General features: G+C 39.7%; 4 protein-coding genes across 6 annotated transcripts in view; 3 read left to right on the top strand and 1 right to left on the bottom strand.

The window, feature by feature from the left end:
* LOC128738716 (raf homolog serine/threonine-protein kinase Raf) overlaps nt 1-773 on the bottom strand; it is a 9,819-nt gene extending 9,046 nt beyond the window's left edge. Inside the window, exon 1 of the mRNA XM_053834042.1 lies at nt 1-773. This exon is cut by the window's left edge and continues 21 nt beyond it. Within this exon, the coding sequence (XP_053690017.1) occupies nt 1-510 (510 nt within the window). The 5' untranslated portion in view covers nt 511-773.
* A 12,123-nt stretch (nt 774-12,896) lies between these two features.
* On the top strand, nt 12,897-16,101 carry LOC128734616 (pre-mRNA-splicing factor 38B). Its single transcript, XM_053828897.1, has 6 exons — nt 12,897-13,143; nt 13,213-13,341; nt 13,398-13,522; nt 13,584-13,719; nt 13,945-14,051; nt 14,120-16,101. Exons 1-6 carry the CDS (start codon nt 13,128-13,130, stop codon nt 14,636-14,638), a joined length of 1,032 nt encoding a protein of 343 aa, XP_053684872.1. The 5' UTR covers nt 12,897-13,127; the 3' UTR covers nt 14,639-16,101.
* Nucleotides 16,102-17,281: 1,180 nt separating this feature from the next.
* LOC128735678 (angiotensin-converting enzyme-like) lies at nt 17,282-46,046 on the top strand. The gene is made up of 8 exons (XM_053830162.1): nt 17,282-17,396; nt 36,885-36,975; nt 37,046-37,222; nt 37,282-37,493; nt 37,558-38,158; nt 38,216-38,324; nt 43,677-43,756; nt 45,395-46,046. Exons 1-8 carry the CDS (start codon nt 17,282-17,284, stop codon nt 46,044-46,046), a joined length of 2,037 nt encoding a protein of 678 aa, XP_053686137.1.
* Nucleotides 46,047-50,549: 4,503 nt separating this feature from the next.
* LOC128738829 (homeobox protein extradenticle) lies at nt 50,550-120,432 on the top strand. 3 transcript variants are annotated; one of them, XM_053834246.1, is made up of 7 exons: nt 50,550-51,070; nt 71,028-71,284; nt 105,949-106,095; nt 106,157-106,337; nt 106,416-106,526; nt 117,231-117,378; nt 117,446-120,432. In XM_053834246.1, the coding sequence occupies exons 2-7, from the start codon at nt 71,038-71,040 to the stop codon at nt 117,731-117,733; spliced, it is 1,122 nt and encodes a 373-aa protein (XP_053690221.1). In that variant the 5' UTR covers nt 50,550-51,070; nt 71,028-71,037; the 3' UTR covers nt 117,734-120,432. The 3 variants fall into 3 exon arrangements, with proteins under 3 accessions (XP_053690221.1, XP_053690220.1, XP_053690219.1); XM_053834245.1 differs by lacking the exon at nt 50,550-51,070 and adding an exon at nt 62,280-62,381 and having other exon boundaries at nt 105,949-106,062; XM_053834244.1 differs by lacking the exon at nt 50,550-51,070 and adding an exon at nt 62,280-62,381.
* Nucleotides 120,433-144,179: the final 23,747 nt, after the last annotated feature.

The raw sequence follows: 144,179 nt of genomic DNA, 5'->3' as shown, positions 1-144,179 counted from the left end.
TGGCGGTTCACTCGGTTCACTAGTCGATTCCCTCTCGCTTTGCTGTTGTTGCTGCTGCTGTTGTATCTGCATCTGCTGTTTCCGCTCAATTAGCTCTTGCTCCTTGGTTTCGAGGTCGTGCAATTTCGAGGTCAGCTCCTGGTATTCTTCCAAGTAGAGGGCCGGAGGTTGCTGAAAATCAGCAAACTTGGCGTTGAGCGCATCGATATTTTCGCGAGTGACGTGAATCACGGATTTGATGTTCCGCAGATCTTCCTCGAGCTGTGAATACGGATCGAGCGCCTGTTGTTGCTCATCATCCGTGTCGTCTGTTTCGGCCGACATTTGACACGACAGGCCCGCCACGGTGGCCTCGTACAGGAACAAGCTGGGAATTTTCGCCTCTTTTGTAGCTGAGCCGGTATTGAAAATATTGCTGCTTCCACCAACAACGCTGCTACCATTGCTGCTCCTCAAATTGCAAATATAGTTGCTGCCGCTGCTGCTGTTACTATCATCGAATACGGCCATTAAATTAGTACCGCACAAAATGCAACACTACTACTGATTCATTTATTCCTTGAAACACGGTACCGTCTTCAAAGATGGATGTTGTCGAAAGCAGCATCCACGACGCACCATTTCGAGGTTTCACTTGCAGACAATTACCAATTTTCAAAACTTATAAGGTTTTTTCCGGACACTCGCACTTCCCCACAAGTTACTTTTTCACCTTCTGATATGAATCCTCTCGATTTCGTCCTCGACACGGACTGCGGAAGCGTTGCCGTTTTATATGCGTGTAAGTAGATGACAACAGCAATTTTTAACTGTTTATTTTTATTCAAGTGCTACAGCACAGAACAACCAATAAAGGACATATTCCAAGAAAATCCTTATTACGTTTGCAAAAGAGATAAATTTACATTATTAAAAGTTTTGTAATATCTCATTTTAAGACCACATTATCAAACACAAGAGATTTATTTCTTAAGGTTTATTTCAAATCCTAATCATCCAAACTGCTGGCACTGTACCGTAGTACTGATGATGTTTTAGAACCTGACATATGTCACATGCAGAGCAAAATACACTGTAAAAAATCCACACGTTGTCATGAAGTGGATTCCACTTAGATCTGTGCTATAAGATACACCATATCAGATTCAAATGGAATACACTTGAAATTTAATCAGTATGGCACACCAGCATTGCAAAAGGCAAAAAACTAAGATTTCAGGTGCCATCCATTTGGTAATCAAAAGACAAAACATTAAGATTTCACGTGTCTTCCATTTGATAATCAAAAGGCAAACCACTAAGATTTCACGTGTTATCCATTTGAATATTATATAGGCTATCATTAGATTTCAAATGCTTGTTGTTCAATGTGCAATGCATAGTTTATAGGGGTCACGTGTTTCACAATTTGGATTACGTATGACATTTTGTATGAGAGCCAAATGCGATCAATTGATTTTTATGGCAGATGCATATGATAATCAAAACCAGTATTTTAACAATTAATAAAATGGTAGTGTAGATACTCCGGTAGTTGTGGCAGTAGTGGTAGTAGTAGTGGCAGTTTGATACTTGTTAAATGATACTGGTACTGGTAGTTCAATACATATCAAACTCGTACCAAAATATGCAAAAATTATGGATTATTTCGAGGTTCCACCACTACTGATACTACCACAACTACTAGCGTATCTACCCTATAGATTTTACTTTTAATAATGCGATTTTTATTAAAACTGTTTCAACTTAACTTTTAATTTAAAAACTTTACTAAATTAAACTATTTATAACTTGAATTAGTCATACCTATCTAAATTATATCTTATTATTGTAGTTAAGTACCGTGAATGACTGAATATCAAAACCTTTGAATAGTTTTATGAAATACAATCACTTCATCACTTAGACTAATCTGAAGTGTATTGTAAGTATGCCTTTATTTGTAATGTATAATGTAATTTTGTTTATAAATTGCTCAACTTGCTTGTTTAGCCTCGAATTGAGGTAAAAATCAACATCTTGAATCAAAATTTTAACGTTACCATAAATTTTAATCAACTATAAATTAAAATTAGTAAAACAAAAGCGCATATTTCGACTGCAGTCAGTTTTTAGCTTCTAATATTTTGATTTTGTTTTGCATTTTATGTTTCCTCTGAGTCCAGAGTTCCTGCACATATCACTATTGTATATCTATTTTTAAATTAAAGTATTATATGTCCTATGCTTATGCTTATTAAATTAAACTATTATATGTATGTCTTCGACGTTATTAATCGTTATTTCAGGAATTCGTACCGCATTAGAACTATTGCCTGTGCATTAGTGCATTAGTGGCCAGAATTGCAGTGTGCCGGTTCTTTACTCTCCGACGAATTCCGAACGGATATGGGCTTAAGGTTGTAGTAAACCTTCAATACCTACAAAAAAAAAGTAAAAATAAAATTACTTCACATTAAAATGAGTCACTTGAATTCAATCCCACCTGCTGCACCCAGTAGAGATCACCACGAGCACTCTAACCAATTCGTCCTACAGTCGTCCAGCCCAGAATTCGAGCTCAGCCATGGAGCTCGCTGTCTTTCTTCACATTATTGGAGGGCCCAGGCCGCAATTACATTTCGCATCAGCCTACAGAAAATAAAGATTAGTCATTGAAAGCGGTCGGAACAAACCATACCTTAATCAAGAACACACCGGGAGTGATCTGTATGAACAGTGAGTACTAAGACCAGGTATTCGAGCGTTTATCATCTTCCGACACAATAGGGTTGCTTCGTGGCCAATGCCGAATCTAAAATTCAATCCTTTTGTAATTAGCTTTTAGCAGGGAGATTTAAATGGCAGTTACACATATTTTACGTCTTCGTATACAACGAGACAACGACTGGCTTTGATACTTCAGGCCAAATTGTTGCTCAAGAATAAACTATACATGCTGCAGAAGCTCCTGTTTTATAATTAAGTGTAAGTTATCCAGTGTTTTCCATTCCATAGGGTCAATTTGACTACTGCTATTATGGTGGTGGTTGTGATAATTTTTATGTTTATAATCATTGTTGTTCGACCGTTTGATCTCATTTCGAACCGGCACCCTGGGGATATCCATTTCCGTTACTATTCGTACTGTCACTGTGCTGGTGGGTTTGATCGTCTGCGATTAGTTTTCCGTCCCTGCTGAATGACATCCTTCTTCACAAGGGTAGTGGCAGGCAGGTTTGAGAAAAGATTTTGTTTCCCCTTTAGGCATTTCATCGTGAGAATCATTTGTTCGCTGTTTCTGTTTCTGGTAGCTGCAACCATTGCACCGCTCGAATATCGAAATACTCGAAATACTTCGCAAAAGCTATAAAAATGAAAAAGAAATATAGAAGATAAGTAAAATATTAATATAGTTTCATATGCCTGAAAAATGTTGTAAACCACTTCATTGAACCATGTTATCAAATAGAGCAAACCATAGGTGCTACATTTTAGAAACTTGAATTTCTGTTTCTTTTCGACAGATTTTACAACCAGCTGTTGGGTACAGGACACTTGCGGGGCTAGCGCTATAATCCTATTGTCTTTAACATCTTTTCGCAGCTGATGTTCGAACATACGATGACTGGTTTGTTGAATCAGCATAGTACCACAAGGCCATTTTGAAGGGTTCAACGCGGTGTCGATTACCCATAGAAAATCGCTTTAAACCAGACAACGTTTCTCAACAATGGCTGGACCGATTAAAATGGCCTTTGTTTCAATTGGAAGACCTCACAGCCTAATTGATCATCTAGCTATCTATACCTATAAAGAAGGATTTCTGTCTGTCTGTCCGTATGTTCCTTATAGAATCGAAAACTACTGAACCAATCGGCATGAAAAAATGCATGTAGAGGTTTCTTGGGGCCAGGAAAGGTTTTAGTGATGGTTAGAAACCCCTCCCCAGACTAAGAGGGGGGGCTCCCATACAAATGAAACACAAATTTCTGCATAACTCGACAACTAATCAAGCAAATAGAACAAAATTTGGCATGTGGGTGTTTTCGGTGACAAGAAATTATTCTATGGTAAATTGAGACCCCTCCCCTCTTTATAAGATGAATTATAACTCCTCTCCTCTTTAAAAGGGGGATAACTCGAGAACTAATCAAGCAAATGGAACCAAATTTGGCATGTGGGAGTTTTACAAGGCAGGATTGTTTTCTATGGTGTGCCCTTCCCCTTCCAAGGGGGGGAGGGGCTCCCATACAAATGAAATACAAATTTCCTCATAACTCGAGAACTAATCAAGCAAATGGAACCAAATTTGGCATGTAGGGGTTTCAGAAGACAAGAATTTTTTCTATGGTGAATTGAGATCCCTATTCTTTTTAGGAGGGGGCTCCCATACAAATAATATACAAATTTCCTCATAACTCGAGAATTAATCAAGCATAAGGAACCAAATTTGGCATGTGAGGGTTTTCGGAGGTAAGAATTTTTTTATGGTGTACTGAGACCCCTTCCCCTTCTAAGACAGGGGGCTTCCATACAAATGAAATACAAATTTCCTCAGAACTCGAGAAGTAATAAAGCAAATGGAACCATATTTGGCATGTGAGAGTTTTTGGAGGAATGAATGTATTTTATGATGGTTAGAGACCCCTCACCTCTGTGATAGGAAGATAAGGACTCGCATACAATACAAATAAAACAGAAATTTTTGCGTATGTGCCATATTTTCTGCTATGTAACAAGCGGTAAGCTGTGAAAGTAAACTGGTAAAACTTTCTCGGAGCAAACGACAGTGAATCGACGCCGCTAACCTACGTGTTTGTTGCCATTCATGTCAAAAGAGAAGGACATTCGAATGGCACGTCATATTTGCGAAGAACGTTTTTTGGCTTTACTGTTATTTGTAACCAATGGCCCTTTTAAAGGCCACAAGCGAGTTGAAGTAAGATTATTGAAACATGTCAAACTACGCATAATCATATTTAATTTAATAATCTCAACCTTTATGATACACACAAGTGATTTTGAAAAAAAATCTCTATCTCTCCAAGGTGTCAGGCGTTGTACTTATGAACCCTCGTGCACATATTTTCAAAGCCTCCTTTGCATTCAATGAAGAATTGAATCTGAATATTTCGCTCTTCGTTTTTAAACATTCACTTGAACAATGGCACTCGCAGGTTCTACAGAGACTATAGATTACAGAGGCGACAAGGCACTCACGAACCGTTAAATTTTGAATAAAAACGGAGAGTACCATCATAAACAAAGGTAACTCTCCGTTATGATTCAAAATTTAGCGGATTTTGAGTGGCTTGTCGTCTCTGTAATCTACAGTCTCTGTTGCAGATTCTTATAAATATACATATGCCAGAAATGCAGTTTACATTAGTCTTTGATCTAATGATCTGATATAGCCCTACGTCATCCTTTCGTACAACCCTTAGGGCTGTATACCTTGTAGTCTTTGCGATGGTGTACTGAGATCCCTCCCTCCTTTAAGAGGGAGGGGGGCTCCCATACAAATGAAAAACAAATTTCAGCATAACTCGAGCAATTAGTCAAGCAACTGGAACCAAATTTGGCATGTGGGGGTTTTTGGAGGCAGGAATTTTTACTTTGGAGAATTAGAATCCCTGCCATTTTTAAGAAGGGGGGCTCCCATCCCATCTCGATTTATGAGGAAATTTGTCTCTCATTTGTATGGGAGCCCTCCCCCCCTCTTTAAAGGGAGACGGGTCATAATTCACAATAGAAAAAATTTCTGCCTCCTAAAACTCCCACATACCAAATTTGCTTGATTAGTTCTCGAGATAAGAGGAAACTTGTAGTTCATTTGTATGGAAGCTCCTCCACCCACTTAAAGGGAAATTCCCCTGCTAAAGAGGGGAGGGGTCTCAATTCACCATAGAAAAAACTCTTGCCACCAAAAACACCCATATGCCATATTTGGCTCCATTTGCTCGATTAGTTCTCTAGTTATGCAGAAATTTGTGATTCATTTGTATGGAAGTCACCCCTTAGGGGGGAGGGATTGCCAACTATCATAAGAACCTTCCCTGACCTCAGAAACTCCTGCTTGCAAATTTAGGCTGATCGGTTCAATAGTTTCCGAGCATATAAGGAATAACATACGGCCAGACAGACAGAAATCCAGCGAAGTCTTCGTACCTGTCAAATACGTATTGTACATTCTAACAGTTTGACACCGAGATACTCGAAATCGCGCTATTTGCACTTTATACAGTTCTAGCTATAGTGCATTAGTAGCGATTCGCTGAATTATAAAAGCCATTCAAGAATAAACATATCATATATCGCATGGTTCATGTCGTATCAGGTTAATTTTTTCTTACCAGTTGCAAAAAGCACTATTTGTCGCAATCGTAACTCATTAATCATTTCGCACCACCTGAGGTATACATATCGGTCGAAAAATGCTATGACATTGTAGATACCAATTAAGTTTGGTTACCTTGGAGCAGATTTTATTCATCTACGGCATATAATCGACGTAGTTATAGGACATACAAGACAGATTAAAGCCAATCTCCACTCTGAAACACAAAAACTTTGTTCAATATGGAAACAAATAGTACATAAAATAAGGGCTTACAATGAGATTCCATCACCTTGCCAATCGCACGATAGTTGAAATCCCCTACCAACTCTACACGATTCCGCAGTGGATACAGCGATTATGTGTCGGAGCGTTTGACATCAAGCATAATCACTCCAGAGATCGTAATCTCCAATGGAACCTCGGGCGAAGGGGGGAACCTACGACGAAGATCGCTGTATCAACATTTTATCGTAGTCATCAATCTGCGTTAAAAGAAACATCGTGTTATTTAAACACAGCGACTTCCACAGAAGTTATTTACTTACGTAACACTCAGTCCCAAAAGACACAAAAATGTTTGCCTTAATCGATGAAAAATATCCACAGGAAAGTAATGAAGACTCCTGCTACGCAGACGTTTACTCACGTAGCTATTAGGTAGCATAATCCTGCCAATAATATCACGACTCGTAATAATTTCACTTTCCGCCACGGCAAAAAAAAACTTGCGATGTGTTTTATTTATTTAGACTGATGCATACTATCCGTCAAACGCTCGTTTAAATTTTACACTGTTAATTTTAAACAATTTCTAGACAGAACCACAAAAAAGGCGAATGCTGTTTAAACTAAACTAAAGTTTAAACTAAACCGGTGACACAAATTTCACGTAAAATTCGAACTAATAATGCAATAACTAATAGCGATAGAAAAGGATTTGCCACTATTCAGCAGCCATTTTGGATTTTGAATCTGCGATGGCACCATCATCACCCATATACGTTCAATTGAAGTGGCTCACACTTGAATGCCATATGCACTCACATATAGCACAGATCCAAATGTTGAAACACTTCAATATTCGATGATGCACATATAAAAATCAAAATTATGACATTTGGTTAGCATAGCATATATGCCATATAGCATGTTAATGGTATATCACTCGAAAATAACGTGGATTCCATTTGAAATGTGTATGGATGGGCGAGTGAAAATGAAGTGGATACGGCCATTGATTTTCAAGTCTGAATAGCATTTGAATTGCGCGTGAAGATTATTTACAATGAAGTGTAAACACATTTGTTTGTTTAGTGCCTTGCATATCGAAGTCATAAGCCAGTCACTTGAAATGTGCAAGTGCTAAAACATTCGAACATTATGTGGATTCCCTTTGGAATTTGTAGGGATATACAAGTGAAATTAAAATGTTCACCGTTATTGACTTTCAAGTGTAAGTGGCATTTGGATCGACTGTGTTGTTTTTTTACAGTGTATAAAACTTAAATTTTACGTGTTTTTCTCTCAAATCAGGGGTGGAACAACGGGATGGCAAGGTTGTCATCTCCCATATATTTTGGTGCGTAACCGACACCTGTTTACAAAACGATTTACAAATAACGTTTCACTCAACTACTGCCACCAGTCTGATTTGGGCCCGCTGTCAAATTTTGAGCCCAGAACATGCTGTCGCTGACGTTCACTGCAGCTCGATATAGAGATGTCGATGGGGTGGTAACCGACATCACTGGCACTGGCACCCGAAAAATAGCCTGTTTACCCTAAAGCAATGTTAATTCGGATAATGAACCTTAATACTGGCTGTACCTAATGATATTTTTGCGATTTTGTAATGTATTATAGATTGTATAATATTTTTCTGTTGAATAAATGAAAATACGGCAATATACAGTTTCGGTGAAAGCAGAATGAAAATAGATGTTCGTTATGCTGAAATCCTAGCGTGCCATCCCTTTGGGGAGGAAATCACCCCATCGACAGGCTACCATGCTCTTGCAGGTAACATCTCAGGGTGAGCGAAAATGAAATAGCATATTTCAAATTTCATCAATTGGCCTTGCGTTGAAAGAGATTTGAAAGAGATTTCGTAGGCTGCTCGCACTTACAGGAAATCTCGTGCCGAACTGTCAACGCGTCAAAAGCAAAAATACTTCCCTTTCTTTTATTCTCACGCAAAACCCTGAACAATATCAGCAACGCTGGCAAGGCCAATAGAGCTTTCTAACAGCTCAAGCACCCCCACACTAGCGAACACGAAATATACATGATTTTTACCTCATTTTGGGGAACAGCTGATGGTGGAGGAACAACCCGACAAAAAGCAATTACTAGTTGTGTTTCGCCGTTTGCCACACTGCAGAGCACATATTTCGATCAAATTTTCCATCCTGTTCCAAATTCAAGCACATATTTAGAAAATATGCTGGTATTTAAGCCAGCGAAAGACGAAATGCATTCTGTACCTTGATGACAAAGGAATGCATCTCTTTTGTTTACTGTTGTTGTTTGCCTTATTTTCAAGCACCAATACACACATAACTGGAAAGCTCTATTCGTTTCACTCGACTGCCAGCAGCTTGATTTGGGTCCGCTGTCAAATTTTAAGCCCAGGACATGCTGTCGCTGCCCAAGTAACAATTTTAGGCTGATCAAACGCTTTTATAGCTGATTTTATTCAACCTGTGGCTGATCTATGGTTTAGGTTTAGAAATGAAAACCTTTTTTCAGCACTTAAACATCTAAATCTGGTGATTTTATCAAGCTTCAGGCTAATTAATAGCTGCTTTCGAAACTGCAATGAAGCTTATTAGAAACTTTTTTGCGCTTTTAAATAGCCAATTTCCGCAATGCTGCCAATTCTATTTTTAGAACGAGAAATAGTTTTGCAATCTGCTTTTCCAGTCGCTTAATCAAGGCTTCATCAACCTTTATGCAACAAAAAAAAATCTATTTTTAAATTTAAAAAAATGGAACGCGTCATTTTTAAATCGCCGTGAACGCGATATTTCTAGTTTCGAATAACTTTAATTCGTACAAGTAAGCTAGCTAGTTAAAAATGCATGTCTTTTTCTGGGAATTGAACCCGCCATCTTTTGATCCATAAGCACTCACCATATGATCCGCCCCATTTGCATCTGCAGAACAGACAGTGAGAATATCTTTACACCTGAAGCCTAGTCCGTCTAGCGTGAAGCAGTCGATAATGTCGATAACTGACAAACTTTTGCCACTGACGAACTGACATGACACTTAGAAGAAAATCCTTTAAAAACCATCGTCCTGCACATTTTGCTTGCACACTAGCACCCTCTGTTATGCATATTGCGGAGTAGCTAGTATTTGCAGGGTTTTATGCTGTAGGGTTTTGTACATTTGAATGGTTTTATACTGAAAACTCAAAGCAACACTCGCGCGCCGCGGTGTGGCCATGTTGCGAAACATGCTTTTTTGAAAAATGAGTGGTTTTTGATTGGACGATGGAATTATCGCGAGTATCTCGTCTGTTTGTCTGTGCTTTTGCTGTCAGCCGGATTTCGAAATTCTATGATCTGACAGTATGTGTGCTGTGAGCCGAAAGAAAACTTGGTACAAGTTTTTAAAGCCACTTTAACACCCTTAAGCAGCCTTAAACTAGTTTGAAAGCTGTGAGCCTAATGAAAGCTTTCACTCTATACATTTTAATACATTTAAGCAGCCGTAAAACCACAAACTATACAGACAGCACGCGAACGATTTTTCCAGGTACCAGAAGGGACGTGAGAAAGTCACTCACGGTCCCTTCACTGGTACTCATTTGTCTCACTTTTTAATACAGATATAAGTTCATTAACAGGTTACTTAGTAACGTTAAACAAACTTTATTGGTTACCATGCAAAACAAAAACATTCTGACCGCTGCTGGTAAAAGAAATGGAAACGCATAAAGCGGTTTTCTTGTGTGTTAAAATCCGTTTCAACGGTATTGACACGGATTTGATGTCTAGCTGAATAAAGATCTTAAAAATTTATTGGCAATGTAACAACTATCTTCACCGAACTCACTGAAGTGTTTTCTAAAAGTTCTGTTACTGAATTCCCGAAAACGCACATGTCACTGGCTGGCTCTAGGACTTGAATTGCAACATATCGCTGCAGCTAATAAGCATAGTATGGATACGGCAAATTATAAAGCTGTATGTAATAATGGCACGAGGATGCATATTTGCTGAATGTTATAGAGGTTGGAAAAAGCACTCAGCACTTTGTGAGCATTTTTGGAAGACAGAGCGGTGCTCCCATATTTTAAAACTTGATCTTTGGACCATCAACCACATTCGATTGATACTTCATCCGGAGATTAGTGACGAAAGTAGTTAAAAAAAAAGTAGGCAAAAAAAAGGCTGGCTGAAGGACAGCAGCAAATCTGTCTCGGAGCACGACACTCGTTAGTACCGCTAGAGCTATGTTATAATAATTTGAATCCTGTATAATAAAAGCTTAATGTTAAATATGTGTTCAAAAAGTCCTATGGCTTATACAAGTTGGTTTTATTGGTAGACAGTAGGGCACGGGAGGGTATTTTCAGCCCATTAAGCGATGATATCTATTTTTTCGGCCTATGGTCTAGTTCCAGTGGAAGAACAGGTGGTTTTGACGTGCATTAAATAAGAAGTAGTAGATTATACAGTCTTGAAAAAATAGTTATGAAATATTAAAATTTTAAGTCGGCAAAGTATTTTTATTGGCGAAAGAAGAGACAAATAGGCTGAATTTAGAAACCTGCTGAAAATACCCTCCCGTCCCCTTCTTCACATTCTTCCACAAATATTCTTTATTTAATCGCTTAATTTGCTGAAAAAATAGCGTTTAATATAATGAAAGGTCTTGAGGTTTGCAAAAGTTAGCACGCACATTCGTTAATATAAATATCAACCAGGGTTTGTTTAATATTTCGTGGTCAGAAACGTTTGAGTCTTCGTGCTTACAAGCATTCCTACGTATCCTCCACCTGTACGAACTCGATGCGAAAGTTGGCAAGTGAAGCTTTTTGCGCGAAAATTTACTAATTTGGATTCGCGGTTCTTACTGCTTCTCTTATTTCATTTGGTGTGATTTTTGGCGCGGAAACTGATGTACCATAGGTCTGTGCTATACATATCTGGCATCCGACTTCTGACGTCTGGTAAAACCACACAAACTGCGAATTAACAGTGAGTATGATTGTCACAGTTGCGATTCGGTATCGCTCAGCCCAGATCTACACTGTTCGGCAGGTTATTCGGCGTTACAGTAAATCATACCGTCAAGGACTTACTGTTGTGATGTTTTTCATTGTTTGATACGGTACACAGCATTGCTGAAAACCGACAAAAAATCTGCATCGCTAGATTATGCAAAATTTACTATTTTTCTTACCTTATCGTTTAGTAAATCATTGCGCATTGCGGCAACTTCACCCAAATGAACTGACGAAAAAAAACATAGGAAATCGGGTTGCTGAGTTTCAAGCCCGAGTAAGTTTCTTGTTTTCCAGTAGAGTAAAAGGGATAGATAGTGTTTGAGAGCCATGAGATACATGAGATATGCAAGGGACGAGATTCACTCACTTCAAATGAAACTGATCCCTCAGATTTAAGGCTTTTTGTTCTACGCGTGGTGTCTGTATAGTTTGTGGTAAAACGGTTTGTTGTTTATGGCTGTTTAGAAGCAGATTGTTCAGCAGAAAAATATCAGGCTTTTTTATCAGCTTTTGGGGGAGAACTGGTTTGAGAAACTTAAAGTAGCTTAAACATCGCTTATTTAAACACCATTTGAGTGCTTACTTTATACAGCTTTGATCGCCTTAAACAGTAGAATCAATATATATAGAATGCCAGTGTCGCTGTTTTACTACAGGACTCATTGTGGTAAACATGATGCTAACAATCTGTATCAAGTCTGTGAATCGGGAGCTTCATTGTCAAAGTTGCTCATTGTCTTTATCTGTTCTTTATCTGTGCGCTGGTTGGTGCTGTCATCAGTGCGCTCATCGCTGTTTTCATGCCAGTGAAATGTTTTTAAACGTTCTTTTTCTTTTCGTCCGGATGAATTAAATCCCACAACTGCGCCCTATTGCACCGATTTTTTCAGAAATTTGCAGCAAACGAAGTTTTCAATCACATTACTTGGCAGCCATATTTGAAATTTTAAACTGGTTGCCAAAGTTTGACAATGAGATTCCCCTTTTGATGAATCTCAGGCACACACACATATGCATATATAATGTAAATACATTATCTGAACATGTGTGATGTTTGCCACGCGCACTGCAGCGACACTGGCATTCTATATATATATTGATTATACTCCTTAAACCAACTCGTAAACAGCCATTGCTCTTGCAATTCAGCTACCGTTGTTACTTGGGCGTCCTCTGTAAATTTTATGATGCACGTGATATGTAAATAACCTTGATACCCGCCCCTGCAGCAACATATTTATTCATGAGTGAGGGAAGTACTAAACGCCACATGAAAGAGAAAACGGTGTACCAGAGCCGTCACCTTATAAACTTAAAACGGGAATCTGTCGTGTGTTCGTTTGGCATCGCGGCAAAAAATCTTTTTATTTCTCAAAATTAAACACGCAACTGATTCATTTTTGTTTCCTCTTTGGCAAACAAATTTAGGGCAGTGAATAAAAAGTATTATCGACCGTTAAATGGCCATATTTTTCTTCAAATGTTGATTGAAAACCGGCTTAGAACGAGACGGTGTGGAATCCATTCATTTAGCGTTTCCACCTGAAAAAAATCACTAGCCGAGCGATGGAAGACTATGATGGTTAGTATTATTTTGGTTGATAATTGAAATAAATCTACCATTAGGTACTACAAAATATACTACCCATAGATCAGCAACAACAACCACCGAAAAAATCGGCAAAGCAAAACAACGCCCTGCCGCTATGGGGGAACGAAAGTACAATGAACCTGAACCCGTTAATTTTGGCTAATATCCAGGGTTCCAGCTACTTCAAAGGTAAGTGATAGATATTTTGTCCTTGTTACAGTGTTCTAATGAACTTCCGTTGGTAGTGTCCTTGTTCAAACTTAAGACTTACCATGAAGTTGTGGACGAAATCTACTACCAAGTCAAACACCTGGAACCCTGGGAGCGAGGCTCACGCAAAACTTCCGGCCAGACAGGGATGTGCGGTGGGGTAAGTAATTAGATCACAGCTTGTGTGTTGTGTAGTACTGAATAATATGTTCACTTGTTAGGTTCGTGGAGTCGGCGCTGGAGGCATCGTATCTACCGCATTTTGCCTACTGTATAAGCTGTACACACTGCGGTTAACGCGAAAGCAAGTCAATGGATTGCTCTCCCACGGCGATTCTCCGTATATCAGAGCTTTGGGTGAGTGTTTTTTCCTTAGTTTATATTCTTAAATATCCTTTTAACGCATAATGCAACTTCCGGCATGATGTCCACAATTAGTAACATCCTACTGATCGATTGAAATATTTATCTATAGCCATGAATGTCTTGTTTCTGATATAATCCTGTTGTAAACACTGTTTTTCCAATAGCAACTGAAACGTGACACGACGGTTTTCTCATGCAAGACTTATACTATTTCAGGCTTTATGTACCTTAGATTTACGCAACCTCCAGCTGATCTATATGATTGGTACGAGTCTTACTTACTTGATGAAGAAGAAATAGATGTGAAAGCTGGCGGTGGACAGGTAGGTACTAACCCTGTTTGCAAATTGTTTACAGCATTCCATTCACTTTCATTCGTTTACAAAAACAGACAATGACAATCGGTAACATGATCCGCCAGTGGCTCACTAAACTAGACTGGTTTTCAACCCTCTTCCCACGCATACCCGTTCCGATTCAAAAGCAAATCGAATCCAAATTAGAACAATTCGCTAGGGAAAATAACGTGTCCTTTGCTGAGCCGGCCAATGACCGTTACAGTAAAACCGGTGGACGGCAATACGAACGTCCGGGTGTTCCTGCTGCGAGAGAAGATTACCGTGGAGGAGGTGAGTCAAGTCGAAGGCGTTCCGATTTCAGTGGTCATTGCGATCGTGATCGTGAACCAGCACGCTCGTCACGAGAAGGGTGGAGCGACGATCAACGACGCGGACGAGACAGAGAGCGTGAGCGTGATCGTGACCGGGAACGAGATAGGGATCGGGACCCTTACAGGCGAGAACGTGAACGAGATTATGATCGCGGTAGGGATAAGTATCGGGAGAGATCGAGGGATCGAGAACGACGGGATAGAGACAGAGATTACGATCGAGAGCGAAAGTACCGTTAGCACAGTTTAGGGAGAGATAGTTTGATCACTTAAAAAAAACTAGGAAAAATTACAAAACACATTAGGACAATGGGCTCAGAAATCCTGCCTCATTCTTGGTTGAAAACAGAGTGCATATGCTAAAAAGTACTCAAATATCAAACTCAGACAAAACCTTTTCAGTCACTCAACTTAATTTCACAATCTATATTAAGACAAGAACAAAAAAGTCATTGAAATACGGTAAAACATTCGCGTTGTCTGTCAGTTGTCTTGGTATTGCGATTCTAAAATGCTAGATACTTTTAAAACAAGCTGAAACACTAAGTACCTTTACAGGCGAATAGCAGCAACTTCATTACGGGATACATACATTTTCTTCTCACATTTTTTCTTTGTTTTTTAACCTTTCTCAAACATCATTTTACCTCAAGCACACGTTCATACATATTACAATTTATCTATAGACAGGATTGCATCGGTTGGCTGTGTCGGCTAGATACGCACAATCTGCAACACGGTGGAAAACTGCAGGTTAATATATTTTCTGTTAGTAGGTTTTACGATGGTCTCTGCTGTGGGCAGATGTCAACAAAAACGGGTAGACACGAAATCAAAAGTTTTCCCCGTGAGGAGCGATCCTAGCAAATAGCCATACCGTGCAGTCCGTTATCCAGTAATTTTCCAATCAGAATCTATCACGTTAATTTCCTATCTTTTCTGTAGCAACCATGCTTTTGTAGCTTACCGTAAATATCGCGCACCTCGATGGATACACTGCTTGCAATAATGGAAGCAAATTACGAAGAGATTCTACCTCAAATAATAGAGTTAGTTTAAAAACTGAATCTGAATCAACATTATCGTGTGTCCATTGTTTTGCCGTAACACACAAATACACCTAGTTTATCTCATCCCACTACAAACATGCAAGCACCATACAGTACCATTATCCACAGAGGAGCAAATGCAGGAAGATTTGTTCGTATTAGTTGATTTCGGTTTGAGCGGGAGATCCATTAGTTGTTAAGGTACAGTAGGATTTGTGTAGGAAACGGAAATATCGGCTCAGGATTAACACGCATACCTATCCTTACCAATTTACACAGAACACAACATTCACACTCTCAAACGCAACTGTAGACTGGACTTGTTGTAGCGGAAGTTTTATTCCAACAGATTTTAGCAGCAAGCAGTCATGTTGGCGGGTACGAAATCAGTGGCTCGAAACGGGAGTCACAAAACAAAAGCCGTTGACTATTGTTTTAAGAAAGATTTCTGTTTGTTACTCTGCCATACTGTTGCTAGTAAATTGTCAAGATAGTCTTGTACGATATCGCGCGTTGACTAGAACGTTTGTACCAAGTAAACGTACATAACAGTGTAAGCAACAAGCTGAATGAAAGGAGAGTTCAAAGTATAAAAGCGCTAACAACGGTAATCGAAAAATCATTGTAAGAAACACAAAAAAAAAATCGAAAATAAAAATAATGCTGTACTTCGAAATACCTGTTACAACATTTGCCAAAAGGATGACATTTTAAAAAGATTGGGAGTATCTATTGTTTGTGTTTTAATTTTTTTGTCTCTGTAGTCATGTCAGCTGGAAGCTACTATGACTTATTGTTTTCTGATAACAGCTTTGATAGAACAGATTTTAACAATACTTAACCTGGTGGATTATCCAATCGCCGTCACTAAACAAGACAAGAAGAGCCTCTGCTCCTGTACTTTTTCCGGAATTCCAGAAGGAAGCCGTCTCGGACCGTTGGTGTTTACGGTAGTCAAACAGTGTTTTGTCACTTTCTTAGTTAGCAGCTACAAAGAAGCAATATATTTAAATTTATTTTTTAACTGGTTGACTCTACCAGCTAAGTATAGCATTCTCCCTAAGTATAGCATTATCTCGTGCTCTCGTTAACTGGTAATAATTTACGGAGAAATTTAACTTTACTGCATCTCCACTTTAGCGCACTAATTTTAATTTTGCTGATCAATACTGCTCGTTTTGCTTACATACATACACAGTGAACTGCCATTTTGGCTGGCAAAGGGTGAACATGTGCCTTCCATAGCCTCTGTTCATTAACTCCTATTCCTACCTCCACGAGGTGCCGGCTGGGGTACGCAACTTCGGTTGTTGTATACTAAGAGGAAGGGGGCGCCCACATTGAGATGGCAGCTCCATGAGCGGGATAAGGACCTTAGGTTAACAGCCTACTGTACTGTGAAAACACGGACACGAATCGGAACATGGAATATACTGACCCTTGCCCACCAGGGCAAGCTGGCTCAAATTGCAAGGGAAGGTACCCGCCTGAAGCTTGAAATCCTGGGGCTGAACGAGGTCCGCTGGCCGGGTACTGACGAACACAGGACATCATCCGGGCAAGTCTTGCTCTACTCTGGCATACGAGGTGAAAATGCTACTCGAGAAAGAGGAGTTGGATTCCTACTGAGCCCAGGGGAACATGCAGCCCTGATGAAGTGGGAACCGATAAATGAGCGAATAATCGTTGCCAGATTCAGAACACGGGTTAAGAACCTTACAGCAATCCAGTGCTATGCGCCAACAGATGCTGCCGACTTGCAGGAGAAAGAGAGTTTTTACAGCCAACTGAACAGCGTGGCTGACAAAACCCGAAGGGGGACATCTAAATCCACATGGGCGACTTCAATGCAAAGATTGGTTCAAACAACGCGGACCTTGAACGCGTCATGGGACGCCAAGGCCTAGGCGAGATGACCGAAAACGTGGAGCTGTTTACAGAATTCTTTGGTAATAACAACATAGTCATTGGTGGATCGCTCTTCCCCCATAGACCAGTACATAAAGTCACGTGGGTTTCCCGCGATGGCCGAACAGAAAACCAAATCGACCACATCTGCATCAGCCGGAAATGGCGAAGGAGCCTTCATGATGTACGCAACAAACGCAGCGCTGATATTACATCCGACCATCATCTTGTTATCACTGAGACACGTCTCCGCGTCGCACGTGTCCAACGACGGGAGGAGAAAGTTGGGTGCCGCTACGTCGTCCGCCGATTGGAGAATCCTGAGGTGAAAAGGGCCTTTGTCGAACAACTTGAATCTCGAGCCTCGGAGCTACCACCTGGTGGAACCGTCGAAGAGCAATGAACCGGCATCAAGAACGCCTTCATCACGACCAATGATGAAACCCTCGGCAAAGCGCGCAGCGCGCAGCGGGCGGAGGGAGTGAATTTCGGATGAAACTTGGAGGAAGATCGACGAGCGGAGAGAGGCGAATGCCGGCATTGGGCGAGCGCGGACCAGATCGGCTAAGATAGATGCCCGTCAACGATACGCCGAACTGGAGAGGGCTGTTAAACGTGCTTGTAGGCGGGACAAGAGAGCCTGGACTACCTCGCTAGCCGAACAAGGGGAAACCGCCGCCGCCAATGGTGATATCCGTTTGTTGTACGATATTTCTCGCCGCCTTAGTGGTGCCAGGATGAATACAAAGATGCCGGTAAAGGACAGAGCTGGTCAGCTACTGATTGACCGTACATAACAGCTTAAGCGATGGACTAAACATTTTGAACAACTCTTCCGAGTTTCAAATGTCAGAGACCAACAAAACCAGCAACGTATGACGCCTACAGTTTGTCGGATTAATCGCGTCAACTCGGAGGCGCCATCGCAGGATGAAATTGTAGCAGCCATCAAGATTATGAAATCCAATAGAGCGCCAGGGATAGACTGTATTTCAGCCGAAATGCTCAAAGCTGACCCATCTTTGTCAGCCCAGATGATGCATCAGCTATTCAGCAACATATGGGAAACCGCAACTTTTCCGATGGACTGGATGCAAGGCATATTGGTCAAAGTCCCTAAGACAGGAGACCTAACTGAATGTGGTAAGTGGCGCGGCATCACGTTGCTCTGTATTACTCTCAAAGTACTCTGTAAGGTAATCCTTAGGCGTAGAGAAGTTCCAGATAAGCTGATCCATCTCATCGAGGCTCGGTACGAGGCGTTCTCGTGCATGGTTTTACACGACGGCGTCTTGTCCGATCCCATAAGGGTTACTGCTGGCGTGAGACAGGGCTGCATTTTATCACCGCTTCTGCTCCTCATCGTTATGGATGAGATATTAGTTGGACCAATTGACAGTAGACCAAATCGAGGATTGCCTTTGAATCCTCTAACGATGGAGCAACTAAATGACCTCGACTTAGCCGACGACATTGTCTTGCTCGCACAACGCCGAAACGATATGCAGAGCAAGTTAGACGACCTCTCCGAGGGCTCCCAGGCAGCAGGTCTCACAGTCAATGTAGTGAAAACTAAGTCTATGGTAGTGAATGCTGACAATTCCACCAACTTCACAGTAGCGGAACAACAAGTTGAGCAGGCAGACGCCTTTCAATATCTTGGTAGCCGACAACGCCTGATGGAGGTACCAAGACTGATATAGCCACACGGATCAGGAAGGCCAGGGTTGCCTCTGCAGGCCTGCGAAACATTTGGCGCTCAAACCAGATCACTCTACGTACGAAACCCGAATCTTTAATTTAAACGTTAAATCCGTACTGCTGTACGCCTGCAAAACGTGGTGCGTCTCAGCGGAGATAACGCAAAAACTGCAGGTATTCATTAACCGGTGCCTGCGACACATCATTCGTGCCTGGTGGCCTGATAACTGGATATCCAATGAGGAACTCCATCGTCGGTTTCATCAACGGCCGATTATTTCCATGTGTGGACTCATTACTGCGACCAGTATAGTTGATCTATTGTAATATCGCCCGGGTGTTTGCTGTATGACCTGCACTGCATTTCTTTTTGCTATAATCGCTATTGAGTGAGCGATATGCTTATTTTAAATTGTATGCGTGCTTGCGTGTATTGGGGTTTACCCTTCCTTCAAAGCTTGATCTACTTTACCCACTTTTTCCTCGCTGCCAGCACTATCCCATATTATAGCCGTCCCTGGTGAGGACTCATTCGTACCTCTGACCAGTACACTTAACTATAGGAGGGACATTTGCACTGTCAAGAGGCTTCAGAGGGTAAATATAGAATTCAGCACGAAGGAAGGGTAAATGGAGGGGCCTGAGAATAAACCCATGCTAAAGTCACTTGACATCGAATGGCTTGATTCTACTAAGATTCGAACCCACGACCACTCGCATGTCAAAGCAGACTCGGTAACCTTGCGGCTACGGAGCCCCCCATCAACGGCCGATAGCCACGGAAATTCGTGAACGTAGGTGGAAGTGGATCGAACACACCTTGAGGAAAGGAGCGAACGAGGTTTGCAGAGAAGCACTCGACTCCACAAGGACAGCGTAGAAGAAGCAGACCCAGAGGCTCATGGCGACGCAGCCTAGCCAACGACATCCGGACTGTAGACGAGAACCTGTCCTGGCGACAGGTAAAAGCCATGGCGGGTAACCGTCAGTGGAGATCTCTGATTTCATCCCTTTGTTCTGCCGTACCGGCGAACATGGACACATAAGTAAGTAAGTAAGTGCCATTTCGTTCGTTTGTAAGAATCGGAACGTTGTTTACTTTTCGCCGTGACGATGGGCTCATCTACATCCCACCATCCGTTATCTACCTGCTTTTTCGAAGCGACTACTTCCGTATTCTCTCAAATCCTTATTATCCAGTGAAATGCTGTTGCTAGCGATTCTTGACCATTTTTGCAGAGTTCTGCCGGAAGTCGGTTCTTTCTGGCGGCTCTATTATTCTTAAACTGACCGATTTCTCGCCGGATCTCTTCGAGATCGGCAGCCGGCACGCTGTTACCATTTGTAGGCACTCCTAGGTTAACTTCCGTTGCGTCACCTTCCGTTCTTTCGCTGTTGAAATGTTCGTCGAAGAATTGCTTCCACCTGCCGACTACCTCGCGCTCTTTTATGACCAGATTTCAATTCTCATTTCTACATATATTAGGCTTCGATGTGTGTCTTTTACAAGATTGGTTCTTCTTCTCATAGACCGTACGCGTCTCATTTGCCCGAAATAGTTGCTCTTCACGATCTCTGTTCTCCTCTTGGCGCTTTTTTCTCCCCAGGATCGTGGTCAACTTATTCCGCGCTCGTCGAGAAGCGGTTGTGACCTCATTGCCAGTCGAGCGAATTCTATACCATCCGTTTTCGAGGGTCGATGCACCTAGCTCCACTGAGAAAGGTAGAGCTTCATTCAGTACGCGTGCGTAGTTCTCGGTAACCCGTGGATTGTCTAATTGCCGAACGTTCAACCAACGAGGGTGGCTTTGTCGCGAGGTATAAGCCATCGATAGTTTTGAGCTCACACATACTGCTACTAGATAATTATCCACAATCAGCATCCCGTAGGTAGCGTACGTTGGTGATGTTCGAGAAAAACCGGCCGTCAGTGAGAATATGGTCGATTTGGTTCAAGGTTCGCTGGTCAGGTGATCTCTACCCAAGTAACAATCCAATAGCAAATTGGTCTTATTCATTTCTTATAGTAGTTTTATCAGAGCATTTCAAAGTCTGTTAGGTTTTATAATGTTCCTCCTCAAGTGAATTTTATCTTATTTGACTAACATTTCTGAAGTATGACTGAAGGAGACTTGAAGAATCACCCATAAAACTAAGTTATCAATAAGTGTAATTCACCTTATAAGGGGTTTTAAAGGATACTTCATTTTTGCTTAAAAACGACGCTCCTTAAAACTTAACAATAGTTTTGACAAAAACTTATGACATTCTTCTGCAAGATTCGTTTATCTTAACAATACTGCCATAAAACTCTCTTAAAATCGTATATTCTTGAAAGAGAAATTATACTCTTGAATAAGAACATTCTAACGTAAACAACTAATCTGTCAAAATGGGCGTCTGAACCTGGAGAAAATTGAAGAATACAGATCTTTTAAACGAAAATTAAGCGAAAATCTGTGTAATATTTTGAAAACTCTTTCATATGAACAATCAGCGAAGTCGCAAAACAATAAAGATCTCAGGACTAACTGAACTGGGGAAGGACAGTGCCGGTAATGATGCATTTGCCAGAGGCGGTGCGGGTTTCCTCTAGAGCTTTTCGTATTTTTACCTTTGTTATACAATAACAAAGGTTTAGAAATTGGTGGAAAAACACGAAATCGAACCGAGGCCCGGAGGGCCGAGTCACATATACCAATCGATAGGGTTCGGCGAACTTAGCAATGTCTGTGTGTGTGTGTGTGTGTGTGTGTGTGTGTGTGTGTGTGTGTGTGTGTGTGTGTGTGTGTGTGTGTGTGTGTGTGTGTGTGTGTGTGTGTGTGTGTGTGTGTGTGTGTGTGTGTGTGTGTGTGTGTGTGTGTGTGTGTGTGTGTGTGTGTGTGTGTGTGTGTGTGTGTGTGTGTGTGTGTGTGTGTGTGTGTGTGTGTGTGTGTGTGTGTGTGTGTGTGTGTGTGTGTGTGTGTGTGTGTGTGTGTGTGTGTGTGTGTGTGTGTGTGTGTGTGTGTGTGTGTGTGTGTGTGTGTGTGTGTGTGTGTGTGTGTGTGTGTGTGTGTGTGTGTGTGTGTGTGTGTGTGTGTGTGTGTGTGTGTGTGTGTGCGTGTGTGCGTGTGTGTGTGTGTGTGTGTGTGTGTGTGTGTGTGTGTATGTATGTGTGTGCGCTTCATTTTCTATCGCCTGTTTTTCGGAGATGGCTGAACCGATTCGTTCGATTTAGGTACTATTGCCTAGTGTATCACTATTGAGTTGTTTCATGGTCCGACTTTTTGTTTAAAAGTTATGAGTAAAAATGTGAAAACTACCTGACACGATTTTTTCCGGAACTAGACAACCGATTTCAATGATCTTAGTACCAAATGAAAGCTCTTGCTATAATATAAAAATTGTTAGAAAGTTTTATTGAGAACAAACAAGTAGTTTAAAAAACCTGTTTTGACAAGGTAATAATTTCGCCTGTTTCCCAGAGATTGCTAAACCGATTTTTGCGCTATTAGTCTCATTTGAAAGGCAATATAGCTTAATAGATCACTATTGATTTGTTTTTTGATTGGACGTTTAATTTGAAAGTTATGGACAATCGTGTACCATACATCAAAATTAACAATAATTTATAATAATTTTAACTAAGACAATTTATCAAGTTTCAATTATTTTAGTATCAAACGAAAGGTTTTGACACTGTGAATGTATCTGCAAAATTTCATAAGAATTGGTTTTGCCGGTCAAAAGATATTAACCCTCGAACACTCGCGCCAACTTTTTAACACGGTTACTCGCGCGCACAATAGCCCAAAACCAAAAAACGAGCGCATTAGAGTTTTGACTGGGAAAACTTGGTTTTAGATTTATCGAACTATTGGAAGAGTTTCTTGAAATTGAAAGCTCTATCGTCTGGTAGAATTTAAATTTTGATTAATCCCCCTTAAAGTGAAATAAAAAAATTATTTTTCTTCAGTTTCAATATAACACATTGACGAGTTCTGCAAAGTTTTAGAACATATCATTACAAGAAGTTTGGCTAAAGACAGCAACCTTCTATCTATTCAGCGAAGATAGAAAAACCTTATTTATTGTACAGTTGGATTTCGATTTTGGCATGCCTCGATTTTGGCAACAAAAGTATTCGTTTTTGGCCACACAAGATATTTCACTTCCAAAATTATGCTTAAATATCAATCAGTGTCTGCATACATGCTTTACATGACGTAAAAATGATGCCCTCAGTATGTTCATGAAAAAAAGTTATGTGGTTTAGAACAATAATATTTTTATTGCCGTAGGACTACGTCTTACCGCAGGGTGTCAATAACTTATTTACACCGGACGGATAGCTATTGGCGGACTTTTTAAACATAAAATGTTTTTAAACATAAACACAATCGTTGATTAATGATATTTAGTCAATTTCTAACGCATTTACATTAATTTTTTTCATATCGAAAAAGGGTCTTGATTTTGGCACGGTTTCGATTTTGGCAACATAGGCGACACGCTTTTGTTGCCTAATTCGATATCCTACTGTATATGAATTTGTAAAATCAGTTTTTCTATTTTCCGGTTGGAGCCAATTGCGGTACACCTCACATGCTGTTATGACATTTTGCTCATAACAAGTTTATTGAAGAATATACGTTAGTTAAACAACGATTTGTAACTTTATAACAATATGGCATTCAAAAACCTACATGTGTTTTACAAAATACCACAGCATGACTAACCGAAGGTTAATACAAATTGATGAAATTTATTCAAGAAAACTTTATTGATGTGAAACAAATAGAATGGCATTACAGGAAATTATGCATAGTTCAAAAACCTATAAACTAGACCTTTACTACGCAATGTATATGTTAAAGAATAGTATTTCCCCTTACAACTAACTTTTACTTGCACTTACTCACATTAATAACAATTGACTCCGCAATTTCATGGAAAAAGGATCTATCAAAATTTGTAAGTGCTCTTATTTTGTTCAAATTTTGTGAACTTATTCAATTTCCAAAAATTTTATGTAAACCAACGTACTACGCAACGTTAACCAATAGATGAATTATGTTCCGAAGACGTGTCGATTTCTCTCTTAAATAGCAAGTAAGACCGTATAACAAAGGTTCTTTTCACCACTAGGTGGATTAAATCAAGTTTTTAAATTAAATATAGAGTTCATAAATCAGATGTCTTTGTATGGAAAATGTTTGAAGGCACTGAAGCAGTTGAAGCATAATTTTTAAAAACAGTTGTACCAATACTATTTGTAAATTAAACGCTTGGAACTGTCGTGCAGTCCAAACAGCACAAACAACACGTTACGTCGATACTTCGTTGATGTTTTCTTTGTTTATACTAGAATGGTTATCTTGCAAAAACTTGGTGCCCTCAAGTAATTCAAACAATTCTTATTCAAGCGCAACTTGTCTTCTTCAAGAATACAATAAGTATTGATGAACTTATCGCGCTCTTGGAAAATTTTTCTTTGTCTTGTGCAAGAAATGTTAGTCTAATAAGCGCTTTCGGGTTGATTTGGATAAAACCATTGAAAAAATGGCGAACAGGGCTATTTTGATTACTTTTGAAATTATAGTTAATTGCATATGGGCGCTTATAAATATGGTATTATGCAATACTATTAGTGATCTTATCTTTTTAAATAAATGACATATAAAAGCCTTTTTGCCACAATTAGTTAAAAATTTGGTAGCTATCAACTTCTTCATGAAATCATTAATTTTTTTTATTAATATAATTTTTCAATAATCTAGCAAAAATAACTGGAGCGTTAAAATTTTCCAACTTTCAAGTTACAAACCGAGCGCGGCATGAAAAATTTCTCATTTATGAGCAACAAAGCAGCTGCTTTTATCACCATTTTTATTTTCAATTTTCATTAATACCCATCTTTTTGACGACCGATTTTTTTACATCCCCTCAATAGTGGGGACGAGATTTGAGTGTAGCAAGTTTCCATTCCAGGTACCAAGTTTTCATTCCATGCCCTTATTTCGTCTCCGTTGTCCATGTCAAATGTTCCGAGTAGACTTCCCTTCCCGGTCAACATTGTTACATAACGTTAACCAGATTGTTACGTAACTCTGTTATGATGTGACGTTGAAGTTACGTAACCTGAGAATAACATGATGGTTGAAATTTCCCACTTTTTTACATAACATTGTTACATTACAATGTAACATTGCGGTAATGTTTATGATGTGAGGTTGTAGTTACGTAACCTGAAAGTAACAGGATGGTTGAAATTTCCCACTTTATTACATAACATTGTTGTATTACAATGTAACATTGCGATAATGTTTATGTAACATTGCAATAACATTAAAGCAATGTAACGTTACGTTACATTATTGCCATTGTTATGTAACAATCCTATTATTTCTGTTATGTAACAATATAAATGTTTTTGTAACGTCACAAAAAATACTTAACTGTGACACCTCAATAATACTTGCCACCAGAATGTATGTACAGCCTCGAAAATACTATGCAACTGACTAACTGCTAGCAAGTGCACTTAAAAGCTGATCATAAACTCACGCAGTTTACGATTAGCTTGCAAGCGCATTTACTAGCAGCTACATAGTCAATTCACCTAGTATTTTCGAGACTTTACATATATTCAGGCCTCCGTCACCAATCTTTGTTCCTTAAATAATCGACAAATAAAAAGTACATTTAGATTCCAAATCATTTATTGCGGAGTTTCCACCTATTTAGAGTCCCACGCGAAAATTATTAGCGTGGTTATTTTCTGCGTTTACCACAGATATTTGCAATTTAGCAATTTAAACCATCAGTTGGTCGTTATTGCCTCCCCACTGCACCCCTCCTTGCTTGACAAGCATAGTTTCACTGTGTTTAGTAGGTACAGGATAATTATTATTAAAAAACGTATTTGCGTAGGACTCGTAAAATTTCTGCAAGGTACAATATTATTCGATTCCTTTTAATTCATGTAGGGTAGATTCTCGAGTAGTTGTGGTAGTACCTATAGTGGTGGAAACTTTAGATATTCCGTTATTTTTGCAGATTTTGGTACAGTTTGACAAGTATCGATATACCAGTACCAGTTTCATTCGGTAAGCATCAAACGTCACACGCAGTGCCTTGTAAGTCGCAAGGGCCTGCATAGTGTCGTCGTCCCGCCAGTAAAAACAAAGTTAGATTAAACTTCTCGGTCGGTGGTTCTACAGTAGACGAAGGAAGAGGCACGTAGACGAAGGAAGAGGCACAGTTGGTGTCTAAAAATAACCCAACCCATGTCGCTAGCTTAATAAGGGGGGTTTGCAGTCTATTTTGTCCAGCACCTCTGTGGTGAACACACGCTGTTCAACACTGAAAGTAACACAATGTTGCTGTTTAGTAACACAGAAGTAACATTGTAATATTACAACGTTATCAAAATTTGACGTAACATTTAAATAAAAAAATGGTAGCATTGTTACGTTAAAATGTTACCTGTAGGTTATGTAACAATAACATTAAGTTTGTTACATTACAAACTTAATGTTCTTGTTACATAACCTACAGGTAACATTTTAACGAACAATGCTACCATTTTTTTTATTTCAATGTTACGTCAAATTTTGATAACTTTGTAACATTACACAAGGAAACTATATATAGTAATTACCCGGTCAACACTGAAAGTAACACAATGTTGCTGTTAAGTAACATTGTAATGTTACAAAGTTATCAAAATTTGACGTAACATTTAAATAAAAAATGGTAGCATTGTTACATTAAAATGTTACCTGTAGGTTATGTAGCAATAACATTAAATGTGTAACATTACAACTTTTATCAAAATTTGACGTAACATTTAAATGAAAAAATGGTAGCATTGTTACGTTAAAATGTTACCTGTAGGTTATGTTACAAGAACATTAAGTTTGTAATGTAACAAACTTAATGTTATTGTTACATAACCTACAGGTAACCTTTTAACGTAACAATGCTACCATTTTTTATTTAAATGTTACGTCAAATTTTGATAACTTTGTTACAGGCTAATCTCAAGTTTTTAGTCTTGACCTTGAAATGCGGTCATACATATATATTAATATTTTTTTTTTTTTTTGAAACGATGGTTCTACAATTGATGAAGGGACGGTAGGGAAAGAAATGAAAATTTGTGTGGTGAAGGTGGGGCGGAAAGGAAGGGGGGGGGGGGTATTGGTAGCTATGCTTGACAAGTAGTCATTTTGACTCCTACCTTTTGTCCAATACTGGAAGGTGCATGAGTCATAACTTGGTGCATAACTTTGTTACATTACAATGTTGCTTCTGTGTTACATAACAGCAACATTGTGTTACATTCAGTGTTGACCGGGTTGATTGTCTTTAGTGTGTTAAATGTTGGTAGGTAGCCATACTAGGGCTACGCTACCGAGCCTAGCGATAGGGCTGACATCTTATAGTGCCAAGACAATACTGTGCTTCCTTCGCTGTTACTCTGTTAGTATACAACCTTAGTTTCCACCCGATTTCTGCTAAGGTTGCTCGTATTCCGGCTGGTACCGCGAGCAGGTAGGGATAATAGTTTCTGGCTAAGAGCCAAAGGACCACTATGGGGTCTGTTTTGCGCATTATCCAGCCGTTCACCAACCCAACGATCCAAAGGCTGGTGATGTTTTGTTACTTCAACAACTTCTGTTGCACTTGTATGCTACTACATCCGACCAAATGTTCTGTAATCACATTTACGAGAAAAAATCAACCGATACACTTCAACTATAAACTCAATGGCATGTTTCGGATATCCTAACATCCAACATCGACTACTCCACCAATTTTCGCAAATCAACCTGAATGCACCAACGAGATTATTGCAGACGTTACTAAAACTACGTTTCGTCGGACCAACTGCATTGCGAAAAGCACCGTCACTTGTATGCAGCGTTCGTTCGAGTTTCGTCAGATTTCAATTTTTCACAACGGATGATATGTTTAAAATTTATCTTTGTTTCGACGTTTTTTTAGATATTAAGGTCCATTAGGGCAAGTTTTCCCTATTGGTAACAATAAAGGAGTAAATAAATAAATGATTAAATCATAAATGTACTGTGAGGGAGGTGGCAGGTACGACGCGTACAGGTGGCAAAAGACACATTAACAGCTTCAATACCAAACGTCAAATGGCCAGTAGTAACATGCTCACTGCTACTGTGCATCAGAGTAAGCACAGAGAGGCACCAGGCTGGTATTCGCGAGAGACACTCAACGACGGATTAAATGTTTACTCTGCGGCAGATCCTAGAAAAGTTCCGGGAATACAACTTGCAGTCTCGTCATTTGTTTGTGGATTTTAAGGCGGCGTTTGATTCAGTTAAACACAATTGGGATCAAGAATGGTAAGGTGAGTGTAGTGTGATTTAGCATACTTAACATACTGCCGCTGAAAGCTCTGTCCCATCCCAAGTAACCAAAAGTTCCGATAAAAGGGGATTTTTTGGTTTAATCAGCCAACGAAATGATCATGAATAGAACTCTATTCAGCTGAATTTCTAAGTAATTAACCGTACTTTCAAGTTCGTATTTGATGATTAAACATCGAAGGGAATACAAAGCAACTTCTAACAGAACTAGAAAGTTCGCAAAAAGTTCACTCAAGTCGCTATATAGAACACTGTTCAGCTTAATAAGAAACTCCAATAATCTTAAAAATAAAAACGATTGGGGGAATTTTCCCACTTCTTCCTGTTTTGTAGATTTAAGATATTTCCGATTTAACCTAAGGCATTTAATTTCGGTAATAGTGATAGCCAATACCAATTATTATAATCGACTGATTTTTATAAATATTAATTTATTGTAACTTACCATACAACCACCAACCAAACCTCGGCGATTTGAATTCGAGTACTCTCTTTCGGTGACTTAGATGCATTCCACTGCTCCGTTGCTGGAATATACGATTTGAATCGATTTTACTCGATGTGCTAATTTCTCATTTACCACAGCCCAATACGAACTTAAACTCAAGAACAACTCATCGGCAATACTCATGTCACTAGCGGCGTCAGAGATGGCGCAATGCATTAGTATAGGCTTCAACGTGGAACGCTCGGGTTCAAATCCAGCAGCGGTAGGTGTTAGTAAGAGTTTTTTTTATATGGTCTACCCTAATCGCATGAACAGACTTTATAGAAGTTAAAAGGAGGCGGAGGTAAAAAATAGAAAAGTATAAAAATAGAACTTAAAGTGCTATTTTATAAATTTTTACAAAGTTTCTTTAGAAGCTGCTTAGCGCTCTTTGCAGCGAAATCAAGGTAACTTTGGCGTTCGGCTAATTACAGGAAAAGTTGTTTAGCAACCTATAGATCCATAGACATAAAGCTTGTTAACTTTCCTTAGACACCATTATCCGAACTCTTAGTTGCTTTCAAGTTGCATGTTGAACTTTCAAGTTGCTACAGATATTAGCTGTACTTTATTGCGAATCAAGTTTGGTTTACAAATCTCGCGTCTGGTTGTTCAGTAAGAAAGTTCTGTGGAACTAAATTTGAACCAAATATGAACTTCCAAATTTCTTAAATGAAACTCGAACTTTTAATTGCTTGGATTGACTACTAAATGCATTTAAAACTTTGTAGTTGTGTATTATTCATGAAGTATTTCTAGATGACCACGTGCATGTGCTATAGGTCGAAACTTGGGATAATATGAGCTATGTTATGCGTTACTTCATCTTGTGTTCCCCTTTTCATATCCTACTACGTAATTTTAAGTAATTTTATTTGCATCAGAATATTTCACATTTTCCGTTAATAAATTTTACTGTTTATTATTCCTTACCAGTAATTTAATTTTTAAAAAGATCTCGTTCACAGACGATGTCGATATCTTTTATCTTCATAATTATTTAAAAACTTGCTTTTTCGCTCGCTAATCATTGCACATGCAAGTTCACATTTACCGCCTACCGTACCAATGTGTAATAAATATATGCCAGTGATAGGAGCAAAAAGATAACAAATTTGTAAGCCCGTTCACTAAGTGAGAAGTTATGTTCTCTAATTATTTGACATCTAAACCTATCTGTCGCCATGCATTATTTATTTTACTTGATTTTGATTGCGAATTTCTACTGTTTTGCCTCCATGATCGAAGTTTATTTTAATGTTGCATTAAGACTACACAGTTCATCTTTAAATTTAAAGAAATGCCATATACCAAGTCTCGATAGCCACATAGCTGCCGGGCGGATTAAAAATTTGAAATGTCCAATCGGTAGGTACTGCGCATGAGTACGTTTTTCATGCTGCAATATAAGTGATAGGGAGCGTCGTTGCCAGTTCCAGTAGTAGTTGGCAAGTGTAACGCACAATCAGTTTGCTGCAAGGATGTCTCTTTTTTCCGTTATCAGTGTTTTAAGTAGCTATGTTATATTCTCATCTGGATTGGACTATTCCAATGGAGACAATACTGATGGATTAATATCCGGTAGAATTAGTTTCAAGTCAACGATCGGTGAGTTTCATTTAAATTAATTGTAATTATGATCGCGTGATTGTGGCAACAGTATGCTTCATCTGCCGTACTGATTCGCAAGTTTATTGCGAATCAGCAAATCCATTTCAAACACGTGGATTCAACGGTTTTACTTTAATTCAATAAGTACGAAAAATCATGTGATTAACATTGCAACAAATAGGTGAAAAGCAAAAACAAATATTACTTCAGTTACTTTATGAGGGAGTAAATGTGTTTTTTGTGAAGAGCGAACAATAGATGAACTGGAAAAAATGATAAGCAAACTGTGAAAAATAATTCACTGTATGTTCACAGGTGGGAGTTGAACCCACAACTCTCAATCTCGCGTCGAGTGCGTCATAAAATACAAAATTACTTGACCACCATAAGTCGATACAAAAATGATAAAAGTGGTAGAGTAGGGTATGCATCGTTTAAGGAAATCGTGGATTTTCCTTGTTAAAGATTAAAACTAATACCAATCCTATATACTGAGCATAATCTCATGAATATTAGTTAAAAGTTTCTGTAGCTATCATGCTGAAAGGGGGGCTCCGTAGCCGCAAGGTTACCGAGTCTGCTTTGACAAGCGAGTGGTCGTGGGTTCGAATCTTAGTAGAATCAAACCATTCGATGTCAAGTGACTTTAGCATGGGTTTATTCTCAGGCCCCTCCATTTACCCTTCCTTCGTGCTGAATTCTTTATTTACCCTCTGAAGCCTCTTAACAGTGAAAATGTCCCTCCTATAGTTAAGTGTACTGGTCAGAGGTACGAATGAGTCCTCGCCAGGGACGGCTATAATATGGGATAGTGCTGGCAGCGAGGAATAAGTGGGTAAAGTAGATTAAGCTTTGAAGGAAGGGTAAACCCCAATACACGCAAGCACGCATAAAATTTAATAAGCATATCGCTCACTCAATAGCGATTATAGCAAAAAGAAATGCAGTGCACGTCATACAGCAAACACCCGGGCGATATTACAATAGATCAACTATACTGGTCGCAGTAATGAGTTCACACATGAAATAAAAAAAAAATCTTGCTGAAAACTTTTGTGAAAACGGCGTGCAATGTGATTTTTGATACTGAGGCAAAAGTCTGAAAACTCACCTAGCCGGGGCAAAATGCACCCATGCATGTTTTGCAGCAATTATTAGGAATATATTCAATGAATTCAATAACTGTAATACAATTCGTGCTTGCTAACTGACAAAGTCGTTTTTAATTTTCACTAAATGCTGTATTACACTTCCTAAGCGAGGGAAGGAAGCAGAATTATTGGAGGTGTGTTTACTTTGCAATTTCGTGTACCCAAGTAGAATAACTTTTGAAACACAGTATTTAACAGCCTTTAGTGCTGACTGCAGTTGTTTAACAGTACCTAACAACATATTATACATTCCGACGTAATTACGTATCAATTTTTAAAAGAAGCAAAGTAAATAAAGCATGTTTGCTGATGGTGCATTTTGCCCCAAACTTACACAAAAAATATTCTTGGTTAAAACAAAAGTAATAAATATCTAAACTTCAATGTTTTATCAGAATTGTGTAGCTCGAACAACAATCAATCGAATTATAACATTTACCGGTTATTAATATTCTCAGTGTAGTTAAACAGTGTTAGCGAAATGAAGCAAAAAGTTACAGTTTATTTATAAAAAACATATTTTTGTTGTTATTTACGTTTCCTTGTTAGATAGAACTACCAAATTAACACAGTACCCAAAGTAAACATCGATTTAACTGGCAGAATTACTTTTTTGTTTTTAAAATGCATTTTAGCTTAGAAACGGTGGGGGTGCATTTTGCCACGATGGTGCTTATTACCCCAGGTACCCCTAAAGACATTGTTATTTCAAGTAGTTTGTACTGTTTTGAACGACGTGAACAATTTTACAGTATGAGGAATCTTTTTTTTGGAATTTTGGTTTTCAAACTTTGTTTTCTGAAAGCTGAAAAGTACATTTGACATAATTCACTCGGGTTTTTATACTCTACTAGCTGACCCGACAAACTTCGTATTGCCACAAATTAACCTGTGTTGTACATAAATCATGAATCTAGGATGATCTTTGTCATAATCTCGAGTTTTGCAAGTTTCTGAGGAGTTCAACCTTAGATGATTCAGTTTGGCAGTTACGTAACTATGAAAGCATCCCAGGTAACCAATAAGTATCACCAATGCTATTTAAATGTAGGCCAATAAGCATTTAAGTCGCCTTAAATGCTACTTAAATGCTATTTTGGCAAAATATACAACCACTTTACTGCTAACCTTCTTATAGTGCTGACAATGCTAATTTACAGCTAATTACCGACACGAAGAATTTGAATACAATTTTGGATGCCAATTTACAACACCTATGCAGTCAAAAAGCTAATATACAACAACGTGCATTATAAAATGCCAGATACGCTGATTTGCTGCTTATGTTAATGCTTATTAGTTACCAGGAATGGGTAGTTTAATATACAAATTTGCAATTTTTCCTCACACTAAAGTAGAAAACAACTCCCCTGTCCCCTCATTGCATAGCCAGAAAGCGGATAGTAATATTCGCCATGATTGTACAAAATTTCGCCGAATATCATTTTGCGAAAAACCTTAAGCGGAATGTACCATTTCACGGAAAATTTTTTTGTGGAAAGTACCATTTCGCGACTACCATTTACTACAAAAGCTCAATTCAATGGACAAAGTAGTCTAAGTCAAAAAAAATCGCGATCCTCTCCTTACTCGCTGTCGCTTGTTCCAGGAAACCCAGGTAGACCTAGGAAAACAAATAAACCTAGACAGTAGTGATTTCTGCGGGGAGCTGCCCACAATAGAAAATATTTTTGCCTCCAAAAACCTCCACATGCAAAATTAGGTTCCATTTGCTTGATTAGTTCTCGAGTTATGAGGAAAATTGTATTTCATTTCTATAGGAGCCCCCCCTCCTAAAGTGGGGAGGGGTCTTAATTCACCATAGAAAAAGTTCTTGTCTCTAAAAACACTCACCTGTAAAATTTTGTTCCATTTGCTTGATTAGTTCTCGCGTTATGCAGAAATTTGTGTTTCATTTGTATGGGAGCCCCCCCTTTCAGTGGGGGGAGGGGTCTCTAACCATCATAAGAACCTTCCCTGGCCCCAAAAACCCCTATATGCAAATTTTCACGCCGATCGGTTCAGTAGTTTTCGATTCTATAAGCAACATACGGACAGACAGACAGAAATCCTTTTTTATAGATATAGATTGGTCCGACGCATGGATATGTCTTCGAAAAAGTCCCTACAGAGAAGAATACTGCTCCCGCGGCCGCCAGTGTAGGTAAGTACATAAAATTGTCGATCCGTCGCCGTTCTCAACAATTAAGATTGTGTTATTCGAATAACACAATGATGAAGAATTTTTGGTAAATGTGCATTAGACTTAATTTGATGAATGATGTGATGTGTTATAATGAGCCACACCCAGAAAAGTAAACTTGCTTTGGTGGGATTCATGTGTCAGTGGAATTGTTGGTCCGCATATTTTTAAAGATGAAGATGTCCGCTAGTTACTGTCGACAGAACGATAACTATGGAATTTTTGACTCAAATATATACGCGGGATGAGGCCGATATATGGTTTCAACAGGAAGACGCTACATACCAAACAGCACGCGAAACAATGAATCAATTGAGTTTGGTGAGCCTGGAAACTATGTTTACAATCAGCATTTGAAAAAAAAATATTACAATACTTAAAAAAAATCATATCTTGCGATTTCCAAAAAAAAGTATCTTAATTTTTTTAACAAAGATGGTAAAAAATATTTCACCGAGAAAAAGAAATTGTAAATTTTCCGTGGAATGGCCCTGTCCTAAGACACATTCCACGCATTTGTACATCAAGAAATCAGTATTTAAACCTGCATATTTCAACTCATATTATACTGGATGTGAACCAGTGATTATTGAACTACAAAAAAAACGCAGTTCTCAACACAATTAACATATAGAGCGTTTAATAATTAGCACTTTGAAGTGTACACATACTAAAATATGGTGAAAAAAGTGGTATTTCTGCGATAACTTGTTATACCTAGCTAAAGAACAATCTAAATCAAAAAGTAAATACTACGTTAGAAGGACATTTAACTCCCAGCGTTGCGAAAACGCAACGCACTTTCATTCGTTTCTAGAGAAGACCCGGTTGAAGATATCAACTTGGACCCTGAGAAACAAAGAAAGATTGGAAAAAAATCTAATCGACCTGTTTTTGCTCAAAGGTCAGATGTTACATGTAACATAATTACAGCTGTGACAAAACAACAGGTTTTGCTATTTTTCAGACAGTTAAGGAAAAATGTTCATAAAACTCGATTTTATATCTATTAACGCCTGACCTATCAATCAGTGTTAGTAAGAATCGGTTGCTTGCCAAAAAAACTTTGTTTCATAATTTTGATTATTTTTGTAATTTTCAGATAGGTTTGAAGCTTTGCGTTGCGAAAACGCAACACTAGGAAGGAACGATATTCAAAATTTGCAACGGGAATGTTTGTTTTCGTTCGTTCGCTGCGGTGTTTCATTTGATGTCGTTGCTTTTTAGTAAACAAATGAATGTAAATCTTATTTTTCGCTTATTTAAAATATCCCGGAAACAGACACAGGGTCAAAATTAAAAATACAGGTCAGTGGTTTTTTCATAGTTGACCTAAAAGAGAATTTTCCTGAAAGTTTCAACTTTCTATCCCTGCTGGGAAAGGTCTGGGGCTTAATGGGTTAACAGACATAATTTAAAACTTGTTTAATAAGTTAGTTATAAACGTATTTTTTGATAGCGGCAGCAAAATGTCAATGAAAGTCGGGTCCTCGTCGTAACGGGACACGCTGGAATGTGTCCAAAGAGTTTTGTTTTTTGACTGTATTTTCTGAAAACCCATGTAATTTTTGGTCGAAAAAAGTGTTAAATAACAGCTTATTAAATTTCTGTGCCTAACCCTGGCTACTACCAAAAATTTGATCGAATTAAACGCCAATTTGATTTTGAGCATAGCATAGCATAGTTTGACCGCCCGTGAGTTGCCCGCGATTGGTCTAGATGCTTGGGAGTAGCAGATTATACTCAGTGTGCATTTTCTGGTGGCCTAATTCTTTATCAACTTATCCGGCCGTAGATGGGTTGGATCTAACCCGAAACCGGTTAGCGAAAAAGGTACTTTTAATGTTTTGTAAGAACCATCAGTGATGTGTCTTGTTTGTTCGTGCTAGTTCTTTATGATGATCAATGGCAAAGCTGGCCCCAGCCTGCAGGTCAATTTGGGAGGGAAAGAACTGTTAGTCCGACACTTGCTGTTACTAGAGACCGAGGAACCCTCTGCATCATCCACAAGATCATTCGATCTCGCGTACGTTTTGAGGACATGTTTGATTAAGTGACTATTTCGAATCAGGTAATGGAAATCCGAAATACCGATATAAGAAAAAAACTATGAGAAATCATTTAAGTACTATCAACATATATTCGATTCGTTCGAAATCGCGCACGGACAGTTATTAAATACCGATAGACATTTGTTGCTATGCACGAAAGCTGTCCTGAGACAAACGTGTCTATTTGGATATTTCATCAAAAACATTGACTGTGTGAGATACTTTTTGGTATCCTGTATAAAAGCTATCAAGCTTTTGTTATTTGATAATCATGTGATAGAAATAACACGCGATATTCCTAGGTAATTGATTACACGATTAAAATGCACGTTTATTAGATTTCAATAAAAGTTCCGGTTAGAAAACGCACCATTGTTAAGTGTACCCAAATGAATTCAAAATGACCTTCTAAAACAACCGCTGTCGGAAAAATGCAACGAGCGAGACACGAAAGCAAACAATGCTAAATTACTTTACGAAACGATTCTCAGTATGCAAGCACCGGTTGTATGAGATGAATCTGAATATTTGGAAATTTTCTTGTAAAGCCAGTAATTAAGAAAATTAAGATCCAAAATACACCTTTTTTATGAATGAAATATAATGGTAACGGTACTACATAATGAACCGTAGTTTGAAAATTTATATCGAGAAATATTATACACATGTGAGATTTACGGTGGCTCGAAAACCTCGTGACAAACTTAAATTTATTATACCTGAAATTAAAAATCAGGCACAATGAAGCGTTCCAATATAGTCCCTAAGTTGATAAGCATTTCCTCCTATCAACACTAATATGCAGAGATTGATTTTAAGAGGAATAAAATAAATGAAAATGTTCACAATTTTAACTATAAACTTCGCTGAGCTATCTATCCAAAAAAGGTCTTTAGTACGATAGCACTAACAGTTTTCATCTAATCATTTTTTATCCAGAAGCGGATGCTGCTGTCCAGTGGTTTGACCAAATGAATGTGGAATTGAAACAGCTCAACCATGAAGCCGCTGTGTACGCCTGGGACGCAAGGTAAGATTGATGATGACGTTACTTTATACTGTTTACAATTATTCTCAATTTTCACCACCCTCGCCGGAAGCACACTTTCAACGCAAACAGCGACCATTGAGAAAATAATCCAGCTCACGGTGCGTAAAGCTCACTGGGAGCAGGCAATGTGCAGCCGGGGGGAAGCATACAGAGACTTCAATGCCAGCTTCGACAGAGCCCTCACTCTGCTGTGCCGAACGACGAAAAACACAGACGAAGAGATAAGGTACTCCCGTTGGATTACAGCTCATTTAGCTGTAATACTAATACTTATCGTTTCTATAGGGATATTGCAAGTTTATTAGGATTTATCCAAAGTATTTATACTGGAACTCAAGTTTGTCTCACGAGTACTTTTAGTAATAAAAAGCTACTCTGGAAGCGAACTTTTTTTCGATACCCACATTTTGGAAACAAAAGTCAAATTAATCCCATTTCGCAAGCTGTAACCTCATGTCTCAATGGAGAACCGGATATGGAACAGCTGATGACCAGAGGTATTTAAACAGTTCACAATTAATTAAAGTTGAAAGCAGTCATTCAGCTGTATTCAAATCACAGAATCATTACAGAATTTTAAAGCAATTGCAAACTGTTCATCGAACGATGGGTCCGTATTGAGCTGGGCTTGGGAATCGTGGAGGTTAGCCGTTGGTCCTCCGATGAAAAAGCCGTATCAGCAGCTAATCACTTACATGAACATCGGAGCACGCAGAGCTGGTTATCAGGATATTGGTGAGATGTGGCGGGATGAATTGGAAATGCCGAAGCTTCGCGACATCGTTGAGCGGCTTTGGCGCGATGTTAAACCTCTTTACCAAAAACTACACGCAGTCGTCAGATATCAGCTAAAGCAAGACTTTCCAGATGTAGACCAGTTCGATGGTTTGATACCAGCACATATCGCTGGAGATATGTGGAGTCAAAATTGGGCTACTCAAGCTGATGCGATTTTACCCCATGAAGCTACCCTGGAACGAAGCTTTAAGGAAAGCAATCGCAGCGCTATGCAACTGGTTAAAAGAGCAGAGGATTTTTTTTCCTCGATGGGACTACCGATGATGACGAAAACCTTTTGGATGAAAAGCGTTTTCGAGCGAACTGCAAATGTAACCAAATGTCACGGAACTGCAGCTAACATGTACGAGCATGAGGACTATAGGTGAGAGGTAACTCCATATACTAAGTAACAAAACTTAGTTTTCATTACGAATTTTAGGATGGTAGCTTGTTCACGAAGTTCGATGGATGATTTTTACGTTATTGTTCATGAGATGGGACATATCATGTATTACATGCTATCCTCAAATCAACCTACGATTTTTCAAGTAAGTGTTGAATATATACATAATACATAACACATATATACATTACATTGTAAATATATCCTATTTCATGTTGAATTTATCTCTTAGCTCTTGCGATATTCAGAAGAACTCATTATATCGATCAATGTATAGTGTCTATGCTAAACTCTCAAAAAAAAAAATTCAATACTAATATATACAATTACTTACTAACTAAGTGGCTTCCTAAGTCTTCAACAAGGTTTCTCTAATTAACTTGGTTGTGGGCTACCGCTCTCCAATTTCTCGAACACCGAGTACCATGAACCCCAGTTCGTTTGAACGATTCCTCATACAAACTAACGGGGTTAGTTTTTAATTTGAACAACTGGAAACCTTAAATATGCTAAAACTTGTGTGAAGTGACCGCCCTGCTCTTTGTTATTGTTTTGGTGGTTTGATTCAGTTGGCAGTTGTAAGCCGCGAATAGTTCATTCTCCGATCGGATTTCTATCGTAATCGTTGGGAAAACGGAATCTAAAACAGATTAAACACGCTAGATCAGTACAAACAAATCGTGTTTATGTGCAAAGCAAAGCCTAAGTGCTACATTCCGTTATCGAAACTTGACCTTCTGTTTTTATACGACAGACTTCGCAGCCGCAGCTGTTAGAGTACAAGACAATTGCAGGGCCTGTTGCAACGATCTTATTGACTCTAACAGCCTCTCTCAGCCGAGATTCGAACATACGATGACTGGCTTATTAAGCCAGCGTCATACCTCGAAGCCAACTGTTTATGTGCATTGTCTGCATAAGCAAACGATGTTATGTTGAGAATGACATTTGAACCATTTTTAATTTGCACGTTGTGCAAACCAGCGGGGTTCAAATTAAAAAGTGTTCAGATTAAAAACGATCAAGTGAACGAGGATCCACGGTACTCTCCGCCAGATCTCACTCCACCTGGTCTAACCATCTTGCTCGCTGCGCTCCTGGTCGTCTTGTTTCTGCCGGATTTAAGGCGAACACCATCTTTGTAGGGTAGTAGTCCGGCATTCTTGCCACATGCCCTGCCTATCATATCCGTTCAGCTTTAGCCACCTTTTGGATACTGGGTTCGCCATAGAGTTGTGCGAGTTCATGGTTCATCCTCCGCCTTCATACCCTGTTCTCTTGTTCGCCGCCGAAGATCGTTCTTAGCACTCGTCTTTCGAAAACCCCGAGCACTCGCAAGTCCTCCTCGAGAATTATTCATGTTTCATGTCCGTAGAGAACAATCGGTCTAATAAACATCTTGCACAGTGTACACTTTGTATAGAGGTTTAGTCTGCTCGACCGCAATTGCTTGTGGAGCCTATACTAAGTACGACTTTCGCTGATAATACACCTCCGAGTCTCCCGGCTGATATCATTGTCCGCCGTTACCAGCGAGCCAACGTAGACAAATTCGTCGAACTCATCATCGTCGATCATTATACTACCACCCAAGCGGCGTCGGTCGGCCTCGGTTCCGCTGGCCAGCATGTACATTATTTTAGACTTATTTACCTTTGACCCAATCTTTTCTGCTTCGCGCTTTAGTCTGGTATACTGTTCAGCCATCGCCGCAGATGTTCTGCCGATAATATCCATGTCATTGGCAAAGCAGACGAATTGACTAGATTTGTTGAAGATTGTGCCCCGCGTGTTGAAATTCGCTCGGTTCATAACACCTTGTAGCGCTACGTTGAACAGCGGGGATGAGAGACCATCGCCTTGACGAAGTCCTCTGTGTGATTCGAATTAACTTGACAATCCACCCGAAATCCGAACACAGCACCGTGTACCGTACATTGTAGATTGAATCAGTTTGATGAGCTTCCTGGGGAAACTGTTTTCGTCTATGATTTCCCATAGCTCTTTCCGGTCGATGGTATCATATGCGGCTTTGAAGTCAACGAACAAATGGTGCGTGGGAACTCTGTATTCACGGCCTTTTTGGAGGATCTGCCGCAGTGTAAATATTTGATCCGTTGCAGACAGACCTTCGACGATCTTCGGCTTGATAAGTTCCCACAAGTCTGTTCGCAATTGGTGATAGTCGGCGGAAAATGATTTGGGACAGCATTTTATAGGCGGCATTGAGAACGGTGATCGCTCGATAGTTCACACAGTCCAACTAGTCACCCTTTTTATATATCGGGCAGATAACCCCATGTTTCCACTCCTCCGGTAGCTGTTCCGTATCCAAAAGTCTAACAATTAGCCAATGCATACAAACGGTCAGCTTTTTTGGTCCCATTTTATAAGGCTCCGCTCCAATGCCATCTTTCCCAGCTGACTTGTTGTTCCTTAGCTGCATGATGGCCTCGTTAAATTCGATTACCGAATTTGCTTAACAAGCGGCCTAATCCTCATTAGGGTTGAACAAGACGCCGTTATGCAAAACCTTACACGAGAACGGCTCGTACTGATCCTCGATGAGATGGACTAGCTTATCTATAACTCCTCTGCGCCTAAATGCACCCCAGTTATTTTCGTCGATCGAACAGCTTTTCGAAGTCAACGAACACCAGCAGCAGAGTCCTGGAATCCGTTGATCTGATCCAATATAATGCGGAGCGTTGTGATATGGTCTACACGTGATTGGCCAGCACGGATTCCAGCTTGCTGCTACCGAAGAGTAGCGTTGATCCTCTCCTGGATCCGGCTAAGGATTACCTAGCAGTGATATGTCACGCCAGTTACCGCATTCAGTTAGGTCTCTTTTTTATTGTTTAGGGACTTTGACCAATATGCCCTGCATATAGTCCACTGCACAGAAAGAAATTTGATTCAGATGCCATGAATGAAATCATAAAATCATGAAATGTGAGTTCATGTCAAATCATGACTGAACTGCCATATCAGACAGCACAAAATCATGAATAATAGTTCATGATTATGCGTTGTGTTGTACTGCAAGAAGCTCGTGATATCATGATTTTTATTCATGGTGTATTTTCATAAATCATGAGCTAGAAACCGGGAATCATGAGTCATTTTGCTCGTTTTGTAAATCAAATTTCTACCCGTGTGGAAAAGTTGCGGTTGCTCATATATTGCTGAAAAGCTGATGCATCATCTGGTCTGAAAAAGATGGGTCAGCCTTGAGCATTTTGGCTGAAATACAGTCTATCACTGGCGCTCTATTGGATTTCATACTCTTGATGGCTGCTACAATTTCATCCAGCGACGGCCGAGTTGACACGATTAATTCGGTGAACTGTTGGCGTCATACGCTGCTGGTTTTGTAGGTCTCTGACATTTGAAACTCGGAAGAGCTGTTCAGAATATTCGGTCCATCGCTTAAGCTGTTTTGTACGGTCAGTCAGTAGCTGACCAGCTTTGTCCTTCAGTGGCATCTTTGTATGTTTCCTGGCACCACTAGGGCGGCGAGAAATATCGTACAAACGGGTATCACCATTAGCGGCGGCGGTTTCCCCTTGTTCGGCTAGGGAGTCAACACAGGCTCTCTTGTCCCGCCTACAAGCTCGCTCCATGCCGGATATCGTCTCTCTTCCCTCGTCGATCTTCCTTTAAGTTTCATACGAAACTTACTCCCTCCGCCCGCTGCGCGCTTTGCCGAAGGTTTCATGTCTGGTCGTGATGAAGGCGTTCTTGATGACGGTCGATTACTCTTCGACGGTTCCACCGGGTGGCAACTCCGAGGCTTGGAATTCAAGTTGCTCGACAAAGGCCTTTTTCACCGAAGAATTCTCTACTCGTCGGACGTCGTAACGGCACCTGAAATTAAATAAAAAGAAAACTATTCCAATGAAATTCTGATATCTATTATATAGTAGAATTTAATTGGAATAGTTTTCTTTTTATTTAATGTCAGGTTTCGTATGCTACTAAGACGCTCCAAAAACATCAGTCGTATAACGGCAGGGCTTGAAAAGGGATCGCAAGTTGAATGTGACTGCCGTGAATGCGAACTTCCCGCATTCAAACTCCGATTTTTGAACGATCATTTGACTGTTTTTTTTAATCCAGTCAATCTGCCGCTTGCGCTGCTGCCGTCGTACAATTCATGCGGCATCTCAGCAAAAGCAAACAGTCGATCTCCCTGCTTTGCGCTTTGAGAATATAAACTGCAAACTGACTGGAAGCATACGGTGACGTATTTTTTCGTTTCTCTTTTTGTCTCCAAATCGGCTGCTCACAGTAATAGTTTGTCACCCGGACGCCGGTCCGACGCAAGCAAAATAATCGTTTGTATTGGACGGAGTCCGACCGACTTCTTCCATGCACATGTAGTGGTTGTTTTTTTGTAGTATTGAATCATACGATTGTGCGGTTGCTTTTCGTTAGCGTGGTGATTGCCAGTCATTTGACTGTTTTGCAGTCATTCGCTGCTCCAAACGGTAAAGGCAACTTGATCGAAACGAAAATGTCAAAAAGTTTTAGAACCCGTTCGTTCTGCAGCGTGTAATCGGCATTTAACTGAGCAAACTGCCAGTTGTGTTATGCATAGCGTTCGTATTCCACCTCTAAATGGACGATGTGAATTTGAATGCGCGTTGGTGTGACTGCGGTAGAAAAAAAGGATCGGTCGAAGCCCTGATAACGGCACCCAACTTTTTCCTCCCGTTGTTGGACACATGCGACGCGCAACCGTATCTCAGTGATATCAAGATGATGGACGAATGCAATATCAGCGCTGCGTTTGTTGCGTACATCAAGAACTTTAAGCAAGCGGACAGAAAAGGTTAACTTTCAAATAGCTATCCAGGAACGTGCTGCTAGAGCCACAAAGCCTGAACTATCCAGACAGTATTTTCGCTCCCATTTTTACAATACCGGTATATAAAAAAAGTACAGAGGGTTCTAGAGCTAAGGTGTCAGTAGAACAATAAAAAAATAAAAAAGATTTTAAAGCTTAGAACGTTTGGTTACAGAATGGTTGGCACACAAAGTTTACATTTGGTCGTTCATTCGTTCATTCGACAGATTAGGCAATATACACGCTTAAAAAATTTGACCCACTTTCACAAAAAGTGGAAAAGCTCAAAACATGCGTATTTTTACACACTATTTTGAGTAACTCTTACTCCTTTTATGAGTTCAGCGCAGAAGCTCATTAATGAGCAATATCTACTCAAAAAAGAGTTCCATTTCACCCAAAATTGAGTAGTACTTAAACAAATTACGAGTAAATTTAACTCAGTTATAAGTTCGGCCTAATCTACTCAGAATTGAAAAATTGCCATTACTCATATTTTTGGCCTGTTCCACTTTTTGTCAAAGTGAGTCGGTTTTCACTTATTTTTGAGTTGAAACTCACTCATTTCTGAGTTAATCTTTTTCGTTCGTGAGTGAAATTTTTTAAGCGTGTACCTAATGTATAAATTCTAAAACTCTTCAACAGGATGGAACCAACTCGGCATTTCAGGAAAGTATTGGAGACACCATACATCTAGCTACAATGAGTCCGCTTCATTTAATTCGGTGAGAATCTATAAATCTATTAACAGGAAGCGAACAGCCAGAATAAAATTGGTTTTACACTTGTTTGTTGTCTTGACCTTTATAGTGAATTCAGGCATTGATTATTTTTTTATAATGGCAGTCTTTTCAATAGACCAATGAAATCAAAGACAAGAATGGCACAATCACTTGATTTATTTTGATTCATTTGACTGTACCGTTCCAACTTGTTCCATTACGTGGTTCTATGAACGAGATAAGTAATGCAAAAGTAGTAAAGTAAGGGAAAAACACATAAACATACACACCCTCACTTTGTGCAAAATTCTGCTTTACCGACCATGAAACCTCTAACCGAGGCTGGTTATAATAATGACACTTGCTCAAAGTGCCAATTAAGCCTTTTCTCAAAGGGAAAATTATAAATTGTTTCCGGATTTTTTGGCTCTAGTGAGCCAGATCAATTGATAATAGGTAAGTAGAAAAGAGGGTGAAAATACCGACACTAAAGTTTTTAGCACGTGCCATCGATTTGTCGTCTGCGAAGGCTAGGAGTTGGTTACTCTTGCTGAAGATCATTCCTTCAATAGCGATGTTGAATGACATAAAGGACAGTCCATCCCCTTACCGCAACCCCCTGCCTATTATCTGCCATAGCTGTTCGCGCTCGACTGTATCGTATGCTACCCTGAAATCTACGAAAATATGATGCGAAGGCACGTTGTAGTCCCTAAATTTCTGGAGGAATTGTCTGAGAGTAAAAATTTGATCCGTAGTAGCATAAAGCCCGGCTGGTAGCGCGCTACGAGTTCTCTTGCTATTGCGGAGCCGGAGAAACGACGTAACAAAATCTGGGAGAACAGGGTGCTTGTTTTAAAGTTTTTTTAAAAATAGTTCTCATATTATCGCTAATACCTCGTCACAGAACAGAAGTGGAAGTCCGAACGATTCAGCGATCAAAACTGGTAACAGAGTCTTTTTTGTTTTTATTTTTCGTTGGGAAGGTTTTCGTATAGAAGCGAATAACAGCAATATAAGCAGAACGCTCGCTGCCAATCGAACAGCAGGTTTCACATTCTTTCGTGTGCATTCGTATGCGTTCGTGTGTTTTCGTGGAAAAAAGTGACTCGCTACCGCCAGGTTCGCTAGTATCTGTAGAAAGTAGCACGTGTTTGGATCTCTACTTCCACTTCTGTTCTGTGACCTCCTGGTAAACTGAAGTAACTGTACTAGATCACAGTGTCAGATAATACTTTACGACAATATTGCGAAACAATTTTTAGAAGTTGTATACAATTACCATACCATTGTTGGTATCAGTGACTACGACTGCGATTGACAATTTTACTCTTCAGCTACTCTAAGCATTGATGAAGTTCACGCCAACTTGGTGAATTTTTCGGTTGCGAACAGTACAATCGGTACTATAATTTAATCAGATTCCAGTCATAAATAAGGTCACTTATGTGGGCGTTTGGTGACTGGTACAATAAATAAAATAAAATGTAAAGAGTTATTACATCAGATTTTTATCATAATATAAGCTTTTTTTATTTTGGATGCTCGCTTAAACTTTTACGGTTCGTTTGGAATTGAACATTTGTGATCGACTTCCAATGTGCGTATCATATCGAGTTTTCTTGTTTTTTTACATTCCAGCTGTGGCCTGTTGAACTCTTCATATTTAAAGCCACAATACAGCAATAACCTCAACTCATTCGACTACAGTCTACTGCTGAAGATAGGACTAACTAAGCTTCCCGCGTTGCCGTTCTCCTACATAATGGACCGTTACCGGTGGGATCTGTTCGATGGAACCGTTGACTTCGAGAACGATGCAAACAGGTATTTTTGGTATTTGCTGCAAAAAGAACAAGGAATTCGGCCAGCTTCATCGGTAGATCGGAAAGATCTGTTTGATGCTGCCGCTAAGTATCATTTTTCGGATAACACACCGTACGTGCGATACTTTCTGGCAAACTTTCTAAGTTTTCAGATTCTGGAAGGGCTTTGTAAAAAATCGATTTTTGGAGATGTACATACAGTAAACCAACTGCCAATGCCACTGCACCGCTGTGATATATACGGCTCGAAAAGAGTAGGTCGATTACTGGAAAAGGCATTGAAATTAGGCGGATCTCAACATTGGACCGTAGTATTGGAGATTTTAACCGGAGCAACGGAAATATCGTCTCGACCACTGATCGAATATTTCAAACCATTGAGTACGATGTTAGACGAGATTATAACTAAGTGGAATCTTCCAGTTGGATGGAAAATGCAGTCTGAAGTCGATAGATTATTCAATTAAAAAAACAAAACAAATAACAGCAATAAAGTAGTTGGAGCTCTCTTTGGGAAATAACTAAAACTGATTTATTGATTCGATCCGAATGATGTAAATGGTAAATCGGACATTCTTTGGTTTTCTGTCTTTTACAAATGTGACACGATTTAATCAAGCGAATGTTAGAAAAAAAAACGTTTGTTACCTTATAATTAACGCTTTAAATTAATTTGATGGAAGAGCAATTCAACGATAATGTAAATATAAAGCATCTTTAAAGCCGATATAACCAGACCTTTTTTTCCTTGTTGGGGACCTTGGACCACTGCGACCAGTTCTTTGATCTACTGTGGTGTGTAACCAGAGCTTTCTGTTACCGTATGATGATTTCAAAATACAAAGATAAAACTACTATACCTGTGAGATAATAGTTTTCATATGCCAAATAATTTGATCAAATATATGAAATTGCAAATTTCTCAATATTTAGAGGAACTGAAAGGAACAAAGGTTTATTAGAGCGGGATACTTTTTTTTAGAGAAGGAGGAGGATGTGAAATACATGTATGTGAGGTACATGCAGGACTCTATATATAGTCACTCTACTTCCCCCTTAACGACGAAAGTGTTGGCAACGCTGTTATGTGAAGCTGTCACAGTGCGCGATTATCATTGGCAACATTGGTCGCGTATCGCCGCCTTTTCCAGCAGACTCTTGGACAGGTAAGACGTCTTTGTTCACACAGCGCTTCTCCACGTCGAGTGATTTCTACAGTGCGATTTATAATGGCGTCTGGCATGAAACCTGTTATGCCATTGAGCATTCACAATACCAAAAAAAATTGTTTATTTTTTAATTATGCAAACATTAATAATTGGCTCCAATTATCGATTTCCGCTTGGGTAAAGAGGAACAGTTCTTAAGCGTTTTTCAACTTACGTTCTTAAGCAACTTCAATGGCCCTCCCATACTTAATTTTGGCTTTTTTCCCTTCACGCCTTGTCCCGTACTGACTGTATACTATCTGGATACTATCAACAACATTATTTCATTACTTTCTTCTACCGCCTTTATGTCAATTGTAAAATACTACCGTTATACAACATTAATTATATGCAAGCAAAGCAAAGCCGAGCCATGGGTATAAACGTCATTCAGAACTTGACCCTTCTTTATCGACAGACTTCACAACCGGTTCTGGGACGTACGGATAGATCAAGCACCACCAGAATGGAGCAATCTACATGATACAGTTTTGACATAATTTAGAGCCATCGCTGAAGCTGTTTGCAGCAAGAATAATAATTTTATTTGGCCGGTTTCCTGATATTTATTTTAATATTTATTTATTATTATTATTATTCTTCAACGGGCTCGATTTGGCCCCAATGATTGTCAGGTTAACATAAAATAGTCAAGTCGAATTAAGTGAGTAAAAATCTATCAAACGTATACAAACAGATCTTAAAATAACTATATCTTCTTCGAGGTTTACCTCTCCCGAAAAAAGCGATTGAATCTGCCCTGTAGTATCCGTCGTGGCAGATGAAAGTCGAATAACGACGATACTTGATTAAAGTCCCGCTGCAGACCGCCGATAGCGCCGTTTATACTGTAGTTAGTGCGACGAGGTGGCAATCTCAACATTGCATTGATTAACATTTATGTTAATCTGTCCCTGCAGCGCGGGGCATCGATCAGTTGACAACGGCTTTCATAGCTGGGAAGACGGAACGGGTTTCTTCAAGGCAATTTTCGCAAAGCGAATCTAAGAAATCAACGCTGAACGGACTCGATTCTTTCAGCGCTGTTGATGTAGTTAGGATTCCAAACCGACGAATAGTATTCCAGAACTGACCGCACCAGCGAACAGTATAGCGATTTGAGGCAGTTTATCCTAAAGATAACGCCTAAGCACCTTGAGGCTTTAGCGACAACATACGAGATGTGCTTGTTCGTTAAGTCTTTAATATGTGAAACACGTTCAATTACTGTGGCCTCGAGCGTATTACGAAACAGGATCGCATCTTTCTTACGGGAAAATGTGATTGCTGAGCACTTTTCCGGGTTCACTGTCATACAATTCACGTCGCACCAAGTGGCAAAGGCCTCGAGTTGATTTTGAAGAAAGTGACAGTCGTCAGTCGAGCGTATCCGGATGTACATTTTAAGATCATCTGCATACGAGAGTCGTGGACCCTTAATGACCAAATTAACGTCGTTGAAATAAAGCAGAAAAATCAGAGGACCTAGATGGCTTCCTTGAGGTATACCTGATGAGGCTGGATAGCAATCTCCAACGGCAACCACCAGCTGTCGATCGGTGAGATACGAGTGAAACCATTGCAAAAGGTTACCACTAACACCCAGTCTATGTAGTTTTGCAATTGTGATGGCGTGGTTTATCTTGTCAAAGGCTGCCGACAGGTCGGTGTACAAAACATCTGTTTAAGCTCGTTGTGCCATACCCTCCGTTATGTATGATGTAAGACACAGCAGATGAGTAGTGGTAGAACGCTGGAACGTGAAGCTATGTTGATCAGCACTTAGATATTGCTTACAGTGGGAAAGCAGAGGTTTCATGACCACCAGCTCGAATAGTTTCGAGACAGCGCTCAACGGTGTGATGCCTGGATAGTTGTCTACATCTCGTTTACTTCCTTTTTTGTGTACAGGGAACATATGTGTAAATTTCCAACACGACGGGAAAATCCCACTGGAAATGGACATTTGAAATAAACGAAGCAACGGTGTCTCTTCAGCAATACGGAAGGTACTCCATCGGGTCCAGGATTGAAGGACAACTTGAGCATGGTCGCAGCCTTCGAAATGATCCCAACATTGATGTTGATGGCACCCAGCATTTGACCCCAATATATGGTCATCAACCCCAATGTTGTTGGCTGCTAGGGCAACACGGTCTGCGCTCAATACCTCATTGGTGAAAACACTTGCAAACATCTTGGAAAAGAAATGGCCTGTATCCTGAGGAGTGGCAGCAACTTCCCCGTTGTATTTCATTAATGATGGAAGCCCGGACTCTTTACGTTGCTCGTTTACGTAATTCCAGAAAGACTTCGGGTGATGCTTTAATCTTCGTTGAATACTGCGTTTATACCGCGAAAAGCATTGGCGAATGACTTGCCTGTATAAATTGTTTATTCTCGTATAGTGGAGTTTTAGTGAAAGCGTACGAAATTTCGTGAATCGTCTTAATGCTGCTCTTTTGTATGACTTCAGCGTGCGTAGCTCATTCGTGTGCCAAGAGGGATGAGATGTACTGCGGCGACTACTTTTCGGTACATGTTGATCAATAGCATATATCAGGACATGAGTGAAGGTCTGCGCAGCGGCTTCGATGTCGTTGGGATCTAGTGTGTTTGCCCAGTCAATACTAGACAACAAATCGTTGATGCTTTGTTGATCAGTTTTACGGAAATTATATGAGATAGCAGCTGGATATTCATTGAAGCCCCGAAGGAGTTTATCTTCTATGCAGACGATCAGAGGAGCATGGTCCGGAACTCTCTTGATTAACAGACATGGAGCCGCTGAGACGAATGGGGCCTTGTCCTGTGAGCTCACGAAGCATAGGTCTAACGAACGGTTGTTCTCGTTGACGACATGATTAACTTGATGAAGCATTGCAGCACTATAGTTGTCAAGAAGATTAATTGCACCGGCATAGATCGTAGAGTTTTCAGAATCAGGGTAGAGGAAACCGCTATGGGCAAGTTTCCGCGAGATATCTGGCAAATTGAAGTCGCCCAATCTCATCGAGCGGCGTAGCGTCCATCATAACTGGGTAAACTGATTGGCAGTGAGCGTTGAGTAGATCGTTGTCCCGGACACGATCAGGTGGGATGTATATGGCACGCAAAAAGAGGAAGCAATCACTCAGCTTGATGGCCGTCCAAACCTATTCTACGCAGTTCCATGAGTCATTCTTAATTGCTCTTGCTTTCAATCCACGTCGAACAGCTATCAAAACACCACCGCCAGTGGATTAGCGGCTGTTGTTTGGGTTCCGATCACAACGGAAATGCGATGTCTTCAATACTATAGCAATAGCAACAAATTTTAAACATCCGAATCCTCTTCTTCACTTTATGCTCCTCTTTCAAATCTACACAACCCGGGATCCATCTAATGTGATTCTCGTAAGTGACGTAACCGTAACCGGATTTCTCCACACCAGGACAGTCGATTCTTCCCTGCAACCTGCGCAACATATGGATATGATACACTTGAACCAAAGCAGCAGAAATTGCACCAGCAAGCAATAAAATAATTCGAAATTGTGCAACAGTCGATTCAAAAGTAACATTTTGGATGCGAGCGCCTCCATCGCTTGCATACCATAGCAGTCTAATCTGCCGAAACCAAAGATGGCTCTGGCATCGACAATTCTTGCTCGCATTCAACCCTGCGCAATTTAGCGCTCTCCGGTCTCCGCCGTGACACACGCTCTCCTTCTTGCTCTCATCTGTGTCGAGAACATCTTGCCAGCCTTTTCCTGATGAGCCTAGCATAATATCGCAGTGAAGAAGAGTGCGGAGTCGAAAAAAATCTTTTGTGTGTTTCGCGTCGGCCATTAAAGCACTTCAGCTAGCACTCCTCGGGGGCGAACTGTGCGCTGCAGCCTGAACCATTTCGGCGATGAAGAAAGCCAAATTCATTCGCTGAAAGTGGCTTTTATCGCGTTTTATTGCGGGAAACGTGTATACGCACATGCATACTATTAGTTTAGTGTACCGATTAGGTCGACGGTCAACGCTGTATACGTGAAATTTTAGGATTCTTTTTGAGACAGTTCTGGCGGAGCACCTTTTTCCTCTGGATGTAAGAAAAATATTCTGTGAATCAAAGTGGAAGCAGTAAGAAGAAGTGTTTGTTTCTATCGCTTGCCAGCGATTTGTATGTTGTGTGAATAAATGTCAATATATTTTTGGATCTCTGGTCATTTTTGAGTGAAGTGTCAATAGTACTGTGTCTATGAACTGTTGAAGGTTTTTTTACTGAAGCTGCTGCGTGTGCATTGAAGAAGGTAAATCTTCGGTCCTCCATTTCTTCTCCAAGAAGAAGATAGGGTCGGATTAGCATTGGTAAATCTGTAGCATTCTCGAGGCGTATGTAAATTCAAACTGCGTATGATAATGTTGGTTTGCTGGAAGAACGAGAAAACGGTAGAATACAGCGGACCATTGAATACTAATGGAAAGGGAAACATGACGATAACTTGAAATAAGTAGCGGCCGACATTAGCCTATGAATGAAGCACAGTTCGACCAGTTTAGAACCTGCTAGCGGCTGCTGCAAGAGGAAGTTTACGAAGCACCTTTTCTTGATAGTGGTGGTAAATCGCGGATTAAATGTGCGGTTGTGTTGCTGTGTTTGTGACTCCGTGACGCTCGTTGATAGTTGCCAGTACTCCCCTATAAATATATTTGACTTTTTCTTCTCCGTTGCTTGCTACCCCTCTTCGAAAGTTCGTCTTACAGTGGAAGATGAAGCAAGTGACGATGGAGCAACGAAAAATAACTAGTCAAAATGGATGAATAATTTAAACAAGCACCGTACCATTCGAGACCCTCTGTGGCAAGCAGCACTTTCTTTGTTTATATCTATAAATTACATTTCGACAGATCCGTAAGAGTGCGTTCCGAGCTCTGGATTGTATCGCCTTCCCATAGAGTACCACCAAGGTGCTCATAAAGTGTTCAATTTTATCGCTAGAGCAAGCTCGGTGTCATAAAGCAACATATTTTATTTGTTTATGCTGTCACAAAGGCAGAACAAATTTCGCAACCCATGAGCGGCGGGAACGAGAGGAAATAATGAAAGACAGGTAGTCCGTGTAAAGCAACCCCGAGCTGAAGGGATCAGTTCTCAGCTACTGAGACGATTACCTGGCGTTCTTGCTTCGTGAGATAAGCTGCCGTCGCAAGTTGACTTTTCGCACAACGATTCCCGTAGGTTGCGCTAGGGAGGAACCAGTAAATTTTAAAATAAATAAACTACGCTATGTGCCCTTCTGCAGTTGCCTGCCAGCAACTTAGCCTAATGGGTTAAGTTAAAATATGCCTAAGTCTTGTAATCCAATTCAGCGGGAAGACGAAACACTCCGAGAAAGATGCGGACAAGAAGAAATGGTAGAAAATTAAACCATTGGAGAGGTACCTACCTGCGGGTGCTACATCCGTGCCCTGTAGTCGGTGCTGATGAGACGAGGCAATTTGGACGCAAAATTAACGGTACATTGACGTGATTTGAAAGTATTATCGTCTATGAAATGCGAAACTATAAGAGTGGCAGCCATACGCGGACTATGAGGACCGCGCAATTTAATTATTATTACTATGTGATGGAATGTTCTAGTAGTATTGGTTAATCATTTCATGCGTAGCCGATTGTACTCATCCTGCTAATTCTATCGGTTACGTAAATACACACTAATTGCATCGAGTAATTGATAGAAGTAATTTATCTGTCAGCGCCACACAAATCGTTTTTTTTCATATGTTCGTTCCAATCCAAAGAGCAGACTTATGTTTGCTGAGCCGGTTTGATTGATGTGAAAACTCGTAGGTTTGTTACTGTCAGACTGAAAGGTTAGTTTAACTTATTGGGTTATTACTGTTTGAGTTTAAATTTTTCACCGTCGGAGGATGAATGTGACCGTCACGAGTTTCCGTAATACCTGGCTTGTACTACCTATACGTGTAATTCTTCATTTGTAATTGATGCCTTAATGAATGTGACGGTTTTTCAATTTCTTACTCAGTGCTTGATAAGACTGGTAAATAAATTATAGCCTTTTTATCATAATCATTTCAATCAAAATCAACAAGAGTAAATTAAGAGGTAAATGTTATTGACTATTTTCACGCCGGTTGATATCAATCATAATCACAAATACCGAATAGAATGTTCATAAATTTTAAACTGAGTCGCTGAAGTGAACAAGTGATCACATTTTTATCCAAGAATGTGAAGTGACATTGGAGATTCAAATGATATTCCAGTTAAGATAAGAGGTTATCTTAGCAGTCCCACAATCTACAACTTCATAAAAATAAATCTCGGTGCGCAATTTGCCTTTACAGCTCCATTTTTTCTTATCAAATTTTGACTAGTTTTTTTTAACAAATTCCTATGATATTGATATCAAACGAAATTTATCTTGGAGTTTTCACTAATGACAAAACGTTAATGAACTGAGCCCAAAATCAACTTCGATCTATGCCAGGTAAAAAGAATTATAAAAAATAACGACTGCCGTCGGGAAATCCCGTCTATTTCGAATATCATTCAGAAGCCCAGCAGAAAGAGGCATTTTTGACTGTCAAACGCTCAATTTCCATCATTTTGCGATGTAAATTTTGAAAAATATTGTTTAAGTATTCCCTGTATCGCCACCATTTTGAAAATTAATTTTACATTGTCCATAAATATGTTCTGTTTCTGGTTCATTCTGGTTGGGTTGAACAGAAAACAGTAATCGATTGAATAATTTTAATGAGAACAGTTCTGGGTTGTTATTTGTCACTCTGACTTCAGTTTTACTTAAATTATAGCCTAGAATTTCTAGTAATATAGTATATGGGTAAATTTGTTCAAAGAAAATTCGTGGTTGTGCACTTTTACGATTCTGTTTACTTTTAAGACATCAACTTGGTTTAGATTCAATCACACGGACAGTCTGCGATTTACTGGAACGTGTAAACACTGTCATTTTTTTCAGAAATTTTTTTCAGAGTACCAGAACGAATTTAAAAAAGCAGTCTTGAATCTTCCCTAAAAAATTGTTGTGTCGGCAATTTGAAGGGTGACAGCTAAAATTTTGGAATTTTTTCGAGGCCCCTATACTAAAAACAACGAACGAGCTCAGGGAGAAATGAGAGTGTGTATGTGTTAGTTCTTTCTATCCCCTTTCTGTCGGTATTTTTGTTTTGTTTATGCTTGCCAAGTTTTGCTTAAAACGGCGTCAAACCAAGAAGCATTCCGCGAGCGCGCTGTACTCTTCTACGAATTTCCACGAAATCTCGGGAAAAAGTTTAAGGTACAACATTTGAAAAGCGAATATGTTGCGGCATCGACTATTTACCATATCCTAAGATGCCCAACAACTATTCGCAAGCAATGTAGTGGAAGAGCAGCCAAAATTATGGACGCAGAAGGACATCGTTCTCTTTCTCGTTTCTTCAATAACAAGTCCTCTGGTTTGGCTATCAATTAAGATGCACCAGACGAATGTTTGAACAAAATTTTGATCCTGTTCTACAAAAACATCATGCAGTTGGACAATACGTGTTTTGGCCGGATAGAGCACCATCGCATTACGCCAAAAAAACACAATCGTTCCTGAATACCTATTCGATCCCATTTTTACCCAAAAACCACGACCCGTAAAATCTGTCTCAGTGCGCCCAATCGAAGATTTCTTCGAGATTTTGAGGTCCTTGGTGTACAAAAATAACTGGAGAACCACAAATTGCATAAAAATTATTAGTATAAACAAGAGATGCATTCGCAAAGTTGACATGACGGCCGTACAACGCTCCTATTTCGACGTCAAACGAAAGCTTCGCCGAACAGCCGATAACGGACCGTTTTAAAATGTACACTAATTTTTTTCAACAATAGATAATGTACCTTTAAATTCGGTAAATCAGATCTTCATGTATCTTTGTCTTTTTTTGACAGCTAGAGAAAAAATTCCAAAATTTTAGTTGTCACCCGTTAAAAGCGTGCTTACATGTGATACATGTTGATGGATGGATTCACTATTTCTTAATAATACCTGATATATGTACATTTTCCAATGGCTATTTAATGAAAATCGGATTTATTTTTTATGATATATTGGAACACCGAAAATTTTTCAAGGCTAGTCATAAATAGCTTGCGAGTTTGTTGCGAAATGAATGCATTAAACGCACACAAAACTTAATCTCTTTCCGATGCATGTTCTCGTTCTGGAAAGTGTACCCCAATGTAGTAACAAAGACGTAGTTCTGTGTTAAAACCTAAAACTGGTCAGGGAATTGCGTTTTCATTGGGTAATATTCAGCACCCTGTATTTTTCGCTAATGTATGTTGCGTATATATATTTATGGTAAAAAGAAAAGATAATGTTGATTTTACTGAGTAAAATTCAAAACTACTTTTTTAAGAAAACTATCAAAAAATCTAAAACAAATTTGTAGTAACGGAATCACTGGAAATAAACAAACGACAACAAGCAACAGAACGAAGAACAAGGAAATTCTTACTGGAACAATCGGAATAGACCCACGCGACGAAAAAGGACTATGGATTGGAAACTCGGGACGTGGAACTGCCGATTTCTTAACTTCCAAGGGAGCACTCCAGTGCTCTCCGACGTATTGAAGAGCCGCAAGTTCGACGTCGTAGCGCTGCAGGAGGTGTGCTGGAAGAGCTCAACAGTACGTACGTTCAGAGATGGACATACCATCTACCAAAGCTACGGCAACACACACGAGCTAGGTACAGCTTTCATAGTGATGGGCGAGATGCGGAAACGGGTGATTGGGTGGTGGCCAATCAATCCTCGAATGTATAGGTTGATAATCAAGGGCCGATTCTTCAATACAAGCATCATCAACGTGAACAGACCTCACTTCAGAAGTACCGATGACGGCAATGATAAATTCTACGCGCAGTTGGAGAGTGAATACGACCGCTGCCCAAAACACGATATCAAGCCGATATCAAACCGGTGATTGGAAGGTTCAGCGCACACCAGCGAACCAATGAAATGGGCCTAAGACTTATCGACTTTGTCGCCTCCAAGAACATGGCCGTACGTAGTACCTGTTTTCAGCACAGAATCCATCACAAGTACACCTGGAGGTCACCAAATCAGACAGAATCACAGATCGACCACGTTTTGATCGACAGTCGGCACTTCTCAGACATTATCGACGTCAGATCCTATCGAAGCGCTAACGTTGACTCGGACCACTAGCTAGTGATGGTTAAGATACGCCCAAGACTCTCCATTGTGAACAACATTCGGTACCGATGCCAACCTCGGTTAGATCTCGCGCGGCTGAAGCAACCAGATGTTGCCGCAAATTACGCGCATTCACTCGAAGCTGCGCTGCCGAAAGAGGACAAGCTGGACGAAGCCCCTTTTGAGGACTGTTGGAATACTATCAAAACAGCCGTCAGCCGTGTAGCGGAGAGCTCCATCGGGCATGTGGCCCGAAATCAGCGGAACGATTGGTTTGACGATGAATATAGGAGGGTGATCGATGAGGAGAACGCTGCGCGGGCGGTCAAGATGCGCAGCACCGCACGTCAGAACGTGGAAAGGCACAAACTGAAGATGATGCAGTTAAAGCAAATCTTTCGGGAGAACAAGCGCTACCTGGAAGAGCAGGAACATGCAGAGTTGGAGCGGCTGCATCGTTCTCAGGAAACGCGAAAGTTTTACAAGAAACTGAACGGATCCCGCAAAGGCTTTGTGCCGCGAGCCGAAATGTGTCGGGATAAGACTGGCAGTATGCTGACGCACGATCGTGAGGTGACCGATAGGTGGAAGCAGCACTTCGACGAACACCTGAATGGCGCCCAGTCGGAGAACCATGGTGGCGGGGAAAGCGATTTCGACGGTGCAACAAACGGGGAAGAAGTGCCAGCCCCAACGATAGGCGAAGTTAAGGAGGCCATCATGCAGCTAAAGAACAACAAGTCAGCTGGAAAAGATGGCATCGGAGCTTATTAAAATGGGACCAGAAAAGCTGGCTGTTTGTATACACCGACTAACTGTTAGAATTTAGGATACGGAACAACTACCGGAGAAGTGAAAAAATGGGGTTATCTGCCCGATCTATAAAAAGGCGGCAAGTTGGGCTGTGAGAACTATCGGGCGATCACCGTTCTCAATGTCGCCTATAAAGTGCTGCCCCGAATCATTTTCCGCCAACTATCACCAATTGCGAACAGATTTGTGGGAACTTATCAAGCCGGCTTCGTCGAAGGTCGGTTTACAACGGATCAAATATTTACACTGCGGCAAATCCTCCAAAAGGGCCGTGAATAGAGTTCCCACGCACAATTGGTTCGTTGCCTTCAAAGCCGCATATGATACCATCGACCGGAAAGAGCTATGGAAAATCAAGGGCGAGAACAGCTTCCCCAGGAAGCTCATCAAATTGATTAAATCTACAATAGATGGTATACAGTGCTGTGTTCGGATTTCGAGTGGATTGTCGAATCACACAGAGGGCTTCGTCAAGGTGATGGTCTCTCATGCCCACTGTTCAACATAGCGCTGCAAGGTGTTATGAACCGAGCGTATATCAACACGCGGGGCACGATCTTCAACAAATCCAGTCAATTCGTCTACTTTGCCAATGACATAGATATTATCGGCAGAACATCTGTGGCGGTGGCTGAACAGTACACCAGACTAAAGCGCGAAGCAGAAAAGATTGGGTTGAAGGCAAATACGTCTAAAACGAAGTACAAAGCTGGCCAGCGGAACCGAGGTCGAACGACGTCGCTTGAGCAGTAGTATATTGATCGACGGCGATGAATTTGTGGTAGTTGACGAATTTGTCTACTTTGGCTCACTTTGGCTTTGGATGATATCAGGCGTGAGATTCGGAGGCGTATTATCAGCGGAAGTTGTGCTTACTATGGGCTTCACAAGCAATTGCGGTCGAGCAGACTAAGTCCCCGTACAAAGTGCACCCTGTACAAGACGCTTATTAGACCGGTTGTTCTCTACGGGCATGAAACATGGACAATGCTCGAGGAGGACCTGCGAGTGCTCGGAGTTTTCGAACGACGAGTGCTAAGAACGATCTTCGGCGGCGTACAAGAGAACGGAGTATGGAGGCGGAGGATGAATCATGAACTCGCACAGCTCTTTGGCGAACCCAGTATCCAGAAGGTGGCTAAAGCTGGACGGATACAATGGGCAGGGCATGTTGCAAGAATGCCGGACAACTACCCTGCAAAGCTGGTGTTCGCCTCATATCCGGTAGGAACAAGACGACCAGGAGCGCAGCGAGCAAAATGGTTAGACCAGGTGGAGCGAGATCTGGCGGAGACTACTCGGTGTCCGAGGAACTGGAGAGCAGTAGCCCTCAACCGAGTTACTTTGTTCAACAGGCTTTGTCTTAGGACGGCAAGTCACCTAAGAGAGAAACAAACAAGGTGATTTTCGAATTAAGTAAGGTTAATTAGGTAAAAACGTATGTATTCAAGAATTTCGTATGGCAGCGTTTCCCAAATGGGTGTATGCCAATAATTTAACTGAAGTTTTTGGAGCGGCTTAGTACACTCTTAAATGATTCTACCCGTAAATAGGTCGGATTTAACTAAAGCTAGGTTGAAACTACTCGAAATGCCCTTAAAGTCTGCAAACTTTAAGTGTTTTGGGTAAAAAAATCAACCAATTTTAGCTACTTGCTACCGATAATTAAATTATTCTCTGTGACAAATGACACTTTCTAGTTCCTACCACCATTTTTTTGGTTGAAAAACCATAAGGGCATTTTGAGTAGTTTTAGCTAAATTCAACCAATTTACGGGTAAACTCATTTAAAAGTGTAGAATACGAAACCTGAAATTAAATAAAAAGAAATTAATTCTACTATGATATTTCTTCGCGACAGATACGTATTTCGCCTACGACTTTCAGGCTTCATCAGTGTCTGTTTCGAGTTCGAAAACAGACACTGATGAAGCCTGCAAGTCGTAGGCGAAATACGTATCTGTCGCGAAGTAATAGTAGAATTAAACTGGATAAGTTTTCTTTTTATTTAATTTCAAATAATTTAACTCACAGCCAAATAGTATACAGAAACCCGCCAAGGGTTCGCGAATTAAAAAAGGTTGGGAACCACTATTTTATGGCGATATGCAAGTTTATTCAGGGGAAAAACGCAGAATATTGAAAATTGAGCGAATGACAGTAAACCTCCGGAGGTGCGTCAAAAACAAGTTGAATCATTTGAAAGAAAAAAAATCGACTCAAACCCTAGGAGGATTTTTAAGTTCTCGTAGCACTAAACCAATTTACTTTGATCATTTTGCTGATTCTAGGGTACCTTTTTAAAAGGACGCAAGTGAAAAAGTAAGAAATCCATGTAAGAGTTATTCTTTGCAGGCTACCATAGGGAAATATACTCTCAATCGATTTGTGAACATTTTCACTTACGTCCTTTAGGAAAAATACCCGAGAAAGTGTTATTATATGATTAATATAATAATGAAAAAGTAAAAACAATCGAACTCTTTTTCTTTTTGCAGTTTAGCATAAACTTTAATAGAAAATCTGAAAAAATATCTAGTGAAGCAACCTTTTGACTATTCGTTTATCCTCTGCTAACAGATTCTGCTTAAACTGCTTGCTGCTTCTCAGGTTCCGTTTAATGATGGTCCAAAATTTCTCGATTGAACGGTGCTCTGTCACTACAGGAAAGTTTCGTTCCTGGGCAGCACCTGCACGTTGTTGGTAGCATACCACTCCATTTCGTTTCGTAATTGCACGATGCCAAATGCGGCCAAAATAGCATGGAACAATCATGTTGCTTCAGGAAAGCAAACCGGTTCCCAAACATTCGTTCATGCGAAAATCCCGGTTGAAGCCAAAGGAACAATGTGAGTTTTATTACACTTTTATGGTGGTTTTCATGACCAATGTTTGTCTTAAATGTCATCATAAGAGTGCAATAAAATTGCAATTGTTACTTGGGGGTTACGCACGGTTGCATTAAAAATGTTTTATTTTAATTTAAACCAGATAATACTTAGTGAACTTCGACTGTTTCATATGCTTGAAAACAGGGATAATTCTTCCTCAGAATAAAAAAGAGAAGAGAAAAAGTCACACTTTACTCAGTCGCGATTTATTTTGCTCCGTTTTGCTTTAACTTTTCTCTATTTTACTAACCGCGATTGCTTACCAATCTGCACATTGTTCTATACTCATTGAGGAGTAGGGTGATTAATGTATTTTGGACAGCCGTTACGCGTACTCTATTTTGGACATTTACGGCAAAATCAAATGGAAATGCCCAAAATAGAGTTGCACTTTTTGCACAATGAGTAAGTGGCAAGTCTGCTTGAAAATATCTGTCACCTTTCCACTTCTAGCTGCCATACAAAACTCCTACCCAGAAAGCTGTTTTAAGTTCACATTAACATAGGTTTCATCATCCTTTACTACGCAACCAATCTTCCTCAGCAACATCGTGTACAGCTTCCGGGACCGTGTTTTGGCCGTCTTGTTGTATTATCACTGCGGGTTGAAGTTACCCTCTCCTCATAAGTCAACAGTTATAAGTGGACGACATTCCCAACTTGTTGGCGATATTTCGGACGGGGAGGTTGGTGTTACACTTGCCACTCCTTTTGCCATCGATGCGTTAAATCGACTTGAAATTCTGACCCAATACTACTCCACTCGAAAAATTCCAGGACTGATACGCAAGGGCATGTAATGGCGCCATGTATTTGTCGCCGACATCTCAGCACAGCAAAGAGTTTACATTAAATTTTGTGTTTCAAATAAAATTATTGCAACAGAAACATTTGAAACGTTGCAAAACGTTTCAGAGCTAATTGTACGACACATTCGAGAACATTTTAATGGAACAAACGATTCAAGGAAGGTCGAGAAACAGTTGAGGACGATGTCCGCTCTGAAAGACCATTTCTTAGATTATCGCGGTGTTCAAGAATTCCTCTCGATTGGTCAGTTTGAGAGAGAATATTAGTAAAAACGATCAAAGTTGTGGCAAAATACATGGCTTTTACATCACGGCAAAGCAGCGCACACATCACACCTCGTACGCGAATTTCTTGCCAAAAACTCGACCGACGCCATCGACCAACCCACAGTATTAGCCAGATTTAACACCTCGTGACTTCTACCTGTTGACTGAAGTTTACCTGTTTCCAAAACTGAAATTCCTACTCAGTGGAAATCATTTCGAGAGCATAGACTGAAGTAAATAGTCCTAAAGGATAACCAACAGATGCTTTCAAGTGTTTCCAAAGTTGGAAGAAACATTGGCATAGGTGTATAACTGTAAGAGGCAACTACTTTGAAGGAGATACCTATAGAGTAAGACGGGGCATAAGTGTGAAGTTTGAAGTTGTCTCTAATTTTTATGAGATATAGTGAAGCGCTAAAATTAAATTTATTTAATATTAATGCTACAACTCAATATCTTCACATTCTACTATAATCCAAAATATATTCTCAATTTTCCTGATCAGGTTCCAAATTGCACTTTTGCCCCGCTAGGAGTTTTCTACGGGACAAAAGCTTGAATATTGGAATTAGCGCAGTAGTAGCTAACAAAACTGTAATATCGTCAATCTGCGATATGTTTCGGACCAAAATATTTTCAATTTTTGCGATTCCAGTAGCTGTAGACTAGTGATGGTCAAACTGCGGCCCACGGGCCGCATGCAACTCTTGAATATGGTCCTTGCGGCCCGCGGACTGGTTTGATGGATGGTGGACGGGAACTATAGGTTGAATTTATTAATGTCAGAAGTCGTTTCGGGTTGCGGATTTATTGAGTAGATCTGATTTAGCCCGCATTATGCTTATACCGTGGCCACCACTGATGTAGAGCATACAGTCTTCTACAGATGGTTTATTTCTAGTATCTGCAATACAGCGCATATAATTATCTATAACTATATAATTATTTACTGATAAATCATTGAATCGCACTTTTGCCCCTCCTTACTCTATATAATGTTGGTAAAGATTGAAACGTCTTCTTCCTAATAATAATGCAATTCTGGAGCTATAACTGCTGTCAAAGGTTGCATGAATAAAATATATTTACCGACGATATTCGAATGTATTTTGACTCGTTACAGCTATCAATTAGTGAAATATCCCGATTTGTAAATAGTTGTATTTCTAATGTATTCCCATTATCTGAAAGAAATTTGTTTCCATCGATTCCTATCTGTTTTGGAGATAATTTTTCAACAAGAACAAGAACTTTCTGTTAAAATTAAGGTAACTAATTTGTCCGGTGCCGTGACAAATTCATCGAATAGTTTGATCGAAAGGAATTAGGTCTAAGCGTAATTGTAAAACTTTGCTTTTTAGCCCACACAGGTGCAAACCGCCTATCTAAAAAAAGTATGTTTTCGGTAGCTTTGAAAAATTTTTCTGCTTAAACTTATTTTGAACCTTTCCTTTTCCGGTAGCCGGTGTAAAACTCTAGATCTGGAAGCTGCTTGAAATCTGTCTTTTCATCGTTCATTATGGCACAATCAAACATGGAAAACGACATCGTGCACAACTTACGCGCTCTTGCTTTGTTTCCGACGTCTCTGATGGAAAGGTTAGTATACGTTTGAAAATAGTGGCCATTCTCCGTCTGGCCACTCGCAGCTACACCCTGGTTTCTGTTTCCTCCTGATCCTGACTTCCTAGTAGGCGTTCAAATGTTCCTCGAACACTTCACTTCAATAGCGTTTGTTACTGTCGACTTGGCCACTTTCAGCGATTTTACCAAGCAGGTGGGAAAATAATTTGGATGTTGAATATTTAATATGCTGTTTCTCTTGCTTCGACCCCGTTTTGACAGCTGAATAGAAAATGGGTAAAAAACACATCTTGATTTTTATTTCCAGGTTGAATAAACTGTTGAGCTTGGTATACAGGCCATGTCTATCAGAAAGATAACGTGCAAGCACCATATTCAAAACAGTGCCTAATTCTGAACAGTTGCAAATTTTTCATAAATATTGACAAAATTTCAGCTATTTAAACAATTTAATCACTACATCTAATTATTTCCTGTCATTAAAATGGTTTAAATAGCTAGAGTTATGTCAATATTTAAGAAAAATTTGCAACTGTTCAGAATTAAGCATTATTTTGAATATGGTGCTTGCACAGTACCTCAGTTTGTCTCTAGGTACCCGCTTTCTTAACTCTGCTATATTAGCGGAGTCGTATGTTCCGAAATAAACTAACGTCAAATAATATTTTTTGTAATTAACACATATTCTCATTAATAAATTTTAAAGCATTTCTGATTATCTCATGACGACTAGCTTCGAAAAAAAAACTCGCATACCTAACCGGAAACAGCCCAATCATAGGGCATCACTTGATCAATTTTACACTTCTCGCTTTAAAATAATAACAATAACAGCTGGCCTAATAAGCCAGTCGTCGTGTGTTCGAATCTCGGCTGGGAGAGGCTGTTAGAGTCAATAGAATCGTTGCAACTGGCCCTGCAATTGTCCTGTACTCTAACAGCTGGCTGCGAACTCTGTCGTATAAAAACAGAAGGTCAAGTTTCGATAACGGAATGTAGCACCTAGCAATGCAAAAATAACGGCATTAAATCGCATGGCCATTCACGAGCCCTTTACGTAAAATTATTCGTTCGACAAGCCGTACTTACTTTCTATCGGTGTTCTATCTTTTGCATTACGCGTACGTACTCCTGTTCAAACCCGTTGGTGCACAAAGAGCGCTCTCTATATGTAGCACTTAGTGTAAACCGGAAGTGCATATAAAATACAAAAGATAGAGCCATATTCAATTCCGTAATACTACAGATACTGCTACCTCTGTAAATGTCTCATACATAAATTTTTCAAACTTTGCTTGGCTAAAGCGATGCCATGAAATAAGTAAAAATATGCAGAATCGGAGCACAAAAAGCAGGACAGCCCTGCCAGCTGGTGACTGACATCTATTTTGCACACCTCACAGCAGGCCAAGTGAGCCAGCTAGAAATGAATCCGTCGTTCCGGACACTGGTCGCTCTTTTTCAGTTGAATATCGGACGAAGTGACCTGCTGAGCTTTCGACGGTAGTTATCATTGTTTTCACGTGAAAAAATCTGCAACTCTTCGACAATCAATTCCACTTAGATCTGTTTGGCGGATAATTTGTTTCTTCGATGTGTGACACTTGGAGTTTATTCTTTTTAAATCGATTTAACTAGAAAAACGGAGGCGATAAAACCAGTCGCACATTTTGCGTGTATGACGGGTGGCAACTAAAATTTTGGAATTTATTTCTCAAGCTGTCACTTCAAGACAGATACTTGAAGAAGATCTGATTTACTGAAAAGTAGGATACATTATCTTAACCTCTTCCTGTGTTGGTGGCTCCACAGCTTGACCATCGCTTACAATTTCTATCCTGTCCCTGCTGATCTCCTCATTTACCTCTCCATTCAATAGTGTCTGGAAGTGCTCCTTCCACCTGGCTGCTACCGCCGTTTTGTCGGTAAGCAGGTTGCCAGCACTATCATTGCACATCACAGGCATGGCAAAATTCCTGCTTCTCACCGTTTTATAGAAACTCCGTGTGTCGTTGCTGGCGTATCGCTCCTCTGCGCCGGCAAGCACGTGCTCCTCGTACTCGCGTTTCTTTAGACGATGGATTCTTTTTTCCGCAGCTCTAGTCTCTCTGTATCTCTCTCTGTTTTGACGCGTTGCCGCAGTGAGCATGCGACTCCTGGCCTGGTTCTTTTCGTCTGTCACTCTCTGGCATTCGGCATCAAACCAGCTGTTACGCTGTCTTCCACGCGTCGTGCCTACCACCTCTCTCGCTGTTGTTTGGATGGCACCATGGATGTTCCTCCACAGCCCATTTATATCTTCTTCTTCTACCTGCTGTTCTGCGATTCGCTGGTCAAGCTTCCTGGCGTACTCCACTGCAACGCCGTCTGCCGTTAACCGCTGGATGTTGAAACGCAGCGTCCTTTCAGTGCGAGCTTTCGCCGTGTTCGACAGCCTTGCGCGAATCTTACTCACTACGAGATAGTGGTCAGAGTCGATATTTGGTCCACGAAAAGACCGTACATCGATAACATCCGAAAAGTGTCGACCGTCAATCAAGACATGATCGATCTGAGAGCTAGAGTCTCCATTTGGATGCCTCCAGGTTTGTTTCCGAATATTCAAACGTGGAAAGTAGGTGCTACAGATGGCCATCCCTCTGGCCGCGGCAAAATTTATGAGCCTCAGACCGTTATCATTGGTCGACAGATGCAGGCTATGTCTTCCAATAACTGGACGGAAGAATTCCTCCCTCCCGATCTGCGCGTTTGCATCTCCGATGATGATTTTCACGTCGTGTTTTGGGCACTCTCCATAGGTCCTCTCAAGCTTGTCGTAAAACTCGTCTTTAGCATCATCGGATTTATCATTTGTCGGTGCGTATAAGTTGATTAGGCTATAGTTGAAGAATTTGCCCTTAATCCTCAACACGCATATACGGTCATCTACGGGCCTCCACCGGATAACTCGTTGCTTTTGTTTTCCCAACACTACGAAACCGACTCCATGTTCAGCTTTCTTACCGCCACTGTAGTAGATGTGGTACTTAAAAGAAGTGCCTGCAATAGGGTCTACTGCACGGAACTCCCTTTCTCCGGAATTTGGCCACCGAACTTCCTGAATAGCAGCGATCTCCACTCCGAGTTGATGCAGCTCTCGAGCAAGCAAGCCAGCCCGTGCCGGTTCATGGAGAGTTCGGACATTCCAGGTACCAAGTTTCCAATCGTTATCCCTTAATCGTTTCCTTGTCCCTTGCCGTGTCCTATACCGATTGTTCCGTCCTGAATTTCTTTGTTCGTTGTTCGTGGTAATTGGGTTTTCGGTATACTACCTCACCGGGGTCGCGATACCTACATCCCGCTGATGGGTCTGCCATCTTAGGTATAGCTTGCGGGATACAGCATTTCATATTCAGCCGCCCGTTACGAGACAGACGCTGTGTGAGCCGCCCCTCACCTGGAGAACAGGCGCTCTAGTTCGCACCTCCTAGCTTAGCTGCTTCAGTAAGTACATGAAGCATTTCCGGGTAAGGCCATCGACCGTCATCATTTGACTTAGATCTGCGTGGAGGCGCCAGGTGGGAGCTTGAGAGAGCCAGAGCTATGTTTGACGCTCCTTCCAGGTAACTCTCTCCATTTCATACCCTAAGAAGGCTAAGAAGGCAATCAGTAAGCTGAAAAACGGTAAGGCTGCTGGGAAGGACGGTATCCCGGCTGAACTTCTAAAAGCGGGGAGCGAGCGGCTGTACGAAGCAATCCACCGGATCATTGTCAGGATCTGGGAGGAAGAACAAATGCCGGAGGAGTGGTTGGATGGCCTCATTTGCCCAATTTTCAAAAAGGGACATCGAATGGAGTGTAAAAACTATCGAGGAATTACATTGCTCAATTCTGCCTACAAGGTGCTTTCCCGTATCCTGTTCTGCAGACTGAGACCGTTAGCGGAGTCCTTCGTCGGCGAGTACCAAGCGGGTTTTCGTGAGGGTCGCTCCACGACGGATCAGATGTTTACCCTGCGCCAGTTGCTAGACAAGTTCCGGGAGTACAACTTGCAGACACACCATCTGTTTGTGGATTTTAAAGCGGCGTACGATTCAGTTAAACGAAATGAGCTGTGGCAGATAATGCTAGAACATGGTTTTCCGACGAAACTAGTTACGCTGATTCGTGCGACGCTGGATGGATCCAAATCATGCGTTAGAATAGCGGGTGAGACCTCAGCTGCTTTCGTGACGTTGGATGGACTGAAGCAAGGGAACGCACTCTCTAACCTGCTATTCAACATTGCCTTGGAAGGTGCATTACGAAGAGCAAACGTGGAAAGGAATGGAACTATCATCACGAAATCTCACATGCTTCTTGGTTTTGCGGATGACGTCGATATCATCGGAATCAACCGTAGAGCAGTAGAAGAGGCCTTTAGGCCCTTTAAAAGGGAAGCAGCGAGATTGGGACTTACCATTAATACCGCCAAAACGAAGTACATGGTTGCTGGTAGGGAACGTGGGAGCTCAAGTGGTGTTGGTGCCGAGGTGGAGTTAGATGGGGAACGATATGAAGTAGTGGAGGAATTTATATACCTTGGTACACTCGTGACATGTGACAACGATGTAAGCCGCGAAGTGAAACGACGAGTTGCAGCCGCGAATCGGGCTTTCTACGGATTACGTAGCCAGCTGAAGTCCCGTAGTTTGCAAATTCGCACAAAACTGGCGCTCTACAGAACACTAATCCTCCCGGTGGCCCTTTACGGACACGAATCATGGACGCTAAAGGAAGCTGATCGGCGAGTGCTTGGGGTTTTTGAGCGTAAAATTCTGCGATCTATACTTGGTGGCAAAATGGAAAATGGAGTGTGGCGCAGACGCATGAATCACGAGCTGTACCAAGTATACAAATATGCTGATATAGTGAAGGTAGTGCAATGTGGCAGGCTGCGGTGGGCTGGACACGTGGCCAGAATGCCCGATGAAAGAGTAGCCAAAACTATTTTCAGCAGAGAACCAGGAAGAGGCCGTAGACTCCGAGGCAGACCCCGCACCCGGTGGGTGTGTGCTGTCGAAGACGATGCACGTTCAGCTGGTGTTCGTGGGGATTGGAGAACGGCAGCCCAGGACCGACGGTACTGGAGGACTATAATTCGTTCGGCGCAGGATCGGTAACGGACCGTTGCCACTAAAGTAAGTAAGTAAGGATACATTATCCAGTGTTGAAAAAATAGTGAACATTTGAGAACGGTCCGTAATCGGCTATTAGGCAAAGTTTCTGTTTGATGTTGGAACAGGAGCGTTGTACGACCGTTATGTCCACTTTGCGAATGCATCTCTTGGGTCTACTTATCAACTGTTTGCAATTCGTGGCTCTCTAGTTATGTTTGTACACCAAGGAGCTCAAAATCCCGAAGAAATCTTCGATTGGGCGACATTAAGGAAGATTTGTCGGGTTGTGGTTTTGGGTACAAATGGGATCGAATGAGTATTTAAAAACGATCGTATTTTTTGGCATAATGTGATGATGCTTTATCCGGCAAAAACACGTATTGTCCATCTGCATGATGTTTTTGTAGAAACGGGATCAAAATTTTATTGAAACATTCGTTGATTGATAGTCAAACCAAAGTCTTTAAACCACCCAAGCAACAATTTGAGTTTTATTGCACTCTTATGATGGTATTTGTGACCAATTTTGGTTATGAAAACCATCATAAGAGTGTAACGAAACCCTCATTGTTACTTGGGCATGGCTTAGAAATACTTCTCTCAGAAATGGCAATGTACAGCATCACTTTCGGTGCAAACTTATGCTTAAACTTTTATTTTATGTTCGGAGATGCAGTAGAACTATCCATGGAATTGTATCGATCATTTCCGGGTACGTGCGTCTTCGAAAGAGGGAAGTAACTGTCGTCGTTCAAAACAAAACATTTTTCGGAATAATTTTTCATCAACCAGCGGCATTGGGATTTCAGCATCAAAATCTGTCCCGCAGTGTATTCCTGGGCTCTTGTCTTCTTTAGACACGTTATTCCGCCTCTTTTCAATGTTTTGTAGATGTACTGGTGGGAGCAGTTGAACTTTTTTGCGGCATCCCGTTGGCTCAATGAATTCTGATTGTTGAAGGCACGGTAAAGGGAACGAAGCCCTTCTGTGCCCATAATTTCCGCTGATCTTCCACTACCCTGCTTACGTGTAGTTGTTGGGGATCTTAGGATATGGTAAACAGTCGAAGCCGCAACATTTCACTTTTAAAATGTTGTACCGTACGCTTTTTGCCGAGATCTTTGTGCAATCTGTAGAAGTGTACAACGCGCTCGCGAAATGCTTCTTGTTTTGATGCCATTTTGAGCGAAACTTGGCAAGCATAAACAAAATTAAAAACACTGGCAGAAAGAGGAGAGAGAGAAAGAGAGAGCTAACATATACAGACTCTCATTTCTATCTGAGCTCGTTTGTGCATAGAAGCCTCGAAAAAATTCCAGAATGTTAGATGCCACCCGTTACTAGCTCCACCTGTAATTGACGTTCCCAAATATTAACTAACAACAGGAGTATCTCTTCAGTTAACCCTTAAATGCGCACGCTGAAAAAATTCATTTATATAGAAAACTTACTCATCTAAAGGCGGTAAACATAATTTACTCTGGGGATGTTTTTCACTATGTTGTTTTAAAGCAACATTGCGCATTTAAGGGTTAAGTGTTTTGTAAATGGCCTTTCTCTCCTTTCGTTAAAAAGTGGTAATCCCATCAAAACTAAATTTAAATTTTTTTCCGAGTTCTGTTTATAAAATTGTTCACTGTTTTTAAGCATTGCTGAAGCATGGGTTACCGAAAATGAGGCTGCTGTATTAATTTACTAAAATCCAGCTTTAATAAAAATCACCGAGTTCAAGAACGAATGGAGTTTGTTCTCGTGAGTTCTGCAGCCAAAGTTCTAATTCTACGTAACGTACAATTACCCGCGAATGCAGCTTATTCACGCGATCACAATTTAACCTAGCCTTAAATTTAATTTAAATCTGTCTATTTAGGTCTACTCTAATTGTGCGAGGCTTCAGAGGATTCAGAATTGGATTCTAAAAGCGTCTGCCCCGTTTTAGTTCATCAGAGTTACTATACATAGACTTACTAAAATTGACAAGTTAGAATCTACAAGGTTTACCAAACCAAGTTCCATCCAAGTTTCATAAACAAATATTTATCATGCGACTAAAATTCAAAACCTAGATCAATGAAAACCTGCAATCCTCAGCTGGTTTTTATGTTTATTTTAGAAGTGTTATTGAAGATTTTTATTTAACAATCTACTCTTTAAAACTTCAAAAGAATGAAACTCAAAAAATTGCCATACAATTTTTTCTCAGATTTGGTTTAGAGGTGTAGGTTAGCAATACAAACCAGCTGGCATTTATTGTTTTGATGACTTATTATTTATAATGGTCAGAGAGCATAATTTATTATCGCAGAACAATCAGAATGGCCAATTTAGTCATGAAAACCATCAGAAGAGTGAAATGGAACTTTCATTGTTACTTTGGATGTCAAATTATAGCATTACAAATTTCCGAAAAAACCGTTGCAATCCTCTATTACAAGTATCAACTCTCGAAAGGCAAGTTAGTGGATTGTAAAACATGAAACAAAGAATTTTATGATATTTTACTAATCTGATGTGGATATATGCGATTACAACGAAGTAGCGCTCTACCACGTATTAATATGCAAAAAGGTGCTATTAGTACGAGACACACCTTCGAGCGGTTTATTATAATCCGCTTTGAAGAATCAAAATCATCGTCTTGAGCCGTTTATACAATGATTCCCGGAATAATGAACGGAGCACGCCGAGCGTGTTAAATGTTTTTCTTCTTCCTTCCAAATGCGATGCTGATGATAATACGACGGTAAAGTTTTTAAGTTGCTAGATAAGTAGTGGTTCCTCAGTAGGTAATTATGCTAGCAAATTAAATCCACTTTAGTTTTGGTGAATTAAAAACTACATTTTTTGTATGCAAATGCGCTCCTAAACTCTTCAGTAACGTTCCTTAAGATTATCTGAGTCTCGAATTCGCAGATGTAACAATCGGTCAATGTTTCATACAATTAATTAAACCCAAAAACCTTTCGATTTTTAGCAAAATTGTACCACATCAATCACTTATATGTAAAACGTCGACGATTTCGACAGCTATTTGGTAATGACCATGTCTATGAAAACAAAAAAAAAGCTGTGAAAAATTACCAATGTTATATATTTTCGTACGCGAATGTCGCACTGCGATTACAGAACAATACACTTCGCTGGAACGGCAATGAGAATAATCAGCGAAGCTTAACTTTATCAAATTCAAACATCACACGATAATATTAAACACACTTTCACACGTAAGCGATTTCGTTAAGCCCGTCGTACCCATGTCAATAAGATTTAGGCACAATAAAGCCACTTACGGGCGGCGGTTGTATTCTAGTGAAACAGCAATGGCGAGAAATTAATAGAAAATGTGTTTTTGATTAGATATGCTGTTGCATGTCGAAATGGTTATAAAGAATAAGAATAACTAAAATTAGGAATCGAAAGAAACCAGCAATATCTTACGCACAGACGCGCGTAGAATACAGAAAGCTATTAAATGCATCAAGCAGGCGTTTAGTAAAATTATCTGCTTATTGTTATTTTGCAGAACCCCACAAATGGAAGACCCTAACCGAATGATGGGTCACAGCGGCCTGGTGCCGCCAAACTACGGTATGCCAACGAACGACGGCCAATCGGTAGACAACGATCCCCGCCGGCAGGATATCGGCGAGATCCTACAGCAAATCATGAACATCACGGACCAGTCGCTGGACGAAGCTCAGGCCCGAAAGCACACGCTTAACTGCCACAGGATGAAGCCCGTCCTGTTTGCGGTGCTGTGTGAGATCAAAGAGAAAACAGGTTAGTGGAAAAGTCATGTTGGTTCGTCGTGTCGTAGCATTAAATAAGATGGGGTATCTTATCTCGAGATTTGTTTTTCTTTTTTTTTCGGTACCATCCATACACACCAACAAATGTTCTGTCGCCTCTTTTCTCTGCCGTCGGGGTTCCTCCTATCTCGATCTAGCGCAGTGCGCCTTTGTACGAAAACATGCTGTTCGAGCAGAGTAAAGTTTTTTTTCATTCCCACGTGCGGAATTCGGGTAATGCGAAGGGCGCACAAGCTGAAAGTTTGCTGCCTGTTCAACACAGACAGTTGGTTAATTTTTTAAAATTTTAACTTCCTTCTGGAATGGGAGCTTACAAAAGATATGTGCACTTATTTCCGCGCATTTGCCCATGTTATATTGATTGACAGTTTGTTTATTGAACAATAAAATATATTGAAAAATGAATCATCAAAAACGGTAATGACACCATCATCTTTTGCTATCTAGGTTTTACATCACATGTGTTATCTCCGTGAATAGTCAACTTGAATCAACAACTAGAAATCAATTCAATAACAACAAAAATAATACATTAGGATAATAAAATAGCCCAAATTATATTTTCTGTGATACAAACACGAGCTTTCATTTGCTTGCCTTAATAACATTTTTATCTCTGTGCCTAATTTTACTATTCAACGAAGCGGAGCCGCTAGTCCAACACCGAAAGGCTATTTCACGTGCAATGAAATTGTTTAAAATTCCATTTGAGATAGGCGTGCGACGGTACACTTTTATCTTATCGATTCGACAGCGACGCATGATACAGATTTGCATAACAATGCTCATTTTCATTTATGCATATATCATATACACCGGCAGCAGCTTCACTCCATTTATTTTCTCCTGATTGCCACTCGCCCTCTTGTTTCGAGTCTGTTTTTTTTTTGTGAGTGTATTCGTCGGAAACCTACCTACCTCCCCCACATTATTTTCTCAGTTTCGGAATCATGCCGCGATAAACGGCGCATGGAGACATTGGAAGCACGAAACACGGTCACCGGGGTGTCGCCGCTCGGATTTCTACAATATAGGTTTGAATCGACGATGGCAGAATTGGGTGCGACGCGATCACATTCGCCGCCGCTGCTGCTGCGGTGGAAACCTTGTGCCTCCAAAATGAAACCGAACGGACGAACGAAATCAGTTTTTTGGAGATGTATTCAATTCAGCATGAAACTAATTAGCATACTTAATTATGTAGATCAACGCATGGATCAGTCCCGTAGCGGGCTATCGTCCTGTTCGTGTCATTCGATAGGGTCAAATGGCGATTAAAATGGTTCGATGTCCGGGCGTATTGTTTCGATCGATATTACGACATTCGAAATCGGTCGCAAATTTGAATTATACACTAAATGGAACAGAGATTTGTCTCTGTTTTGCACTGCCGGTCAAAGAGATTTGAACGATGGTATAGATTTTAAGCAAATAGCTTATTCTTAAAAATTGTTGAAATGGTTGAAAGATGTTATAGATTAGTTATTAGTAATTTAGTGATTTTCTCAAAGTTGTAAGCAAAAATTTTTTTCGCAGAGTGAACTTGTCACTGCGACCAATACAGTTGATCTATTGTGTTATCGCCCGGTTGTTTGCTGTATTCGGGATATAGCGATATCCCGCGATGATAAAACATTGAATCGCACCTTTGCCCGTCCTTTTTCTATATTCAAAGTTGTTAACATTTTACCATAATACTATTGCTGAAGTCAACATTGATAGAAGCGGATAATTCAAAATCCAAAACAGCCATAGCCTGCCACACTCAACTACATAGAAGAACTAAGCATTCTGAATACCGTCCACCTGGTTTGGGTTCCTATAGCCATTCTGTAGGCATGGGCGATACTGGTAATCGATACACTCGGTATCGATACCTTACCCTAAAGTATCGAGTATTCTGGCATCGATACCTCCGGATACCAATGAGTAGTGGTATCGATACTTTTCAAGCGATACTTATAGGTATCGTTTGTTTTTTCCAACCTGACGTAAGGCTGATTTAGACTAACCGTGTAAACAGGTGGCTTAAGCGCCACTATTCGAGAAACGACCACCCACTAACATTTTCGGTTGCCCGGCATGAGACCCTCGTAGAGAGAGGTTCTTTTTACCCCGAGTTCAGGAAGGGAAGCAAGTTGGCAGATTTAAAACACCATGCGCTCGGCTTGAAACGTCGGATGACCATACCTACGCACAGACCTGATACTTGAAAACAGTAGCATTTGATCTTGCTACAGCAGACAAAATGACGCGGGATTTTCATCGGTGGCTAAGTCCAGATTCCACATGAAAATAATTGCGAACGATTAGAGTGTCTCTAGCTGATTCCGGGGTCTGCCTCTCTGGTAGGAAAAGGACTGAAACTATTAGAGCTCTACCAACCAAAGACATGAAAAGTGAAAACCTCCGCATGAAGGTTCGTCACTTGATCTCTAAACTAGCAAACTAGAATTATTTAAGAACGGCACTTAACAAAACTATTCGCTCTTAAGTTGTATAAATTATTTATTCACTGGTTTTTAATTATTTTCATTTTGCCTAGGCCTAACTTTTCCTATCCTATTCCATTTCTATTTTACTAGCTAGCTACAAGATATGGTCGTGGAAAACTCCAAGTCGCATGCGCATTAACAAATCAACGAAAAATGTACTTCTTCAATACCCGAGGTTTTACTTGAAGTTTACCGTTGCTGCGGGTTGATGGTGTGAGAAAATAACACCCGCGCCAGGCAGATCCCGATACTGCTTTTCCTGCGTACAGCGCCAGCGCACAGTGTGCACTAAATTGGTTGGTGTACTCAATGGTTGCTTAAGCTGGTTGGCTTAGGCTGGGCTTAATGGCTAGTTGTTACACGATGCTGCTGGTTGCTGTTTCGTGTTATTCAGTGTTACCGAATTCTTTTCAGCCAGCCTATCTCGTGGATGCAACCGGATGCAATGTCCGGCGTTGTATCGTACCGGAAAATCTTGATGCTAAAGGATGGAACAAGAACAAACATTGGTTCCGAAGCTGTTCAATTAAAAGATATCCCATACGCAGTATCTTAGCATACCGCCTCTTAGCAATAATAGGTGTCATAGCTCTCGTAGCACATTGTCCGTGCGAAATAGGGTTGCACACGGGGGTTGCGGTAGGGAAAACTGACTATTTAAGGGAAAAGATGACTGTCAAGCTAGACTTGTGAAAAATCTTTTGTGCATTTCATTATATTACATTACTGCACATGCATTAATCACGATATGAAAAAAAATTATGGGCTACTCGCCTCTTTCACAGGTCACATCAAAGTAAAAGATCAAGGCAAGATGATCCTTAGATAGACCACCTTTATTAACCGGAAAACTGTCTCGCGAGGTTCTTTTGTGCAGTTTTTGAAATTGTTGAAAGTGTTGAAAGTTGTCTTCTAGCGAACAGTTTCTATATCTAGACAACCTTTCCCGACTGTACACGGGTCAGAAGCCTTTTTCGGCAGGTCAAACTCCTCGGTATCGTTACCGATACAGGCAAATCAAGCAAAGTAAGCGAGCTCCTGGAATCTCATTCTGGTTGTAGAAGTTATGCAAATTTGATTTACAAACTGTTGTCGGCGTACAATAATGCCGTCAGCACATTTTCACTGAAAAATTAACTGAAACCGTTTAATTAATTTTAACCTTCCCATTATAAAAAGGTTACACATTATACATTTGGGTCAAAAATGATCAGTTTTGAGCTTGCTCGCAATCATCCATTTTAAATCCGAAATTCGTTTTCTTCGCTTCGTTAGAAAGATACGACCCCAAACTTGTACTCAAAGTAAGTTAGGGCATATTTTGTTGACTAATGGCCACTTCAGCGTCGGTTTCGGAACATCCACTACCTGGTACCGGGGGATTTGGGCATTTTTGGATTTTGTCTTGCGGCATATCAAATGACATCAGCTTGATAAAATTAGACTTATGGAAGTACAATGGGGACATTTTGGAACCAAATGGCCACTTCACCTTCGGTTCCGGAATATGCGGTAGCCGGTTTATGGGGCCTTTTTAAATTTTAGCATAACTCATCTTCCTGCACACCAAATTACATCGCCTTGATAAACACTCCTATTTTGTATTTCAACGGATCTTTATTTCGTTCGTCAATTTCATTTTGCTGGCGGAATGAAGAATACATGCACTTTCGTTCGAAAAAACAATCCGTTCGAAATACAGAATGCGAGTGAAAATGAGACTGATGAGTACAATGAGGTCGTTTTCAATCTTAATGGCCATTTCAACAGTGATTCCGGAACATAAGTTAAGGGCAGAATAGAATGCTGCATCCGTTAGCGTGAATTTGACAGTTGACCCATGGCCAAAATTTTATATTTCGATCACTCTTATTTTATTAAGTCGATGAGATTTGATGTGCCGCAAGATGAGCTATGCTTAAATTCAAAAATGTCCCCAAAAACCAAGTACCGCATATTCCGGAACCGACAGTGAAGTGGCCATTTGGTTCCAAATGTCCCAATTTTATTTCCAATAGTCTTGTTTTATCAAGCTGATGTGATTTAATGCGTCGCATCTCAAAAATGCAAAATTCCCCCAAAAACAGGCAGTGGATGTTCCGGAATCGATGCTGAAGTGGTCATTTGTCAACAAAATATTCCCTAACTTACCTTACGTGCAAGTTTGAGGTCCTACCTTTCAAATAAAGCAAAGAAAACGAATTTCATGTTGAAAATGGATGATTGAGAGTAAGCTCAAAATTGGTCGTTTTTGGACCCCAATGCAAATGTGTTACTTTTTTTGCTGCGCTTCTTCTAAATGTCGCTGAAAGCTGAAACTTCCCCACAATGCTAGTTTTACAAAGTTGGGAAAAGTTGAAAACATTCAAGTCTCTAGCTCGTTCCGTTATTGAATAGAAACTTTGTAAGTATTGGTTAAAAATTACCCCAATGCAGTAGGAAGGTTAGGTAAAGAAATGAAGCATGAACTAATATCTATATTTACGAATACCGTGGACCCCCGTTCGTTTGACCGTTTTTAATCTGAACACTTTTTAATTTGAACCCCGTTGGTTTGCACGACGTGCAAATTAAAAATGGTTCAAATGTCATTCTCAACATGACAACATTTATGTATGCAGACAATGCACATAAACACGATTTGTTTGTACTGGTTGTTACTTTCAAAATTTGTAACTTGTCCAGAGCTGCTCAGCTGTGGGGAGGTGAGGGAGGATAGACAGTGAAGGTGCGGGTGGCAATCCCGGCTAAACTGCAAATCACCACGGATTCACGGTACGCAAATAAGGAACAAAGGAAAGCGAATCTTCATGCAGTGCAACAAACTAAGACAGGATTATTACGGACCAGTCCACGCAGTTAGCTCAAAATTCCTATGCAGAGGTGAATTTTATACCACAGTAGGCAAACTAACAGACTAAGAACTCCTTTCGAGTTAATCAAACGAAATCACGAAATGGTGCAAAAAGGAACTGTCTCTGATTTGAGGAATAAGATGTGAATTACAATTTTAGCTTTTATTCCCTCCCTTTTACATAACCGTTGATTTTTCTTCTTACTGGCTAGTGTTCTCTTAAATCTATGGGTACTTATCGTGCTGGTGTTGTGGCTAATTTTGTATCAGGCCGTATCACGGCCGCGATGCGATGTATCTCCGCAAATGCCGATCCCTGATCGGCCTACGTTCGCCGGCGTAGTACTGGTTCCAAATTCGTTGGGTTCCGCAAAGGCCGGTTCCTAACCGGCTTACCAGTACCACCGCCTACGCTGACCTCACGTATGGCTTGCTGACGAATTGTGGGCAGCAATTGGTAAGAGCTGTCCACAATGAAATAATGGCCGGAACAAAGGCTGGTCGGGACAAAAGCTGTCCGATGGCAATGGCTGATACTTGTCGGGCCAAAGACTGCCCTCACCAGAACGCCGATACAACCTTCCGGTTTAAACGTTGCCTTCGGTTGGATAACTAGAACCAAGATAAAAAGGCCCCACTAGGACCTGCCGAGGGATATTAGCCACTTTCCATTTTAAATCTAAGCCTATTTAACACCAGCACCCCAGCACTACAAAGTTTATACGTATACATATATTGTACATAAAATTTACCTTTTTGTTTTATCTTTTAATCACTTCTAACTGTAGTTTCTATTGTATCGTCTCTTTTAACAATTTTTGACACTATAATATAAACGTTTTTTTAGCCATTAGTTGTATACACATTAGTCCATAGTATTACAATAAGTTTCAACTGACTATACAATTTTTACACAACAGACTATTCAATTTTTACACAACTGACAATCATTTTATTATACTTTTAACTATACCTTTTAGAACACTACTTTATTCACATACAATACTTTTCTTCTCTCTTCAGAGTTAATACAATTTGCACCACTTTTAACCAATGTACAAACTTTTATTTTCCGACACGACCTGCTGTCGTTTGCTGTTTTCACAGAATAAAATTCCCTAAACATAGGAGCTGAGCTTTTTAAAGGACTGACAGTTGAGCTTCGGGGACGAAGTATCCCGAACATCAACAATGCCCTATTGTAATGGCAACCCTTCTTATGTTTTTTTGAACCGTGGCTTTGAATGCCTGTATCGTCTTTTCCCTTTGTATCTATGTGCATACAAATAGTGGTGACCATTCCGCCAGGACGCAAACCGCCCCAGGCTTGGCGTGATATCACCCATATTGCTGTGAGTGGCCGTGGTGAATTCAGTGAAAGCTTCCTTGCTAGAATGACCACTCCACCTAAGACGCAAACCGCGCCAGGTTTGGCGTGCTATCACCCCTACAGCCATCTGCATACTACCTCTCGGTAAAGCTGTCCAAGGTAAATCATCCATCCGCCCGCAGGCTTGGACGGTTATCACCACCCCACTGTCACAAATGTCATTCCCATACATTTTTCGTGTAGCCAACATCTCATCTAGCCCACAACAAACTTTGCCTCGGACAAAATGTATTTGTGAGTAGCCCGCTCTAACTTCAGCCTCGGATGAATCTGTATTGGTAAGCTCCCGAACAAAGTTACTTTTTTGTTTTTTTTCTTTTTGTGTCGGACGTGTAGGAAGCGTAAAAAGATGTTAGCTACTTCTTTACCCTTCAGTTTCATACGCCTGGTTATCACCCACCTCGTTGACAGCTCTCCCGGAGAGGGATGCTTTTACTATAGACATCTACTTTTAAGAAAACTTTCCGCCATGAGTGACCTGTCCGCCTACAAGCGACTTGGAGAGCTATCACTCCTTCTGTCAAAGTTTGCTCAGAGGTGGACTTAGGATGTAGGAATAAACTGCGCAACTCGGGACAACATTCTAATTTTGGCGAAGCTGAAATCTCAACTGTAACCAACGGTTACATGGTCTAGCGTGTTTAATCGGTTTCACATTTCGTTTTGCTAACGATTAAGATGGAAATCCGATCGGAAAATGCAATATTCGCACTTGCAACTGCCACCTAAAACAAACCACCAAAACAATGACAAAGACCAGGGCGGCCAGTTCACACAGGATTCAGCGTATTTCGGGTTACCTGTTGTTCAAATTAAAAAGTAACCCCGTTCGTTTGCGTGAGGAATCGTTCAAACGAACGGGGGTCCACTGTAATAATAATGAAATCGCGACAAATATTGAATTAATTCTAAAGCTTTACACACGCAATTACCATCAATATCCTTCCACAAGTATTTTAATACCGGCATCCACACTGGTTCGTTGTGATGTGATGTTATCTATTCGTTTGTTTGTCTATCGCGCAATCGGAAAACTCTCAAAATCCAAATTTACCTGACATAATGGCAATTGTCGTTTTGGAGAAAATATTTCCAGTACAACGCGCTGCACAATGTTTTTGCAGCTTGAAATCGTCGCAGGCAAAAAATGCTTGGCTAAATAAATGAATTTTGCACTCGTGACCCGAGATCAGCTTGCAACGAATTTGGCAACGGTTTCGTTCGCGACAGTTACAATTTATCGCGTTCAATTCGCGTTGACGAACGTAAGCTGCTGCCACCTCCAAAAGTTTACTGTAGGGGTGAAGCGGAATAGAAATTTCTGAAAGAGCGCAAGAGACCGAAACATTTTGGCAGATTTTCACCCACACGTACATACGGGAATTTCTATGAGTGTGCAAGAGATCGTTTAATGCCGTCAACGCGAATAAGGTGTAAAATTTACAATAACATTTTCATCTTTTTTCTGGCATTTTAAAAAAAAAAAAAAGGTTCGATACCGGTGGTATCGATAGTATCGATACTTTATCGCCGATACTTCGATACTTGGTATCGAATATTGGTAAGTATCGCCGATACCAAGGTATTCGATACTTTGCTTAGTATCGCCCATCCCTACCATTCTGGTGTTGCTGGAAATGAGGGACTGATGAACTTGATGACAATTCGCTATGTGCGCGAAACGGTGCTGCCACCTTCCCAAGTTTGTTCTATTTGTGAAGAAGGTGCGCAGGTTTGTTAAAGAGTGCAAAGGATAGACAAAACTTTGCACCAAATCTTCACAAACTTTCCATATGGCAGTTTCATGAGAGTACAAGAGATCGATTTGTGCTTACATAGCGAATTTGTAGTAGACAAGTCCAGAACTTTTCCAGAAGTTTGATAAAACGAAAGTTTCGATCTTGGTTTTCCTCTGAACATGAACGTTATTGGCACGACTTAAATATATTTTTGGTCTATATATCGTAATTTTCCAGTTCTTTCAATTTTATCATTCTTCGCACTATACGCTTTTTCACTACTTCCTAACAAATAAGTTTTACGTTCGACTGTGTATCAGTCGGAAACAAGTACAAACTAAAAAAAATAGTCTAACCATGCCAAATTTCACAATCTTGGTGACCAATTTTCCATTTTTGTGCATGTATGTACCTTGTTGGAAGAAGCTCTTCGTCAGCAACTTCTGGAAAGGAAAAAATAGTCAACATGCAAGATGGCGCTCTACGACTACCTGTATTACACGAAATGTTCCATCAGTAGCCGCAAAACTTGATATAATGTTTGCATAATTTCCAACCGTTAGTGTTAGCACGAAACTATTCATGATAAAATGGCAAACTTTGCAGATGGCAATTCCCATAGATGCCAAAGATTTAATAACTAATATGGCCGCCGTGAGTTGTCAAAATTGGTTTGTTCTTATTTTCGACCCTTTATCGGATCATAGCTTCCAAATGAAACCAATAAAAGTGCAGCATTATATAAACGAAACTAAGATCCTGCAAATGTGTACAATAGACTACTCAAACACCCATATTCTGTATTTCGAACGAGTTGAAATATTTCGATCGACTTGGCAAATATTTCGTTCGTGTTGTTTTTTCCAGCGGGGTGCTATCCCTATCTTAACGAACGGTGTTTGACAGTCGACTTAACGAAGGGCGCTATTTCAAGAAATGCAAGAAATAGCGCCCGTCTGACAGGTAGATTTGCTGCCAACCTTGTCGAGATGTGCTGAGATGTTGGCAACAAAAACATGGCACCCATCGCAAGCCCCTGGTTTTTTCATACGAAGATCTTTCGTTCGAACCGCTGTTTTTTCGAACGAAGTGTCAGTTTCGAACGAAACATAAACCCGTTCGAAGTACAGAATAGGGGTGAAAGAAAGAGCGGTTAGGATTAAAAAACAACTTATTGCTTTGAAGGGTTATGAAACCAGTACTGCGCCGGATTTATAAGCATGGTAAGAAGCCAATTGTCGAGTTTCAAGGCTTCCCAGGTAAACAAAAAGCATCACCAAAGCAATTCAAATGCAAGTCAATAAGCATTTAAGTCATCTTAAATGCTACTTAAACGCTATTTTGGCAAAATATACAGCTACTTTACTGCTATCCTTCTTATAGTGCTGACACTGGTTATTTGCAGCTGAATACCTGACACGATGAATATGAATGGTATTTTGAATGCCAATTTACAACACCTATGCAGTCGAAAAGCTAATATACAACAACGTGGAGTATAAAATGCCAGATATGCCAATAAGCGGTTGATTTGCTACTTATATTAATGTTTACTGGTTACCTGGGTTATTCGCCCTTTTTTAGTGATCGGTTTGCGTTACTTAGCGATGTTAACTAATTCTATGTTAGCAAATTAATGCATTTTTGCAGCAAGACCACATGCTGTGCTGTGCTGTGAAAAGGTAGCTGTATTGGGTGAAAATTTTCAGAATTTGTATTCAAATGAATCAATGCTGCTTAGCCTGCGTACACTCAAGTACTTTTATACATGGTTTTTTTTTATTAAGAACGGGACAACTTCGGGGTCATTCAGTTATTACTCAATGTATTTGGAAAAGGCCCGACATTCGTTACGCAGTTGTTAAATGCTCCTTAAGTTGACCCGTTTTTGATTATTCGAAAAAAAAAGCCATGTAAAAAAGACTTGAGTGTATAGGGGAATCCTCTATGACCAGACAGCTTCTATGTCCGGACACTAAATTTTCTCAAAAGCAAAGTCTAATAAAAATATTCGGAATAAATTAATAGTAAATTGCAAGATTTCATGGAGTTCCAATTATGACGTCTTTGTTTCAAAAGGTAAACAAATGAGAACTGACAAAAGCTCTACCATTTAATACACAGAGAATCGAGCAAATTTCATGAAAGTGTAGTTGCAAATGTTTTTAAAAAATAAAGGAGCAGTATTTCGGTTCAACGTACCTCCTAGGCTTACCCGGCGAGCGGATTTCTTTCGGCTTCCTTTACACCGTCCTGTTTTCGCCCAAAATAACCCGATTGATGTGTGCTCCTGTGAATTTAATATTGTATCTGACTGTTATGAGTTTAATGTATCTAGAAGAACTTTTAAAAATAGAATAAGTTTATATTAAGAACTGTCTGTACGATATAATCGAAGACCAGGAAATAAAATTAAAATTAAATTAAATGTTGGCTTGATAAAGTTATTTTTTCGAAACAGTTTAAATTCGTCATAAAAAATAAGATTTAAAAAAAACTTTTTTTTGAAACCATGTCGTGTCCTCTACGGCCGAACACTAACTTGTCCTCTATGACCGGACAGTAAAGTAATCAACGAACTTATTGAGTCTAAAATTGCTGTAGCTTTGATTCCCATGTGAAATAAAATTAGATAAGCAGTGCAAAAATAAGAAAAAAATTGCAGCAAAATATCAGTTTGATGTCAATCTATAAACGTGCCTTATAACGGGTGGCAACTAAAATTTTGGAATTTTTTCGCGGCCCTTATACTCAACAACAAACGAGCTCAGAGAGAAATGAGAATATGTATGTGTTAGCTCTCTCTCTCTCCTCTTTTTGTTAATATTTTTTGTTTTGTTTATGCTTGACCAGTTTTGCTAAAAATGGCGTCGAAACAAGAAGCATTTCGGGGGCGCGTTGTACACTTCTACGAACTGCAACAGAAATCTCGACAAAAAGTACTGTGAACCCCCGTTCGTTTGAACGATTTCTCATGCAACCTAACGGGGTTCGTTTTTAATTTGAACAACTAGCAACCCTAAATATGCTGAAACTTGTATGAACTAGCCGCCCAGCTCTTTGTTATTGTTTTGGTGGTTTGATTTAGTCTCGTTTAGTTTGTAGCAGCAAACAGCGAATATGTTATTCTCCGATCGGATTTCTACCGTAATCGTTGGGAAACGAAATGTGAAACTGATTAAACTAGGATTAAACCCGATAGATCAGTACAAACAAATCGTGTTTATGTGCATTGTATGCGAAGGCAAATGATGCCATGTTGAGAATGACATTTGAACCATTTTTAATTTGCACATCGTGCAAACCAGCGGGGTTCAAATTAAAAAGTGTTCAGATTAAAAACGGTCAAATGAACAGGGGTCCACGGTATACGGTACAACATTTAAAAAGCAAATATGTTGCGCCTTCGACTGTTTACCATCTCCTAATATGCGCAACAAATATTCGCAAGCAAGATAGTCCAGCCACCAGCCAAAATTATGGACGCAGAAGGTTCTCTTTCTCATTTCTTGAACAACAAGCCAAACAGCCAATTATGGACCGTTTTCAAATGTACACTAATTTTTTTTCAACAATGAATAATGTATCTTTAATTTCGGTAAATCAGATCTTCTTCGTGTATCTTTGTCTTTTTTGACGACTTTGGAAAATTCCAAAATTTTAGTTGCCACCCGTAAAATGAAGTTACCGCATACATTTTCGCATGCATTCCGTATTACCAGCACTCTCAACAAACGTTTTAAGTGAATATAACTTTATTTAACTTTTATACAACAAACCTACAAAGATTGGACAAGATGGTTTCTGAAGTTTTGAATTACTTTAGGATCTTTTTCTTCCATTGAGGCAGGTTTTAATAGATCAAATTATCGTGTCAGAGCAACGGGGACAGCTTTCGATTTGAGCTAATTTGTACACAAAATACTATCTAATTTCAAATTCAACCTTGCTACACAAATGTTGTTGCTTTGAATTTTTTCGCTTGTAATATTGTTTTTCTCCACATTAAAGGAAAAATAGATGTATAAAATCGGAATTTATTGAGTTTTATCTGAAAAGCTTAAGTATCCGAGCATGGAGAACTTCTCTCTACGCCAATGGTGCCCAGGCATAGGCATGGTGCGGGCCAAACGAGATTGCCCCATGATGTCGCGGGCCGCAAATTCCTCTGGCCATTCCTGCGCATAATAAAATGCAAAATATGCGGCAATAAAAACCATTTTCTGGGAATTACCACAAAATTTAAACCGGAAAGCATTCGGAACTACAAAATGCACGAGGCATTACGACTGATTTGAGTGACCTCTGTGTCATCAAAAAAGTTTCTCTAAAAAACAATAAGTCCACCATCTCTCAAATCAGTCCGCGGGCCGCACACAACATTTTGAAGGGCCGCATGCGGCCCGCGGGCCGTAGTTTGGCCATCACTGCTCTACGCATTGAAATACACAAGTTTCGTTTTAACCCTCAATTGATCAACCGGGTACACCTGTACTTCTGTCAAAATTTTCGAATTCCAGTTACATTGTCGAGTTGTCGAGTCGAGTTACATAATTTTACGTAAATTGAAACGTTTAAATAACAATTTTTATATTTATAACCGGGTGCTTCAACTGCTCGAATATTGTCGGATTTTCGAACAGTCAATTTAGGGTTAAGTAAACAGAAGTGCTGTTATTCGCAAAGGAAACAAAGGTCACAAAGGAAACGACTAACCTCAGAGCTTGTATACAAAGTATACTTTGCATTAAAATAAAATTATTTCCATTTTTTACAAATAATGCGTATCAATTCGAATTCATTATGCATATTCTCTTCTCGAAAGACACAGCAACGTTTATCGTTATCACCATCATCATCATCATCATCATTATCATCATCATCATCGCATAGTATGTGGGGGTTTCAGGTGGCCGGTGCTCAGTGATGCCGATGCTTAAATTAATCAAAATCAGTTAATTGAGTTTATCGGTTTTATGAGGTTTTCGGCACGAACTAGAGAGAGAACCTGTCCGAAAGGATCTTATCCAATTCGGCAGACGCTTATTCGCTATGAACATATTTGTCATTTCTAGTTGCCCACTATGGGAACTATAATGTCGTATGTTAGAATTAATGTAGCATCAATGCGCCAGAAATTATCAAAAATAATAACAGAAAAGAATTGTTGGAAACGTGTTATAAAAAAAATCGTTTGAGGTAAAATACCGAATTAAATATCAGACATTACCTGCACGTTTTATATATTTTCATCCAAAATAAAGTGTTTTACAGTGTGTTTCGTCTAACATTTCTTGTTTAAAAAAAATAACAATAGATTTAATTTAGTTGCTCAACTGGTACTGGTCTTCCCATGAAGGAACCCCTCAATTTACAGCACTATACCAGTTATAATTATAATTCTCTCGGACACATTTCACCATCTATCCTAACCAAATGCTTTTACTTCACAAAGCTTACTTCCCTGTATGGTTTTAATTCCAAACGGAATTCGGTTAGGTGTGAGGAATAAAATAACGAAATAGTCTGAAACCAGTTTGTTCTCTAAACTATGGTTCCATTTTGAAAAGGAAAATTGACCATTGACTCGGGAAAGTTAATTCAGCATCAGCGGGATAAAATTTAAATCCATCCCCAATATGTTCACCTTATTTTCCTTCGTTGCTCCTTTCAGATTCGTTTTGTAATCCACTCTGTGTCTTTTTTTTTTGTTTTCACATTCTTTTCTTCCTTTTTTTTTGTTCAGCTGAAGGTTGTTGTAGGCCTCTATCAGTTTCGACTGAATTTGGTGATACCTTTTCTCGTTTCAAATTTTCGGACAGCTTTTCGATGCGACACGGTCAGTATATGAACACAATAACTCAGCAGGGGACCTTGAAATGATTTCACCGCAGTTCCGAGCGTTCCCACGCTGCGTCTTATAGACTAGAAAATGGGTGTCTGCTGTGTAGCTTCTTTCGAGCTTTAATTTTAAGCACGAGATATTCTAATGTTTCGACCCACCCACATGGTTTGCATATCCACAGAAAGAAATATGACATCAGTAACGTGGCGGGTGTCATTTCCCTGGGAGGTACAAAATCCCAGTCCAATAATTGTACAAGAGTGTAGCAAATCCAAAAGCAAAGTTTCATATTTCCTGCAAACACATCGCACTTGGGACTGTTTGTAGGCGCAGAACGACAACCAGAACTGCAAAACAACAAAACGATTTTAAGAGGAACATATCCAAGCGAACGAAAACGGAGCACCAACCCGTTCCTCTGTCGACAAAAGCGCCCGCCGCTGTGTATGCTAAAACGAATATTTATCGATTGTTTTCCTCACCATTAAATCCTTCACTCACAACACAACCCTCCGCGCTACTTTATATTATATAGATGCGCAATGAGCCATGGATCCGAGCTAGCCTGAGGGAATCCTGAAAAGGTGGTTTTGACAATTGGACCTACTCTTGAGCTATTTGCAACAAACAGTAGGTAGCAATACAGAACTTGGTTTATTTGTTTGAAAATTTAGTCTGTGGAAAACTCCATGACTGTTGCCGGTTGAAAAAGGAAACCAAAATTGTCTGCTGTTTTCCATTGCGTATTTTATTCGTTTTCACCATCAACAACCAACCGCTGCGTCTTATGGTGTGCCTGTCTCGTGTAGCCGAATCACAAAACGCACACAGCCGGTTTCTAAATGAATTTCTGCTCTCAAGGATCACCGCATAATTGACTGTGACACACGTACCCAAGTCCCAGTATTTCATTTCCGACTCTAGCCGTAGATGACGTTTGCCAGTTTGAACTTGCCACGCGGAAATAGCAGATTGAAAGCAGTCCAAATCATGCGTGAGTTCGTGAGCGCACGAGATGCCAGCACGCCGCTGTCGACGGAGGAAAGGCCGCTACGATTTCCCATATCCCTTCTATTATACTCGGGGAGGCGAGCGAAACTCACAATAATCCATAACCACCCCCACCACTGGGTATTATGTTCTGATAACGCGCCATGTTTCCGGATCCATTTCAGGGTTGAGATTCTAGGAAAGCAAACGTTAGAAGGAAAATTCAAAGAACGTGGTTCACTAATTTAATCATATTAAGGGAGGCGAGAAAAACAAGAGGCTGCAATTTATAAGCAGATACATATTTCACAAGTTTCCCCTGAATATCGCCCTTACCAATCCTGTGATCCGGAAAGGTTCAAATGGAGCCATATAGGCAGCCCGCATCCGAATGCGGTCTGCGTGATGTTGTCGATCCGGCTCGGAAATTGAAGCCTAGACGTTTCTACTGGGGGATGCCAGCCTTTGCACGATGTGCTGGATATTGCGAAGCACGAAGGGTTGGGCAGAAAGTGAGCTATCGACGTGTTTGGGATATTTCAGCAATATAACATAGTTAGATGTATAGCCATTTGCTGCCTTGCCTTTGCCACCGTGCGCGAGGCGAGATGGTACTCGGTGAGAGATGAACTGGATGATGCTTTATAGATGCGAAAGCTAATTTCAACTGTGATAGTTGAACAGGATGTGGATGTTTTTCTACTAAATGGTTTCAGCAATTTATAAGTTTAAAAATTTAAACAGGACAAGTACTAGAAATTGACATAAACAAAACATTACATGATTTCGTTTATATTTATCAAACAACGTACCTGAAAAACTTTTTTATTTTCTAAAGTAACATGATTATTTCAAGGCGCTTCGCCATCTACATCCGGCATTCTGTCGACGTAGTTGCCCCGTAGTTTATCGATAAGCCGTAATCGCCCAGTTACACTTTGGTACGTTTCAGCGTCTTTTCTCGGTGGCCATTCCCCGTTCCAAATCGCTCGACCCTTCCGCCGCGACGCAACGGTGTGCAGTGCATCATACAATACCTGCTCTCTGGCAAGATGCAGTTTGTCCCCCGGAGCAGAATTACGCGAAACGCAGCAAATGAATAAATTTGCAATTGGAGACAGTAATCGTAAAATATGTATATTCGATTCCCGCGCGCTTCACGTTCGGTCCTTCCCCATCGGTCGCACATCCTATGAAGTTGCGTGGTTTTTTCGTATATGTGCAAAATGCAAAACTCGGTCCTGCAATGTCCACATTTATATTTCATTTGGGGTGCCCAGTCCGTCGGTTCGCAACTGTTACCAGAAGCACCTCAATCGACCACGAGAAAATATACCGTCCTTCTTGACTTGACGATGGCGATGGCGGCGATTACAGTGGCGGAGGCCGCAGCGTCGACGTCGGCGTATAGTGTTATTTTTATTTCCACGCCTTAATGTAACTCTGCCATTCGGGCGGGCTTTTTTTCTCGGCACGTTCTTGGGGTTCGGAATTTATCGGTATGGTAATTTTGTCACTTGACATATTGTAATTTGCAATTAAAAAGCGGCGAACGATGATTGGAAAATGGGAAGACGTCTGCATGGTGATTCCAGCTGGCCTCCAGGCCAGCGCAGGAAGGCTAATGAGAGTCATTTCAACACAGGAGGCAAGTTTTTCTCGAGTAAATCGTTGTTGATAAGAAAGCGGTATCTAGCGGGACTGAGGACACCGGGTTGATTTACCTACGTTCAAATGACTTGGTGGTTTGTAAACGAAGGTTGGACGATTACCCATGCTGTGTACTGGAATTCGCTTTTGGATTGTATCTAAGCATTTCAATCCAAATGAAAAAAGTTTACAGCCAGTCTTCGTATGTCAGATCCCCTGTGCAAGAGACAGTAGTCGTCGTCTGTGTAATCCTGTAATTAACTTAAGAGCCTGTTAAGCAAAGGGTTCATGTGGAGGGGAAGCATTATCCTATGGTTGGGGTATACGCAAATCTCCACCGGTGAGATTTTATAAGTCGAAAGATCTGTTGGTCACGCCTTCTATCGCATGTAGAACTAAAGCCGATGACGCCGGCTCGTTAACGCAGCGGCTGTTAGATTAAAATCCTTGTTGACATCGGCTACACTTGTGTGGGTAAATGATACTATAAGTGGCGGTTAGATGTCGAAGGATGCAAACTTTAAATATCTTGTTTATGGATCTTTCTAAAATATGTTTTCAATCTATGTTTTTAAACACAATTATTATAATTATTATAATTATTATAATTATTATAAATGGTAAACAACACCAGTCCTTTGATTTTTTCGGCACAAAATAGCCAAATAACTTCTTCTATCGAGTAGACAGCTCCTGGATCAGGAAATACATGAAAAAAATACTACGACGAAATTTAAAAGAACTCCGATTTTGTTAAAATTTTATGTACTTGTTTCTGTTTGAAGTTTGTTTTAAAGAAATAAAGCCTTGGTAATGCAATGGAGGCGCGGGGTGACGCTTTCTAAGTACAAAAGTGCACGGACGGTTGGCACCAGACTGCTAGCTTCTACCACAATGCAGTCGATAATCGTCTATCTTCTCGGTGGTAGAAGCAAAAAGAGCAATCATACAAAAAATAATTACCGTCGGCGGGTGGAGCGTATGTGTGTGCGTTGCGTACTACTGGAATGATGGATGGATGTCGTGTGCTGGTAGTTTAACTGTCAAAACACTTGGGCGTAAACCGAGAGAGTGTGGGTTAGAGTCCCACTCAACAATTGAACTGCGCAATATAGCTTTGGCCATATATCGAAGCTTCGCATTTTCATTCAGTCTACCATTCTTCCCACCGAACGCTCCTCCACCTTTAATAAAAAAGTGCACGGAGTTAAACCAATTACCAAGGATTACCAAGCCAAGCACCAAGTTTTTGGACTACTGTAAAGTATATAGAGGCGAATCAGTTGCAGCCTGAAAACCTCTAAAATAAAGATTGTGAAGTAGCCTATATGGAAAAAACTCTGTGAAGCTGAAGTTCCGAGTAAAAATTAGGTCCAACCAAACTAAATTTGATATCTCAAAAGTGCCATTTTTATTAGCTTACATTCTCTATGCCAAATTTAGCATTTATGCCAGATACCATAGTCGTGAACATTCTTTTGTAAATACGTGTGTGACTCTCACCTTTATCAGTTTTCGGACTTCTGCCAAAATCAAAAGTTAAGATAAACTGCTATGATTCTGTATTACTTCACTATTACAGACTAGGAGTAGAATTAATTAAATGGAGCATTTCCCTTTTTCCTTGTGTGATATCCAAATATTGTCACCATCAAGGCCTGAAATGTGTGTTATTTACGCAGCATTTACGGAATATCAGGTAGCGTATAATGAACAACCAAGAAATCGAGGGCAGTAGACAGCTTTTCGCGTAAGTGGGGTTCAAAGAAGTCGGTGCTAGATTATTAAGAAATTCAGATTATCATTAATATTTTTTGAAACGATGGTTCTACAATTGATGAAGGGACGGTAGGGGAAAGAAATGAAAATGTTTGGTGAAGGAGGGGAAGAGCGGAAAGGAAGGGGAGGGGGTATTGTTAGCTATGCTTGACAAGTTTTTGACTCCTACCTTTTGTCCAATGCTGGAAGGTGCATGAGTCGAACCAGCACCTTCCAGCATTGGACAAAAGGTAGGAGTCAAAATGACTACTTGTCAAGCATAGCTACCAATACCCCCCCCCCCCCCCACTTCCTTTCCGCTCTTCCTCTCCTTCACCAAACATTTTCATTTCTTTCCCCTACCGTCCCTTCATCAATTGTAGAACCATGTTTCAAAAAATATTAATATATATGTACGACTGCATTTCAAGGTCAAGACTAAAAACTTGAGATTAGTCTATCAGATTATCATATTAGTGATTTTGTCAATATCAAGTCGTATTCATGCGTTGTGATAATAATCAAGAATATTAATGTGAGCAAAATGATATATACATATACTAGCTATAGCCCGCGTGTGTTGCCTTGCATCTAATTTAAAGCGAATCGGAGGTACCTATCTTAATTTTCTATAATTTCGGCAAAAAAACACTTTTTTGATGTGATAATCTAGATCCACTATAACGGAGATAACCGAAATGTATGACCAAAACGCCTAAATGTATAAAAATATGTAACTCTATGACATGCAACTACTTTATTACGTTACTGATGCTTATCAATTACTAATTACGTTACTGATGCTTAATCTGATCTTATCTTAAATGCTTCGCAAATATGTGTATACTAATTTGCCACTATCATCTGTGGCGCTGGGTTTTAAACAGAGTATTGACTTCTGCACAAGCGGCACACGCATTGGTTTCAGCTTTGTACAAAGTAAAAAAAACACGGCCAAAGGTAGAGTTAGTGAAGAATGAGCTGAGAAAAAACATGGGCAACGTACATTACCCGGAAAAAGCCCATGGTCAATCCATATCAAGGTTGAGCCGGGGAACCCCGGAAAAGCCCGATCAAATCTATTGAGAACTATTGAAACACTGGAATCTGATTTTCTGGAGCACTGTCGTGATGAAAACGCATAGTTTCGGTTGATCACAACTTCAGTCTCTTGGGTCATACACGGCTGATTAACCCATAAGACCCGGGTATACCTAAATTTGGACCAAATGAAGTTTTTTTTGTTTTATTTGGTCGGCCACCAGCACACCGAAAGGCTATTGGGCCGACCAAATGAAGTAAAACTGTGTAATCCATTATATTAATGTGCCGGGAAACTCAAAATCGTCATTTGGAATGGTTTCAAGGCCAAAATATCGCAGGTTTTATATTTCATACGCTCAGTTTCAAACAAACAAATTACAAAGTTGTTTACATATTTCTTATCGAAGTTTGTGACAAATTTTACATACCATTTTACATTTTACGTAATGTTTCGTCACAAAATGTAGACTATTTCATGCGTTTTAGAAAAAAAGTTTTTTTATCCATTTTTTCCGCCATTTATCACAACTTTGCACTGCTGAAAATACAGAATAAATGACAAAAATGACTGACAGATTATCTCACACACATCAGACTGATGTCTTATCTCTCTTGTAGTGATATATTAATAATGCTAACTATTGAAGTTCAGCACTAAACAAGTTTTGAAAACGGGTTATGATATATCATACGCTAGGACATAATGGGTTAATCAGTTTTTAAAACAAGCTCACATAACAATTGAAATAAAGAATAAATTCACTATAGTTTTGCACTTACGTTTTTACGCTTATTTGTTTCACTCAAGGAAAATTGATCAATCAACCCGTCGTGAAACATGACGAACTGGCTATTCATGTTTTACAAACTGTTTGGATTCGGAAGCGTAAAACGAATATGTATTTCGAGTTCTTCAAGATTAACACGGTTCAAAGTCAAGTATCTATGTTGCTTAAACGAGAAGATGTGACAACAAGTATTTGGCTTTCATAAACCTCTTGTAAATCTGCTATCTGCTGCTTTCCTTTAAAGAATCACTTTATTCGGATGAACGCTTCTGCCACTACTTAAGAATCGTTAGATCGGAACCATTATTAGACATCTTTTGATTCATTTTGCTATTCTGAACCCCAAGTAGACATTGCAAAGTGTAACTTTAACCGAACATATTCTTTTTTCACTCGGCCTGTGACAGAATAAACTGCACCAAATGATTCTGCCAACATTATAATAAAATTTCTTTTTTGTGCCAACACCACTTTACCAACATCAGCTTACCTTTATGTATCATCATTGGGAGCGATAGGGTCTTTAGCTCACTGAATTTAACTCTATTTTTCGTTTTGGAGCCAAGGTGATTGTCATGTTTACGTAATATTCTGCCAACCTCTTCGTGGTCTATGTTAATACGTACTTGAAGCACATATTGTATGCGGGTTTTCAATCATACTTAAATTATTATAATGTTTGTGGATCAGTTGGTTGCTAAGATGATTGATAAATTACGACGTACAATTATTTGATTCAAGGACTCTTAGCCGTTTGTATTGCCTATCGATTCACTGCGTCCATCTGACAGCTTAATTGCACGATCGAAGCGTTGGATTTATGCGCAACACTTAAGCTTGAGCGAGAAGTCTAGGTATCTTCTGTTCACATTTCAGCAGCCAGGATATTAACAGGGTACTTTTTCTTGCTATCAGTGTATCGAAAAACTATATTTAAATATTCAATTTATCGAAAACCTATATTTAAGTATTCAAAGCTCTAATTCTAGCTTTGTTCAATCCGTGGATCTCCCTGTTTGGAAAACACCCCAGTTTGAACCTCTCTTACCTAATTTTCCGCTCTGTTCCCTTCACGTATTATAGAGCGGATATTATAAAATACATTTGATTTCATCACTTTCCTCTATCATTCCGTCTGTCTATTGGCAAGACTGGCGTAAAAAGCATTATTAAATTTGTAATAATTTCAGTTTCCTTACTATCGCGATTTTCCACCTTTTGACGTTTTAAATTATTGATGACAGTGATATGCTTTTCCACAGACGATTTTGGTATGTAATAAGACTGTTAAACATTACGAATAAAAAATCCATTGCACTTCGTATTACACTTTTAGTTACATTGACGTATTTTTCACAAACTTTTGCGCAGTTTTGTGTACCTCTTTTGAGCATTTGTTGGTAAACGAGCTCGTTCAAGTAAATCTCAATAAAAAAGTTTAGTAATTGTTCGAAAGTAGTCTAAAATGACTATCCCTTTGAGCATGTCAGAAATGCCCACAGTTGTAGAGGTAGTCAATCAAACTTTGATAGCTCACTGATACGACATGGCATAAAATAAAAGAGAACACGTCACAATAGATCAAAAATGGTTGCGATGGTAAGCCCCCAACACGGGAAAAAATATCACCCCAGAAGTGATTCGGTCACAGCCAAGATCGAAACTATCAAAAAGCTCGTGGCATTGAAAAAACGTCGAAGTTTTCCAAATGCTTGATCTACACTCATTCATACGATAGCGAATGGCAGATACGATAGCAGATTTGTTTATATATTGTTCAGAAACCCATTACAATCAAGTATTAGATTTAAATAATAGTTGTGTTGCTCCGACGCGGGTTAACCAGAAACGAAAAATTCTCAAGGATAATCGATAATTTCGAAACGAATTTATCCGTACCACACATTCCGACTGTGTTTGGTGATTCTAATTTTTTTAATATATACAACTCCTGGTATATAGGCAGCGAATAAATCCCTACTATATGTAGGTAACGTACTTTTTCATTCCGTCGATTTCAACATGTGCACAAGGGCGATACAGCGAAACGAGCTACAAAACCGAAAGGTCGCTTCTGCTATCAAACAGGTATGGAAGTATGCTAATGAACAAACGAGTTTCATCGTAAATGATCCATGATCCACTCCACACTGTATTGCCATTTTATTATATTTACATACAAAAGGGAAAAGTTGATTCCTATCCTTCCAGCTAATATTCGTCAATTCGTCTGCTCCCAGCCAGCGGCTGCGTGCCGTCGGTAAAATGAACAACTTTTAACGGTCCTACACCACCGGCCCAGACACAGCAGCCAAAAATACAGAACCATTGCAATTCAGCTAATAGTAAGTTTATTTACATAAATGTGCTCTTTCCAACAAGGGGAACCATAATCTCCGCCGTCATTCTTCCGGAGCAGGATAGCGAGAAAATTGTTTTCGAACAGTTTTTCAACACTGGGCATAAATTAAATTAAAATACTACCGAGTAAGGGGGGAAAGGTTTAATTAGGAAAGTTTTTCTGGCGTTTGTTACAGGTATCAGTTTATTCGTTTTTCGCCTGAGAACTGAGCTACGATTTGGCGACATACCCGAACTAAGGGAGAGAAAAAAAGGCGAACAACTCATTGATTTTTCCAGATGAAAATTTTCCGAGCTGAAGAGGATTAGTTTGCATTTAGTTAGAATGCTGCCTGAATCTATCGTCTGAGGAGGAAATTAAAACTTCCTTCAATATGGACGCACGTGCTCGATGAGTTATCCTCTACGTACTTTATTTGTTTTCCTCGCCTTAAAAGTAGTTCTTTTCAATACTACAGAAGAGAATCAGTTTTTGCAGGGCAAATCGATCACAGATTACGCTACATTGTTCCATAATACGCATTAATCTAATTTCGATTTTGAAAACAATGAATATTCTATACGTAAAATTCCTCTTGAAAAATAGAAAACGTAAACAATTAATAAATTGAACATTTTTGTCGTAATTCCTGGACGATCCCAATGAAAGCCCTATCTGATTCTGTTTTCGCAATGCTCCACAGAATGCCACTGCTGCCAACACTCGTCGTCGCACACTGGCCGACCGTCGGAGTGAGAAGAAAGTAAGAACGAGGAAAAACAAAAGAAAATAAACATAATTTTTCGTGCCGTAATAAGTTTTCCCTCCTCCTTGGTAGGCCCTTTCCTCTCAGCTCTCCTTGGTTGCTGTTGTTGGCGTTGTCGTCATCATCATTGTCGGGGTTGACCTAGCTCTAAACTAGACTGGTGCCATTTTCCCCATCAGCAGAGCAGCGTCAGCAAAACCCGGCTCAGATCTCGATTCGTACTCTGAAAACACATCCGGCCGGTGAAGTTGCTGCCTCCCCACTCCGTCCTTTGCCTTTTTCTTTCCTTTCCGCCGGGTATGTGCGTGCCTGCCAATCCGAACGCGCGAATTGGAAAAACAAACCCAAACTTGCCGACTAGGGTGGTCGCTAGGATCAAAATATAATTTTTGTTATTCAACAATCGTAGCGAACAACAAAAAATTTCAACTCGCAATTTGAATTTCTTGATAAATTCCAAAAATTCTACGTCAACTGTAACCACACCATTTGAGCTTTCAACATTCATCCACCCAAATACCATTATCCCTGTTTGCCAATGAAACACTGAAGGCTTTGAATTTGCGGCTACACTGTGCCACTCCACTATCAGTCGAGCGAATCGTTTTTCGACTTGATCCTTCTTGTGTTTCGACCATTTTTTCTCAGGCAGAGGGTTGTGGCTGTATAGAAACACTATTCGGCAATATACAATGTAATCATGCACTTCTATAAAAGAGTATTTTGTTTGGAAACAATGTATGATAAATTTATATTTTGCAATAGATGTGCGTTTGTAAACCGGTAAATGAAATCTCAGAATATTCGATACACTATATCATAACAGGTGCCATTACCGTACATATTTATTTTGCAGCTCAGGGTTCTTTGCTCAGACTGCTACTGCTGATATCGTGATAATAAGATTTTGGGAGGAAAAGCAATAACGCGAGGGTACAGGTACATTTCCCAGCGAACGCAAAAAGCACTCCGTTGCGTGTGTCGCCAGTCGGCTGTCAGTGTCACAGCTTGAGCCCGATGCCTCCTGTGTGTACGACGATAGCACAGCGAAAATAACTGGCAGGATTCTCCCTTATTTTCATCCATTCATTGATATCACATCTAGGCATTGCATTGTGTCGTTCGATCCCCATGGGCTTTAATGTTGATGTTTTGGGGTATATTTTTTCAGTTATATTCGTTGGTAATTCTGCGTAGACAGTACGGTTCATGAAGTGCAATTTTCGTCCGACTAAAACACGTGCTTAAAGTATCGCATCTGAGGCTTATCTATAATTGGTATCCATTGGCAATTTAACAAGAATAAACTAATTTCGATAATGTGGGGAATCCGAAAGTTCGTGCAACAGTAAGGTCACGTACCAATCAATTAAAAAACCTCATTAAAGGATCTTAATTAATATCAATTTGATACTTATTATTTTGCATAGTTTACATCATGTATAACTTCGTAGATACAGTCTATTGAAATTTCCTTTTGAAACAAAAATAATAAATAACATACCGCGTATTCAATCTATGTTGATATTGCTAAGATATTATTGCATTTTAACAGCAAACTACAACATTTTAGCACTAATCGATCGGGATATCTTCTATACACTTCGACTCCGGTAAAGAAAACTGTTAATTTGAATTGTTTTTTAGTTTGATCATTGTCAATGTACCTACAAAAAGACGGGCGCTTGATAAAAAGTAAATTAATTTTTGTCTTATTTTGAAAAATTAAGTTTAAATCTAATTCGGACTCATTTCTCCCCGATTTCTCAACTTTCCAAACATAGATGAAACAATTGTACACGGTGTGACTAGGTACTTGAATTTGACCACTTTTGTTTTCGAGATACCAATTTTTCTAGAAATTTTTTGGTAGAGCGCATTTACGCATCGGACCGAAACAAATAAATCGGGAGTGAGATTTCAAATTAGATATTTCCCGATATTGCTTACAGCAAGCCTATTTCTTTTCTGTAACATACAACAGCTCGCTTACCAGATATATAGTAAAATGCTACAGTTAAATCGAAGAAGTAGAAGCTGTCATATACAAGTCCCCACTCTCAATGGCGGATTTAAAAACATGCAATTTAAAACTTAAAACCAATATTAATAATGTTGTGATACACAATCTTACTTCTTATCGTCAGGAAAAAACACATAAACTTCTACACTGCCATCAAAAATTAGGGCCAGGAAAAAATCGTTTACTTGGTGAAAATTAATCTTGATTTCAAACGAACTATTAAACAGCGCTTAATAAGACGAAATAATGTACTTATGAAAGTCGAACTAAATTCCATTTGATTTCGTTCAATTTAGATAAGCACGAAATTCCGCGAATGGTCGTGCAGCCTTACCGTCAAAGTCAAAGGGGCTAAGAGCATTTCTAGCAAAGCAAAGCCTTGGGCTTAAATGTCTCTCTAAAACTTGACCCTTCTTTATCGACAGACTTCACAGCCGGCTGGTAGAGTACAGGACAGCTACGGGGCTAGTGCAACAGTCCTACTGACTCTATTTAGCAGCACCGTCTAGCCGAGATTCGTACGTACGACGACTGGCTTGTTAGACCAGCATCGTACCTCGAAGCTAACTGGGCGGTAAAAATTCTAGCATGTTGAGGAAAAAATTGTAGTGTAGTAATAATTTATCATAGGTATTGCCGATATATTGGCTACTTTGTACAATCAACGATCTATAAACCAGCTTACGCCCTTTATACAGCGACTATGAACTACAGAGGCGACTAATCAACTATATATTTGAATCTAAATGGTGAATTCACATTATTTATGAGCCTATCAGCGTTAGTTTGTAACCTCTGTAACTGTCGTGGTCTGTAGTTGAAGTGTTAGTTCGCCAGTTCTTTTTTCTTTTAGAAAAATTTTCAGTCACATGATTGAAAAATAACTTGTCGGCCCCTTGGTTGAAAATATCAACCCTCTTTGTTCATATTAGGCCGTATGAGAAAATAAGTTGCTTGCTTTTCCTGTGTAAATCTTATGAGAGAAGTAAAGCAAAGTTTTTCATTCATACGGCCTATTATAAAGAGTGGACGAAAACTAACGTCGATTTGTTAAAAGATGGAAAGATTAATTTAATTGAATGAATTAAAATTATAGTTCTGTTCAGAAGACTTGTGCTGGACTTACATTGTAGATAGAAGTTTGTTACTGTTGTAAAACAGTAGTACTGACCGCAGCCTTAACCTGAAATTACTCACGTTTAGATCGCCATTTTTGTCATACTACGGTACGCCTACAACCTGTAGAGAGAGAAACAATATACCTACTAAAAATAAAACCTTTGGAACCTACCTCGCTTAATCGAAGTGCAGCTTTATAGCTGCATAGTTAGTAACTGAAAAACAGTATTTTGTCCTATTCCGAAAATTCGTGTTCTACCCTATATGTTAATAATTTGGAACAGTACCGTGGCTAGAATTTTATTTCGACGAGGGGCGCCGGTAAAGATCGCCTACTAGCAAAGTTATAAAAACATGCCCGATAAACGCTGGCAATGGCTCTACACTGGGATATATAGTAATTACAGCAGTACAGATGTTATAAAGTAGTTAAAGTGACTGATATATGACTAACACAGTAGTAGTAGTAGTAGTAGTAGTAGGGTAAAGCCACCATCCCTTCAAGGACTTGCCAGTGTATGTAGGTAAAATTACAGTAGATCCAAATTTGATTATCAAATGAATTTCACACTAATGCTGTTACAGAAGGGCCAAAAGGGATTGGGCAGACCCGCAAGCAGAGGTACTTGTGCGCATTCCGGGGATATAAGAGTCGCCTTCCAGCATTAGGATCCTTCCATGTAATAATCAATTTCGCTGTACCAACTTTAACCCACGTGATGATTTGTTTGTGAGAATTGAGAACTGCCATATTTGCTTCAGACCTTAAGGATTCAGGTTGGCAATCCACTCCATCATCCAACCTTCCACATATATGATTTCAATAATAATACTATTTATAATATGATGTTAAGATGAAATGTTGTATATATGGGCAAAAATAGAACAATCTCACCAGCAGTCCTACGAATGGAATAGTGTTGCGTCATTTGAGTTTCCATAAGTGCTTCCAATAATTAATTTAATTTTTTCTTCTGATTTTTCTACACATGGATGCAGTATTAAAACTGCAAAAGTTTTTTGTCCAAAGTTTTCACTATATAGCAGGGGGTGCTTCATAAACTAAAACGAAAAAAAAATTAAAATAACTTATATTAGGCTTACCTATGAGCAAGGCCGTCTGCCCAAAGGTTTTGAGATCAGGCAGCCGGGAACCATCCGGCATCGCACCTCCTAGCTCGGCTACAGAGCATTACCGGGTATGGCCACGTGGATGCGCTAGGTAGGGGCATAGCACCCGTTTCCATTCAACTCGGTCTTGGGCCACTCGTCGCCAATTTCCTAGTCGTCTCAGAAATCGCAAATCGCTTTCGACCTGGTCGAGCCACCGTGCACGTTGGCCCCCCCTGTTCCTGGTGCCGGTGGGGTTGTTGAAGAGGACTATTTTCGTCGCACTGCCGTCCGGCATCCTTACGATGTGTCCGACCCGCCGTAGCCTGCTAACTTTCGCTAGATGTACGATGGGAGTCTCCCCAAGCAGCGCCAGCAGTGTCAATTTGACCCCAAAATTCAAACTACTATATCTTAGCGAAAAATAGACATATTTCCGAATTTTCAAATGTTTTAGAAACGTAGTTTAATGGACTAAATGATAAAATTGTGCATGGCGACTTGGCAGGGCGGACCTTTTATTAGGGAGGGGTTTTTGTAAAGAAAAGTCGGAAAAATCGGATTTTTTCAGATTTGTGACGTTTATATCACGAAATCTTTACCACCTAGAGTGATAGTTCCTTCTGCAAAAATATACGCGAACACGAGATCTTCAAAGTTACTTGTGGCATTTTACAGGATGATATGCTAGATGACGTTTATCTGGAAAAATCGATCTCTTTTGATCGCAAATTTTTTGGGTTCTACTAGTGTAAACCGTTCTTGTTCTCGCTTAAAGTTGATTATATAGACAAGATACGAAGTAAACATAGTCTGATTGTAGGTAAAACCTTGGTGAACGGTTCAGAATTCATCCATTAGGTGGTGTACGTGTACCATTTTATAAATATTGGTCGCAGTTGAACAAGTAGATGACACGTAAGTTTCTTGTCTTCGGCAAGATTGGTCAGCTCATTCTATGACAGACATTTTAGCACAGTTTTTAATCACCGCTAGTGTGCTAGTGTGCTTTTTGTTTTAATTTATTGTGTATGAACATATTGTTTCGACAAGAGGTCGTCGTCTGCGATATTAATTCGCAAAATAAAACTTATTCGCAATACAGCCATGTAATGTACCGATTCAGCCAGGATGCATGCTAAAACGATCCGCAAAAATTAAACATAGTACCGGAAGAAAATGAATACAACGCCAGCGTCACCTGGCGACTGAATTTTGTACCAAAATTTTCAGAATAGAGTGGTCTCGACTATTTGAACAATTATGTCGTAGACAAAAAATCTTATATCTAATCAGTATTCTAAGCTGCGATAAAAAATAAAAACAAATGGAGCAGCAATGTCACCTGGCGATCAAATTCTGAACCATACTATTAGCCATGGGTTTTATCTATCACAAGACCATGATTACTGCAAATTTTGTCTATCTATCCAATTTTTCGATTTACACGAAAAAAATTCATAAATTTAAGACAAAAAAGTTGATTATTCTGGCATTAACGCCACCGGCGAGCAAATCCTGTAAAATGCCACAAGTAACTTTGAAGATCTCGTGTACGCGTATATTTTTGTAGAACGAACCATCGCTCTAGGTGGTAAGGATTTCGTGATATATAAACGTCACAAATCTGAAAAAATCCGATTTTTCCGACTTTTCTTTACAAAAACCCCTCCCTAATAAAAGGTCCGCCCTGCCAAGTCGCCATGCACAATTTAATCATTTAGTCCATTAAAATACCTTTCTGAAACATCTAAAAATTCGGAAATCCGTCAAGTTTTCGCTGAGATATAGCAGCAGGGATGATTTCTCCTCAGAATAAAAAAAGAGAAGAGAAAATTCACATTTTACTCAGTCATCGCGACTGTTGCTCCGTTTTGTTTGAACTTTTCTCTTTTTTACTGATCGCGATTGCTCAGCAACCTGCTCATTGTTCTTCTCATTGAGGAATAAACTGAGCAACAAAGTGTTAATACACTTTTTGGCTGCCCGTGATCTGGCACAAAAAAAAACTGTTCAGACTTCTCGCAGCGGCAACAGTGCAAAACATGTTGCATTATGACGATGGTGGATGATAGATATGGCAACAATGTAATTCCCGTGCCGTTGCTTGCTGCAGTACGAGCGATTTTGAAAGTTTCTCATTTTTCGCACAATGAGAATCTAAATTTTGTTTATATTTCTCTTTATTTGTGGCCTGTTTCTCATTGCGAGGATGTATTTCTCATTTGTGGCAGCAGTTCTGCTCATTGTGTTGAATGAAAAAAGTTGTAGTTTTTGCACAATGAGTGAGAAAATGGCAAGCCTGTATAGCAGTTTGAATTTTAGGGTCAAATTGACCCCAATGTACAGACAACTTAAGTTTTTCAATAAAACTGTCGCAAAGCGTATGTTTTCGAAATTTTTTGATCAAATAACTTCTATAATAAAAGATCTCCGGTAGACAGATCTAGTCACGATAGAAGTAGATTAATTCATTGAAAAATAAAAAAATTATAGTTTCTCAAAGTGGCCTGGGGTCCGACTTGACCCCGTATACAAAGGGTTAATAAAACCAATAACCTTCTTGGGATGGAGTTTCCATACTCTGCATGGTAGAGTTAATAGGTAGCTTCCGAAGAAACTGTACCTGAAAGACTCAAAAGCTCCACAGGTGCAGAGCAAGTGCGTTGAACTTTCTAGTACTAAATTGCAAAAGCGGAAAATGTAGGTTAAGACCTTGCCAATTCTCTTTAAACGGTAAAGAGTGGGACAATGTCCGGTGAGAAGTCCCGTGATTGTGCGCAGTTCCCTGCGCGTTAAGGTAAGTAGTTTTTTAACTACTGCAGGGTCTGGGTAGATAAACTGTTTAGCTTGGCTACAGCCCTGCCCTTGATACCAACTGGATTTCTAACTATTTCTAGCTTTTCCCAGTTCAGTTTAATTCGCTTTTGACAGCGGAGGTGCCCAGAAACGGTTCGAGACCAATGAACTAATGAGCAGATCCTTGTCTCGCTAGCTCTTTGCCCTCGATTCCGCAGTATCCAGGCACCCAGAATAATGAAACTTTGTTCTGGCACAAGGGCTCCCTTAAGGTAGTACTGCACTCCCAAACTAATTTGGATGCACATTCAGTAAATTTGAGAGCCAGTAGTGCAGCCTGGCTGTCCATAAAGATTCCGATTTTCGCATGCCTATACTTTCGTTTTAGAATTCATTTTTAGCACTGCAATTCATGAATGAAGTGATTTGAAGTGTAGAAAACTGAGAAAGACAGACACTGTCAGCAGTTCAGTAGTCATGTCCATGGACTGACAGTTAAAAGAATACTACCAGGGGTGAAACTGTATGCACTGAATGCATTCTAAATTAGCCTTCATGCAGGGCTAACTATTTTTTCGAATACTATCCTGTATACAGAGAGATTAGACAAATAACATAATTCGAAACTTATATTTTTAGTCAAACAAATTTTCATGTTATAGACGCATATAATCCATAAATATTGATGCCAACTAATAGTTTGAACGTAATTCGCATCACAGTTGGTTCTGGGGCTGGTTTTTCGTCCCTATAATGGGAAAGTAAGCAATGGCATACCGTCCAGCATCCAATGTTCTTTTCTTTACTACTTTGCATCACCAACATTGTTCCTAGAATCAGATAGTTCCCATGGACCAGAGGGTTTATTACGCACCTCGAGCCAGTACCTCACCTATAACTTGACCAGACAAGAAGCTTCATTTGTTGATAATTGCAAAAACTTCAATATTTTTCTTGTACTATGTCGTGTACAGTTGCCAATTATTTAGGCTGCCTGCCGAATAAGCTTCCTTTCTTTAAAGAAATTCTAATTTTATACGGGAAACATATCTGTAATCTGCACAAAATTTATTACATTATTCTTGAACTCGTCTATCTGCCGTTGAAAGTAACTTTAAATGCACTACATCGGCAGCTTTCGCTCCATAGCTGAGCATACAGATTCATCTGACTTAACCTCTCGTACCGCACAGTAATTATACGGAACGATCGAAATATGACGATGGTTTTATGGAAACGGCATGGGGCTTCTTCCATCGCATATATGATTCCGACTTCGCACTGGCTCTTGTCAGTGATAATCCCACCGAATCTCACCGCACAGCTGGTGCTGCCAAACTATGCCTGTGTATTTTAAACTTTTAACGCCACAAACTTCTACCATTCATTATCTGCTCCAGCAGAAAGCGGTGACATTTTTCGTTAGCATCAGTAGCATATTGTGGTGGAACGGCAATGCTCCGACAAAAGCAATGAATGAATGTGTAACATTTTTCGGTTTAACATTTCGTAAAAGAGCAGACATGTTGAAAAAAATACGAAAGTGGAGAGGGAAATTTTTCCACATTGTCAACAATTGCATACACATTTGGAATGGTTTTTGTCTATTTTCAGGCATTAAATTCGCTTACGTAGACATGGTTTGCAAAAAAAATCACGAGACTACTTTATCGAAGTCTTGCAGTCACGAAATGGTGACTCAAATATTTATTTATTAAGTGGGCACGCCGCGATTAAACTTCGTGCTAAGTGATAACAATAAAATCAACTTCCCCTCCACTTCAAAACAAAAAATCTGCTATCAATGTTGAATCGAATAAAATTTGACAGAAAATCGATTCTTTGTGGAAAATAACGCAACATGATACATATATTAGAATGTAAATTTAATACTAAAACCAGAAGTCACCTAATCAAAGTGAAATTAATATTCCGTTTCCTAATCGTAATCGTGCCGCTTGGTATCAAAAGCTGACTTTGACTTTTCAGCTACAGGCTTATCATTTGCATTGGCCAAACCGATTATGGAAGAAAAAATATTATGATTTGAATGTACAACTAATTTGTACCGTCGGGCCGGTGCTGTCAAACAACGGAAACGTAATTTCCAATGTCTATGTTTATTGAATCTTAAATGGACACGGGTCGATTAAGGTCCCATTATCACTCGAGACAGCATCGCACTTAGCCGCGTTATAAGACGCGAGCGGAGAACTGCCTACGCATCCTATTATGGTACCACTTTAAAAGAAATTATCTCCATGTTTATTGCATCCACCCAAAACAAAACCAACGCCTGGTCAGGGCACGACCACGGACGAGCAAAGTCATCTCCAGTCGGGCCCAGTTTATATTTTATTGAGCTGCCACTCAACTGAACCCGTGTAAAAGGTTCAATAAAACTCATCGACTTTATCGTTGATATAGTAATAACAATAATAAAAAGAAATCAAAACCTGCCCAGCCCCTCGAAAAAAGTGTTGAAAAGTAGCCGAATTATGAAGGAAAAAGATGAAAACAATAATCAAATCAAATAATAGAGTAATAAAAATGTGGTAGCATGCGAAATCACAGCGGTATCAGCGCTCGTAAAATAATCGTAAAAATATAAAACAAGACGACAGCAAGCAGCCGGCCGGCTGCCGGCACCTGCAGTTACGGACGGCTCGAGTTTTGGCCGGCCTAGTAGTGGCAGGAGATGGAAAGCCACTCACGATACCGCTAGAGAGATATTCTTTCGGTGTGAGCAATTATTAACAGCCCTTCGCACCATAGCGTCCTGCTCAGTGCTCCAACCGGGCGGGGCCCATGGGATGCTATCTTTATCGTCAGCCCCCAATGAAAACAAACACACGCCCCAATCGTGTTGGCGAACACGCAAACTTCCCGCCCGTACACCCCCTTCCCCCCCTCCCAGCTCACTGCATACCGCATCGACAGATGTCGGCTGGCTCTCTACGTCGCGTCGGCCAGTGGAAAACGGAGCTGCGTTTCTACGACGATTATTAGAATTTTATTGCATCAGTTTCGAGACTGTGTTTATCACTAATAATCGGTTTCCGAAAAGCCTGTATTCATGATCATAAAACCGATGCTTATTTGTCTGTCAATATTAGCTTACATTGGCGCAATAAGTAATCTAGAAAAGCTCCAAACGAAATGTTTATCCTTTGCCTTTATCTGCTATCCTACACCAGGTCAGCCAGTGCAGCGGTGCGATAATGTTTCAAATGATAATAGACACACACTAGCGTAAGTAACTCAATATGAATTACCATAGGAAGAAATAATTTTGCTGGATTCTCCGGAGATAGCATATCCTAAAATTACCGTTCAACTTTTTTCCCAGCCAATAAACTATTCTATTGCGAAAGACTTCGATGAGAACTGTATTAATTAAGGTACTTCCGTCCGTAGTCCATCCGCATTTCGCGTACCCACCTGAGCACGTCTCGTATCCTTCTGGTCGCAACATTGTGCCATAACTATTTGTTTTATTAAGCATAATAAAACGTATAAAATCTGTTCCATATGTGTTTCGAATCCGCGGTTTAGTGTCTTTTTTCCCTCCTATCTCCGTCAGCCCGCTGCGAGACTTGATTCACCGTTAAGGTTGGCCGCATAAAAGATGCGGTCTGTTTCCATTTTTCTCTGAAAGCAGTGTTGGTAGGTAGGTATATGGGTGTATGGTAATACCATCAGCGTTATTATGTGCTATGATATTGGAATGGCATTTTCCCTTATCCCAAATCCAGCTAGCCAATTGGCAGAGGCGACGGGAAGATATGCGAACCAAAATCAAGTGAAAGCAACAAGTGTTGATGGACCGAAAGAATTGATATTTAAACATAGTCATAACAATATCCGTTAACGAGCGTGAGCACGTATTCACTTCGATTCTCCCACGTTTCCTCTGTATTGTAGTTCTGTCGCTGAGGAATACCCAGGAAGAGGAACCACCAGATCCGCAGCTGATGCGTCTGGACAACATGCTGATCGCTGAAGGAGTTGCTGGTCCGGAGAAAGGCGGTGGTGCAGGTGCGGCGGCCGCAGCTTCGGGTGCGGCCAACGGTAAGTTGGCTAAAAGCACGTTATTTATTTAACCATATTTTCCCTTCTGTAAATCCCGCAGATTTCCTTTCGCAATCGGACCTAACCGGGGGTCAGGACAACGCCATCGAACACTCAGACTACCGAGCCAAGCTGGCCCAAATCCGTCAGATCTACCACCAAGAGCTGGAAAAGTACGAACAAGCCTGCAGCGAGTTCACCACACACGTTATGAATCTGCTGCGCGAGCAAAGTCGCACCAGGTGGGTGTCAATGATACCGTTTCAAATGAGACATTATACAATTGAATGAGATACGAATGTTGTGTTTCTCTCCGACAGACCTATCACACCGAAGGAGATTGAACGAATGGTACAAATTATTCACCGGAAATTCAGCTCCATTCAGATGCAGCTCAAGCAGTCCACTTGCGAAGCCGTCATGATACTACGGTAAGTATGATATGTTTACTCGACTTTCCTATATTGTGCCAAAAGCTCCGTTCTCCGGGCAAACTGTAGTTTTGGAGCCGTTTCTCTAAATGGCCGTTCATTGACCATATTAATCTGTTATGCAAAATGCAATACAATACAATACAATTACCTTACATCAGTGATTAACGACGGCATATGACTGGCCGTGAGCTATTCTGTCATAACTTAGGCACAAAATAAAAAAATATCCAAAATTTTTTGTTCTGTGATAGTTGGTTCAAGAAGTTCGAAATGTTTTTTTCGGTCGTAAAAACATCCACTATGCAAGTATACAAAATTTAATGGAATTCCGCAAACCTTCGACTCAAAGCTTAGATAATTTTTCTAACAATGCCCAACTCTATCTAGGTATATGCAACCTCTTAACAAATTCAACTCAGAACTTCACTTTTAAACATTTCGGTCAACACACTCTGAAGGCATATCTTCATCAACATTTGGAAAATTTTCCTTGTAGAGCCAGATTGCTCAAGGCAAAATTTAAATAAATTGAAATAAATTCAATGCTGAAGCAAATTTTAAATCAAATCAAGGTTATTTGAATATTTGACAAAAGTGGCATTGATTAGTCAGTAGCGATAACGAAACCACCCGGCAACGTCAGGTACAAATCTTTACGCAACGACTGAAATGGGATCTACATAATTCATTTATAAAGTCTGAATTGCCAAATCAGACTTCATGATTTTTATTTCCATTCCCAGCGAATAGCTTCAGATCATCAGCGTACACTAACTTGCAGCGAAATTCCAGCAATAAATAAGATAAAGAACAACAAAAGAGCAAATGTGCTACGTTGCATGACGTCCTGTCAAGGGTCTGTTTTTTTTTAGAGCCGGAATAAGTCTCTTATAGAGTATATATAAAACAAATACCAGTCCGGTAATTCTTTTTTTGTGTTTATTAGTATGAATTTATGAAACAAAATCCGTACATTTTTCATTAACGGATCTGCTTCTTCTTCTCCTCAATTGACCTAACCTTATTTTAAGTAATTCATATCCTACTTATGCGGCAAACACTACGCGTATATGTTAATTCCTACCTTTCCTCATTCTAAAAGAAATCGGGTAGACCACAAGGCAGCAATATGGACCCAATACTCTTCACACTGTAGTTTAATGATGTAGTATTGTTACTAAGGTCGCTCTGTTATCATTTCTAAAGCAACTCGGCAAGCCGCTTTTATTTGTTGCTATCTTCATTGTTAAGAAATGTAATTCATAGTTTGGTGGCAGTTTACATCACTCACAGTCACAATTATATCGGATAATTTAGATGCCGTAGAAAGGTTTAAGGTACCCAGGGGCATGTGGAAATACGGGGTAAGTGAGAACGGAGCCCATAAATCGCTTCAACCTGAACTTTTCTAGAAATGAAAGATGCAGCTCCAATGCATAGGGTAGTGTCGTGACGGTCGGGCCACTGTTATGGTCGGGCCACCACGATTTTTTCAGTCTTAGTAACTCGAGATATCTATGTACATATCTATATACTTCTAGCTGTGACCGCTAACTTTTCACAATATTGTGAGTTTCAATCGTGTATTCAAAACACGCGTACTGAATTTAGTGATTGAATCGTACAAAAAAAGTTTTTCAGGCGCAGTGACCTTTTCTTCAAGAAATGATTCATGAAATGCAATTATCGAGATGAATATTGAAAACATATTAAGTGTGTCGTGCTCTATACGAAGACTATATAAAAGTCCCGTTTCAGTAAGATGTTTGGGTAGGGTAAGGCAAAATACGACAAAAGCGCTTTTTGTAAAGGTAGGGCCACTTGTTTAGTCATGGTTGGGCCACCATAATTTTTAGCGCGAAAGCCAATATTCGCTAGAAAACATCAGTCACTTGTTACGAGATGTAATAAAGCAAAATTACTAGGTGAAAAACCTATATTGTTGTCGTTTTTTTTCATTGTAATAGTTCACTTCGGAAAAGGCGGTATATAATAATATTGATTTTACAAAATCGCTAAAATTTAGCAAAAATGTAATTAAAAATAGAGTATTTGTACTTATATGAGCCGTTGTTCACGAAATTCATTGTTTTCATGTCTCTACATAGAATTTCAATACGTATATCTTGGTTTTTCACCGGTGGCCTAACCTGTACAACATGGCCCAACTATGACAACATTTTTTGTCTTCACGGAAATGCCTATAACTTTATTATTTTTCAAGCAATCAGTTCAAGATTTTCCAGAAATGTACCTTATTCTTAAACCTTTCCATCGATGTGTATAGATTACCGAAATTCTTTTTGAAACGGAAGTTATGGGCGAATGCCAAAACGTGGCCCAACCACGACGACATTCCCCTACATTAAAATTATAGTTTAATTATAATTGGCTTTCCAAACACCACAATTGAACTTTTAATTTGGGTGACGTTTTCAATTTGCGTTGTAAGTTGGACGCACCTTTCTATAAACGATATTTTGGTCCCAGGCGTTCGTAAAAGTACATGTTTTTTGACAGTAAACATTATTAGTGTATTAATAAATTACACATGAAAACTGCACTCAAAATAATCTGCACATAACTAAGGGGCAGTGGTTGGAGAATTCGCGAAAAAGTGATCATTTGAATCGATGAACATCCCTCATGAACATACACTATTCGCCTGCCTCGCCGATAATGTACGCATCAGCTTTGAATTTTATCACGAACAGAACCTCAATGTGAACATCAGAATTCGTTCAAAAATTGAATATTGAACATTGAGTGTGTTCGATTTATCGGATATAGAATGCCCGGGGACGCCGGAAAGTATTTAAAATAATATTACCAAGAAAAGGGAATAGTTTAAAGTAGTGTTAGTGGCTTTACAAGCAGCAGAAAGCAGTAACTCGCACTTTTGCGTTGCTCACGATATTCGTATATTCAGCGATGCTATGAAGCGTGAGTGTATGTTGCTCATTGTTATAGGCGAATTGAACCACTCGCGTAGTTGTTTTATCATGATAAAAACCGTTTGCCGATGATCGGCGTATCTATTCATTTTGCGAGTTTTCCAACCTCTGCTAAGGGGCCATCCATATACCACGTAGACAGCTTAGAGGGGGTGAGGGAAATAAAAATGTCCACGCTTGTCCACGGAAGGGGATGAGGGGGTATGGAAAATGTCCACGTGGACAAGTTTGTTTTCCTACAAAAAATAGAAATTAAAAACATTGACCATTGATCAGTGATTGTTTTTGAGCTTAAATAAAATTTCATCTTCTGAGACATATGTTGACCTAAACACATGAACCGAGCATTACTAGAGCACATATCTGGCATAAATCTAGTTGAAAAGATTAAGCCTGCCTTAGTACACGTAGATGTTGACTGCCTAGCCTGGATGAATCCACGAACATTGCACCGCTTGCACCAAATGTGGATTGCATTTGGTCTCAAAATCAAATGCAGCTCACCACAAAAAGGCATCCATGGCAACGTATTTCTAAAAGGATTCGCCATTAGAAAATTTTACGAATCACATCGTGTCGGAAAGATCTTGTGTTGTGTTGAAGTAGACGGCTAAGCCAGAGGTGCTCTGGTTAGACAAAGATGGAAAATTGACGGAAAAACCATGGAAAAACTCAAATTTCCGCAACGACTAAAAATAGAATAAAATAGGCCTTTAGACTGAAGCTTCCCTTCTCGTAAGCTTTTTCAATAAATATTGAATAAATAAAGTTGAAAACAAAATTATCAAAATGTAAAAATGTCCACATGGTCAAACAGGGGAGGGGGGTGGAGGTTGAGCAAATGTCCACACTTGTCCACGGAGGGGGACGGGGGGATTGAAAATTGGTATTTTTCTGTCCACGTGGTATCTGGATGGCCCCTAATGGGAAATTTCGTTAAGAAAATCCATAGGATTATCATGTGCCACATATAAACACAATCCGCCCAGAAGTACCTACACATAGAAATTATATGTGTATGAATAGTATGTACAAATTTTAATGATAACTGTTAAAACACATAAATGATAACTGTTTGACACATAAGGTTTATTCACTGGGCACATTGCAAAAATATATGTGCGGGACACATGGAAACTATACGAAAAGTTTTCTCGGTGTAGTTGTATAATTTGACAAACGGCATTAAATATATGGGTTGAAATGAAGGCGGCACTTCAGAGCACCCGGGGCAAATAAATTGTTTTAGAATAAAACTTCCCATCTTAATACATTTTTTAGAAGTACTACCGAACATTTTTAGTCCAATTACATAAGATTTATATCGGTAAAATCTTTGAAATAAAACTGAAAAAGACTAAACCAAGAAGATACAAAAAACTCTATTAGCATGCCTTATAAGGGCTTGTGAGTTTGGTTACATTCTGGCGACACATGAACGATGTTAGGTAATTGAATCTGGGAAAGCAAAGTTGATATAATTAAGCTAATTTGCATCTAGAAGTGAAACAATTAAGCGTTATGGTTGTTATAGCGTAATTATTTCTTTTGGTAGTTTCACTAGTTGCTCTATTGTATTGAACATGATAGAACAAACAGACCATAATCGTATTTTCGAATCATAATTTAATTCATATAATTTTTTTGTATGTAGATCAATTTTGATGATTTTAATCGGTTGTCAGACGCATGTCGGTCGAATAGGGTCGGCGAACAATATTATAAATATTTTTGAGACGAGCAGACGAGAGCTTGGATGGACATTTGGGCGTATTTTGCGCCAATATGGATAAGGAGGAGTCCTGTGTGCTCGGTCATTTTTGGTTTTCCAGATAAAACTCAATAAATACCGATTTTATTGCATCTATTTTCTCTTTAATGTGAAGAAAAACAACATTATAAACGAAAAATAAAATTCATGTATAAATTTGTTCATATCGAAAACTGTCCCTTACGCTTGGACACGACAATATGATCTATTAAAACCTACATCAATGGAACAAAAAGATCAAAGAATACTTAAAAACTCCAGCACAGATTTTATGAGTCCAGTCTTGCAAGTTTGCTGTATAACAGCTGAATAAAGTTCTATTAAATGCTACTGGTAACGCGGAATGCATTGTCATGCAAAGCATTGTCGAACACACGTCGATCGGGATTCGGAATATGGTTTCTGAATAGAACGGGCCCAATTGGAATGTAGAATTAAGGCGAATTATACTCCGGTTATAATTGGCTTCAACCGATCCTTTTTCTACCGCAATTACACCGCCGCGCATTCTGGTTCACCCCGACCGTTTAGTGGTGGAACACGAACGCTATGCATAATACAACCAGCAATTCGCGCAGTCATATCTCTGATTGTACAGAAGAACGAATGCGATCTGATTTTATTTTTACACTAGCTGACCCGACAAACTTCGTATTGCCACAAATTAACCTGTGTTGTACATAAATCATGAATCTCGGATGATCTTTGTCACTATCTCGAGTTTTGCAAGCCCCCCAGTGGGCGGCGCTTCCGACGGCGGGTCACCGGCAACACTCGCGACCGGCTCGTCCTGAATGATCTAGTGTTACTATAGATAGTTTTTGTGGTCTTGTTATTGATTAATGTTTTATGGAAGAGTCTCGAATTTCTCGAGTTGGATTAGTTTTTGAGTTTCGCAAAAATTTCTGTTTTATTTGTATGAGAGTCCATATCTCCCTACCACAGGGGTGAGAGGTCGGTCTCTAACTATCATAAAATAAATTCAAGACTGAAAAATCTCCTACATGCTAAATTTGGTTCCATTTGCTTGATTAGTACTCAAATTATAAGGAAATTTGTATTTCATTTGTATGGGAGCCCACCCTCTTAAAAGGGAAAGGGGTCGTAATACACCACAGAAAAAAAATTCTGCCATCTAAAACTCTCACATGCCAAATTTGGTTCCATTTGCTTGATTAGTTCTAAAGTTATGAGCAAATTTGCATTTCGTTTGAATGGGAGCCCCCCCCCTCCTAAAAAGGTAAGAAGTCCTAATTCATAATGGGAAAAATGGTTGCCTCCAAAAACACCCACATGCCAAATATGGTTCCATTTGCTTGATTAGTTCTCGAATTATGAGGAAATTTGTATGGAAGCCCCCCCCTCTTAAAGGGGAGAGGAGTTACAATTCCCCTTATAAAGAGGGAGGGGTCTCAATTTACCATAGAATAAATTCTTGTCACCGAAAACACCCACATGCCAAATTTGGTTCTATTTGCTTGATTAGTTCTCGAGTTATGAGGAAATTTGTATTTCATTTGTATAGGAGCCCCCCCTCCTACAGTGGGGAGAGGTTCTTATTCATCATAGAAAAAATTCTTGCCTCCAAAAACACCTACATGCCAAATTTGGTTCCATTTGCTGGATTAGCTCTCGAGTTATAAGGAAATTTGTATTTCGTTTGTATAGGAGCCCCCCCACATAAAGTGGGGAGGGGTCCCAATTCATCATAGAAAAAAATTTTGTCTCCAAAAACACACACATGCCAAATTTGGTTCCATTTGCTTGATTAGTTCTCGAGTTATGAGGAAATTGGTATTTCATTTGTACAGGAGCCCCCCCTCTTAAAGTGAGGAGGGGTCCTAATTCAACATAGAAAATTTTCTTGCCCTCGAAAACTTTCACATGCCAAATTTGGTTCCATTTGCTTGATTAGTTCTCGAGTTATGAGGAAATTTGTATGGAAACCCCCCCTCTTAAAGGGGAGAGGAGTTATAATTCCCCTTATAAAGAGGGGAGGGGTCTCAAATTACCCTAGAATAAATTCTTGTCACCGAAAACACCCACATGCCAAATTTGGTTCTAATCAAGCAATAGTTCTCGAGTTATGCAGAAATTTGTGTTTCATTTGTATGGGAGCCCCCCCTCTTAGTGGGGGGAGGGGTCTCTAACCATCACTAAAACCTTTCCTGGCCCCAAAAACCTCTACATGCAAATTTTCACGCCGATTGGTTCAGTAGTTTTTGATTCTATAAGGAACACAGGACAGACAGACAGACAGACAGACAGACAGACAGACAGACAGAAATCCTTCTTTATAGGTATAGATTTGTATTTCATTGGTGTAGAAGCCCCCTCTGTTAAAGTGTGGAAGGGTCCTAATTCACCATAAAAAATGTTTTTGCCTCCAAAAACCTCCACATGCCAAATTTGGTTCTATTTGCTTGATTAGTTCTCGAGTTATGAGGAAATTTGTATTTCATTTGTATAGGAGCCCCCCCTACTAAAGTGAGGAGAGGTCCTAATTCATCATAGAAAAAAATCTTGCCTCCAAAAACACCTACATGCCAAAGTTTGTTCCATTTGCTTGATTAGTTCTCGAGTTATGAGGAAATTTATATTTAGCTTATATAGGAGCTTCCCCCTCCTAAAGTGGGGAGGTGTCCCAATTCATCATAAAAAATATTCTTGTCTTCGAAAACCTTCACATGCCAAATTTGGTTCCATTTGCTTGATTAGTTCTCGAGTTATGAGGAAATTTGTATTTCGCTCCCTCCTAAAGTAGGGAGGGGTCCCAATTCGTCATAGAAAAAATTTTGGTCTCCAAAAACACACACATGCCAAATTTGGTTCTCTTTGCTTGATTAGTTCTCGAGTTATGAGGAAATTTGTATTTCGTTTGTATAGGAGCCCCCCCTCCTAAAGTGGGGAGGGGTCCCAATTCGTCATAGAAAAAATTTTGGTCTCCAAAAACACACACATGCCAAATTTGGTTCCATTTGCTTGTTTAGTTCTCGAGTTATGAGGAAATTTGTATTTCATTTGTACAGGAGCCCCCCCTCTTAAAGTGGGGAGGGGCCTAATTCATCATAGAAAATATTCTTGCCTTCGAAAACCTTCACATGCCAAATTTGGTTCCATTTGCTTGATTAGTTCTCGAGTTATGAGGAAATTTGTATTTCGCTTGTATATGAGCCCCCCCTCCTAAAGTAGGGAGGGGTCCCAATTCATCATAGAAAATATTCTTGCCTTCGAAAACCTTCACATGCCAAATTTGGTTCCATTTGCTTGATTAGTTCTCGAGTTATGAGGAAATTTGTATTTCGCTTGTATAGGAGCCCCCCCTCCTAAAGTGGGGAGGGGTCCCAATTCATCATAGAAAAAATTTTGGTCTCCAAAAACACACACATGCCAAATTTGGTTCCATTTGCTTGATTAGTTCTCGAGTTATGAGGAAATTTGTATGGAAGCCCCCCCTCTTAAAGGGGAGAGGAGTTATAATTCCCCTTATAAAGAGGGGAGGGGTCTCAAATTACCCTAGAATAAATTCTTGTCACCGAAAACACCCACATGCCAAATTTGGTTCTATTTGCTTGATTAGTTCTCGAGTTATGCAGAAATTTGTGTTTCATTTGTATGGGAGCCCCCCCTCTTAGTGGGGGGAGGGGTCTCTAACCATCACTAAAACCTTCCCTGGCCCCAAAAACCTCTACATGCAAATTTTCACGCCGATTGGTTCAGTAGTTTTCGATTCTATAAGGAACAAAATACAGACAGACAGACAGACAGACAGACAGACAGACAGACAGACAGACAGACAGACAGACAGACAGACAGACAGACAGAAATCCTTCTTTATAGGTATAGAAGATTTTCGTTTCGATCAAGTTTGGAACAGTGGATGACTAACCACAGACTGGAAAAATCCCACTAACGAAAAGCAACTGCGCTATCGTACGATTCAATACTACAAAAAAAAACAACCACTACTACATGTGCATGGAAAAAGTCGGCCGAGAGACAAAAAGAGAAATAAAAAATGGCGTCAATATGAACGCAATGCGGGTGAAGAAGAAGAAAAAGAAAACAAAATTTTATTTTTTAGGCATCTATTTTTCTTCTTTTTCGTTTTTCTCAAGCTGTGTTTTGTTTACGAAACTGAAAAGTTATAAAAGTCTTTGCCAAGCTACTTCCAACAAAACAAAAAAAAGTTTGTTCCAATACGTTGTGTAGTTTCTGAGAAAAAGGTACATTAAGATTAAAAATCATGGTTTTCAGGAGCGGCATTTTATTCCGCCGAAATGTGTATGATCGTTTTTCGATCACTTCCCGTGGTCGGATCATTACAAATTTAGTATCAAAATAAGCGGAAAAGATTGCAGAATCAAAATCTGAAATAAAAAAATAATGATTTTTTCAAAATGTTTAGTCGTTCATGTCCCCTTAAGTTATATTTTAGGCGACTCAAATGCTTATTCATTGGCTTGCATTTGAATAGCATTGGTGATGCTTATTGGTTCCCTGGGATGCTTTCATAGTTACGTAAATGCCAAAACGAATCATCTTAGGTTGAACTCCTCAGAAACTTGCAAAACTCGAGATTGCGACAAAGATCATCCGAGACTCATGATGTTTAATTTGTGGCAATACGAAGTTTGTCGGGTCAGCTAGTACTATATATTTATATAGGGTGCTGGATGGGTTTGTCTACGGCGGGTCTTCGTCTACTTTCCAGACATATCGACAAGAAACCAGCATTATAACCAATTTCGATGAGAATTACAGTCAAACAGACCTGGTATTGATATTTATGGATTGTCTCTTCGCTATCGAGGAAATGATTATGTTAGAAAATTACTATTTTTCAATATTTGTTCAAAAAATAGAAGTCCTCTTGTTTTTTCTACCAGTTTTGAGTATGACGAAGAGATGCTTGACTATGACGAAGAATAACTACTTGAAATGTTGAGCTGCGATTCAAACTATTTCCACTCTTTTTATGGTAGTGAGGTAGCTCTTGGACACGGCTCATAAAATACGTGCAAAGATTTTTGTCGATAATTGCTGTCTGTCCATGATAAAACAAATAAATCTTGTTTATGACGAAGTGAATTTTCGAACTCCCGCTGGAGCATGAAAAATTGTTCCACTTAGAAATGTAAGTTCTGAAATATTTTTTCAAGCTGAATGGGTATACATGCACATGCAAGATGTGTCAGATTTATCTGGTGTAAAAAACTTGAGTATTTGTGGATTGATTCTTATAAAACTCGCAAAAAAAGTCTGGATCGTGTTTACGTATGACGAAGAGGGTTCGTAACCCTAGTAGAAAGGCAAAACAGTTAATTGACCGCTTTTGAAGCGCAAGTTGAATGTAGAAAGCGTACGCATTCACGCAGTCTCAGCCAACCTGTAACCCCATTTCTAGCCATGGTTCCCATTATAACTTGGTTCGATCCGCGTATCCCTCAGCTTGGATAAACAGAAACGTTAGTAAGTAGTAATTAGTGGTAATAACAGGAACGTTAGCAAACTTAGTAAGCGTTGCTGCAATGACCGTCCCTTACCTAATTTATCGCTTCACGTGTTGTTTCGCCCATGGTTCACCGTGAATCAAACTACCTTGTTATAAACAGAGACAACAAACACTGACCGTAATGCTGAATCACACTGTGTTTCGCTCAGGCATTAGAAAAAAGAAAAACAATTTGTGATTCAATAGCTTATTTACAAATGTGAATACAGCAATAAATCGTCCGATTACCTGATAAACATTATTTACAATTCGTTATTTTCTCGAAACTAATGTACAACAAATTGATGACTCCGCGCTGATAAACCTCATTAGTTTGTTGCATTATTAAAAGCATTCTGATCTCGCCAGATTATCATCTGTTACTAGTAATTACCGGCTCCTCGCCAATATAGAAATGGTACAAAATATAATCTCTGAACTTGAAGTTGTTAACAGCAGCATTATTAACCACCTACTTGCAGATCCCGCTTCCTGGACGCCCGGCGAAAGAGACGCAATTTCAGCAAACAGGCTTCTGAAATTCTAAACGAGTACTTCTACAGCCACCTTAGCAATCCGTACCCTTCGGAAGAAGCTAAGGAAGAGCTTGCCAGAAAATGTGGCATAACTGTGAGTATTTTTCGAGCGGCTTATCCACTCTGTAGACGTGCTAATCGATTTCGTCGACTATTTGCAGGTTTCCCAAGTATCGAATTGGTTCGGCAACAAGCGCATTCGCTACAAGAAAAACATCGGCAAAGCCCAGGAAGAAGCGAACCTGTATGCAGCGAAAAAGGCTGCCGGTGCGTCGCCCTATTCCATGGGTGGCCCACCTAGTGGTGCTGCCACCCCGATGATGTCCCCTGCCCCCGCCCAGGATTCGATGGGATATTCCCTCGGTTCCGGCGGATACGACCAGCAGCAGGCGTACGACGGTAGTATGGGATACGATCCGATGGGTGGCCATCAGGATTTAAGTCCTTGAGATGCGGAGTACTAAACTCCAGTGGACCCTAGGGAGTGCACGGTCGCTGCGGCACTCGGCATAACGTAGTAGGCAAGTGTAGGAAATCTGAAAAACAAAGTTAGAAATAATTTTATATTCTAATTTAATTGAGGAACAGAGACGAAGAAGCGCATAGGATCAGGATAGCACCGAGGAAAAGTATGTTCCGCTTAAGCACACTTAATTTCTCGTTCAGTACATCGTAGAATGATTTAGTTTTAAATCGAAGCATTATTTATAGTACTGCTAAATAAGTTTTAGTAGAACACATCAGTTACAAACGAGTGCAAACATCTCGCATAGAAATAGAATTAGTGTTTACAACTAAAACAATAAAAAATGTCACTTGTTTGATCTTTTACACGACGGTGCAAACAGACTCGGTAATGCTGTCCCTGGTTTGTCCGTTGATATGAACGTACAATTTTCCTTATAGCAAGCAAGTGATCTGCCTTAGTTTATTCGATCCTATACATTAGTAGAATTTTACGTAAATCATCGCTGCAATACGTTCTACATATTAGTTTTTTACGTTACGAGTGCATTTTCTTCTTTGCAAACATCCGCCCAGATGCCAAGAACAGCGATTTGTTTATTCAGTCGAAGTGTAAAATAATACTGGAACTAATTAATCCCGTCTGCTTTAAATGATATTTGGGTTTTTTCACAGATTTGTTACCTCAACTGGTTTATCCCTACGAGAGGGACAAGGCATTATACATTTTTACCATTTAAAAAACAACCTATGTGTTAACCAGATTCTCCTAATTGACCTACGTAGATCCACTAACACAGCTAAGAAAGTTAAGAACAAAGCAAAGGATACTTCAATTCTACCGATAGAAAATAATTTAAAGAAACAACAACTATTGTGTATACCATTAGGCATTAGGAATCAAGCGATACTATTACAATAGGCCATTAAATTACACAATTCAGGTCAGTTTCTGGCTGATGACTCCATGTAAACGACATCCACCACACTCATGGTTGCCATGGAGGTGGCAAACCAAGCTCATTCGCCGTAGGACACAATGAATGAGCAAGCCGCACTCAAATTATATACGTAAACTAAAATAACGCAAGTTAGTGAAAGCAGAAAGTTATGCGAGAAATTATTTCCCCTGTTCTAGCAATAATTGGAGGAAAACAAACAACAACGCTATTTTTAGAGTAGACGCGTTTGGAGCAGTTTAATTTCTTCCATATATAAAGCAAACAAGTAAAACGCTGTAAGCAAACACACGAACACATACATACACAAAAAAACGTACTCTCCAACTCACATTGAAGCAACACAAACACAAAGTATACAATTTTCAAGGTTTTAAAATTTTGGAAACCATTCAGAAAAAAAAGTTCGGAACCCAGATATACGATTCGCTATACCAAAATTTAGCTATACCCCCGCCAGAAAGGATTTGTACTTAAAATTTAAAGCAGAATTGACCTAGCAACCTTGTCATTTATTAATGGAAGCAAGAATATGGGTGCATGTGTGCGTTTTATTATGCAAAATATACCAGAGTAGCAGTGTTTATCCAACGGAATACGCTCATACACACACAAGCAGAGAACAAACAACAACAAAATGACAATATGTGCAAGCAAAGTATGAAAAAAAAGTAACGAAGCTGAAAAACGAAAACCTGGTAGCAAAGCCACCGACCTGGGCGCTATGGGAGCTACTCCGGTACACTCGGGTTGAGTCCCAGGTCACCGTGTGACACGTTTTAGAGAATGCGAGTTGATGAAACAAAAAATTAAGCGAACAAATCATTTGTATACGATATAATAATAAACTATTATAAATAATGAACAAAAAAGTTTGAAAATATACTATTTAAAAAAATATGACTTGTGGACAAACTAAAACTATTTTCCAATCATTTTAATAGAAAATTTATGTTTCGGACTAAATCAAGAGCAAAAAATACAAGTAATATCTAGTGGCTTTTATTGTTAAGAAACTAACGCGAAGAGGATGACGTTCTCCGATCCGGTTTTCAGTTCCGATTTGCTCGGATGGAATGAAGAAAGCTACAGAAGAACACTCCCTGGAATGAAGCACTCAGGTAAAAATCGAATTTCAGCCGGCAAATGACACATACGTACAACAACTACAACAGTTCATGTTTGTCATTGGTTTCGTTATCTAAAGCTTGTCATTAGCGATACCCATTCCCGATAAAAGCAATCTTCATTTGTAACAACTTTAATTTCTTCGGTTGTTCGGTTATCATTTGCAATGTTCTGTTCCTTTACAGTCCTTCATATCAGTAGTCCGTGAGACCCTAGAGCACACCGCACGCGAACTTTTCTCAACTATCACTGTATTCTTTAAATTGAACCCAAAACGCAATCAGCATTGTGTATGCATTTAATTGAATATAATTTTGTTTTTTTTTCAACACTGACGTCTAGATTTAACGAGGAAATAAACTATGAGGAAACCGTTCTTGAGAATAACTATGAACATGAAAAAACGAAAGTATGTATACGAAAACGATTTAAAAATCTATTAAATCTATTACATTTAAATTTTATGTGTACTTAATTATAATAACTGAGAAAAAGATACAAAAAATAACAAATGTGAGTGAAGAGGTCGAAGTGGAAGCAGTAAATTAACAATTAATCTTAGTAAAGATATGAAGTAATATAAAGAAAAATAAGATAAAAACCGTAATGAATAGGTGTTTATTTTGCATTGCAGATGACATTTCTTTGCTCATTAGGGTGATTCATTTAAGGATGGTATAAAATAGAAGTGCTTTTCTGCAATTTTTCTGCTTCTGCGCAGAATAGAGAAAAGCCGTAAAAGAAGAGACGTAATCCCTCTGCACCAAACACCTATACAGTAAAGATTTGTATAACGCGGCGTAAAGATTTGTATAACGTGGTGGGTGGTGCTGTAGGCCCATCGCGATATCTCAGCTGTCCATTAACCAATAAAGTTGATTTTTGGTACATTGTTAGCATGTGGTATAACCTAGCCATCTACCAAAAATCAATTTGACTGATTAATGGACAGCTGAGATAGCGCGATGGGCGAACAGCACCACCCACCGCGTTATACAAATCTTTCAGGTATCAGCATCTTTGGCTCGAGCAGCACGTTCCTCACAATCATGTGGAAGATTTGTGCCTTGTCCATTTTGCCCGTGTCATCATTTACCTGATGAGGACGGGAAGGACAACAGGAGGAATAGGAAGGGGTGGATGAGGAATTTGGACAAACACAAACATATATATACCGAGAGATTTTTTGTACCCCCGAGGGGATACTGCAATCCTTGGTAGTTAACTTATCAAAAGTACACCCCCTGGGGGTATACTCATGATAAATAAGAGCTTATAGCTCAATACCGCTTTCGGTAAGGAACATCAAAATGTCTCGTAATTTTAGTTTCCCAAAATCCGATTCATTTAAGACGTAGGATCCAAAGATCCTATGACGCAATTGTGCTACTGCAGGACAGTTGCAAATTACGTGATATGGTGTACCGTAGTCGGATTCACATAAATTACAATGAAACGATTCAGCTCGCTGAATCGTAGCCATATGATAATTTAGTCTGCAGTGACCAGTCAGTGATCTGACAAGAATACTGCAATTTACCTTTGAGTGTTGCAAAAGAAATTTCGCAACCTTCTCACAAGGCTTAACAATGAAACTTTTCGTTTGACGACAAGTTTCAAGATTTTCCCAATAACGTACATGTTCAGATGAAAACCAAGATCGAATCTTTTGTTTTATCCAACATGCCGCAATTGGTAAAGCAGGTTCCGGTCCGAAAACCGACTTTTCTGCTCCAGATCTTGCTAGTTCATCAGCCCATTCATTTCCGGTTATACCAGAATGGCCAGGAACCCAAACCAGATGAACGGCACTTAGAATGCTTAGTTCTTCTAATTGGGTGTGGCAGGCGATGACTGTTTTAGATTTAGAATTAGCCGCACAAAGGGCTTTTATAGCGGCTTGACTGTCAGAACAGAAGTAGATAATCTTGCCTATCAGTTCTTTCTGAAGTGCAAACTGAGCTCCGCACATAATTGCAAAGATTTCAGCTTGAAAAACGGTGCAGTAACTACCCAACGAATAGGATTCCTCCAATTCCAGCTCACGGCAGTAAACACCAGCACCCGCGCGACCTTCGTACAAGGAACCATCGGTATAACAGACCACATAGTCGGAAATTTTCCTTTCCATGTAGCCTGACATCCAATCCTCTCTAGGAGGAAAGTCACTTGAGAAAGTCCTATACGGGAAAGTACGCATGAGCGTTACATCGCTAGGAGCAAGGGCAAACTTGTCCTCAGCAACAATTTGCGACCACAGTCGAGTATGACCAGTGGAACCGTCCACAGACTGCCAAAGGCCAATCGCGTGTAGTCGATAAGCACATATTAGTGCCTCTTGCTTCAGGTGGAAGTGTAGAGGTTTAATATTGAAAATAGCTTCTAGGGCGGCAGTAGGAGTTGTAGTAAATGCACCAGACATTGCCATTAAACACATCCTTTGAAGATGGTTTAGCTTTGTCTGGACAGTCACAACTTCCCCTCTCTGCCACCATACAAGACAACCATACGCCAGTATTGGTCTGACAACGACCGTGTATAACCAGTGTATGTATTTGGGTTTAAGCCCCCAAGAGTTGCCAATTGCTCGTCTACATTGCCTAAAGGCCATGCACGCTTTTTTAATTCGGAAATCAATATTTGTGGACCAGTCAAGCTTGGAGTTGAGAATCAACCCCACGTACTTCACTTCGTTCACAACATCAACATCCGAATCGTAAAAGCGCAGAGCGCGAGCTCCATTGGTATTTCTACGTCTTGAAAATAAGACGATAGATGTTTTGCTCGGATTTACCGAAAGTGCAGTTTCTCGGCACCACGTTTCTACGACACGTAGTGCCTGCTGCATTAAGTCAAATAATGTGCTTATGCACTTTCCAACTACTAGGATGAGATAGTCATCCGCAAAACCATATGACGGATAGCCTAGACCATTGAGTTTCCTCAATAGGCCGTCCGCCACAAGGTTCCATAAAAGAGGCGAGAGAACGCCAACTTGTGGACATCCACAAACACTTTGCTTCCAAATGCTTGCTTGCCGTAAGGACGAAAAAAGCAATCGGTTACTAAGCATTTGTTCTATCCACTTTATGATTATTGAAGGCACATTATGATAACGAGCAGCCTCCAAAATGGAAGCGAAAGATACGTTATCAAACGCGCCTTCAATATCCAAAAAAGTTCCTAAGCAAGATTCCTTTTGTGAAAAAGCAACCTCAATTTTATCCACCACATCATGTAATAAAGTGGTTGTAGACTTGCCACTTTGATAAGCATGCTGTGCTGAATGAAGAGGAACTTCTACTAAGCTTGTTTCGCGGATGTGGTGATCAACAATCCGCTCAAGTGATTTAAGCAAGAAAGACGTTAGACTGATTGGTCTAAAACTTTTGGCTTGCTCGTATGTCGCGCGTCCACCTTTAGGAATAAACTTAATGGTTATTTCACGCCATTGAGTTGGGATGTACCCAATAACAATACTACACACAAACATCCTTCTCAAAATGTGTTTGAAGTACTTGAATCCTTTTTGCAGTAGAATAGGGTATATTTCATCTGTTCCAGGAGATTTGTATGGAGAGAAGCTGTTCACGGCCCACTCAATCGCTTCAGTTGTGACAAGTCTCCGAGCAAAAGCCCATGAGTCTAAGCCACCTAAAACGATTTCTGGATCGTTTCGAACTTCAGGTTCCACACAGCCCGGAAAGTGACTATAAAAGAGACATAGGGGAACTGTGGGTAAGACGAACAGGTTAAGAACAACAGTTAATATAATACAGAGAACTTATGATTTATAAAACCTAAACACAGTTTACTTCAGTTCAACATATTGTTTTCAAAAGGAGCTAGTGAAATATTTAACAAAAAATGTTTTTCAATGTGTATTTTGAGTTTTAAAAATGGTCCGAAAAAGTGAACTTTTTTAGTGCTGCGGGTGAAACGGACAATGTGTGAGGGTAAGATGGACAGGTATTGTGAATCGCCCCAACTGAGCGCATATAATTATTTTTGACCCTTAACAAATTGAATATGTAAAATATGGTGGTGTAGCATGCAAAAAATGAAGGGAGCAGTCCACCCCCTCCCCCTAGAGGCAGCCAATAAAAAGTTTTTTGGCAGCGGCAATATGAACAAGCATTCCAAAAACTGTTTCATGCTTGGCCGCTGCTGATTTGTTTGAAGTTCACGTTTTCCGGTTAAATTTTCATTTATATGCTTGAGATATCACTAAGAAGCAAAATCAACAATTTTAATACAATATATTCACTGACCATCTTACCCACACTAGCAGTTGTCCATTTCACCCCATCATTATACATTTTTTTAAAGCGTTCACAATTTTTCATACGCAAATGAAATTACGTATTATTTCAATGCAGACGTTACTTGAAAAGGTATTAAATCGAAATACTTCATGCTATGGGCAACATTTTGGAATTAAACCACTCAAAAAGCTTAATTCCGACGGAAAAAAAGTTACATCCAAACGCAGAATCATGTCCAATTTTTAGTTTTTTTGTACTTTATCAAAATTGGAAAGTTTTAAATGATGATTGAAACGTTCAGACATCATGAGATAGCAAGCTGGTTGGATTCCCATCAAAACATTTACGAATTTTAATGCTTAACTGGTAGAATCAACCACCTGTCCGTCTTACCCACCCTGTTCGTCTTACCCACAGTTCCCCTACCAGGATTTCATTGTCATTCGAACAGTATTCACCGTTCGAACTTCGAATGTTATTAACCTGATAATCTTTCGATTTTGACAGTATTTTATTAAGTCGACTTGCCTCGCCGAAACTGGAAACGTTGCTACAGAACCTGTGCCAGCTCGTGCGTGCTGAAGATCGTAAAGCCTTTGCATAGGCTTTCCGGGCCTGCTTGAAAGGCTCCACGCCATCCCTCCGACGTCTATTCCAGGCTCTCCTGCATCGTTTCTTTAGTTCCGCGAGATGAGAGTTCCACCATGGTGTTCCTCTAGTCGTTTTAATAGTTTTTAGCGGGCAAGCCACTTCAAAAGCTTCCGCAATAAAAGATGTTGTGACATCTACAGCCACATCCAAGTCGATCGATGACTCAATCGTCGGTTCGAATCCTTGAAATTTCGTCGCCAGTTCCTCCTCAAAGAGTTCCCAGTCAGAAAATCTCGGATTGCGAAATGTTGCAGCGTTCAAGGAGACACCCAAATGATCAAAATATATAAAGCAATGATCAGATATTGGTGTCTCATTTGAAACATGCCATTGTGCCAACTCATGACTGATCCTGTTAGAGCAGAGTGTTATATCTAACACTTCCTCTCTACCAGCTCGTATGAAAGTTGGACAATTGCCAATGTTGAGTATTCCAAGGTTGGTACCACTCAAATATTCCATCAAATTAGAGCCTCTCAGATTGATATCCGAGCTGCCCCAAATGATGTGATGGGCATTGGCATCACTGCCTACAATGAGCGGAAGCCCACTAGATTGGCAGTATCTCACCACATTTCTGAAATCGTCGCAGAGACGGTGGGAGACGGTTCATCGTGTGGTAAGTATGCAGAACAGTAGACATAGCGCCTATGGACATCATCCACGACGAGTTCTACTGTGACTGCACAAATATCTCGAGTAGTCAACTCAGAGATAAGGCATGCACTAATTGACCTATGCAACAATATGCATGCCCTGGGCATCAAACGAGGATTTGTCATACCAGTTTTGCTGAAAACAGCAAAGTTCTGGTTTCCAATATCCGTCGAATGAAAGCACCCCTTGCGAAAATATGGCTCCTGAACCAATGCGATGGTGACAGAGCCATTAAAAAGTTTTTCGCATAAATACAAATTTGCTGCCCGTTTGTGTTGAAGATTTATTTGTGCGACTCTAACTATTTGACTAGCGGAGTATATGCACAAACAATCTCCAACACAGATCAGACAGCAAATTGTAAGCGAAGCCAATTAAGTTGGCCAGAACGCACTTGGCGTAAAACCCATAAGGGAAATTGGGCAGGACTACTATGCTGTTCCCACGAAACGCAAGGGACAACAAAGATCGACCGTACCAGAGCCCCGCATGGCACAGTAGGGGCAAGATGCCCAAAGCACTCCGTTCGCGACTGGCATGTTTTCACCCCTCCAGCCATTCAGTCATCGGCACGGAGATAGACCTTGACTTAGGGGCACCTGATTTGCCGACTCCCGGCAGGATCAGGTCCCGTGGCTCAATTTTTGCCCAAACGTACAATTCGGCACCAACCGCCAAAGGGCGTAAGTGCAGATTGTGTAAAACAGACCGATTAAGAGTCTCTCTCTCTCTCTCTCTGTGCTAAGCCAGCTGAGAAAATAACTCTCTCCCGGTCTGCTCACACCCCGCAGCCGCGCCCTCCGAAAATCCTGCGCCGAACTGCATGATTAGGTAGCCGGAAACCACACGGCGAGTGTTCCACCTTCTCTGTCTGCATACGACAACCAAAGTTGCGTACCACCAGGTGCGCAACTTTGGCTACCGTACCCCAGCCGGCACCTCGTGGAGGTAGAGATAGGAGTTAGAAAACAGAGGTGATATATTTGCACATGTTCACTCATTTGCCAGCCTTACAAATCTTTACGCCGCGTTATACAAATCTTTACTATACTTACTTGTACTTCAGTAGGAAGGTCCCCGTATCATTCGCTGACAATTATCAAGGTGAAGGAACACGAAGTAGAATCTCACGATAATAAAAAATCTTTTAAATTTTGAAAATCTTTTAAATTTAAAGTTGAAAAGAGTTGTTTATTTCATTTATTTATAAGAAGGGTCTAACTGATACATTTTACCCCGTTGTATGATACATCCTTTTTCATGAAATTGATGAGTTACTTGCTCTAGTTGTTAGTAACAACTAAGTAAGTTGACCGAAGATTTTGGAGCATCTTAATGGAATACGAAACCTGAAATTAAACAAAAATGTCTTTAATTTGAAGTTTAGTATTAAGACACTCTAAAGACTTCAGTCAACTAAGTAGTACGTATGCCGGCGTGTTTGTTAGAACGAATACGCGTGTGTGAGAAAATTAGCCCACACAATTGTGGGCTTCGCAACACTGGTCACAGTCAACCGCCATTTGTTTTGAATAATTGTCGGTTTCTTGGATTAGAATGATAAACCTTCAAAAAAGAAAAAGTTCGGTTCATATTTCCTGTTACTTTAGAAGCTTCGTCCTCATACCTTGCTACTTCATCGAAGATGAACCTGCTGATTGCGGATTCTGAAATGTAACAAAGCGTGTTATAAGTAACAGAACGAGATAGAATCTTGGTAGAATATTTTGTGTGACGCAAGTTTTTGCAAAGTTTGATAGAAATATCAACTTGAGCTATAATTCTGTAATATGTGTGTTAGAATCATCTGATCGGGTATCTATCCGAATAAATGTCCCTTATTTATACGACTGAATTATCGGGACGCCATTTTGAGGATTTGCTTGGAGCGACAAATTAGCTAGTGCCGGCCCTGATGTGTCACTATTCAAAGGATGTCCTGAAGCGGCACGAAGCCAGCGGGGCTACTTTCGAACTCAAGGACATGAACCCCCAATTTCCAATCGATTGAAAAATTTCCAATCGATTGATCCCTAAAAATAAAAAAATAAGAAAACTTATCCAATTTAATTCTACTATGTGTATTTTATTCACGTATCGTTTTCTACTAAGACGCTCCAAAAACTTCAGTCAATCGATTGATACCAATATCTCTAGAATCTATTAAGAGATGACTGAGTGACAAGCGAGTAAACTACAACCACTTTTCGTTTTTCGCTTTCCAATATAGAAATCAAAGAAATCAATTGACGTCAACAATATTTCCATCATCATCATCATCATTTACATTTTTACGTCGAAATGTAACTGAAGAAATTGTAAGAGTCTTCAGTAAGACATATATAAAAAAGCACACGACATAATTTTTAAGATTGATTATATTTATATTAAAGCAGATACAAATTACATTTGAAATATAGATATTACTATAGATATTAGTGATAACACTGAATCATTGCATATATAACATAAAAAATAAACTCCTAATTTCCGTAATTGCCATCTTAAGCGGTATGTTTACCAAAGTTTCTCTTGAAATGAAATCTTCTTCCCGAGCCAACGTTGTTGCAGCTGCAAGTGCGTGGATTCGCTGAGCCGCAACCAGTGGTCTATTATCAGGCCGTTCTACATTTAATCGCCTCGCCATGATATTCGGATTGATTATGGTAGCAAGATTATTCTGCACATGGTCCAAAAACAGCCAAAACGCTAGGTTTCCCTGGGCCAAATTCGGCTCTAAGCAGACATTTCCGTAAAGATAACAATAGATGCTTTTGGCTTCCGATAGCACTTTACGGCAGTAATCATGTGCATTAACTGTTGCCAAGTAGTAGGAATAATCCTCTAGTGCTCTTGCATACGGAACACTCATCGAGCCGCTACTGTGCCATGCCCAGCTAATTGCCTGTTTCAGTAATAGTTTAGCTTGATACAACTGCTTTCGAGCAATCGAAGCCTTCGCCAACTGTCTAAATGTGTCAATAACTAATTCGGGTTTACTGTCCTCGACCAACAACTTAAATGCCGTTAATCCATATTCGTAGCTGGCTTCGAAGTCACATCGCTCGAAAAAATGCACAGCAATAGTATTGTAGATTTCAATCTGGAGGTACGGCCGAATTATCCCCACTTGATCCATCAACATGTTGATATCCATAAGCGTCTGACGGGACGCTTCATTACGGTTTGAAAGGCTTTCAGCTAATAATAATGCACGCATGACGCGCAACTTGTGAATTGATCTCTGTCCGGATTGTAGTTTCACTACATTTAGTAATACGATTGCTTCGGCGTACCAGCCTGAGTCTATGAGAAGAGTTCCCAACTTGAAGCCGGTGTAAATTCCGAGGAGATGACGATCACTCGGTTGGGACGACGATATTGAATAATCGCAAAAACTTTTCACCAGCTTCCAAACGAAGTTCTCCTTTCGCTTTTCCAGCCACAGAAAATACTTTACAAGCTTTACACGCGCATGTTGTTCGTGGCGCAGTATTTTAGCTACGTTGTATGGATTTGACAGAATATCATAGTGAAGCTCGGTTAATTCTGGTCGATACGGTATCCTTTCTAACACGTTTACCACGGTTGATAACGGAAATCGTGTTGGTTCTATTTTCTGAACATCACTTTGTGAATCCGACGACGACAACGTGCTTCGCAGTAACGATGAAGAGCTTGTTGAACTCGACGAGGTGGATGTTGATTCCCAGGTTGGAAACATTTTATATGTTTTCTAAAGTTGTATAATTAAACTCACAATTGAATTGAATTCACTATCTAGCAGATGCGACTGAATGACTGAAGATCGATCGTGCACAGTTCTTATATAGGCTATATATTTACCCCCAGGTCCAATGCCAATGGATACCTATATTGAATACCGAGGAATACGGTGATACGTTACTGTGGTCTTACCTGTACATGTGCACTGGTATTATATGCTAAGTGGGTGCCAGTGTACAGGTAAGATGCGTAAATCACAGTAACGTATCACCGTATTCCTCGGTATTCAATATAGGTATCCAGACAGACAAAATAATTTGGAATTTACAAATTTAGCGAGACATACTATAATGTTCCTAAATTCTTCATATCGTCATTTCTTAGTCAAAAAAGAAAATAAAAGAAAAGAAGTGGCCCTTAGAGAGAACCCTGGAGAGTCCCGGAGGTGGCTTGAATAGGGTCAGCAAGGGCAGTTTAAACCCGAACATTTTGTTTGCGCGTAAATATGGCTATTACCTAGCTTTCATAGTATATCAGTGATATCAGTACACACACTGATACACAGACACACACACACACACACACACACACACACACACACACACACACACACACACACACACACACACACACACACACACACACACACACACACATACAGACACACACACACACACACGCACACACACACACACGCACACACACACACACACATACAGACATTGCTCAGTTCGTCGAACCCTATCGATTAGTACATGTGACTCGGCCCTCCAGGCCTTGGATCAATTTCGTGTTTTTCGACCAATTTCTAAACCTTTGTTATATAGTATAACAAAGGTAAAAAGTTCATATCCCCACCTAGTACAGCATCCAATCGGTTAGCCAATATTCGCCCTTGCCAATGTGTTCCAGAACCGGGTCTTCCAATGATAGCAATTCTTTCCACGTACTTGACCATCGCATGATCTGGGTTAAATTTCAATATTTTAATCGTGTTCAAATGCTGTGCTGCTAATGGACTCAATGGATTAAGTTTCGATGAGCCTTCAGAGTCATGTTGATCAATATCTAGCTTAATGTGTCGATTGTCAGCGAATAGTTTTGATGGTAAATCATCAGTGGTTGCTAAATTTTGATCGAAAAGTTTGACAATAGTTAAAAAACAAAAAATTTACATTGCAAATTGAAAAATCAGACTGCATAAAAATTAAATTTTTCTTGTACAATCTAAACCGTTTCAATTCATCTGACAGCTTCCTGAGGCATTTTTTAGGCGTTTGTATGATATTGTAACATTCGACTGGAGATTCTTACGAACTGCTCATAATCTGTAAAAGAGTAGTAATCTACAAATGTGCACCAGCCATATTTTTTAACTAGACCTACACGAGCTTGCATTAACTTCAACTGATAAATTGATACAATTATATTTCCTTGCAATCTCAACCAGCTGCTCTGCCATGAATTCGTATATATCGTCAGGACGTTTCTTATCTAACAAAATCATTAGATCATGTAAAATGCCATTGGTTATAGTTGGTCAACTAAAGCATGTATTCTTTATACAGTACTGATAGTACCTCAAATAACGGGTGGCAACTAAAATTTTGGAATTTTTTCGCGGCCTCTATGCTCAACAACAAACGAGCTCAGAGAGAAATGAGAGTATGTACCCAACAAACATTTTTGTTGTATAACAGCTTATTAAGCGCCTGTTACCCGGTAATTAACTATACAACGTTTGAATAAGCTACTATTCAACAAAAATGTTCTCTGGGTATGTGTTAGCTCTCTGTCTCCTCTTTTTGTTTTGTTTATGCTTGCCCAATTTTGCTAAAAATAGCGTCGAAACAAGAAGCATTTCGGGAGCGCGTTGTACACTTCTACGAACTACAACAGAAATCTCGGCAAAAAGTATACTGTACAACATTTAAAATGCAAATATGTTACGGCTTCGACTGTTTACCATATCCTAAGATGCCCAACAAGTATTCGCAAGCAAGGTAAGGGAATACCAGCCATGGACGCAGAAGGACATCGTTCTCTTTCTCGTTTGTTTAACAACAAGCCCTCTGGTTTGGCTATCAATTAAAATGCACCTAGACGAATGTTTGAAGAAAATTTTGAACCTGTTTCTACAAAAACATCATGCAGATGGACAATACGTGTTTTGGCCGGATAGAGCATTATCGCTTTACGCCAAAAAAAACACAATCGTTCCTGAATACCCATTCAATCCCATTTTTACCCAAAAACCGCGACCGGAAAAATCTATCTCAGTGCGCCCAGTCGAAGTTTTCTTCGGGGTTTTGAGTTACTTGGTGTACAGAAATAACTGGAGAGCCACGAATTGCAAACAGTTGATTGGTAGAATCGAGAGACGCATTCGCAAAGTTGACATGACGGCCGAACAACGCTCCTGTTTCGACGTCAAACAAAAGCTTCGCCGAACAGCCGATTACGGACCGTTTTTAAATGTACCGCCATCCGGGGTGAGATTGTGCCAAAAACCAAAAATGGTTATTTGTGAAAATTTATTATATATATAGAAACTGGTGACCTATATTCAAAATAATGATGAACACAACATATTTATTCATAACTTAGAATGGAATACAGATAATATTAGGAAATTATTTAGCCTAAACAGGATTTCAAAATTCGCGATCAAAAATACTCGGAAATAACGCTTGTAAAAAATGTCCCGCATAAACCAACCCAAACAAGAAATCACATCAATTTGGATAAGTTTTGATTACGTTGGATAAGTGATTACGAAAATAATATTTTTCGAAACTTTGTACTTTTCGAGCTTCACGGGGGTGAGATTGTACCAAGCCATAATGATCGATCCAATTTGTGAATTTCACATATACAACAAAAATACGTCAGTATACACCAGCACACTCACTTTACTATTGAACACAATATTTTGACAGATTAGATGCAATCAAACATTTTGGAGCAAACAGCGTCATAGTTCTGCTAAATAATTTAAACTAATTTTTACTTTTACTCTAGAAATTTCAAATGCTTTGAATAAACACTCTAATATAAGACGAATATATTATACCGTGTATAAACTGCTAGTTTTAAGGAGGGGGAGGGGGTGGGATGGGCCACATGTTTTGTGGCCGCGGGCTCTCGAACGAAGTAATGGCTACTTTTGTTAAATGATCAAATTGATATGCCCCCTTAGGATACACGCCCTCCATATATCTCCCTCTGGTTAACCCTAGAAACGCTACTAGCTATATAAAGGATGTGCATTGACTACGAACTCATGTTTAGTTATTTCAGACCTCCCCGGGGTATTTTCGTTCATACTTTTTGTATGATGCGTTGTTTTTGGACGACCCTTTGCCCCTAACAACATTGAGAGACTCTCTTGGGCGTCTCTCTCTTCTGATTATTACGGCGACATAAATGCATTCTAACAAAAAATTTCCTCACGCTTAACTAGATAGTGACGCTAGCAACCGATTCATGCAAAGCTGGTGCTTTAAAGTGCATTTGCATTGCCGTGGGAGGTGAAAGAGAAGAGGCACAAAGAGAATCTCTCATTGTTACTTAGGTCCTTTTGAAAAGTTACGCGAGAATTTTGATGTTTTGCAATAATTAATGTTCGACAATTTATAGTTTATCTGCGGATTTTGTTGACTAGTTTCATTGACACAGGTTACTTTGTTTCATGCAAACAAAGCCTAGGAGTTCAAAAGAGTGACTTTTCATGGGCAGCTTTTCAAAAGGAACTAAGCAGCATTGAGAGGCTTTCTTCCGGCTAATAATTCGCAAGGGAAAAAGAAAAGGAAAGAAAATAATAATGCATACTTTCATTGTACCAAGGGATAAAGTTGGTTTCCATTCCGGATTAAATTGGTCCCCTCTAAAGGGTGTCTCACATCAAATTGCTCCACGGAAGAAACGCTGTAGAAAATTACCCAATGAGTATTGTCTCCTGAAAAAATTGAGTAGAAGTAGTTTAGAGTGATTGTTTATTCTGTATTTTTATCGCTGTCAGTTTTACGAAAATTGGAAAAAATGGCGTCACACGAAAAGGAACGTCGCGAATTGATTTTGCGCAAGCTCCGGGAAAATCTTTTACTATCTTATCGGGACATCGAAAAACAACTAGGAATCGTGCATTCAACGGTGAGTCGTATGGTTGAACGTTACCTACTACGGAACTCTGAGCATCGAACGGAAGGAGAAATATGATCAGAATGGATGTTCTATTAGCAGGGCCGGCGCTAGCCAATTTGTCACTCCACGCAATTTCTCAAAATGGCGCCCCCACAAGTGTGGGTTTCGCAACACTGGTCACAATCAACCACCATTTCTTTTCAATAATTGTCGGTTTCTTGGATTAGAATGATAAACCTCCAGAAACGAAAAAGTTCGGTTCATATTTCCTGTTACTTTAGAAACTTTGTCCTCATGCCTTGCTACTTCATCGAAGATGAATCTGCTTATTGCGGATTCTGAAATGTAACAAAGCGTGTTATAAGTAACAGAGCGAGATAGAATCTTGGTGGAACATTTTGTGTGTCGCAAGTTTTTCTATCACATTTATTACAAAGTTTGATAGAAATATCAACTTGAGCTATAATTCTGTAATATTTTTATTAGAACCATCTGATCGGGTATCTATCCGAATAAATGTCCCTTATTTATACGACTGAATTATCGGGACGCCATTTTGAGGATTTGCTTGGAGCGACAAATTAACTAGTGCCGGCCCTGATGTGTCACTATTCAAAGGATGTCCTGAAGCGGTACGAAGCCAGCGGGGTTACTTTCGCCTTGAGTTCGAAACTCAAGAACCCCAATTTCCAATCGATTGATACCAATATCTCTAGAATCTATTAAGAAATGACTGAGTTACAAGCGAGTAAACTATAACCACTTTTCGTTTTTCGCACCCCAATATAGAAATCAAAGAAATCAATTGACGTCAACAATATTTCCATCATCATCATCATCATTTACATTTTTACGTCGAAATGTGACTGAAGAAATTGTAAGAGTCTTCAGTAAGACATATATAAAAAAGCACACGACATAATTTTTAAGATTGATTATATTTATATTAAAGAAGATACAAATTACATTTGAAATATAGATATTACTATAGATATTAGTGATAAAACTGAATCATTGCACATATAACATAAAAAATGTACTCCTAATTTCCGTAATTGCCATCTTAAGCGGTGTGTTTACCAAAGTTTCTCTTGAAATGAAATCTTCTTCCCGAGCCAACGTTGTTGCAGCTGCAAGTGCGTGGATTCGCTGAGCCGCAACCAGTGGTCTATTATCAGGCCGTTCTACATTTAATCGCCTCGCCATGATATTCGGATTGATTATGGTAGCAAGATTATTCTGCACATGGTCCAAAAACAGCCAAAACGCCAGGTTTCCCTGGGCCAAATTCGGCTCTAAGCAGACATTTCCGTAAAGATAACAATAGATGCTTTTGGCTTCCGATAGCACTTTACGGCAGTAATCATGTGCATTAACTGTTGCCAAGTAGTAGGAATAATCCTCTAGTGCTCTTGCATACGGAACACTCATCGAGCCGCTACTGTGCCATGCCCAGCTAATTGCCTGTTTCAGTAATAGTTTTGCTTGATACAACTGCTTTCGAGCAATCGAAGCCTTCGCCAACTGTCTAAATGTGTCAATAACTAATTCGGGTTTACTGTCCTCGACCAACAACTTAAATGCCGTTAATCCATATTCGTAGCTGGCTTCGAAGTCACATCGCTCGAAAAAATGCACAGCAATAGTATTGTAGATTTCAATCTGGAGGTACGGCCGAATTATCCCCACTTGATCCATCAACATGTTGATATCCATAAGCGTCTGACGGGACGCTTCATTACGGTTTGAAAGGCTTTCAGCTAATAATAATGCACGCATGACGCGCAACTTGTGAATTGATCTCTGTCCGGATTGTAGTTTCACTACATTTAGTAATACGATTGCTTCGGCGTACCAGCCTGAGTCTATGAGAAGAGTTCCCAACTTGAAGCCGGTGTAAATTCCGAGGAGATGACGATCACTCGGTTGGGACGACGATATTGAATAATCGCAAAAACTTTTCACCAGCTTCCAAACGAAGTTCTCCGTTCGCTTTTCCAGCCACAGAAAATACTTTACAAGCTTTACACGCGCATGTTGTTCGTGGCGCAGTATTTTAGCTACGTTGTATGGATTTGACAGAATATCATAGTGAAGCTCGGTTAATTCTGGTCGATACGGTATCCTTTCTAACACGTTTACCACGGTTGATAACGGAAATCGTGTTGGTTCTATTTTCTGAACATCACTTTGTGAATCCGACGACGACAACGTGCTTCGCAGTAACGATGAAGAGCTTGTTGAACTCGACGAGGTGGATGTTGATTCCCAGGTTGGAAACATTTTATATGTTTTCTAAAGTTGTATAATTAAACTCACAATTGAATTGAATTCACTATCTAGCAGATGCGACTGAATGACTGAAGATCGATCGTGCACAGTTCTTATATAGGCTATATATTTACCCCCAGGTCCAATGCCAATGGATACCTATATTGAATACCGAGGAATACGGTGATACGTTACTGTGGTCTTACCTGTACATGTGCACTGGTATAGACCAAATCAAGGTGACGTCATCTGGCAGATACTGGTGCCCTTGTTTACAAACAGATCGCAGAGTCCAAAAAAATTTCAGCTGTTAAACGGCAAGTTTTTTGTTTAAACAGCATTAGGACTAAATTTTAAACGCCATTATGCCTGTAACATGCTAAAACACACGCTACATTCGTTATAAACCAAAAGGAAAATTTTCCAAAATGTAAACAAGGGCGCCAGTATCTGTCAATTGACGGTATGATGATTTGGTCTATTATATGCTAAGTGGGTACAGGTAAGATGCGTAAATCACAAGCTAGGTAATAGTCATATTTAACGCGCAAACAAAATGTTCGGGTTTAAAATGCCCTTGCTGACCCTTTTCAAGCCACCTCCGGGACTCTCCAGGGTTCTCCCTAAGGGCCACTTCTTTTCTTTTATTTTCTTTTTTGACTAAGAAATAACGATATGAAGAATTTAGGAACATTATGGTATGTCTCGCTAAATTTGTACATTCCAAATTATTTTGTCTGTCTGGATACCTATATTAAATACCGAGGAATACGGTGATACGTTACATTTCGGAATCCGCAATCAGCAGATTCATCTTCGATGAAGTACTACCAATGCTAGTAGCTAATGATGAAGAAAGTTTTATTTTGCGCTTGCATTTAACGGTTCTCGTTACATTTTTCCTTTATCTTTAGAAAAAAAGTGATAAAGCCCCCTCGTCCCAATAGGTCGAAGATTCATTACGACGTTCAGACTTCAGACTTCAGTTCAGACTAATTTGATATCTGTGCTTGAGAAGCCTTCCAGTTGGCTTCGAGGTATCACGCTGGCCTAATAAACCAGTCGTCGTATGTTCGAATTTCGACTGGAAGAGGCCGTTAGAGTCAATAGGATCGTAGAAACTGGCCCTGCAATTGTCCTGAATTCTAACAGCTGGTTGCGAAGTCTGTCGTATAAAAACAGAAGGTCAAGTTTCGATAACGTAATGTAGCACCTAGGCTTTGCTTTGTTTTTTTTGCTTGAGAAGTACGCCAGAAAAAGTAATCAAGTCCTTCTGTACGGAATCCCACTTTCTCTTCATGTCTCTTTGGGATTGAAGTTTTTGGATTGTCTTAGTAGAATATGAAACCTGAAATAAAATAAAAAAGAAAACTTTCCAATTAAATTTTACTATGTATATTTATTCTCGACAGATACGTATTTCTCTTATGACTTGCAGGATTTCTCAGTATCTGTTTGCGAAGAGACCGCTGTGAAGATCGAAAACAGACACTGAGGAAGCCTGCAAGTCGTAGAAGAAATACGTATTTGTCGAGAATAAATGTATATAGTAGAATTTAATTGGAAATTTTTCTTTTTTATTTAATTTCATGCTCTTTGTGGTGCTTCCATAGCGCCTGCTTCATAATAGCTCATAATAGTATTTTTCGATAGGCCTTAGTTCCGGCGCATTGGGGGGTGTTCATGTCCATGAGTTCGAAAGTAGCCCCGCTGCACTGTGGTACCGTCATAGGCCAATAATTGTAAAAAAATGGTTTGTTTTACGGTTACTAAAATTTTTCATTTGACATTTTCGATATAAGCTTGAAAAACACGTGGTTTTTGGATTGGGTATATTGTCACCGTAAAGCAAATTTCAGCTGGTTTTCATCAAGGAACTTTGAAAAGCGTCTATTTCTTACAAGTTGAGCTAGATATTCATTAGTATTTAATTCACTGTTGTGCGTGAATGAAACAGAAGTTTTGTAGTTACAGAAGATCTAAAACATTCAAATTGACTTTAATTTTTAACTATGATTCTACCCGAATCTAACCATCAAATATCTACTGATTCATTTAAGTCTTAAAAATGAACCTGTGAAGGTTTTAGCTGCTAATGAGTTTGGCATAGGGCTGTCGGTATCGGGCGCTTTTGGTGAAAACCGGTATTTCGGTATTGACGTTGAAAATACCGGTAAAATACCGGTAATACCGGTAAAATTCCGGTATTGGCAGATTATTCGAAATGTCGATGTTTTTCAGTAAATCTTTATATTTTGAAACTTTGAAAGTAGAATTTAAGTAGATATTATACTCTTAGCGATTTAATTCCCTTACTTGAACGAATTTTATTGCCAACACTTCCAACAATTGAAAAAACTTCCGGTTTCATCGATGTCTGGCGAAAGGTTCTAAGCACATCAGGAATTTTCCTTTCATTTTTTCAAATTTATAGTAGGGAAACCCGCCTTTAATTATTTTCAAAATATCTTGTATTGTAGCTTCCAGCATAATTAATGCCCCGTTCTCCATCCCCAAACCGGAACTCCTGCATAACGTCGTCCTCTTCATCATCGTTCACAAATACCTTCTCTTCTTTGATATCAATTCCACTATTCAAAGATAGTGGGATGCAGATTTCATCTCCTTGTTTAATCAATGTATCACTCGAAAGATTTGAAAAATATTCCAAATTCTTTCCTGTCCGATCCTTTGATGGCAAAAAAGCTCAAAAAACGCAGAGATCCCCGTATTCTGATCAGAGCGGGCAGATCAGGCATCGTCGAAACAAATAAATGAAGCTAGCTTTCCCTTACCTTCGCTTCATACATGAAGCGACTTGGTTCATTTATTGAACAGAGCGTTTCAAACAAGCTTCAGCTGAAGCGGCTGACTGTGTCAAATGACGACGATTGATAGTCAGGCACGATTTGTCGATGTTGAGTAGAATAATATGCGTTAAATTGTAGGAAATGTTACTCAAAATCAATTCAATTGCATTCAAAGTCTAGGCTGATCTTTTTCTGAATATTTGATAGAGAAATACAAATGAAACTTTAAAACCGGTCGTCATGATGAAGTGAAAATCGTTTCAATGACGCTGGTTGAAGCCAGTTTTGAAACTAAGCGACGCTGCTTCTGTTGAAACTGAAGCTTCATTACTTAATTGTTGAAGAACAATTTACCATTGTAAATGACGTTTCTGGGCCCTGATCTTGTTTCCTAAATTCGTCATTTGAGAGCGTCGAATAATTTGGTGGCTTTTGAATATCAAGCTGTTCAAAAATAAATTGAAACGCGACGTCTGGCTCATAGAATGAAACATTTTTACAGCAAAGTTACTCTATTGTGCCTTAAACGGGTTCAAGAGCTATAATTATTTGACCCACAATTTCACTCTCTTCATTGTTAGTAGTCGAAGAATCTCGTCGGCATTAACACCAAGTTGTTTTTCTAAGAGTTTTAAAATCTTTTTATCAAATTTAGTTCTTATGCGAATAAGGAGTTGGAAAAAACAAGCAGATTAGAAAATACCGGAAATATCGGTTTTTTGCCTTTCCAAAACCGGTATTTCGGTATCCAAAAATTGGCCGGTATTACCGGTTTCGGTACTACCGGTACTACCGGTTAGACAGCCCTAGTTTGGCATCTTCGATTTAAGGATTGATAGTTGAGAGTCCAGGTACGATGACTTTGATCAAATTTTGATTCATTTTACTATACAGCCTCTGTCAACCAGAATTTAATAAAGTAATGTATGAGGAATTTCTAAAGCTAGTTATTGTGTACAATATTGCAGAACAAAGTTTTACTGCATCTTTTGTGTTTGCAGTGCTACAATGCCGCTACTGTGTTGCTAACCAAATATACGATACGTTCACTGGTTACCAACGGGATAGGAGCCGTATAGCATCGTAAATACAACAGATACAACAAGGTTTTGTGAAGAAAAGTTGTAGATGATAACTAGCTCTATAAATGTCCTCTGCTTAACTTTTTCGAATTCTGTTTGGCTGAAGCGGTACACTCAAATAATCAAAGTCGAGTCAAAGTGAGTGCGCTATGCTTGATAGTTGATAAGCCAAGAGGAATTGAGACAACTAATGATGGCATTACAGCGAACAAATTCTTGAAATGCTCTAAGATTAGAAATAATTGGTTTAAAAGTGAAATTACTTGCACGTTGCAGAACTATTTTGTAGCGCTTGTTCTCTGAATACGCAATCAATACGGTAAAATTTAAGGAATAAGCTATAAACTGCCCCAATGCTGGTAGATGAATACTTATAATATTATCTTCTTCTATCTATTAATAAATTGCTCATTTATATACATTTGGTGATTTATCACGTACTCGTTTCAATTGCAGAATTGTCTAAAAAAAACAGCGGAATCGAATAGTAAATATATTGAAAGTTTTCGTTTGACTCATACCCGTTAGATGCCACCACGGGTAGCTACCAAAACCTTTTGCAATGATTATTGCTAAGCTCAAATTCATTGCAAGTTTAAACTTATTCTTAGATTAGATAATGACAATAAAAAGTGTCTAGTAACAGTGCTCCTAAGAAAAGTACTAAATCATCCAAATTGAAATAATTGTAACGAAATCGTAGACATACAACTTTGACGTGCGTTTTGGTTAAAAGAGACTTATTTTCGTCCATTTTGACGATGCTGGACTTTATTGACATGAAAAACCCATTTATGGCCGTCCGTCCTAACAAATAGAACCACTGTAAGCTGGCTTCGTACCGCTTCAGGACATCCTTTGAATAGTGGCACATCAGGGCCGGCACTAGCCAATTTGTCGCTCCAAGCAAATCATTAAAACGGCGTCCCCAGAATTCAGTCGTATAAATAAGGGACATTTATTCGGATAGATACCCGATCAGATGATTCTAACAAAAATATTACAAAATTATAGCTCAAATTGATATTTCTATCAAACTTTGCAATAAATGTCATAGAAAAACTTGCGACACACAAAGTGTTGTACCAAGATTCTACCTCGTTCTGTTACTTATAACACTCCGTTTGTTACTCCGAGTAACAGGCGATAGAAAATTCGGAGCGAACACACATACACACATACACACACACATACACACACACATACACACACACACATACACACACACAGACATTGCTCAGTTCGTCGAACCCTATCGATTGGTACAAGTGACTCGGCCCTCCAGGCCTTGGATCAATTTCGTGTTTTTCGACCAATTTCTAAACCTTTGTTATCTATACCTATAAAGAAGGATTTCTGTCTGTCTGTCTGTCTGTCTGTCTGTCTGTCTGTCCTGTGTTCTTTATAGAATCAAAAACTACTGAACCAATCGGCGTGAAAATTTGCATGTAGAGGTTTTTGGGGCCAGGAAAGGTTTTAGTGATAGTTAGAGACCCCTCCCCCCACTAAGAGGGGGGGCTCCCATACAAATGAAACACAAATTTCTGCATAACTCGAGAACTAATCAAGCAAATAGAACCAAATTTGGCATGTGGGTGTTTTCGGTGACAAGAATTTATTCTAGGGTAATTTGAGACCCCTCCCCTCTTTATAAGGGGAATTATAACTCCTCTCCCCTTTAAGAGGGGGGGTTTCCTTACAAATTTCCTCATAACTCGAGAACTAATCAAGCAAATGGAACCAAATTTGGCATGTGAAGGTTTTCGAGGGCAAGAAAATTTTCTATGTTGAATTAGGACCCCTCCTCACTTTAAGAGGGGGGGCTCCTGTACAAATGAAATACCAATTTCCTCATAACTCGAGAACTAATCAAGCAAATGGAACCAAATTTGGCATGTGTGTGTTTTTGAAGACAAAATTTTTTTCTATGATGAATTGGGACCCCTCTCCACTTTAAGAGGGGGGGGCTCCTATACAAACGAAATACAAATTTCCTTATAACTCGAGAGCTAATCCAGCAAATGGAACCAAATTTGGCATGTAGGTGTTTTTGGAGGCAAGAATGTTTTCTATGATGAATAAGAACCTCTCCCCACTTTAGGAGGGGGGGCTCCCATACAAATGAAATACAAATTTCCTCATAACTCGAGAACTAATCAAGCAAATAGAACCAAATTTGGCATGTGGGTGTTTTCGGTGACAAGAATTTATTCTATGGTAAATTGAGACCCCTCCCTCTTTATAAGGGGAATTGTAACTCCTCTCCCCTTTAAGAGGGGGGGCTTCCATACAAATTTCCTCATAACTCGAGAACTAATCAAGCAAATGGAACCAACTTTGGCATGTGAAGGTTTTCGAGGGCAAGAAAATTTTCTATGGTGAATTAGGACCCCTCCCCACTCTAAGAGGGGGGGCTCCTGTACAAATGAAATACAAATTTCCTCCTAACTCGAGAACTAATCAAGCAAATAGAACAACATTTGGCATGTGGGTGTTTTTTTTGGTGACAAGAATTTATTCTATGATGAATTGAGACTCCTCCCCTCTTTATAAGAGGAATTATAACTCCTCTCCCCTTTAAGAGGGGGGACTTCCATACAAATTTCCTCATAACTCGAGAACTAATCAAGCAAATGCAACCAAATTTGGCATGTGAAGGTTTTCGAGAGCAAGAAAATTTTCTATGGTGAATTGGGACCCCTCCCCACTTTAAGAGGAGGGGCTCCTGCACAAATGAAATACAAATTTCCTCATAACTCGAGAACTAATCAAGCGAATTGAACCAAATTTGGCATGTGTGTGTTTTTGGAGACAATTTTTTTTTCAATGATGAATTGGGACCCCTCCCCACTTTAGGAGGGGGGGTCCTATACAAACGAAATACAAATTTCCTCATAACTCGAGAACTAATCCAGCAAATGGAACCAAATTTGGCGTGTAGGTGTTTTTGGAGGCAAGATTTTTTTCTGTGATGAATTAGGACCTCTTCCCACATTAGGAGGGGGGGCTCCAATACAAATGAAATACAAATTTCCCCATAACTCGAGAACTAATCAAGCAAATAGAACCAAATTCGGCATGTGGAGGTTTTTGGAGGCAAAAATATTTTCTACGGTGAATTAGGATCCTTCCACACTTCAAGAGGGGGGGCTTCTACACAAATGAAATACAAATTTCCTCATAATTCGAGAACTAATCAAGCAAATGGAACCATATTTGGCATGTGGGTGTTTTTGGAGGCAACCATTTTTCCCATGATGAAGCTAGGACTTCTTACCTTTTTAGGAGGGGGGGGGCTCCCATTCAAACGAAATACAAATTTGCTCATAACTTTAGAACTAATCAAGCAAATGGAACCAAATTTGGCATGTGAGAGTTTTAGATGGCAGAATTTTTTTTCTGTGGTGTATTACGACCCCTTTCCCTTTTAAGAGGGTGGGCTCCCATACAAATGAAATACAAATTTCCTTATAATTTGAGTACTAATCAAGCAAATGGAACCAAATTTAGCATGTAGGAGATTTTTGAGTCTTGAATTTATTTTATGATAGTTAGAGACCTCTCACCCCTGTGGTAGGGGGATATGGACTCTCATACAAATAAAACAGAAATTTTTGCGAAACTCAAAAACTAATCCAACTCGAGAAATTCGAGACTCTTCCATAAAACATTAATCAATAACAAGACCACAAAAACTATCTATAGTAACACTAGATCATTCAGGACGAGCCGGTCGCGAGTGTTGCCGGTGACCCGCCGTCGGAAGCGCCGCCCACTGGGGGGCTTGCAAAACTCGAGAAGTAACAAAGATCATCCGAGATTCATGATTTATGTACAACACAGGTTAATTTGTGGCAATACGAAGTTTGTCGGGTCAGCTAGTCTTCTTATATATAAAAATGGAAGTGAAAAAGTTCGACCGCGCATCACTTGAGAACGGAGCGTCCGATTTGCGACATCTTTTTTTTTATTTTGTTCGTATTCACCACCGCTATGTCTTTACGGCGAGAAAAATTGGAAAATTTACTGTAGAGATGGGAAAACACGAAAAATTAGTTTTCCATATAAAATTGAAATGCCTTTATTGTAACCTACTACGATAATATATTCTAGCGACGTTGTTAGCCAAACAACGGTGTTAACAAGTAGGTAGTAAGGAAAAAATCGAAATAGGAAGAAGTTTCATTCATACAAAAAAAGTTTTGAGGCAGGTATTTCGCTTTTCAGTGAGGTTTTTATTTACGTTTGTGATTTTCCGGTTATTGATTCCGCTGAGTTTTTTTCTATTTTTACTGCGTGATATTACTCCAAAGTTTCAGTTTAGTTACGTTTTCTGCTTTTTCGAGAGATTTGTCCGTGATTTAAGTGAATTTTTCATTGATTTCAGTGAGTTTTTATTTTCAAATTTAGTTGATTTGCGAAACAAAAGATATTATTGCAAAGATTATGTGTTTTCAATTTATTTACGTTTTGGGATTTCCTTATTTCATTGCTGTTAGCCACTGTCCGTTTAAGATCAGAAATTGCCCTGGCAGTAGCCTCTTCAGGCTTCTGGCTTTAAATCTTAGCTCATTCACCTCTTTGCCTCAATAGGGATTGCTGCTACATTGCTGGAAGGTGGTAGAACGGCTCATTCTGCTTTCAAACTGCCGTTGAAACTCCAATTGACAGACGAACCGACATGCAACATTGCAAAGAATTCCGTAATGGCGAAAGTGTTGCAGAGTTGTAAAATAAT

The sequence above is a fragment of the Sabethes cyaneus genome, chromosome 2 (assembly GCF_943734655.1).
Source record: "Sabethes cyaneus chromosome 2, idSabCyanKW18_F2, whole genome shotgun sequence".
Taxonomy (NCBI): domain Eukaryota; kingdom Metazoa; phylum Arthropoda; class Insecta; order Diptera; family Culicidae; genus Sabethes; species Sabethes cyaneus.
Note: the sequence above shows the minus strand (reverse complement) of the source record. Positions and strands in the feature narration are given on the sequence as shown.

Coding starts and splice junctions, on each gene's coding strand:
- LOC128734616 (XM_053828897.1), top strand. Junction 13,342..13,397: donor GGGTTCCAGCTACTTCAAAG/GTAAGTGATAGA, acceptor TTCCGTTGGTAG/TGTCCTTGTTCAAACTTAAG. Junction 14,052..14,119: donor TGAAAGCTGGCGGTGGACAG/GTAGGTACTAAC, acceptor TTACAAAAACAG/ACAATGACAATCGGTAACAT.
- LOC128735678 (XM_053830162.1), top strand. CDS start 17,282: ATGGGCGACTTCAATGCAAAGATTGGTTCAAACAACGCGGACCTTGAA. Junction 17,397..36,884: donor GCTGTTTACAGAATTCTTTG/GTAATAACAACA, acceptor TTTTTTATCCAG/AAGCGGATGCTGCTGTCCAG. Junction 37,223..37,281: donor AACACAGACGAAGAGATAAG/GTACTCCCGTTG, acceptor TCGTTTCTATAG/GGATATTGCAAGTTTATTAG.
- LOC128738829 (XM_053834244.1), top strand. CDS start 62,302: ATGGCACAATCAAACATGGAAAACGACATCGTGCACAACTTACGCGCT. Junction 106,338..106,415: donor CGCGAGCAAAGTCGCACCAG/GTGGGTGTCAAT, acceptor TCTCTCCGACAG/ACCTATCACACCGAAGGAGA. Junction 117,379..117,445: donor CCAGAAAATGTGGCATAACT/GTGAGTATTTTT, acceptor GACTATTTGCAG/GTTTCCCAAGTATCGAATTG.